Source organism: Camellia sinensis, chromosome 10, assembly GCF_055761805.1.
Source record: "Camellia sinensis isolate YWXY chromosome 10, ASM5576180v1, whole genome shotgun sequence".
NCBI classification, from domain to species: Eukaryota; Viridiplantae; Streptophyta; class Magnoliopsida; order Ericales; family Theaceae; genus Camellia; species Camellia sinensis.
Window position 1 is genome coordinate 127,571,441 of NC_138970.1, and position 144,179 is coordinate 127,715,619.

The window sequence follows — 144,179 nt, forward strand, 5'->3', positions numbered from 1 at the left end:
AGGCTTCGAACATTTCTTCCTCAACCATTTCTTTCTTTTGGCTTAAGCCAACTTCTTTCTTTGTCTCGCTATCACTCTCAATCAATGCCTTCTCCAATCCTGCTAAACTGGACTTCTCTCTGGCTTTTAGTTCAGAGTGAACTTTGGCCAACTGTTCTCTGCTGTAACCCATTTTGCCTTGTAGAGTTGGTTTTGGAGTATGGTCTGACTTTGGATTCTTCTTTCCTTCTGTCTGTACCAATGAAGAACTCTCTCCACTCTCTTTCAGGTCTTGCTGGTACTGAGTGTACCTACGCTGAATTTTCCTCCTTTGTGATCTAGAAATTACGGGGACCATATCTGGTTCCTTTGTTTTTGGGTGCTTAAGCAACACCCAATTGTTTGGAGCCACCAAAGGAGGCTTGACCATCCTGCCCTGGTTTCCAATTACATCTCTTTGGGTAAACACTTTCCTAGGTTTGTTCTGCATTACAAACCAATCTGGGACTCCAGGTACCCACGAACTTACTGACCCGACTGTTGAACTGCTTCTTTCTTCCTTCAAAGTCACCTTCGAAGCTGGCTATGAAGGCCACTGTTTGGCCTTGACTTCATGTTTTGGGCCTAACTCAGGCCTTTAATGAAGGTGTCCACTTTCTGTCCTGCGTGAGGCTGGTCTAGGGGGCCAATCTCTGGCTTTGATCCCATAAACTGAACCTTTCTCCAGTCTTCTCTCAGAATGACTGCTCTCCATTCTGTAATAATTAGGTGGCCTGGACTCATATAAAGGCCTCTTGCCTTTGGAATGCATTCTATCAACTGTTGGTTCAACCATCAATGGCTGTTGCCTAACACCAGATGGATATGGCCTTTTATTGTAAGCATTGGTTGGTTTAGGACGTCTCTGCACATCCTTGTAATATTGCTTCCCATCAATTGGAAGTCCTTTCAACCACTTGTAGCTTAGTCTGTACCTAGGACACATCCTTTGCATTGCAACTGCCTCCAAGGAATCATCATCCAGTGCTTCTTCATCAGAGTCTTCCCTCTGGTGTGAGAAACCTTGTCCAATAGCTAGTAGATTTCCAGTGTCTTTCTTGATAGTTGTCTGGTTGGCCACATGCATCTGCACATTGACTTCTTCCAATTCTTTCAAAGACAGGTTCTGAAAGTCCGGCATAATGACATTGGCTGCCACCTCTCTAATTTCTGGAAATGGATTACTGTCGATCCCCATGGCCTTTTCAGCTTTGGCTAGGAATTTCAAACTTCCTTTCCGAATTTGTTCTTGGATCCTGTCTCGAAAAACAATACAGTTCTTAGTTGCGTGAGACCAAGAATTATGCCATTTACATATATTTTTCCTTTAAGTTTATCAAAAGATGAAATTTTAACTCCTTTTGGTAACTTAAGGAAGTTGGTCGCAAGCAAATGATCAAAAATGTCATCTGCCTTAGTTAAATCGAAAGAGTATTTCTTGTGAAGGTCTGTCTTTTTAAATTACTGGTTAATTGTTGTTTCCTTATGAATTAATGCTTCACAGATAACAGGTTCTTTCCCCACAATCTCTGCTGCATCGATCTCATAATTAGGATCTCTATAAGTCAAACAATAAATGAATTAATCTGGTTTCATATACCATACATTCAACATCTAAATGGTATGAATGCTCTTTATATAAAACATACAATGATGTTATAATTGAAATGCCTGAAGGCTTACATCATATACAAAGGGTGTAACCCTTATAAGAACGACAAGCGACCAAATAAAAGAACAAATGGCCCGAGGCCTACAAATAATGGAACTACCCTACTCAGTTCAAATCGCACTCCAATGTCTCATTCCAATCTATACATGCAACACACCAAACAAACATTTTCAGCCATGTAGGGTGAGCATAAAGCCCAGTATAGTATATTTCAAAAATTAAATATGCTCTACTAGCATTAACGATCATGAATGCTATACACATATACGATATGCTTCAGTGCATTTTCAAAATCCATTCGATTTCTCAACAAAAAACATTTTCTTCCAAATTAAAATCATACGTTTATTCAAAACATTTTCCGAAATCAAAACATCTGTTTGATAAAAACCCATTTCCAAAACCAATGCGTATATCTCAATACCAAACAACAAATACATTGCCAACATCAAAGTGAATACTGTAGACACCCCATTTTTGACCGACCTTGAGACTCAGACTTCACCGATTGAGCGCTTGGTGATGTTGCATAATGTGCTCGTTCAGAAGTTTTAGAGTCACGGCCGTGAGCCCTGCCTCCGGACTTCCGAACCCTCTTCTGTGTCTTGTCTCGGTTTGCGAACCAGACTCGATTTTCTCTGTTTCTTTTCTTGAAGGGAAGGAGAGGTCCCGTAGACCATCTCTCAGTGTCCGTAGGCTACGTTTGGTGGTCGTAGGCCATTTTGCCCATTTCGGAGTCCGGTTTCCGGTTTTCGGAGCCGTCAGGCCGTGTGCCTCGGTTCGGGACCGCTTAACCATCTCCTATTGCTCCGGTTTTTGGCATAATTCCTATTTTCTCCCTTTTGAGGGACACTGGGGTCTGAGAGACCCACTTCGTGGCCGAATGCCACTTTCGGTGCTTAACAGCCCATTTTCGGGACCCCGAACTGCGTGTTTTGGCCCCCGCACATTCGTTTTGCAACGGGTTTCGTTCATTTTTGGCAGGTACCTCTGTTTTATCACCAGGGAGGTCACTGAAGGGTGGGAAGCCAGTAATTGTTGCAGCAACCAGTTATACATCCTCCGACGCCCTCCGACGCCCGTTTTTCACACTTCCGGGCTAATGTTGAACCCCTTGGGCCCATTTTCTCGAACTTTGAACCACATATTTGTGATGTACACACATGGGAGGACCCTAAAAGTTCATGGCCGGCCAGTGATTCAACTTGACCCTTTTGACCCCCTCCTTCCGGGCTAATGTTGAACCCCTTGGGCCCATTTTCTCGAACTTTGAACCACATATTTGTGATGTACACACATGAGAGGACCCTAAAAAAAGGTGGCCGGCCAGTAATTCAGTTTGACCCTTTTGAACCCCTCCTTCCGAGCTAATGTTGAACCCCTTGGACCCACTTTCTTGGACTTTTAACCACAGGGTTGTGATGTACACACATGGGAGGACACCATCAATTGGTGGCCGGCCAGAAAATCTGTTTGACCCTTTTGACCCCTAGCCGGCCGGCTAGGGGGTGTGGCCGGCCGGCCACCTGCAGCAAAAGTACCAGGCCGGCCGAGCTCCTTGCACTGTGCACTTTACAGCTGTGGAGCTTTATCCCCCAGAAAATATCAATATCCGGGGGATATTCTGTGGGGGAAAGTTACCCTCCTTTTCCCCCACCTTTACACCCCCTTCTTGGCCTTTATAACAAGCAAGATATATCATATGTTGGGGTTAGAAAACTTCACCTTCAAGCTTCCATACACAACTCCATCTCTATCCCTCTCATTTCCTTGAAAGTTTCTAAGTCCTATACCTTGTGTTCTTCTACACCACCAAGCTCTACCACCACCACCTCATTTCCAGCAACAAGGAAGGCTTCTCAAAGGCTAAAGGAGCTGCAAATTGGTCCAAGAAGCAACAAAACCTTTGGTCTTCAAGGGTAAGTAACACTTCTACTCTTTTGACCCTTTTTCTTGATCCATTTGTAAGCCCCATGTGCTTTTTTTGTTTCAAGCTCCGGCCCTAACTGAAAGTGACCCTCTTTTGAGCTCATTTTCACTTTTCATTAAGGGCTCAACCCTGTTTGAGCCCTCTATGATGCACTTGCTTCATTGATCCTCTTATATGTCATAATCTTGCATGCTATTTTTGGTCCATGAGTAATCTATTTTTGAGCATGTTGTAAACTGATATTAGGCTTATTTTGAGCCCCTCTTCAACATTGAAGAAGGACTCAACACCATTTGGGACTTCCATGTTATACCTACCTTTATACCCCTCTTTTGGTCCCATTTTTGCATGCAATGGCAGCCTACCATACTTTTGTTTTTGGCCATTTTACAGCTCTGAAAAAGTTCTTATTTTGGTCCATTCTTCATATTTCATTTAGGTCCTTTCATGGTTTGAGACCTCCATATGCCACTTCATGTTATATCTCCCTTTTATTCCCCATTCTTGCATGTTTAGTTAGCCTATCATGCTTTTGTTTTTGGCCATTTTACAGTTCTGGAAATAGTCCTATTTTGGCCTATTCTACATATTTTATTAAGGGTCTTTGGCTGTTTGGTGATTATTTTGTATACCTCATGTTATAGCCTCTTTTGAGCCCTATTTTGCATTGCATTTCTAGCATATTTGTATACTGTTTTTGGGTTTTTACAGTTCTGTGAATATGCTTATTTTTAGCCCCTCTTTCATGTTGTAGAAGGAAATTTTTCAGTTTGGATTTTGCTTATATCACTTGCTTCATTATCCCTCTTTTGGCCCCTATTCTTGCATGCCATTTTTGCCATACCTATGCTTGCTGTTTGGCCATGTTTATAACTGTGAAAGTGCCTTTTTTGGGACTGTCTAGCTTCTGTCTTTGCATTGCATGTCCATATTGTGCGTATTTAGCATAGCTATAGGCCATTTCGGGTGACTAAATTCACATTTCGGGACCATTTCGTGTCATTTCGCCTCATTTCGGGACTGTTTTTCCCCATATTTTACTTCTGAAATTCCATTAGAATGATTGCTATCCATTTCATGTCATTTGCATTGCATTCTGCCATTGCCTCGGTTTGCGTGCCCGTGTGCACGCATTTCGAGGCACTTTATTTTTATCCGCCGGCATCTTATGTGAATGTGGCTGAGGCTCACTCATGTTAGTATAAGCCCATATCATGTTTTCATGTCATTACATTGCATTCTGCCATTGCCTCGGTTTGCGTGCCCGTGTGCACGCATTTCGAGGCACTTCATTTTTTTATTCGCCGGCATCTTATGTGAGTGTGGCTGAGGCTCACTCATGTTGGTATAAGCCCATATCATGTTTCCATGTCATTACATCGCATTTCGAGGCACTTCATTTTCATCCGTCAGCATCTTATGTGAGTGTGGCTGAGGCTCTCTCATGTTAGTATAAGTCCATGTTGCATCTCCATGTCATTTGCATTGCATATACCATCGCCTCGATTTGCGTGCCCGTGTGCACGCATTTCGAGGCATCTCATTTTCACAGCATGGTGCATACTAGGTTGTATCTTAGATCACATTCTGCCATTTTCTCGGTTTGCGTGCCCGTGTGCACGCATTTCGAGGCATCTCATTCCATAGCATTGTGTATGTTAGGATTGTATCTTAGTTGCATTTCATGCATATCATGCATATTGCATCGTGTTCGGGATAGGAGTTAGCCCGGGCACGGGAAACGAGGTACATTTCGTACTCCGAGTGACGGAATGTATCTCAATTCCCCAGTCACCGACACTCCGGATTATCCATGATGGAGTTAGGTTTTAGCTGTAGTTTCATGTGCATTCATCCTATATTGAGTTGTGCATTTTGACCCCTCGGCCATTATGCCTCGGTATGCGTGATTGGTGGCACGAGGATCGAGACATGCATATATCTGTGCAAATACATTGCTATGCCCCTTTCCTGCTCTCTGTTGCAGCAAAACGAAGAATCAGCAACTTTTTGGGGCTTGGCACGCATTTCAAGAACAGGTGTAAACAGAGGCTAATTGGGGCATTCCGATGGATTTCCGCGCAAGACAACCCGGACATACATCATCCATCAGAAGCAAGGCAGTCCCTGGCTTGCACGCCAGTTTTATTTATATTCTTAGTTAATTTGTTAATTAATTAGGATTTTGTAATATTTTGGACTGTAATATTCTTTTATTCGGGACTGTAATATTTGGACTGTATTATTTATTCGGACCCTCTGCGCGAGGGCACAACTGTAATAAGTGTGCGTGAGTGTGATGTATGTCTTCCAACCCCACGTCTTTCTCCCTTTTATTTACCAGCTTATGATGGTTAGATTAGGGCATATTTCAATTAGCATACAGTATGACGGCATGTTTGCATTCATTCATCAGTTTTGCATGTACCGGGCTCGGCACATCATACTAACTGCATTTGTATTTCAATTCCAAGTTGAATACATGTTAGCTGTAGCATTCCATATGCCATGTTTAGAATAGCCGAGCCTGCTATAGTTACACCTTTGCATGTGTTGCATTAGGCATTTCTATATACTTAGGATCATGCATGATTTCTAATGTAGTTTCTGTTTTGGCTTGGAGTACTCGGTAAGCTTTATTCTTTAGCATCCTTGCATGCGTGTGAGTGAATGCCATGATAGCATGCTTGCCATGAGGCTAATTGCTTATGTGATATAACTGCCTGAATGCCTGTGGGTGAAGGTTGGGTTATCTGAATTGGAATAAATCATCAAATGTTTCAAGCCTACCTGCGGGTAGCAAACCATTTTCAAAAAAACAAACATGAAATGTTTTGTTCCAATTCAGGCGACTCAGTCTATACTTGTATGCTGTGAGCATCACATAGTAACCTAGGCTAATAACCGAAATAAGAACTCACAATGTTTTCAAAAATAGATATCATGGTTAGTAGAGGCCGATCTTTGATCGGGCGAGCGGGGGTGCTCACGAAGTGACCTTCCCCAATCGTACCCAAGTTCCCGAGCCGAGGCAACTTTGGTGATGACGGACACGTGGCCTTTTGGCACCGAGTCAGGGTTTCCTAAATTTCCCAAAATAAAATATTTAGGTGGCGACTCTGTATCTGGCAAAGCAGTCCATGTTTGGCACTACTTTTTCAAAAATCTGTTTCTCAAAACGATTTGCCGGATTTGGACTCTTTGGTTCAGATTAAGAACCGTGACTACGAAAGTCGAGTCCGAGCTGTGGCGAGGTCCCCCGCGGGCTTGTCTACAAATACATCGCTAAACAACAGCAAACACCAGCTAAACATTTTCTACAACATCATTTTCAAATTAAAACGATAATAAATAAAATGGGTAAATCTCAAGGGCTAGTATTCATAATAGTAACTATACAAATCACTTTGCCATTTTACCAGTTATCCGAATGGAATCTGCACTTACCGCGTGGGTTTCTAGTCTTACATCGAGGACACACAGACCAACTTAATAATATTTTAACACCCCCTTACAACTTTATCACTCTATTCACCTTTTTTTAATACAATACATGTGTTCCGAAATATCATTTTCAAAATGATACAAATATTTGTAAAACACAATACGAGAATTTTCAAATAAAACATGCAGTTTTGAGTACTAAAATTCATTACATGCTCCATGATATGTATGATTTCATAAATATTCCAGTTTGCCTAGTCCACATGTAATTTCTAACACATGACAATACTATCCTCTACCGATAGCCAAAATAATTATCTTTAATGTAATAATTAAAAGATAACAATACAGATATATATAATCCAATAATTTCGAAACCACATTTCCAAATCATATAGATATTTCCCAAATAACCCAAGATTTCCAAAAGAGTAATAATACTCGTTGTTTCCAAAATTCCACAACATTTTCTTTCCAACCAATTCCTTTTCCAAAAATCAAACCAACTCCCCAAAACCAATATCACTTAGGGTTTTTCACAAATCGGGGCTTTTCCACTTTTAGAAACCCGCATACACTTTTATATACAAAAAATAGATTTAGTAGCAAAATCATAGCTAAACAACCCTATTTGGAGCAAACCATTAATTCACAAAACAAAATTCCCAATATCAACCTAACAACCACAAAATCTATATATAAAAATAAGGAAAATTTACCCATAAATCCTATTTTCTGAAAAGTGAAACCATTTAGTCCTAAATGTTTTCTTATGCACCATTTAGTCCTATTTTTTTGGTAATGTTATTTACTTAATTTTGATTTTTTTGCAGATTACAATGGTACCCCTTTTGTGGGAAGTTTGTTGCCTAAATTGGTGGGGGAGTCGGTCTTTTGATTTGGGGGATTGGTAATGTTAATGTATGCAAGGGTTTGGGAAAAATGGGGTTTGTGGAGTTGTTGATGTTCATTGTTTTGTCCCATTGGTTCAGAGTTTGGTGTATCAAACGGCTTTGTGACATAGGTTTGTCTCCTTGTTTTCTGCCTTTTTATGTCTTTTTCTTGTGGCTGTGTATATCTTGCATGTTACGGTATTAACTACATCAACATCAATGTCAATCCTAGTAACATCACGTTTGCTTTCTTGTGGCTGTTTCATACATACTCAGCACAATGTATTCTTCATGTTATGTGGTTGTAAATATTTTTATATTGGTTGTGTTTTAATGTCAGTGAGTGTTGTTGTGTAGCTTAATGGGTAAGGTACTTTTTGAAAGTGGGTACAGTGTGGGAGTGTTGGGTATGTCGTGCATGTTACGGCTGATTTTATTTCACTGTTTTTGCCAAATAACCACCAAAAATAGGTGTGTTTCGGTACATGATTTCTGCGTTTTTCGGCTAACCTTACGGGTTGTTTGTTCTGGTAACATTCATGTATGCACTGTTGTGTTGTTTTATTGTTTCCTTTTGGTGTAATGTGTTGGTGATGATATTTTGGTTTCAAAATTTTTTGTTTCGGTGTTTTACTGCCAATGAGTGTTTCCCTTTAGTGTAATGTGTTTTTTTGTTTGCCTACTGTGATGTTATTATTCATTCATTGTCGTACACGTTAGTCGTCTAATGGTTCGATTATGGGTTGCGTGGCAGGCATGGATGATGTGTTGTTGTTGTGCACTTACGGGCAAACAAATGTTGTTGCTCGGTTGCATTGAGCGATGACATTCACGCAACTGGTCGATGATATTTGTGGCAAGTTCGACGACTTGGTACGGGATGCGGTGTATATGTTATGGAATGTCCCCGGGTGTAAGAAGTTTAAGGTTGATAGCGATGACGATATCCAAAACATGTTGTGCCTTGCGAAGTCATTTGGGCTGAAACATTTTGATGTTCTTATTCAGATTCGAGACGTTCTGATGGGCGGTAACTACGAGGGTGCGTATTGCCATGAAGGTCAGAAGTCAAATTTTGGTAATTAGACGTTCGGTATGCATGATCAGACGGATCTGTTACCAACATATTGTCCTAACAAATCAAAGTTGTTCTTGTCTGCTAAATGGGCATTCGGGATTACCCATGTTGGACAATGTTTTGCCGGTGGTGTTAGTGAATTTCGGGAAATATTATGCAAGTATGCCGTGGAACGCGGGTTTCAATTCAAGTATTTGAAGAATGATTCAGTTCGCATTACGGCAGTTTGTAAGTTTGCAGAGTCCATAGGATGCGCGTGGTCAGTGCATGCGAAGGTGTTGTCATCGAATGGGATTTTATGTGTTAAGAAGTTGGATAGTGTGCACAATTGTGGAGCTGCTGTTCGAACACATACAAACCTACGTACGAGGTCCGATTTGGTTTCAAGCGTTGTCGCAGATCGGGTGCGTGCTCAGCCACTGACGCGTCCTACGAACATTGTTTTCGATATGAAAAATGACTACGATTTGGATATTAGTTACCGGATTGCGTGGTTAGGGGTTGAGAAAGCGAGAGGTGAAGTCTATGGAGATCACGCTATGTCATTCGACCAACTTAGGTGGTATAGTGATTCCGTTATAGAGAAGAACCCAAACAGTTACATTAACCTTGTATTTCACCAACAAACTGGGAGGTTCGTTCGGTATTTTATGTCCTTCTGTGCATGTATAGATGGGTTCAACCATTGTCGGCCATTACTTTTTTTGGATGGCACGTTTTTGAAAGACAGATTCAAGGGGAATTTGTTAGCTGCTACCACGAAAGATGGCAATAAAGGTGACGTATCAAATTTTTTCCTTTATTCTTTGCTAAGAAAAAAAATTGTCACATTTCAGTTCCGATTATTTTTTATGAATCTTTTACATATATATGTACTGTACGCAAAATTTCAGATGTGTACTCCATGATGTGTACTCCAATTATGCATTTGTCTACTATTTTTGTGTAGGCTTGTTTCCGGTGGCCTTCGCAATTGTTGATTCCGAAAATCAACAAAATTGGGAGTGGTTTTTACGGAATCTTAAAGAAGTCGTGGGTGACGGGCGTACGTTGACGTTCGTATCGGATCATCACGCGGGTTTCTTACAATCTATGCCAATTATTTTCCCTTCAGCACATCACGCATTTTGTTTGCTACATCTTCAAATGAATTTAAGAGACCGAATAAAATACATTAATGCATCTCGTAAAGTTGGGTTGATGCAGAAGCTCCGAGAATGTGCTTATGCCCCTACTATACCATCTTATAATCAGAAAATAGAGGTGTTGAAGGAGTGTAACCCGGCTGTAATTGAAAACTTTTTGAAAGACTTGCATCCATCCCACTGGGCTAATGCGTATTTCATGTAAGTTTGATTGTACCTGTTATGTGTAGTACTTTAATGGCTTAAATTTTTTCCAATTTCTTACATACTCTAACATGCTTAGCAGTTTGTTTTTTTTTAAATAAATTTGTGTTCAATGTTATTATCCTTTTCCAGGAGGCAACGTTACGGTGAGATATGGTCGAGTGCAGCTGAATCTTTTAAAAACTGGATACGGGAGGCGCGTCATCTTCCAATTACTAGGTTGGTCGACATGGTTAGGGGTCAAATAATGGAACAAATGGTGGAGCGTAGAGTTAAGGCAAGGGAGTGGACTGGCATATTATGCCCGAAAATGGAGAAAAAATTGGTCACGGCGTATAATGACAGTAGGGGCTGGAGTGTTAGTCAGGCTGATGACAATGTTTACGAGGTGCATAGTCAACCCTCTGTTTTGGTTGATGTGGCAAGGCGATCATGTTCATGTTTCTAGTGGCAGCTGAATAGGTTTCCGTGTTCTCATGCTGTTGTCACTTTCCGTAATAGTGGACGGAATATATACGATTCTATTGAAACGTACTATCGTATTGATGAATTTCAAGCTTCGTATAGCGGAACAATTTTTCCCATTCCAACTGTTGAGAAGCCGACATTTACGCCCAACGATTTCATGATAGCGCCCCCAAAGGTGAAGCGTTTGCCTGGCAAGCCGAAACGTAAACGAATTCCATCAAAGGGCAAGGTTGTGCAATGGATCCGTTGTGGTCGGTGTGGAAAAATTGGCAACCACAATAGAAAGACCTGCAAGGAGCCAATTTAGTCATGTTACAGCAAGTTTATTTCCTGTGTCTGTTTTGCGGGTGTTTTCCCAATTCACGAAACTTCCTACATTTTATCTTTTTTAACAACATTTTTTCCCGTTGATTTAAATTCCGACTTTGCAACGTTTTCATGACGTTATAACTACATATGGATCGCACATGTGGGTTTGCTTTCACATTTCACCCCATTTTCACAAACGCATTCTGCCCTACCACCTGCCACTACATTTAACATTTCGATTAAATTTTCCAAAAACACATCAGACAAAACCATTTTTTTTCCTCACCACTAGCTACGCTGTGTGATGTGCATTTACTATTACACCCAATTCTGATACATTAATATTTATAAACATTTTTTTGCTTGTTCGTGGTGCTGGACGCATCACATGAAAGTTACATGTATTATTCATTAAGTTAACAATTAACATGTTTTCCAAGTAAATCTTGACAGCAAAAAATTTCACACATTTTCAAACATAAACGTTTCAACTTCAATGTAGTATCCTGTAGTTTAATTTTTGGGTTTAACACCATCCTCTACCTAAACACAATAACCACGGTGCAAACCTAGAACTAGCATTTTACACATTTTCAAACACAAACGTCTCAACTTTCAATGTAGCATCCAGTACTTTAATTTCTATGTTTAACACCATCCATTACCTAAACACAATGAACACGTACACATTACAATATGTCAAACCAAGAACTAACATCATTCACAAACACAACTTAACAAAACACTCAAAAGATTCATTAACATTTCAGTAACCCTGCCAAAACATTCCAATGTTGCTGTAAACTATTTTGTGTTTCTCCAGTGACAGACATGCAGCTAATGGACCATCAAAAAATCACTACCACATAATCAAAACATTTCCATGTTCAGCAAAAAAAACAAAAACAAAAATTTAAGCTAATTTATGCATTCCACCAAATTTGTCAAGGTAGAGGCCGATTTCGGAGCCCTCTCTGTGGATCATTGATGAATGCCTTTAACCATTTCTGCTCTGAACGCACTGGCTGTCATCCCATCCATTGAACCTTCAATCTCCACGTTATTTGCGTACTGCCGCATGATGAAACATACCATAACAGGACAATCCGGACTGCCAATTGCCAACACATTAACAGGTTAATCAACATTAGCAAACCAAAACCATAACTTAACAGACAATAGAACAAATTTAAGCCGGAGTTCAAATTTAAACATACGATTCCAGGTGTTGTTGGGGACAATCACCCAAAGCCTCCAATGGCCCGTTGATATTCTCTGATGTGACACCCACAATGGATTGCACTTTTCCTGGTACCCGTTTTGTGTAATCGACGACCCACTGTTTTGTGTTAGGTAACACGACCCAATCAGTCACACTAAACAAACCCTATCACCTTATACGCAAAGCACGCACACCCGAACACATATATGTAATTACCATTCACTTGTACTTACCACTTTCACCGCCTCAGCAAAATGATCATCTCGACTGCCTCTACGCATTTTGATTGAATTGTAGTGTGTCCATGTCCCCGAGTCTGAATCGTACACCATGGTCATCCAATGGTTCGCATGGTATATAGGGTACTGCACGCAGATGCAACAGTCACGTGCACGTTTAGGTAACAGTCCTTCGACGCTACGCTTGGGTTCCTCATCATATCCTACAAAATATTGCAAACCAATAAAAAACCCACATCTACACTGCTAATCTGTCAGGGAAAAATACACAACACTTTCTGACAATGTAACATTACTCATAATACCATATACATACCGAACACACACTGCTGTGGAAGTAAGATTTGCTAAAATTAGCACGATTAACAGCCGCTAGGTTCTGTGAACGTTTTAAAATGTCAGCATATGCGTCAATAACCTAGCAACACAAATTATTCACATGTTCCAAATACATTAGCTGTACAAAACGATGCTCCAAACCCTTTTTAATAAAACCTTAACACAAGTCAATGGTGTAAGTTATGACGTTCTCATATCTACAATATTACGTCATACTTACATTCCCAGTAGTCGCCCCCCTTGCACAAGCTACTGGATGTCTTTGAAATTAACGTGTACACCATACTCTGTTGCACTCCATATGACAGCCCTACACCAAATCACAATCACAATCACATAAGTACAATTCAAATGTAATAACCAATGTCACAGAAAAACACAACAAGTAAAATACGGAACGAGTACGTTACCCATCCCATTCAAATGTGTACACCACCTCCAACAGTTTTTGTTCATCTTCAGCCAACAATTTCCAAACCGGATACCGATTTTTTATTACAAATCCAGCCCATGTTTTACGCCCTCCCTTGTCGTCTTCAATGTTAACTACATCCTCATTTCTGATTTTGGCTATATTGCCCTCATCTTTTGACTGTTTGCAACGCTTCACCAACCCAGGATGCTCGTAATCATGTAACCTCCACTCCCGCCTAGCTTTGCTCTTCACACGCCGCACCAATGATGTAATGTTCGGTTCCTCAATATTCACAAAGTCTATTACCCTGTCCACCACATCACTGCTTAGCCGATCAAGAACATGTTTAATGTTCGAATTGTTCTCTGTTGTTGCTGCGCTACCTGTGCCAGCAGAATTGCATTTACTTTTTTCCTCCACTGGAGTCCATGCCCCGGCACATAAGGTTGACCCCTGATTTACAACTCCATCCTTGCTCCCCACCATTACGTTGTGTCCACCACCTACGATATTACTTACATCAATATCAACAATGCATGCTTCATTTAATTCAGAACTGTCACCTACGACATTTGCCGTGTTATTCACCGGACCATCCGTCTGGTTTCCATTAAACCACTCTGTAGTGAACTCACACCCACCCCGTTGGTCTGATGACGTGCCATGACTTTTAGTTGTGTTCCTAGCCAGCTACGTTACCTCGTGCGCCTCGTACTCGTCAACCTGGTTCTCCAACCGTGCTACTGTTGTTTTCATCTCCGACACTAGGGCATTCAAACGTGCAATTTCAGCATCCTTCAAACTGATGACAGTTTCGAACCCTATACACAAATTTGCAGCTTGTGAACCAAGTGCGCGTTCCATGCTCGTAACCTTACATTCAAGTTCACGCACACGTTCCAATTTCTGCCTCATTTCTTCTTCCAACTCCGCTACTCTGTCACGCACTTCACTCATTTTATTACTACCACTGCCGGCTTCTATATCTGCATCCTTAGCTGGTTGCGTGGTTGACAAATCCAGCAGATCTGGGAACAATACTGGCCACCTTTCACCTTCTTTAACTACGCCCAATCCATGCTTCGTAACACACTTGCTGCCTCCATCGTATGTGTCTGCCTCATCCGTCAATCCGCCTTTCTCAACATGGACCTCTGCAGATGAGTCCACTTGCCAACAGTTCAAACTTGCCTCTACAACTTCAGCCCCAACATCTTTACGTGTCACACCGACATGCACCGACACTGGCTATACGTCGAGCACTTTGCCTTCTATCCTCATACATTCACCACTTAACAATGTCGTACCTATTTTGTACCGTTCAAGAATTGCCCCCTCCAGTTTACCGCACCTTACCTGCCAAAAACGTTACAAAATTGTTAACGACTCCAACAAGTACCATCCACTAAAACCATAAAACTCTACCTCCCATGTCATACCTCAAATCGTCTTCCGTTACTCAAGTCAACCCCTTTCATTTTGGTCGTCAAATTTGCAATGTTCCATCTGCAGAACCTTGGCAGCACATTATGTCGTTCCGGCTTTATGAGGTTGGTGTGTTCACAAATAAAAAACTGCAGTACATTCGCAAACACATTCGTTAACATGACATGCTAACAAACTAATACAAACATGTCAGTCGCTAACAAAATAGTACATTATGAAAATAAAACATTAACTTACGAGTAAAACGACAACACATCCGGTTACCCTTTCCGGCTGATCATGAAACTCGTTTAGCAATGCAATTAACGCGGCACGTATTGTAGCAGCTCAATCATACAACTGTATTGTACTTAGTTTGTCAATAACTCGGACGAACGCCCACCCGATAGACTCTCCGGTCGTTGTAAAAAACAGTTTCGCACATATATATAATGTCAGCAGCTTCGCGACATCTTCCTTGTCATTAAGACTATTTTCCTGTGCTGCATCATCCAATAATTCTTTAATTTTTTTGCACGATATCCTCTCCACAATATCGCAGCGACGCTGAATAAAATCAGACGGTGGCCTCGACCCATGAGCTAAATCAAGCTGGACCACGCCGCACTGAATGCCAAAAACAAGTCGGATATTGTTTCGACGCAATGGAACGCCTTTCCCCCCAATGTACATCCTCAGGATTGTATGTCTGCAGTATTCGGAACACTGTCTCATCGCATTTTTTATATGCATTCGGGGACAAGTTGTGTTTGCAGATGGAATTAATCATTGCCTAAAATGGTGTTCTTCGCAGTTGTCGTTCATGGGCTGCTGTCAAATTTATTTCTAGCACGGTTTTGATAACCCCGTTTATATTAGAACGATATGCCAGGCGGGTAGTGTCAACTACCATTTTCTTCACTGCATGGACATTCTGTTTTTTCCCCTTGCATGGTATCTTCCCCTGTCTTTTCATAACAATTGGTTCTGACGTGAAATTAGAATCGCTTACGTCACGTGCCACACCACCACTTTTTTTCCGTGGAGACTGCCTCAAAATCACCCCTGCACAAATAACAAACAGCACTCAGAACGTAAACACCACAGTGTTGTATAACAGAACACATACATTCCACACTATTAAATTCACATAATCAACAACAACATGAACACATACACATTAACATTATCCACCGAACATAACATGATAACCAACACCGCACCCAACAGCCCAATGTGACACTTCCATAATTAACAACATCATGAAAACAGAGACATTAACATTGTCCGCCCAATGTAACCAACAACATCCTCAACACATAATTAAAACATTAACATCACACAAAATCACATCGCTACAATAAAGAACATCACAAAACCAGATACATTAAACATCGCGCCCAACAGCCCAGAATTGCACAAAAAAACACGTACATACTACAATATGACATTGCCTTAATCAACAACATCATGAAAAAATAGACATTAACATTGTCCACCCAACATAATCAACAACATCTTGAAAACATCATTTAAACATTAACATTCTACAATGTCACATTGTAATAACCAACAACATCCTGGAAACATAATTAAAACATTAACATTACTAACATTGTCTACCCAATGTAACCAACATCATCATCAAAACATAATTAACACATTAACATCATACAACGTCACATTGACACGCTAAAGAACATCACAAACCCAGAGACATTAAACATCGTGCCCAATAACCCAGAATTGCACAACAAAACACGTACATACTACAATCTGACATTGCCTTAATCAACAACATCATGCAAACAGAGACATTAACATTTTCCATCCAATATAATCAACAACATCATGAAAACAACATTAAAACATTAACATTCTACAATGTGCCATTGCAATAATCAACAACATCATGGAAACAGAGACATTGTTCACCCAACATAACATCATCCCCAACATCGTACCCAACACCGTCTTCAAACACAAAATAACATTCCACAACCACACACCCACAACCAATTCCAAACATAAACATCGAACTTAAACACTAGCCACAACCACAACTCCTTTCAAAAAACAAAACAACAACAGCAACATTACAACCCCACAAGATTGTTCTCCGTATCAAAGAAAAAAACTTCAAAAATCAAAAACAAAACGGTAAAAAATAACATACCTCCACTCTTTTTTGTCATTCTCAGACAACCCATCACGTAACACCATTTTCCAATCCTTATCGTAAACGCAGTCGGATATCGGAGTATACGAGGCCTTTACGCTTCAACCACAATGTCTTCCCACTGAACGTCACCACCACAATGGTGACAAATTATTTCAAATTAGGGTTTCCGTAATGTAGTGTTACCTTGCCCCAAACAGATTCCCCTTTCGATTTCGGATGTATATTTCCTTCTAAAAACCCAAAATCTTTCCTTCAAATCGAACCTTACCATCGCCGAATAAGGAACAACTAATGTAACAGCATACGAAACTGCTAGCCTATTTCCGTATTTTCACATTATTAAATTACCAACCTTGCCCATTAGTCTTACCAGCGACAACCATAATGTATATGCCCTCAATGGTCATTTCCCATATAATGGGACTGTTCGGTTCATAAGAAAACATTTGGGACTAAATAGTGTATAAGATGTTAATTTGGGATTTATTGGTGCATCACCCTAAAAATAAACCACAAATACACTACCAAACTCACATTGAGTTTAAGAAATAGACCTTACCTTTTGAAGCGAAGAGGAGACAATCTGGAAAAATTACCGACAACGAAAAGACGATCCGCTCAGATTAGATGGAAGCTCTCACCAAGGTCTACATTTTGGTATATGGAATTAAGGGTAGAAAATGGAAAGAAATAGATGAAACTCAAACTTGAAAAGCTTAAAGGGTAAAAAATGGCGGGCGAGAGAGAGAGAGAGAAAGATTTGAAAAAGTGATATTTTCCACATATTGACTGCCTTTATAGTCACACCATCGCGGGCGCGACCAACAACATCACGGTCACGAGCCTCAGATGTACGTTACGAGCCTTAGATGTACATTACCCAAAGTTTAAATGAAGGAAAGCGGGACGAGTAACGTACACCATCGCGGGCGCGACCGTACACTCCTACTTTTGGCTAAAGGACCTGACGCTCACATTTGGTCGTGGCTCGGTAGCAGCCCCTTGCGAATATGACCTCCACCTTACACGTTCACTACCAACTCAAAACAAAAACACTAGGCTGCAACTAGCCCCAAGGTCCAAAACAATCGGGACAAGTCTGTGTCCTAACCAAAAATGAAATTGGTTGGTTTTATCTGACCCCGAGCCACTACAGAGTTTTAGCCTAACCTACCCATGCTCACCCATTTAAAAAATATTAATATTAATTTTTATATTATTTAGTTACAAAGTAAATTAGAAAAATAATAAAAGATAAAGAAATACTTCTTTCTGTAGCTTAAATTAAATTACTTCTTAAAATATTATATTTATTTTATAATTGAATTTTATTACTAATATTTTAAATTCAAATTATTATTAAAAGAGTTTAAATAATTTAATAATCATTGAAGATGGAAAAAAAATAGTTAATATCTATTGAGTTAAGTGGGTAGATTTAGAATTAAGACATTATTTTATGATTGGGTTTGGCATGGCTAAATTAGGCTTGATATTGGGGCTGACTAGGTTTGAGATGACACATTCTTACTATATAGTCCTGTTCCGGCCCAACTCAATGTTTGCCCATCCTAGTAGCAACACTAGAGGAAGATGAAAAAGGATGAAGAAAAAAGCGTTGGAATACACCAGCGACTCCAACACTGTTTCACCTTTTCAAGTTTCTTCAACTTTGCTTTAGCAGCATTCCACGTTTCTTCTCATTGTCATAGTGGCAAGTTATGGATGTTACTATTCAAATAAAGTTTTTATTTTTGCTAGTTAGTCTCTTCTCATCTTTATTACCTTTCTCCTATTCAAACTATGAAAAAGACATAAAATTCGTAACAAAATATTACCAAAAAAAGAAAAAGAAAATCAGTTGGATCCATTTGTATTTAGTCATATCTCGGCTGTATTCTGCACCCGTACTCGTGTCGTGTTGTCACTTGTACCTCTCAAAATACAAAGAGTCTATCTAACTTAGCTTTTTAGTAAGATAAAAGTGGCCGCAACTAATACAGTTGGTGCATAGATACTAAAATAAATAAAAATTGTGATGACCGTGTACGTTACTCGTCCCGCTTTCCTTCATTTAAACTTTGGGTTTGTCTTGTGGGGTGTCGGGTCGACTGGAAGCCTTGTTATTCATTTGGGTTTGTGGTGTCCGGAGGTCTCTTTCTAATAAGTTCTTGCTCTTGTTTATTTTGGTGTTGACTTTTCTTTTGCTTTGGAGGGTACACGGCCGAGTTCGGAGTGTCCGGGAGTGAATGAACAAATTTTTGGGGTGCTGGGCCAGGGCCGCATGTGTGGGAGGTGAGGTTGCATGTGAGGGGAGAGGTGAACCTCTGAGGGTTGCACACTGCCTAAAAGACAGGTGCGGAATGAGGTGCGGTAAGGGAAGGCCGCACGTGCAGGGTTGAGGGTCGCATGTGCGGGAGAGAGGCTCTGCACATGCGAGACGCTAGTAGGTCTGGAAACTCTACTTTTTATTCTCATTTTGGCCGAAATTGTATCACTTTCTAACCTTTCTCTCTCAATTTAAAAGTCATTTTTGCTCCTCCTTCTCTCTAAAAACTTCCAATAAACCTCCAAAACCCTTGATCTCTTGAAATTCCTTGGGTCTAGATCCATCTTCTCTCACAAGTCTTGAAGATCAAAGCTAGAGTCTCATTGTGTACGTTGGAGATTGAGTTTGGGGCATCTTAGATTCCTAGGGTTTCATCTCCATTTCTTCATCAAACCTTGAGGTAGGGAATTACTTTGAGTTATATATATATATGTTTATGTTAGTTTTGATTGATTTGTGAGCTCTCCTTTGTTATTTCGAAAATGGGTTTTTAGCTCAAGAAATGGATGGTTTTGTAGAAGAAATCTACTCTTGTCTTTTGTAAGTTCTAAACTTTGAAATGTTGAATCATGAGTTGAGATTGATGTATTTAGAAAGGTTTTTGAAATGAAAGGAGGAAAGGTTAGGGTTTTTGTGAAAAACCTAGAAAATTGGGGGTTTTGGGGATAATGTGGGAGGTCAAGGGATTTTTCTTGAAATAAAAGAGTGAGTGAGAATTTCTTAATGTTGTTGTTAATGTGATAATTCTAGATGTATGAAGGTTGGGAACCTCACTTAAATTTCCATTGGTTAAATACATATACATATGTAATTATAAAATTGCACATTGTTAGGTTCCATGATATATGAGTATTGTTGTGAAAAGAAATTATTGTTCAGGCATTTGCTATAGTTTTGAGATATTTAGAATATGAGAGTATACGAATTGTAGGTTCATTGTTATATAATGATCTATGATAGCAACTTTGGACCATTTTATGAAATAACATTGAGAAGGGGAAAATGAGGAATGTAATTGTTATGGTAATATTGTTGGAATAACTTGGAATTGGAGAAATACTATGAGGCATGGAAAAATTGTTGCATTGCATACTCATTCAATTGATAAATTGCATCTTGGAATTGAGATTGGAAATATTCACATTGAGAAAGGGATATATATATATATATATATATATTGAAATGAAAACGATGGAAATGTTTAAGGGGTAAATACGTTGGTAAGTTCGGTTAGGAGGTGTAGATGACATTGATAAGTTGGCCTGAGTGTCCGGGATGAAAGACCGAAAACATGTGTGGAGGAGGTACCACTTCCCTTCCAGTTAGCAACCGGTAAAGTGGGGTTATTGGTAGTGCTTGTTGAGCTTACTTGCAGACACCAACCTAGGGATTACTTGTGTCGTATTTACTACCTCCAATGATTTAAAATTTGAAGTTTGAAATCGATGAGATTGCAAAATGTTATTGAAAACATGATGATTTTCAAGAAAAGCATGACATGAGATTATCTTCGAAATGACATTGCATGGCATTTACATTTGCATTAAATGTTGGAAATCTTGCATAGATATACATACTTTATTAAGTTTCTCTACTGGGCTTTATGCTTATTCCTATGAGATTTTGGTGCAGGTAAAGATGTAGTGATCCTACCGAGCTGAGGGTGTGGATATATTTTGTGAAAAGTAGATTGCTCTTTTATTTTGTTGTGAATTTTTTCGTAAAGCCAAGGGCTAACATGTATGGGTTCGATGAACCATTTTGGTGTAACCAGGCTCATGCCTTGGAATTTGTAAGCCTTTGAGGGCCTTTATTCGTTTTGGTTCAATGATTTCACATGCTATAGATTCATGTACTAGTTATCAATAAATATATAATCGCATGTGAGATTACTTTTGTATAAACATTTGCAGTTATGTAATGGAACATGGTGAATACATCCTTCTGATATCTCTTGTGAGTCGGGATTTATTATTATTGTGAATGTGGGGTGATATATTATATTTATGTTGGTTTATTCGGGGCATTACAAAAATAATTATACATTTTAGTAAAAAGATATGATAACATCATTTTTTATTCATATCTTAATTGTTATGCAAATTAACAGCTCAAGGAAGACATATCAATTATATCAATAGTGTAAAAAAACTGTATTTTTTCTAAACTACACGAAAGATAAGGATTAGTTTGGAGTTTGCTTGTTTAGTAATTTTTGACTTTTTATAAAAAGATATATATAAATAATGTGATAATTTATAGTAAATAAGCTACTTATTTAAATTGTTCAAAAAGTAACCCTAATTTTCCCTAACATCTTTATTATTTTATAAAGAAAAATACTAGTAAAAAGGAGGAACTTGCGTGTAAGTCCTAAAAGGTAAACTTATTGTTCAATTGGTATTATGATAATTAATGACATTTTTCATCAAACACTATTAAAAAACGTTACTAATTGTTAATTTTTAGTGACAATTTGAAAATTTTGTTACAAAATATGTCACTAATTATAAGTTTTAGCGACAATTTAAAAAAATTGTCCAAAAAAAGTCACTAATTTTTAACTTTTAGCAACAGTTTGAAAAATTTGTCATAGAAAAACGTTACAAATTGTAAGTTTTAACTACAATTTACAAAAAATTGTGACAAAAAAATTCACTAATTGTCAATTTTTAGCAACATATATAAAAAATTGTCAAAAAATTTATTTTTAGCAACAATTTTACTAAGACTTGTTTTTAATAAGACTTGATAAGAATTAAATCTAATTATTAGAACTTATTGGTAGTTTATCTAAACAGTAATTGTTAAAATTAAGAGAAAACTACATACAAGGAAGAGAAAGGGAAAAAAATTACTGATATATAAAGGGGTGCAAATAACGCTTATACCTCATAGCCTTTTATCTTACATCCCCAACAAACACACTTGCATCCATGTGTTCGTAATTTTTTTTCCACATCCCACCTCTCCTAAAATCAATCCAAACACTCTCATAGCGGGAAATTTTCAATATTCTCAGAGTACCACATGTTTATATTCTAACCAATCATCAATTAATATATTCTCTTAGATTTTCTAATCACCCAATACAATACCTTACTCACATTCTCCATCAATTATAATACTGTTAAACAACACGTGTTTGTCTTACGACAGAAGCTTTTAGGCCCTGTTTGATTCCAAGATGTAAATGGTGGGATTGAATATTATATATTGTGGGGTCCACATATCCCATGTTTGTAATTTTTTTTAAAGAGGATATAATATACTATGAGATTGTATATCCTCCAATTTAATACCACCATCCCCCATTATATCATATCCCATAGGTTGGGATATGATTTAAAATGTCCAATTTACCCTATTGTCTATCTAATATAATATAATATAATTTTTGAATTTAATATAATATAATTATTGAATTTAATTTAATATTATTAAATATAATATAATATAATTTAACATAAATTTTGAATATAATATAATATAATATAATATTATTGAATATAATATAATATAATATAATTTAATATAAATTTTGAATTTAATATAATATAATATAATATTATTGACTTGAATTGAATTGAATTGAATTTAATATCATATAATTTAATATAATGTAATTTAATATAAATTTTGAATATAATATAATATAATATTATTGAATTTAATTTAATATAAATTTTGAATTTCATATGATACAAGTTTTTTTATCATTATGAAGTTGACATTAATATAATATAATTTATTTTTTATTTGGAAAAATTATTGATTTTTGTATGAATCTTTAATTTGTTCGAATAAAAATTAATATGAATTTTTAATTTATTTATTTGCATTAGTTCTAATATGAATATTTAAAATATATTATGAGGGTAATCTTAGAAATTACTTGTTTATATCTCATAATATATTTTGTAAATATATAAATATAATATAATTTATTTTTTTTTTAGAAAAATTATTGAATTTAATATGAATCTTTAATTTATTTTAATAAAAAATAATATGAATTTTTAATTTATTTATTTACATTAGTTCTAATATAGATATTTAAAATATATTATAAGAGTAATCTTAAAAGTTACTTATTTATATCTCATAATATATTTTGTAAAGATATATCTAGTTTATATATCAGATCAACAAATATAAATTAAATTATTCATTATATATCCCGATTAAATCCCACCTAATATTGTGGTGGTGTTTGGGAAGCAAGTTCCTAATTTTTTTTTCTCATTTTTTCTACTAAAAGACAAAAGTTTTGCAAAACCAAAAAAAGCATATCCAAACAAAATATCACATCCAACCCCATAATCATTTCACTTTTTCTCTTACAAACATCACATCCAACCACATAAAAACCCAATTATCTTCCCAAACACCAAAAATTTTTTATCTCATAAAAACCTACATCTAATAAAATCTACATAAAAACTCACTTCCCAAACACCATCTCTATCCTCCCTTTTATGTCAGTGAAACAAGAAGGGCTTAGGGTTTTTCAAATATATTTTGTTTTGGTTTCCTGCGGCTTCACCCTCTCTCTCTCTGTGCGCGTATCCTTCACACTGAGAGAGCACACTTTTCACAATCCAAAACCTGCTTGCTTGAAGCCTTAAACCCCACAGCTTGATTCAAGAGTCTTTTTCTCTGTCTCTGTATATACCTTTTATTTATATTTGATCGTTTTCAGTTTCTATTAGAGATGGCGAACAAACCCCAAGAAACCCTTCAGTTCACAAAAAAGCCTTATGTCGAGGATATTGGGCCTCGGAAAATGTGAATTTCGGATTTGACACAAGATTTTGTGGTTTCCATGTTAATTCACTTAGAAACAATTCCTCTAATAAATTTTAATTTGATTTTTTTTTCTTCTGGGTGGTTGTTGTATGTGCAGAAAAAGCATTCAGTTTTCGATGTTTTCCGAATCCGATATTTACAAAGCCGCTGAAGTTGAAGTGTACCGCGGTGTTTATTACGACCAGTTTAAAAAGCCACATGAAAATGGCTTGTTGGACCCTCGCATGGTACTTCCCTATACATATTTTTTATTTTTTAATACATATATAGCTGTTATGAATCTCTTTAATTTGACACGGACTGGTGTAATAAATAGGGATATGAATCTTTTTAATTTGGCTAATGATGTAGCCTTGGATAGAGTCGAATAGAGAATAATGATTTATGTAGCCGACCTTATTTGATAGGACTTAAGGCTTGGTTTGATTTGGTTTATATATATAGTTGTTATGAAGGATTGTGTATATTATGTTTCATCCAATTCAGTCGATGCAATAATGAGTTAATTGACTTGATGGAATTCTATTATGATTGTTATTGATTGTATGATTCAACATGTTTCATAGGATTGAGAAATTTGGGTGGCAATGTAAGGATTAGTGGCTTTTGCTTGGCTTATGAAGTTTTATTCTACATCATTAGTGAAAGTGCGTAATGTAGGGATGTCTGTAAGAAACTAAGTATGCAACAAAGATAAACTCAAACACTTGGTGTCATTTGGTAAGTTTACAGTTTATTGTTTACACAAAACATTAAACATGTTCATGCTTATTTTTGGTAAAAAAAAAAAAAAAAAAACATGTTTGGTATACACTTGTTTTGAAAACAAATAAGAGAGGTGTCGGGCGGGAGGCGGTGGCCGAAGGTTGTTGTCAACGATGGGAGGTGGTTGGTGGTCCTAGGAGGTAGTGATTGAAGATGGTTGTCAAGGGTTGGAGATGGTGGTGGTGGTTGCCAAAGGTGTTTTCTTGCAAGAGATGGTGGATGAAAATAGTTTGCCTTTAGTGGGTGGTGGTGGCTGATGACAGTGGCCGATAGTGGTGATGATGAGCGATGGGTGGTGGCCGATGACAGTGGCTGATAGTGGTGATAATGAGCGATGGGTGGTGACCGAAGGGGGTGGAGGAGGAGGAAGAAATGAGAACTTTTTTTCTAAACAAGTGAAACCAATGTTTTTGTGGTTACAAGAACTATGTAAATTTTGTGAACTATTTACAATTTTTTGAAAACAAAAATAGACACCGAACGATTATTGTTTTACGTTTTTCAATTTTTTTTTGTATATATAAACAGAGAACTGTAAATATAAACATTACCAAACAGGCCCAATGTTGAGAACTTTTATATGAGTTTGTGTTATAAACAATTAATAACTAAATAACCCTAAAGCTCACATCTTATTTATAATAATAGTAGAGCAGTCAAATGTCTTATAGTAAATAGTCACACAAGGCAATTACTTCTTATGAAGCTAAAAATAAATAAATTCAAAAAATTATTAAAAATGTCCAATTCGATTTAACCCAAAATTTGAATACAAGGGACTTTAAGAAACATGCCAAAACAAATGGCGACTGACACAAATTTTTTTGGATAAAGTAATTTCTAAAAAAAAGAGAAGAGAAAAAACCTAACATCTGTTTGGATTGATGGGAGGGAAAGTGAAGGGAAAAGTTAGTTGTGAAGGGAAGGAAAGGAAGAGGAAGTCTTCTTTCTTTTGTTTGGTTAGATAATATTTAATTAATGACAAATATACTTCATTAGATATTTTATATTATTATTATTAGCATTACTTTCCTTTCCTTTCCTTCCGTTTCCACCCAATCCCAATTTTGGAGAAGTGAAGTGCTTAAAATGTCTGCACTCTTTCCCCCTCATAAGCCCTCCATCATGCACTTCCCTTTCCCTCATTGACAATCAATCCAAACATGATTTTAACTAACTTCATCCCTCCAAATCCTTCATTTTCCCTATTAAACCATTAATCCAAAAGGTGTAAAATGGAATTGATACTTGCCCAAAGAGTGCCTTAGGTATGGCAAAGAGGAGAGTTTTAACCATTGGATAGTTATCGAACATGAGCTTTTTAGATTTAATCTACCATTGTCCCGAGCACTTATTTAAAGTCTTGCCTCTTGCGATCCAAAATGTGCCCACTTGGCCAAGGCCATTTGTTCTGCATTAACCCTTCCCAGCTTCGAAAGAATTCTCCCATGAATTCGAATCTTAATTTGAACTATCACCATCATATGAAATAAGATGTTTGACATTGAACACATTAGAAGTACAAATATGGCTGGGAAGCTTCAATCTGTAGGCATTTGAATTTGATGATCTCCAAGAGGCTGAGCTTACTGGCAGAAAGCTTGTATTCTTCAGTTGGAAATAGATTTTGTTGGAACAACCACATACATAATTCATACATTAAACCCCACAAACCACCTCTTCTTATCTGCCCGCTCCTTGTACTTGGTTGTAGTCTTTTTGAGATGATGTTGCGTGGACTTGTGAATTTGGTGCAATCATTGTTATCAAAACGTGAATCAATTCGTGAATCATTTTGCTGAAATAGTGAATCTTGAATTGTAAGATTTAATATAATATGTAATTTTATGTATGTATTTAAATTAATTAAACACTTTTGAGGATGTGAAGTTCTGTCTCCATTTGTAATGTACTAAACATTATTTTACTACTGTGCTTTCTGTACTATGATCATGAATGGACTTGTTTACTATTATAAAGACAATTAGTATCAGCAAGTTTCTTGGGTTATTTTTAGTCAAATGAATAATATGCATAACAATTTTTAAATTTTTTTTTCTTTATTTTCTTTGAAATTAACATTTGTATCACATTTGCATGAAACCAGACTTTAACAATGCCCAGAGTTTGATTTTTCAAGTTCATATCCCTTGTTCACTTTGTTCGTTATATGAACAACTGCCTTATCTTTATGCAGTCAAATTCTTGAATTGAACTCCTTCTCTTTTTCTTGAATGCTTTATTATGAAGTGCCCGATTACAACATAAGCGAAAAGCAATCTCGCTATTAAACGATCTGAATTCCTTCCTAGAAATTTTCAGAGATGAATCCCTTTTTCTTAACCATCAGCTCTTAGGACTGAGTGACTAGCAAATCTCGTATGGGACCCTTATGGCATGGTATGGTGGGCAATAAAAAGGGTTATACTCTTTGTATGAGGACTTTTTGTCCTCTTTTGCTTCTCTTTTTTAATAAGATTTTTGTTGATGCTCAAAAAAATAAAATAAAAAGGGTAATACTCTGGACATGTTATCTTTCATACGTGTACACATGTATAAATATTCAAATTGTTGTGAAGGATTTGGGCTCAGGAAAACTTTTTGTTATCATTTCTCTATCAACAACAACCTTGATCTTCCATGCAAGAAATGCACGGGGAGATATACTTATTTTGATAAGAGTAAATAAAGTGTTCACTCCTGTCATAGATTCTATCTTTTTTTCCTTTTCCACTTACAGGCGGATTTGGGTCAGGTAGTACGTAGACAATACCCCAACATTTGTGGAGAGGTTGATTCTCTTGACTCAAACCCTTGCCACAGTGCTGTTAGCTGAGCGGATAGCACTCAACTTATAAATATCAAGATTTATTTTGGTTTATTTGCAATAATTTAAGATGTCTTTATAATTTAGTTGTATTTGTTTAATTTTTTTTTGGTAGAAAGATTTCTGAAGGCGCTTTTTGTTTGTTATTTTAGGGGCCTCCAAATAAGTTCAGTTTCTGTGCAACTTGCCATGGGAGTTTTACAGATTGTCCTGGGCACTACGGATACTTGACACTTGCTCTCCCTGTATATAATGTTGGGTATTTGAGTACTATTGTGGACATCTTGAAGTGCATTTGCAAGGTAGTGAAGTACTGAAGTATATTTTGTTATAGATGCTTCTATATGTTCCCCGCTTCCAAACTCATCCCCAAAAAAAAAAAAAAAAAAAAAAAAAAAAGAAGAAATAAGAAAAAGAAAAAGAAAATATGGATCCTGCTTCCAATCTATTATCTACTCTTTTTTTCCTTAAAGACCTTTGGCTTGCAATTATAGGCATATTCCTGGTCTACTTCACTTCCTCCTTTGAAATCATTTCAACTCAACTGTGATTATTTGAGGTAGGGTTTGGAACTCTAGCTGTAGGAGACTTTGAGTTTAAGACATGCTATAACAATATGAAATTAGGAAATTTCAAGTTTAAAACAGTGAACGTGTGTACACAAGTCACAAACACACATATATACTAGACATTGTGCACACCCAATGGGTGTGCTATGAAAGATGTGCACTTTATATATAGAATAGATTGTGATGGACACACATACATTTTATATTTTGCGCTGCAGAATTTTCAAAATGACACATTGCAATTCATTTATTTTCCTTACTGTTTGATCGAATTTCCAAATTATAGATATTACATATCTTGTTAATTTTCAAAAACACTACTTTTATTATTATTATTATTAACGTCACTACTTTTAATGCTAAATCGTGGATTCAGGGCTCGTTTGGGAATTGACTATTTTAATTAGCCTTTTGGCTTTCTACAAAAAAATGTGCAGAAAAGTAGAGTGAGTGATGTGACAACTTATAATGGCTTTTTGGCTATATTAGTCACTTCCCAAACAAGGCCTCACTATGATTGAATTTATTTAGTGTTATCAAACTTGTAATTTGCCTTGATAATATTTTATGGCATCACTTTCTAGGATTATTTTATGGTGTCATTAAATTCATTTTAAAGCTTCTTATGTCTTTCATATGTCATACAATGTGCATAACACATTAACACCAGTCTGTCATCAGAGATGTACAAATCTCCTGAACAATCAACAAAAATAGGATAAAGAAATGGGAAAATCTTCTATAAGCAAAAAATACAAGGATGTTAGCACTGACCTTTTCAAATTCCCCACCTTTCAAATACACCACAAAAGGCTTAAAAGAGTCGTATTCGGAGCCTCTCTCTTTCCTTGCCTTGGGCATCCTTACTGGCAGCAAGCAAATGATTCTTTCTTGAACTTGGCATCATCCAAGCCAAACCAAAGGCTGAAAACAACAAACTCCAAATTGTGATGGTAATTGTGCAATGCTATAGACGATGATTCACTAATTGCGTCGCTTGCTTGCATTTGCCATACTCTATCGAGATTCAACAAGATGATGCTTATGCTCCTTCTCCAATTCTCACAAAAGGAAATCCATCATCATTTCCAATCTACTAGCCACTAGAATGGAAAGTGTGAACGTGGAGATAAAGTAAGTTGGCAAGCTAAACAATGCACTCTTAATAAGAGTCCTACTACCTCTCAGCAAATACTACCTCTTCCATGATGCCAACCTCTTCTCAAATCTTTCCCCATTGGAATGAACTCACTTTTTGCCAAGTTGATCCAATGCCCTAGAACAATCTCAAAGCAAAGGAAAATACATCTCATGAAGCTCAGCTTAGCTCCTCCTCACTAGATCTATGTAAAATCAAAGTGTCATCAACAATTAACAAATGAGAAATGGATACGAATGCTCTATTCCTCACTTCCACCCCAAAGCCATTGAGGAAACCATCATTGGCCACCTTGCCTACCATTCGACTTGAACCGTTCATAATAAACAAGAATAGGAAAGGAGGTAGTGGATCACCCCTGCTTAACCCTTGGAGCTCTTGAAGAAGCCTTTAGCTATTCACAAGAACCAAAAACTTTATTGCAGAGATGTATAATTCAATTTGCCACCTCTACTTTTCAATAAAACTCATCCTCTGTAACACAAAAGAGGAAACTTAATTCACATGATCTTAAGCCTTTTGTAAGTCCAACTTAATATCACCCTCGATAGAGAACTCTTTGATCTAAATCCACACATTCATTAACTACTGAAACCACATCAAAATTATCTCCCCTAACAAAAGTAGTTTGAGGGGCCTGTTTGGTAACCATTTCGTTTTTAGTTTTCAGTTTATATTTATAAAAATTTAAAAAACTGTCATAAAAACTTGTTTGATAATTTTTTTGGTTTATAAATGGTTGTCTCAGTTTAAATTTGAGGAAAAAACGTAATCTCATTTTGGTTTTTAAATAGAAATTTAAAATTTTGACTAATAATTTTTTTTTCAATTAAATTTTTTAATTAATTTTTTTTTTCAATTATAATGTTTATGATCCTATTGTCATAAATAATAAAAAATAAATATAAATATTTTAGATCTGAACAAACATATTTTTTAGTTTATGTTTTTAAAATTTTTCAAACATTTTGTTCAAACCAAACGCGTTTATAATTTATGTTTTTTTAAAAATAAACAAAAACCAATTTATAAAATTTTTGTAAACATAAACAAAAAACGTAAACATTACCAAACGCTAATCATCACACCAGTTTCTTTCTTTGATCTAAGGGACAAGGGTTTATATCATATTCACATTTCCTATATCTTCGTTTTCATTTTTTTGATTTTTTTTTGGTGCTTTTGGATACAATTATATCACCCACTGTTTTCATAACATTTTCATTTTTGTGTGAATTTTTTTTTTTTTGGAAAATTTGGAAAGATCTTTTTGGCATTTCCTAAAAGTGGGTTGTTTTTAGAAATTTTTTTTGAAAACAATTTAGGGAAGTAGTTGACCATCAAGTTTTTTGTGTTTTTCAGAAAATGGAAACAGAAAGCATAATAACAAAAACACAACCAAATAAGCCCTATAGTAATCCTCATATTGGATATTATGGAAAAATAACCGTTCTTGAATATCCAATGATCCCCAATTCAGTTTGTGGGACAAAGATAGGATGCTTAACCCAAAAAAGGTAGTATGCATTTTTTTGTTTTTTACACTTTTCCTTTCTCTCATTGTTTGTACTTCTTAGTATTTTACTTCAATCAATGAGCTTCTCATGCGAATACAAGTACAACTTACAATTTTCTTTTTTTCCATTGTATTTTTTTAAAAATAAAATTACTTTTTGTAGCCTTTTAAAACACTATTCTTTCTTTCATATTGTTCTTTTTTTACTTTTCATTTGTAAATAAAATTTTAAATTATATTTATTAGAATTAAGTTAAGCAAGCATACGTAAATGCCTTTCACTAGTTTGCATTATCTACATAGTGGAGGCAATGACTTACAAGAAACTTTAATACAATGATATGATTCAGAAAAAAGTAAATCTAATTGCTATGTATTTTTGCAATGGTGTGTTTTGTTTAAGAGGGTTGAAGAGACTATTTGATCATCTATTTTTGCATACTCATGTGGCCTTAGCGCTGTGGCGAACTGTGCTAGATTGGGCAATAGTGAATTGGGTTGTACCTTGTGTAAATTTGTTTCACACTGATTTTAGGGTTTTGGTTCTAATATGAAGGCACAAGTTCTTTGGAGATATGTAGTTGGTGTATTGCCTAGAGTGATTTTGTTGGAGAACTCCACTGTCTTTCAGGAAAATTCAGAAGATATTGAGGGTTTATGGGAAAAGATTTGCTATTTTGCTTCCTTTTGCGCTTTTGTTGTCTCCTAGTTTCAAGGAAATTCCTTTATTTTTGATTAGTAGAGATTGGAGAGTCATATGTGATTTGTCCTTTCTTGATTTTCTCTTTTCTTGTTGGACTTCTTGTCCTCACACTTTTTTGTAAATCTATGTGGTGGAAATATTCAAACAAAAGGGACACATGTTTGGTTGTCTGCTGTGTGCTTTCGGCAAATTGACAATGTCATTTTGTTTTTGAAAAAATAGCAGTGACATTTTGTGAATGGTGGAGACCAATATTTGGTTATCAATGCTTATGATATGCAGCCATTGGTAATTTAATTATTTCTAACAGCTTCTGTAGAAGTTTCCCTTCTTATATTGTTCATTCCTCAATACGTGTTTAAATACTCAACTATGTGACTCAAAATGCAAATGAGTTATAAATCCAAATGTTTTTGAGAACTAAAAAGATTGATTTTAAGTTTATGAGTTCAATTCTTTTTCATTGTGCCTTGCCCTGAGAGAGGTATAAGTACCATAATTGAGCTGGTCACATGAATTCGAAATCTTTTTTTTTTGTTTATTTTTTTGAACAGTCGTGTTCCCGTGTACTTCTTCTGGAAAAAGAGCGCGTGGAGTTTTTGAAGAAGATGAGGAACTCCAGGATTGAACCTCTAAAGAAGAGTGAGATTTTGAAGTTGATGGTAAAAAGGTGTAATGGCATGGCAAGTAGTAGGAAGGCAGTGAAGTGTTCAAGATGTGGATATATAAATGGTTAGAGAATTTTTATTTATTTTTTCCCTTTAGAAGATTGTCCACCAATTAATTCTCTAGTATCATGTGCATCATATCATTTTTTTGTTCATATTCATTTGTCCATATTATCAGATATCTTAGCCTTGTGAACGTGCCTTAATGAGTTATTTATGTATAATTTGTTATTCTTATTTACCTTTTTGCTTGAGTTGTGACCAGTTAGTGCAATATCAGTGTTTTCAACATAAGAAGATACTTTTTTGCTTGGGCAATTGCATCAATATCTCCTGGATAGTTGTTGAAATCCAGTATACATCCATCCCTATGGCTGGGTGTCTGCAGGATTTCTTGTGCAACCATTATTGCAAAAAGAGCGACTTGATTTATTTCTTTTTTTTTTTTAAATGAATGTTCTTTATTCTCCTTACTAGAAAAGAAAATGACGTATATTTGATGAAGTGTTGACGAGGTGATGCTGAGGGTGTTGAAATGTATTTGGCGAGTTAGGTTTTATAATAATGTTGGTTTATGTATCAAAAATCACAGTTGAATTAACTTTGGAGTCTCCATCTTAAGTTGTTTTGAGATAAAGCTTGATGTTAGGGACTGGGTGCTTGTTATCCTCTCGAGAACTTGGCTCCATGAGTAGTATTGCATATTCATGTGCGTTATTCTCAAGAATCCAACCCAGGTGATGCAATAGGGATCTATCCTGCCTGCCTTGCTGGTCACACACGTATGTGCTTGCAAGGTGCTTGGTGTAGAACTCACATTGCCAATGTAGGTTCGTGACATGCTACCATTGCCAATCCTGATGCTCTCGGTAGGGGAACATTACCCTACCTACCTTCATGCTTGTCCGTTCCCCTACCATGGAAACCGGTTCCACGCGGACACCACCCTTGGTGCGGACCCCACAATGAAGGTGCTTAGGGTAAGTCCCATGTACCGTCCCCATCACATATCCCCTAGGATAGCTTTGATACCACTTTTCATGGACTGGGTGCTTGTTATCCTCCCGAGATGCCGGCTCCATGAGTGGTACTGCATATCCCTGTGTAGAATGCCCAAGAATCCAAACTAGGTGATGTGATAGGAATCTACTCTGCCTACCTTGCTACCAACACACATATGCACTTGCATGGTGCTTGGTGTGGAACTCGCATTGCCAATGAGTTGGTACATGACATTGAGCTCTCCTTTTGGGCATTCCTTGCCAGTCTGGAATTGGTTTGCCAAGTGATCAAATTGGAACTACTTGTCTATTTTTTGGATTATTTTTATAGGTTTATTATTACCACTAGACATTATGTAGTACTTTTCATTCTAGGAAGTTTTTGTGGAATGTTGTTAATGTGCATAAAATGAGATTAATGGAACGATCTCACCAGTTGGAACATCTGTTTCAATATTGCAATGGTGTTTCTTTTGGCTGTGCGTGTGTTGCTGCTGTTGTTTTCTTTCGTTTCTTTAATGAACTATGGTCCTATATATATGAAAAATATAAGTCAATGAGGTAGTTGTTCTTCAACAACAGAAACAAATTTGGTTTTGCCTCTTTTCTGCTGGCATACTTTTGCTTAGGATTTGTTGGGATGAGCACATCTCTTACATTCTTGATAGTGAAAAGAAGATGCTTCTGTGGTTTGGGTGGAGGAAAAAACATATCTAGTGTATTTTCAAAAGCATTTAGTCAATGGCGAATTAGGAATCTACAGATGATGACTTCTGCTTTGTGCATCTACAAGGGCCTTTTGCTTTAATGAATTGAAAATCTTAGTATTTTTTGTTTGTTTGTTTATTATGCATTTGCAGGGATGGTAAAAAAGGCTATAGGTATTTTGGGGGTCATTCATGATCGTTCTAAAATTATTGATGATAGTTTAGAAGAATGCAGATCAGCTATTTCTCACACAACAGAATCCAGGGCATCCATTAATATGCCTCCCATACTAAACCCTGACAGAGTGCTGTCCCTTTTTAAGAATATACTGGATGAGGTAAATGTTCTATCTGGTGGTGATTGTCTCTCTCTCTCTCTTATTTATTTATTTTTTGTTCTTTATGCAAAAAAAGAAAAAAGAAAACATGGGAATGCAAAGCTTTTAGTTGTAGTACTTGTATTTGTTTTTCTTTCTTGTATTACATTGTTTTCCTTTTTTTTTTTTTCGGTGTGCTGCAGGATTGTGAATTGCTCTATTTGAGTGACAGACCCGAGAACCTTATTGTTACGAATATTGCAGTGCCGCCTTTAGCTATTCGTCCTTCTGTCTTTGTGGATGGTGGAACACAAAGGTTATCACACACATAAGTTTACTCTAAGAAGCATGCACACGGAACACGACATGACACGACACGACACGGGGCGAAAACCCCTGCTATAGGACACCACACACGTGCAAAAATATGATTTTATATATTTATTATAAATCATAGATCTGAATATTTCATTCAAATTTAATAAACATATATAACATGACGCAAATTTCTAGAGTTTAAAGGAGGATGAATTAGTAGGTTTAAATCTATGTTGTGTTTCTTTTATCATTAGATCTTAAGTTATTGTATCCAACTTTAATGTGTTTCATGTCAGATTAAGTGATGGACTTGTGTTTCCCTAGAGACCGAGTCTAATTTTTTTAATAAAAATAATAGGATATGTTTGGACGTGTGTCCGACATATGTCGGAAGTGTCCGATTCGTGCCACCTACCTAGACGTGCACGTGCTTGGTGCTTCTTAGAGTTTACTTATATCTGAGCTTTCTGTTGTCATTGTTTTCTTTTCCCCATCTTTTCCCTTCTATTTTTTGAATAAATGTGCTTACAATATTGGCAAGGCTAAAATACATTTATGGTCCTCAAATTATATGTTGTGTCACTTTGGTCCTTTTAAGTTCTAATTTTTTCAGTTGTTCTTAAAGTTTTCGATTTCAGTTCATGTAAATCATTAACTCACCTATGGTCCCTAAAGTATGCGTTCCGTGTCACTTTGGTTCCCCAAAATTAAATTTTGTTAATTTAGTTCCTAAACGCTTCTAAGCTATGTTTCATGTTCTTCATTGGTGTTTAAGGATTAAGTGAAAATATTATCAACTTTGGGGCCTAAAATAACACAGAACGTATAGTATAGGGATGATAGATGTATTTTATTACAATTGTGATAATTTAGATGGTCCATTTTGAAGTTTGACTAATTTGACTTAAATTGAAAACTTTATGGACGAAATTGACAATTAAAAATTTGAGGACCAAATTTAGATAGAATACATATTTGAAGGACCTTAGGTGTAGTTTATTCATATTCATATTCATAACCAGCCTATTGCATTTCATAACATTGGTGGGAGTACATCAATGATGCTCAATATCTTTTTTCTACCTTGTTACAGCAATGAAAGTGACATCACAGAGAGGCTAAAACGAATTATTCAAGCAAATGCTAGCCTTCAACAGGAGTTATCAGAAACAATCTCCAATTCCAAAAGTTTGGTATGATATGATCTTGAGTTGTTAATCCCTTCGAAATATTATATGCATGTCGAATATTCTAACACCAATGATTGTTGTGGATATTTTCAAATTATGATAAAGGATTCATATTTGTTGATGATTTTCCAAGGTTGATTATATTTTATTTTTTGTTTTTATGGCAATGTAGAGTACTGTTAACTCCATTTTTTAGGTTATCTTTTATCCAGGATGGAACCATGAATTATTTTATTTATTTATTTTTGAGGGGGAGGGGTGGTTAAAATTTGAAGATAAATAGTTACCGAATAAAATGTAATTCAATCAAAATTCTTACCTATCAATACTGTGAGGAATTCTGCATTAGGAATAATATGTGTAGCTATCTATGCACAAAAAAGAGCTCAATAACTTAATAAAACGTATTATATCCTATTTTGGCATCAATTTGTTTCCCCCTATATTTCTAAAAGCTGATCATATTCATTCTATTTAAGGTATGAACTTTTATTTCTTGAAGAGATTGGTAGTTTTTCACCTCATGATGTAGTCGAATAGCTTCACTTAAAATTAAGTAACAATTGAATACTTAAATGGATAATAATTTTTATTCATATTTAAAAAATTATTATCAATTCACAAAATTACATAATTATAGAAATACACCACCGCTGTGGAAAAAGCGTCTTTCTTCACATGCACCTGCGGAGGCGGGTCACGATTTGTGTTCAAGACGGATAATGAGGCGATGAGTGACTTCCTGCCCAGAAGACCCATAGTGAGCCGGCGGGCTCTAGCGTAGGGGAGGATAGACACAGTATTTTAAAAGGCTCTAGGCGCACCTAAGCAATAAGGTCTCCTATAGCCTAAGCGTCAGGCGTGAGGTGAGGCGCACGCCTCACCAAAGCGAGGCGCAAGTAGTAGAAGAAAAGCAAAGTTATAAAATAGGTATCACATTCACATCTACCAAAAACCTCAAGTTTTAAGATCATCCACATAAAGTTCAAAGCAACTAAGGCCTCGTTTGGGAACAAGCTTTTTTAGTAACTTTTTGGTTTTTTGGCTAAAATATGATGTAAAAAAAACTAGTATGTTTGGGATGACTTTTTGATTTTTTTCTAAAAAGATGTGCAAACAGTAGAGAGAAAAGGGAATCTTTGACTTTTTGGTATAGGTTGTTGGCTTTTTGATTTTTTTAGTGACTTTTTGGCTTTTAGGCTAAAAAGTGAGGTTGCCAAATGAGGCCTAAGCTTCTAGTTTGCAGTTCAAAAAAGAAAAAAGAAAAAAAAAGGTCCTATGGTTGCATTCTACTCAAAACTTAATAATAGACTTCATGATGATGAAGAACGTCGTCTCATCCATCATCATCATTGGATTTGTATCCCTTTACATCCTCCTTTTCAGCTTCATCTGAATCTGCATCTTCCTATTCATCTTCCTTATCTACAAGTTGTTGGCGTGGAGTTGATGATCTTGAAGTTGAACCAATTTGTGTAGTCCTAGTTGTGCTTGATCTAGTTTTCTTTTAATCACATTTTGCTTTCTTTTGACCATGTTTGGTCATTTTATATTCAAGAGTTTTAATTCCCTGTGGTATGGATACAGAAATAACACTTAATCATTAGTTGGAGTAGAAAAATAGGTGAAGCCCATGAAGCCCTCTCCTCACGCCTCGGAAAAAAGCCCTTGCCCCAACACCTCTGCACCTCAGCTGCACCTTGCGTATGTTGCCTCGCCTCGAATGGTTTGAAGTGCAATGCTGCGCCTTATTGCTCCTCGTGCTTAGGGGCGCGCCTTTTAAAACACTGGATTGACATGCCCAGTACAAATAGTAAGAGTTTGGGGGGGAGCTTTTTGGCGACTTCCTTAAGTCCGTTCTTCCCCAATAGCTCAGTGGTAGAGCGGTCGACTATTAACTGATTGGTCAATTTACATAATATCTTCATTCACAAAAGCATGTAAAATATTTATTATATCAATTCTATTGTTGAATGTTGGCAAGGATATGATTATGACATTTAGAAATATTTAAAAAAGTATAGATATAAAAAATAATTTATTCAATTTTAATAGTTAGCAAGAAAAAAAAATTAGAGACTCAAAATTAATTCACTATGGGAATATTGGTGAGAGAGAAAGGATATGAATTTTGTGTTTTTATGTATTCCTGGTTTTTTGTGTAATTGTAAAAAATAATGTTGGATTTATTACAATATCTCACTACGATTGATAATCTGATTAGAATTAGGAGGCAAGTTCATGTTAATTAGTGTTCTATGCATATGTTGGGTTTGTTGAGCCTAAGTAGTACTATCCAATTCACCATGCAGTTGTGAATTGTACAAAGGGTATTATGATAATTTGTTATATATGGGTAAATATATTTGCACCCCACAAATATTATTAATTTACACCATTTTGAACAAAAATCAATTATTCATACTTCAATTTCCGAACAAAAACCCCATTCGATAGTCAATATCGTAACAATTTTGTTCGGAAGTTGATATTCGAACAATTGTTTTTTGGTTGAAAATTGATATCTGAACGACATGAATGGTGTGAACTTTTGTTTGAAAATTGATCTTTGAACGACATGAATGGTGTGAACTGAGACAAAGTATGGTGTGCAAATAGAAGCTTCGTATGCTATCTTTATTGTAGCGGCATTGTACTATTCTCTTCTTTTAGTATCGTGGAACTGCAACTTTGAGTCATCTTCTTATTCAAGATTGAGTCAACTCTGTTGGTAAGTCACACATAGCATAAGCATGATAAGGAAACATTGATTAATCTTATTCACTTTGGTCCTTGATTCTTTTTGTGGTGTTCTCTAGAGGCTGGGGGGCTTCTTTGTTCTTGGAAAGAAGCTCGTTTGGGGAGGAGGAAGGCTTGATGCTTGGTTTCACTAGCAATTATGTGGTTAATTTGGGGAGAGTGGAGTAAAGAACTTTGAAGGGAAAAGGAACAAATTTTTGAGATCAAGAGCAAATTTTTGTCTATTATTTGTAGTTGATTTCCCAGGCTGTTAACCTGTCTTTGACTCAATGTTTAGATTTTGTAGACGTTTGAATATGTTTTTGATGTGTAGTTGCCTTTCCTTTCCTTTGTTTACAGGTTGGCAATCCCTTGGTGCCCTTCTATAAAATTTTGTTATACTTGATAAAAAAATAAAGTAACAACAGTGATAGATAGTTCTAATTTTGGAGTTCTAAAGAGAGCTCTAGTGATGTGGCAAGGAGTGGGGTCCACATGTGATGTGATGTGTGTCTATGTTTCTGTTTTTTTTGTTTTTTTTGCCACATCACTTGAGCTCTCTTTAGAGCTCCAAAATTAGAGCTCTCAATCTTTATTCATAAAGTAAATTGAAACTACTTGGAACTCGCAAAGATGCTCGAGTTGTGAAATCTATGGACATACCTTTAAAGTGTGTCCTACAGCTTTGAATCATGCTAAGCTTCTCGGTTAGGAATGGAGGTGAGAAGTTTGAAGTAGAGCCTCAAATGAGTGATGTGGCCAAAAAGAATGATAAGAGAACTTCAGACTGAGTGGTCCCTGTCTCCAAGGGAACGGCTACTGTGCATAAATAGTTTGGCTCCAAAATCTAACTACTTCGGTATCCTCAATTCACAGGTTCAGAATGAAGAAGGTTTTATTGATGTTATTGTTGGTAGTGAATCTTCTCAAGATAACAAATCCACTATAACAAATGATGTGAAGTGCGGAAATAATTGAAGAGAAAGCTGCAGTTTTGAGGGCAGTTGAGTCAACTCAATCATTTTAATGAAGTGAAACCAAAAGAAGCATTTAGATTTGAAATCTCTACTTGTTAGATCCCCTCTTTGTTTTCACCTAATCCACTCTGGTTGCGAGTTTTGTTTTGTTTTGTTATTTTTTAAAATTTTTTATCTTGAGTTTGTTTTGTCTTTATGTTCCTAGCTTTTCAGGTTGGGCCATTCCTCCCATTTCATATGGGAATGAAGTACACCCTACGAAACTCCTAAATGGAAAAGTCGAGGTGGATACAATGATTCTATCTCGAAATGGTGCAGTGAATTTTGTCTCAAAAGTGGCCTGAAAACGTAATTTGGAAACATGCCCACTATTTCTTTCGGAAATGAAGTACACCCTAAAAAAACCTCCTATTACGAAATTTGAGTCGTGGACAGTGATTCTACTTTGTCAATATAGTGCAACGAAAGTTGTGCTCAAAAGTGGAACAAAAACGCTTTATGGGAACTTACCCCCAATTTCTTATGGTAGTGAACTACAAATCTAAAACACGACCACCTGATTGAGAATTAGCCTAAAAATGTAAAGTTTGAGGTCCAAAAATGACCTGTACTTGTTCGACAATGCACATGATCACCTAGACTGATTACATCACACAAATCTAGAACGCGCCCCACCCAATTGAGAATTAGCTTAAAAATGCAAATTCTTAATACATAGACTTGTACAGATGGAGGTCCAACATACATCACATTAATGTCGTATGTAATATTCATCCTTGCAAAATGAAATCGAATGTGATTTAACAAAGTGCAATAATTTTTTACCAATCAAACCTTTGTTTTATAGATGGAGTTGTTGGGGTATGCCAGTGGAGATGACCACCTCTATTTGGTATTTGAATTAACAAATAGTTGGGTTGGGTTTCAGATCAAAGACACAAACAAACCGGGCTCGAATTTCGAATTATTCTAGAGTTGGGTTGAATCTGATATGTTGACTGACCTATGCTAAATAAATGCCTTTGAGTAAAGGGTCGTGATTGTGATTACTAAGAGATCCATTTTGAATGTACTCATAAACCAGTGGCATAGGGGTGAGCATGGTCCGGATTGGACCGGATTGGGGTAAAACCAGGACCAATCCGTTATCTACGGTTTTTGAAAAGTTGGAACCAATCCAATCTGTTTAAATCATGGAACAAATCCGAACCAATCCATTTAAATACGGATTGGATCGGTTTTGGACCACGGATTCACATAATTAAATAACAAATATATATATATATATATATAACACGTTAATTTCATAAAAATATAAACATAGCGCTATATTAATTCCACAATAGCAACATGTTTTTTTATTATAGCGACATACTATTTTAGAATTTAAATAATCATAAGAAAACTGGTTTCACCATAAGTATTTAGACCATTATAAATTAAAACTAAAAACTAACAAACAAAAGTAATAAAAGAAGATATTATACGGTTTTAGGTTTGAGTTTAGATTTTATATAGAATAAGAGAAGATACTATGGGGGAGGATGTATAATAAAAACATAGACTATTTGTGTACGGTTCGGATCGGTTCCAATCCGGAACCGTGGGGTTCAATCCGGAATCAATCCGTGGACTACGGATTTTTAATTCTTCAATCCGGAACTGAACCGCGGATTCAAAAAACTAATCCAAACCTATCGGATTGGACTGGACTGGATCGGATTACGGATTTCACAGATTCCTTGCTTAGCCCTTGCATCAACCAATTGTTCTCATACGAGTGTCTAATGCCCCAAACAATTGAAATTCAACTATATAGTGCACGCCATGGTTCCTCGCCCTCTATTGATGTCTTGGTTGGATTTCATGTTATCCTCTTTCTCAAAAAGCACAAGGAGGAGATGCTAGTCAAAAGTTCTCTAATCTCATAGATCATCTGGGACCAAAGAAAAGGGGATCATACACAACTGTAAAATATCCACAAAACAGTTACGGAAGAATGTATATAGACTAATGCACGTAGAGATAATATCCCATAGAGGAAACCCCTTATCACAATAAATGCCCCTCCCCCAACCACCCACAATAAAAAGACAAGAATAGCATGCTAAGGACTTAGGGATTTTGTCTACGAGGAGCAAAATGTCATGTACATTAATGTGTGCTGCCTAATCAGGTTTCTAACTAGGGTGCTTACATACTTGAGGTGGTGTTATTGCCTGCTTACATACTTGAGGTGAGGTTGTTGCCTCATTAAAGTTGTTCCAACCTAGAAAATCTCAGTATATATGTTATATAGATTGCATTTCACTCCATCTAACTTAAATCTTAGGACACCAAATTTCTATGATGCTCGGTGGGTGGAGTTGCTTTTCACGACCCCTTGGTCAATGGCTCAAGTGGGTAGGATCATAGGAAGTTCAAAAATACCTTTGGCATAACTGGTCAACTTTTTGAAAAGAAAAAAAAGACAGAGGATATCCCACTACCCATTCATGGAAAACAAAAATGATTTTCAAGCAAATGAACACCACTGTTGTGTTTGGAACATCGAACATGATTGGGTACTGTGGGCCACATGCATTTTGGGGCCTCGTTTTCTATCAAATCATACCCGATTGGGATTTATTGTTCAATAGGGCATTGAACGTCCATAACACTTAACATTCCCCCTTAAGTTGGTGCAAAGATATCTTGCATGCCTAATTTGCAACAAATGGGATGAAAGACTCTACTACCAAGGCCTTTAGTGAATAGATTTGCTAGCTGATCCTCTGATCTGATAAAAGGCATACAAATTAAACCCTTATTCAACTTTTTTTTAATATCGTGTACCAATTTCAATATGCTTCTTTCTATTATGCTGAATAGGGTTATTAGCAATACTGATTGCAACTTTGTTGTCACAATACAATGTCATAGGTTCATCACAATGGATTCCCATATCACCTAGTAAGGACTGGAGCCACATAAGTTCACACGGGCCTTGAGCTGTAGCTCTGATGCAAAGTGACTAAATTTTCCCCCTACAAAGGAACAGTAGTCTGAGGTGGATCGTGTATTATCAACTGAACCAGCCCTACCAACATCAGTAAAGGCCTCCAAGCTCAAATGACCATGATTAGAGAACAAAATTTCTTTTCTTGGGATTGACTTATGATACCTCAAAATACGATATACTACATTCAAATGCGTAGACCAAGGATTATGCATAAACTGACTATCTACTCCCACTGCATCTGTAATAACTGGGCAACTATTAGACAAATATGAGTCGTCCTATGAGTCTTTGATTCCTTCCCTTATCTTCCAAATCCCCAATACCCACTGCCTAGAAGATGATTAGTCTTAATAGGTGAATCTGTTGGTCTTCAACCCAACATACCCATTTTCTTAAGGAGATTGAGATCAATGATATTCTTCCTTTGAGATATACAGTTTGCCTTTGTTTGATCTAGAAACTTACATTCCAAGAAGGTGCTGAAAGGGACTAAGGTCTTTAATCTCAAATTCCTTGGTCAACACAGCTTTGAGTTAAGTCACTTCCTTAATATCATTGCCGGTCACAACCATGTCATCCACATACACTATAAGAATAATTACTTTATCTGTGTCTCGTTTGACAAACATTTTGTGGTCTACATTACTTTATTTGTACCCAAATCTTAGCATGACCTTAAGAAATCTGTCAAACCAAGCTTAGGGAGACTGTTTCAAACCATAAAGAGCTTTCTTTAACCTACAAACCTTTCCGAAAGTGGGCTGAGATGAAAAATGTGGCGGTCCATTCATATTTACCTCTTTCTCTAATTCACTATGAAGAAAAACATTCTTCACATGTAGTTGTTGCAAGGGCCAACCTAGATTAGCAGCACAAGAAAGAATGACGTGAACAAAATTCATCTTTGTCACAGTGGCGAAGGTCTCGTGGTGCTCAATGTCATAGGTTTGAGTGAATCCTTTAGCAACTAGTCTTGCTTTGTATCTCTCAATCGTTCCATATGCTTTTTACTTGATGGTAAACACCTACTTACAGCCCATTGGTTTCTTTCCTTAAGGAATAGATGCCAGATCCCAAGTATTATTTTTGCTCAAGGTGTTCATCTCTTCTACTATAGCCTCTTTCCACATAGGATCCTTGATAAATTCCTTTTGACCCTGTGGGACATGCACAAAGGATAGAGACGAAACAATTGCAAAATATGTAGGAGACAGGGAAACGTCGGACACAAATTTGTATATAAGATGGCGAGTATAAGTTCTAATTCCCTTTCTAAGAGCTGTAGGAAGATTTGAATCATCAATGATGTTCCTATCACTACCTAGAGTCATATTAGGCAATTCATTACCTAAAGAGTCCTTAGAATGAGGATTTGAAACGGATATTGAGGGTGATAATTGACTTGGTGGCATAAGAGACGTATATTCTTTCTAGGGTGTTCAAAGACCCAACTCACCCGATTTACACTATCTAAACATCCCGATCCGATCACATTACGGAAGGTTTCGCCAATCCTACAGTCAATAATGGTTGAGATTCTTGAAATTGATTTGAATTTCGGTTGGACATCGAGTTTTGTGGAGAACAACTTGTTTTACCCGACTCGTCTGAATTATTTACATACATGATACACCTTTAAAAATGCCATGTGATTGCTTGTAGTAGCATTGATAATTAACCTTTTCACATACCAAGACACAAGCTTTTCCTCTTCCCCTCACAAGTCATTTCAACATACTTCCTTACCTTCCCAAGACAAACTTGATTTTCTCCATATAGTTTATCATCTAACCCTTTCATCTCCTCCAAGACTAACCCTCTCTTTGTAGCTCTTTCATTTCTTCTTCTTCTTCTTCTTCTCTCTCTCTCTCTCTCTCTCTCAATTCTTTGTATCTTTCTCGCACCTCGGTTTCTTGCCCCCGCTGAGTAGGAAGGTAAAATGATAACTCTTGTTGATAAGAAGACATCACTTATTATCACTCTCTCCCGGAAGAGATGGCTAAGAGGAATAACAAAAAAACTCAGATTCATGAAAGGTGACATCTATACTATCATACACACTCAGTGAAAAATAATAGGATCATAGCACTTATAGCCTTTATGAGTAGGTGAATAACCAATAAAGACAACTCAAAGCCTTAGGATCAAGTTTCCCATGTAGGTATTTTTTGCAAATGAACAAAGCACACACATCCAAATATTTTAAGGGGTAGAGAAGAAGAACAAGTTGGAGGAACAGATTCTAGAGGAACTTTAAACTGAAGGACACTAGAGGCATGCGATAAATAAGATAGGTAGTAGTAAGAATAGCGTCACCTAAAAAGATTTAGGGGCATTCATGGTAAATAGGAGGGAGCGAACAACCTCAAGGAGGTGGCAATTTTTGCACTCAGCAACCCCATTCTATTTGGAGTGTGAACACAACTAGTTTGACACAAAATACTATTCTTTTCAAGATATGCCCAAAAGGCACCATCAATATACTCAAATCCCATTGTCACTCCAAAGAATTTTGATTTTGGCATCAACTTCATCAGTCATAATTTGATGAAAAAGTTTAAAATAAGAAAGAACCTTACTCGTCGCATGATGTAAATAAATCAATGTAACACGAGTAACACTTAATGAATGTGACAAACCACCAATAACCAAAAAGGGTAACAACAGGAGAAGGACCCCGCATAGCAGTATGAATAAGCATAAAGGAGACACTTCCTTTATTAAATAAGAAATAACAAGTCTGTTTATGCTTAGCAAGCTCACAAGCATCTCAGACAAAATTATTCCTTGTATACTGTTTGTAAAAACAAAGTGGCATAATGAGAACAAATAGCTTGAAAATTATGGTAATGATCCAGTTCTTGTGACAAGCTACTCAATTTTGAATAGTTCTTTGCAAGAGTTCGGTTCTTTTGATCTAACCCTCGAATCTTTTTCTTTAATTCATAAGCTTACACATCATTACCCTTCCGTGAGTCTCTGTGTGCTGCTACCGTCCAAATCTTATGAGTAATATCGATTGACAAAAAAGTCTTATAGTAGGCTGCATAAATTTAATCAGCCAGGTCATAACCAAAGCATTCCCTGAAGCCCATTAAGTCCTTGCAGGCCCATCTTCATGAGGTTCCTTGAGTACGCTAGTGATATACCCAGTCAAGCGACATGCAACAATAGCCAAATTACATGAATGAGACCAATCAACTAATTGGTATCATCTAGTTTAACAAGGCTGATTTGCAGAGATGGACAATCCCCAAGTGTCCCAACACGACTCAACCCAATCTCCTTGCTACCCTTGCCACTTTCTACATGCGTCCAAGACCAAAAACAATCCAAGAAGATCTCAATCATAGGAGATATGTAATCAAACACAACCCAACATGTATCAACTTAAAAAAAATGGAAGGAAAAAATACCCAAAACTCACAAAATAGGAACCACCGAAGCACTGCTGACCATGGAAATATGACGAGGCACCATCAACAATGATGAGTGAACCTCCAGATAGGTTGGTTGGCACCCAAGGTGAGTGTCTCAAGCAATAATGATGTTTAGATTAGACTCATAAAGACATTCTTGGAAAACGAACCTTTTTCCCTGAAAATAGAACAAAAACCAGAAAAGAAATATCAAACCATCCTAGAAAATTTTGAGAAAAAAGCTGGGGTAACCTCACCCCTAGTCGACCATATAGCATTTTTAAAATTTTTTTATACGTCTATGCTACTCACGGGAAAAAAAAAAAAAAATTGAAAGAAAAGAAAATGAAAAAAAGAAAAAAGAAAGGGGAGAAATGAAAAACAGTGTACAGCGCAATGAGAGAAAACTAGAAAATTAGGGTTCTCTTATGCTCTCATATTTATATTAATAAGAACCAACGTACATAAGTACCCATTTAAAAATAAAACAAAGACATCCATAACAGTTTGACAATGTATATTACAATCATTATAGGAAACTAGTACAATATGTGAAGCTAGAGCAGACGGAGTTTCAAAGCTCTTTGCCATGATGAACTGCAGTTTCTTTTTTCAGAGTGTCCATACATATTGCATAAGGAAATAGTATAGTGGAGGCCTTATTAAACACTCTAATATATATGTCCAAACTTGGCATGAGACAAGCAAGAGGTCCCCAATACTTTAGAGGGCTGAGGTCCCTTCCATGACCCCCGGAGTTCTTCTTTTGGCTTTGTCAATTATGTTTTTTCTTTTTATTTTTGTTATCAGCAAAGTTTTAAGAATGAATTCCAATCTATGTTGCAACACTAAGTCACTGACCAATAAATCAAAAATATGTATATGCATAATGCTAATATACATTAAATATGGAACACATATTTGCTTGTATAACTTGTAGTTATCATAAGACATTGATACCTTGGTATTAACATCTAAGGGGATTGATTTGTTCGTGATTAGTAGAGACTGAGATGTGTGTGATTTGCATTTTTTGTTTTTTACTAGTCTTTTTGGCATATTGCTTGCCTTCTATTTCCTTATCTATTTCTTTTTACTTTCTCTCATTAATAACATCTTTTGTTGGTGGTAAAAACAATAACCTTCTAGTATGATGCCCTTTTGTCACTATATTTGGCGATCCAAAGTGGTCTTAGTAGTTTCTCCAATTATTTCCCTAGTGTTTTTACTTAAAAAAAATGTCTAGCTTATTTTCCATTAGATGGGGGTCTGGCAGGTGTAGATTGTGTCCAGACCTAACCTTTGGCATAATTTGCACTAAATGGTTGTCCTCAGGTTTGAACCCACAACCTCGAAGTTATTAGACTTAGTTTTACTCACTTGAAAAAAACACTACATACAGTAGATTACATGGCAGCTCAGTTAGAGTTCAACTGATATAGGATGTGATATATATGCTTCTACACCATTAATATAAAACTTCAAAATCAGGAAGATGTGCATTTTAATTGATTCTGTTTGTTAATTGTCTAATTATTAACTAAGAAATCACTTATTGCATTCAACTAATGTGAATGCAAGCCTACCCTTATGCTACTATGTTTAATGTCTTGTACTACACTCCCATTCACATTCTACATCAGTGTTCCTTATAATATTGGCATACCATCCTTGCCTCTGATTTTATGCTTTTTTATGCATTTATTTCTTTTTTTTTTCTTTTTTTTTTTATATATATATATATATTGAGCGGGAAGTCATTTTAAACATGTTCAATTCACATTTCAAACTGTGTTTATGTTGTTAAAATACAGCTCAAGTTTCTTGGCATGACTAGGGTGAATTGCATGGAGCTTGATTTGAAAACAAGAATTTAGAGCTCATTGGTCGATTAAGTTCTATGCAACTAAAAAAGGGGAATCAGTTCTTGCATCTGAATTCCTTGGGTTAAGTCGATCTGTGCACTAAAATATGAAAACATTTCTCGCTCTGCTTGTTCCTTTGGATTTAAATGGTTGTATATGAATATTATTTCTGACGCTTTAGCTGTGATGATAATCTCTTGGCTGATACTCATAATCTTTTTGCTTCTTTTGTAGAACATGACCTCTAGTTAAGCTGTATCCTATTCTTAATCGTTGTCCAAGATGTCATATTTTTACTTCTAAATTTTTTCAATTCCAGTTACGGGATTTGATTTGTTGCATCTTTGGTGAAAACCTCCTGCAACACACATTTGGCTAATGATTTTGTTCTAGTAATTTCTCTCTCTTTTTTGGGTTAAAGTTGGTATTAAGGCATATGATGATTAACTATTTCTTGCACTTGCTCCATAGTGAGTAGAGTTGCATCAAAATAATTTATTCTGGTTGTACCATATTCAACTGTGATTATAAGTTCATGTGTTAGAATCAGTTGGTCCCTCGCTGGGCAAGTTGACTGAAACTAGAGTTTGGTTGAGTGATTGTCATAATTTTCTTTTTCATTCCCCATTTGGGAACTTTGAAATTTCGTGTCTCGTGTTCCTCTTCAGAGGTTGAATAAATCAAGATATCACCCACAAAGACGACCACAAAATGGTCCAAGTATTCCTGAAAAATTCTGTTCATCAAATCCATAAAGGAAGCCAGTGCATTGGTCAGCCCAAAAGGCATTACAAGGAATTCATAGTGGCCATAACGAGTACCAAAGGCCGTCTTTTGAATGTCCTCCTCTCGGACTCTCAATTGATGGTACCCCGACCTCAAATCTATTTTTGAGAAGTAACGAGACCCTCTAAGTTGGTCAAACAAATCATCTATTTTGGGTAGAGGATACTTGTTCTTAACTGTAACTCTATTCAACTTGCGGTAATCAATACACAACCACAATGACCCATCATTCTTTTTCGCAAAGAGAGGCGGTGCTCCCCAAGGCAATGTACTAGGGCAAATGAAGCCCTTGTCTACAAGTTCTTTTGGCATATTTTGCATTGCCTCATTTTCATCAAGTTTGTGTGTGTCTTGGAAGAAGCCGGGGCATGTCAAGTGATGCAGACTAGACCTGATAGAATCATTGAATTGAGTAATTGGTGCCACAGAGCTACCATTTTCTGGTCTTTGCAAACAGAACAGCATAAAGGCAAAAGCAAAAGAAGTCAAGTGGGCTTGAAAATAAAAGAGAGAATGAGATACTCTCCTACTTTCTCTGACCATGGCAGTCTACTTAGAGATAAAGTTAAACAGGCATATGGTTCAAATGGTCTCACGTGCCTGGCAAATACTGACAAAAGAGTGGTTGTACAGAAAAACAACTGCAGGGAACACTTTGTTTGTGTCTGATGTGATACACATATTTCTTAAATAAGTAATTTGTTATGCTGCCAATTGTATTCTTCATGTTTTATAATGTTTGAATTAGAACAGGGTTTTGCTTGGGAGTGTTATTTCTCCACATGCTCGCATAGTATTCATTGATTTCGTATCAAATTATATGTCCCAGTGACCTTTTCTTTTAGATTCTTGTTTGGAAGAATTTTTCAATAGACATCAGTTTTCTTTGGTCTCAAATTGTTATGTCATTAAATCTTATGATAAGATCTATGTTTAGGCTGGTTGGGCTGATCTGCAAATGGAGGTTGCACAGTACATAAATAGTGATGTACGTGGTGTTCCATTTCATATGCAAGCTGCAAAGCCTTTGAGTGGTTTTGTTCAGCGCCTCAAAGGGAAGCAGGGACGTTTTCGTGGGAACTTGTCTGGAAAGCGTGTTGAATATACTGGCAGGACTGTTATATCCCCTGATCCTAATCTTAAGATTACTGAGGTCAGGCATTGTTCTAGAGCTTGAATCAATTTTTTGAGCTGCTTATCCTGTTTCCTTGACAGACTAATTGTATCCAGGTTGCTATTCCTATCTTAATGGCTCGGACCTTAACTTATCCAGAGCGTGTTTCCCATCACAATATAGAGAAATTGAGGCAGTGTGTACGTAATGGGCCTGACAAATACCCTGGTGCTAGATTCATCAGAAATACTGATGGCAACTTGTTGTAAGGATAATTATATTTTTAAATTTTGTCCTTGTTTTCCTGTACTTGAACTAAAGCAGGTCTACCGGTTTCTATGCTGCAGGAGCTTGATGTTTTCTTACAGAAAACGCCTTGCTGATGATTTGAAATTTGGTGACATAGTTGACCGTCATTTGGAAGATGGGGACATTGTTCTTTTTAACAGACAACCAAGCTTGCATCGGATGTCAATCATGTGCCATAGGGTGACCGCAGTTAAAACTAAAATCTACTAATATGTCACTATCTTCTTTCCCCTAATCAAAATTTCTCTTTCCATGTAGGCGAGGATAATGCCTTGGCGCACATTGAGATTCAATGAATCTGTTTGTAATCCGTACAATGCTGATTTTGATGGAGATGAGATGAATATGCATGTTCCACAAACAGAAGAGGCTCGCACGGAGGCTCTTATGCTGATGGGGGTAAATTTCTTACATTTCACTGGTATATGATCTGTGGCTGTTCAAACTGATCGTGTTTGCAGAGTCTGTTTTGTTATTTAATAACAGCTTGCATTTATTTGTTGTTAATACAAAATTGTTGAATTCTTGGGAAGATACTGTTGGTTTAGATGTTTTATTAGTAATTAATTTGTTCTTAAATTTTCTTTTCAAGTTCTGTTGTAGTGCAGTTTTCTGTATCAATGTGTTTGTTTTGCAGTATATCTTCTGCATGGCCCTCGGCTTTGGTATATGCTTTGCATTCATTGTTTATTTGTTTCTAAGGTAAATTTCACTACCGGCCCCATGGGTTACTACAATTACAGGGATCTCTCTGTGGTTTATGAAATTATATCAACATCTCTCGTTAGAGCTGTCGGCTAACAGTCGTTAAAGGGAAAAACTGCATTTACTATTTTACCCTTCTACGAAATTTAATTTCATAACAATCAAATGCATGGTTGATGAATAAGCATAAAAGAAAAAATACTTCGGTTATTATATGGAGGATAACCATGAACATTTATTCTTGGCAAGTGCACAAGCATAACAAACAAAATTATTCCTAGGACAATCTTTCACTAATTGAGAGAACAATTTTTCTAAAATACGAAAAGAGGGATGGCCCAAATGACGATACCTCAGATGGAAGTGAGGTAATGCTGATCCAGTAGTAGTCTGAAGAGCTTGGCTAGAAGATAGCGGCAAGAAAGGAGATCCAACATCTAGAAAATGCAAACCACCTTGTGCTTTACCATTTCCAATCGTTCTCCCCCTACCGAGTTCCTTAAAGACACAATGTGTAGCGAAAAAAGTCACGGAGCAGTTCAAAGTAGTAAGACTTCCAACAAAATGTAAGTTAGTGAAAAATTTAGGAATATGATGCACAAAGGACACAGAAAGTAATGAGGGGCAGTGAATAGAACCCTTCGCAGATACAGAGGATAATGTGCCATCAACGGCTCTATCCTTATCTCTACCATGACAAGGAAAGTAAGAATAGAAAAGATTGAACCTGTCATATGATCAGTAGCACCAAAATCTAAAATCCAAGAGGTTGAAGAATGGGCACTTAGTGCAGTAGCAAAATTATTTGTGTGAGCAAAACTGGAAGAGGAAGTGGATGAAGAAGGGGTTGTGCTAGTTGAGATATCAAAATGAGCCATGAGATGCCAGAGGGTTTGCAACTCATCCCAAAAAAGAGTCGTGTCATTAGAAGGTCACTCATAATTCTTTGACACATGCTTGGGCGAGCACCACTCCGCCCTCAATTAGGCGACCATTCAATTTCCAACAATGTTTCGTATTATGTCGCTCTTTCCCACTACTCACACTTCAGAAGGTCCTGATCAATAGAACTACCCTTACTACCAAACTTTGACTGTCTAGGTTTGCCATTCCATGGAAGAGGATTAGCAACTAAAGCAGAATGATCTTGACTCAAGCAATGCATCATTGCACTACACTAACTCTCCTCTTGTTGAAATTGGCATAAGCTTCATAGAAAGTAGGAAAAGGAGCACAGCCCAATACATGAACTCGAATTTGATCATGTTCCAGGTTAAGGCCATCAAGAAAATCATAAAGCCGTTTCTTCTCTACATTTGTTTAAACAAAGCTGCATCCTTTGGAACAAATTGCTTGAAAGCTCTGGTAATAATCAAGTTCTTCCTAGCATAGTACTCGGCCAGAGAATGATCCTTTTGATCCAAGCCACGAATCTTTTTTCGCAACTCATATGCCTGGGCATTATTACCCTTGTGAGAATATACGTGTAACAGTGGTCCAATTCTCGTGTGCATCATCCAGCAGCAAAAAAATCTGACTAATAATGAGTTGCATAGAATTAATCAACCATGTTGTAACAAAAACATTCTCAGAAAGCCATTGTGATTAATGAACTAATACTAAGGGTTGTGTAGGGCTTTGTTGTGAAAGGTTTGGGCTTAAGGAGAAAGGAGTTTGGTGACAAAATAAAGACTGTTTATGGGCTGCAAATAGTAATTTGTGAACAGTCAGAGAAATAAAAAGAAGAGGAAGAAAACTAGGAATCACTCCTAGAATCAGTTAGGAATCACACCTAGGATTTAGGTTGCATCACACTTAGGGTTTAGGTTGCATCACACAAACGCTAAAGGGGCTCAATGCTCTGGAAAATTATGTAAAATCTGCTTATTACTGAATTAGAAGCAACGCATAGCTTTATGTAGAACTAGGAGACTTTCTTAACCAATTAGAACCAAAAAGGAAACTACTAAAACCAAAAAAGTAAACTACTAAAAAATTTTAACCTCTAAAACCTATTTAATATCAAATAGAACTCCTAAACGTATTAAACTAATACCAAGACCCAGGGTCAGCACAATGACCCCTTATTGAGACCTGTTCCAAAAAATCTACAAATTATAAAAATACCCTTGACTCTAAAACATAAATATGAATAGAGAGAAGACTCAATTTAATTTATTCTAGTTCCCAAGTGGCCCGACATCATCCAACACATGCCAAATCACAACTTGAGCCTTAGAAACATCTTTGCTACGCCGTTTATAGACTTTAGTATTATGCTGCCACTTGTTTCCAACACATTGATTTTGTGTTGGCCCATCTTTAGAAGTTTCCTTGGGTACACCATCGATATATCAGTCAAACGACTTGCAACAATAGCTAGACTACACGAGCAAGATCAAATCAAGTTGTTGGTACCATCTAGTTTAACAGGTTATCTCCAAGAGTTGAGGCATGACTTCAATTAACCCACTCTTCTCGCTGCCCTTATTACCTGTACTACTTTCCGTCATGGTTATGAAGAAATAACACAGATTGACAACAACTCAACTGATTCAACGGTGCACAAAACCACAGTAACACCTCAAGAGAGCTTCGACCACAATAGATGCAAAACCAAAGAGAACAAATAGTATGAAAATACCTCAAAAATTGAAATAAAGAAGAGCCACAAGAAAACACCCTTAGGTAGAGAGTTGACTAGGTTGAGCATAAGATAACCACCAAAAATGCCTTGAAATTGACATAGGAAGAGATCTGAGCCTCCAAAAGAATGAAAAGAATGGTTTGGCTTACCTTTGAATGAGGTAGAGGCCATATATATAACACATTCATGATACAATTTTAGGAATCAATACAAACAAGAAGAGAGATTCCTACAATCAACATAAAAATATTCTAATTCCTAATTTAAACATAATATTCTAGTTTTTATATTTAACATTCTCTCTCAAGCTGGCGTGAAGATGTTCAACACATGTAGTTTGTCAATGGAAGACTAGAACAAAGTTGGTCCCACAGATTTTGTGAACATATCTGCCAACTACTGAGAAGAAGAGACAAAGGATGGATGCATAGTGCCCGATCCGAACCTTTTCTCTAATGAAATATATGTTGACCTCGATATGCTTGATACGCTCATGAAGCACAGAATCAGAGGATAACATAGTGGCAGATTTGTTATCACAAAATAAAGTGGAAGGAACATTCTCCTCAAAACCTAACTCTGCCAGAATAGAGCGGCGCCAAAGAATCTCACATGTCTCATGTGCCATAGTCCGATACTTAGCCTTTGCAGAAGATCTAGAAATAACCACCTGCTTCTTAGTTTTCCATGAGATAAGATGGTCACCATAAGTCAGAAGTAGAACGCCAATCAATTCTAGATCTTGCATAGTCAGCATTGGTGAAATAAGAGAGCCCAGATTGGAGACCAGCTATAAAGGACAATCTCAAGCTAGGAGAAGTCTTCAAATACCTCAAAATATGATGAATCGCGTCAAGGTGCTCTGTACGAGGTGCATGCATGAACTGACTCACAACACTAACCGCAAATGTCAAATCAGGTCTAGTGTTGGTTAAATAAATGAGGCGTTCAACAAGATGTTGATACATGCCTGGGTCATCCAGCAACTTACCAGACTCTGATGTGAGCTTGACATTAGGATCCATAGGAGTAAAGGTTTACACCCTAACATACCAATATCCTTAAGCAAATTAAGGGTATACTTTCGCTGAGACAACCCTCCCTTGAGCGAGCCACCTTGATTTTCAGAAAATATTTGAGACATCCAGATTCTTAATATCAAAAGTTTAGCCCAAGTCCTTCTTTACTTGACCAATGCCAACAGAGTTATCACTTGTGAGAATACTATCATCCACATAAACTAACAGGATTATACACTGGCCCGTAGAATTCCGGCGAATGAAACAAGTGTGATTTGAGTGGCATTGAACAAAGCCCATAGATATAATAACAGAACTGAAGCGACCAAACTATGCTTACTCCCCCTTAACCTGAAAATCGGGTAGAGGAACTATGTAAATCGTCTCAAGAAGATCCCCATGAAGAAACGCATTCTTGACATCAAGCTAATGAAGAGGCCAAGAATGGGATGCTGCAAGCTTGGCAACAGGGGCAAAAGTGGCATCAAAGTCCTTGCTAGAAATTTGTGTGAAACCTTTAGACACCAGGTGGGCTTTGTAACGATCAACTGAGCCATCAGTGAGGTACTTTATGGTGAACACCCATTTGTAACCAACCGTGCTTTCCTTAAGAGGTAAAGGTACAAGATCCTAAGTGTGATTTTGTTCTAAGGTTGCCATCTGAAGGGCCTCATACATAGATCGAGGAATGAATTCAGACTTAAGCTTGCCAAGTAAAGAACGGTAAGAAGTGGAAACCCTGTCATAGGAAAGGTACTGGAAAATGGGATGATTAGTACTACTCAAATAACTCAAACGATTTGGAGGATGTCGATCTCGAGGTGGGTTACGACGAGGAGGTGGAGGAGGAGCCAAAGGAGAAGAGTTACCTGACCTAAAGATCGGAGTGGCGGTAGGGAAAGGCTGAGTGCGTGGGTGACAGGAGTATACTTGCAATGGGGGAGGAGACGAAGGTTGAGAAAGAGGGAGGGGGACAACCTCAACCAAAATGGTCACCGGGCAAAAAGTGGAAGGAACAGTTGGAGGATCCTGCAAAGGAGGGTTAGTATCAAAGAAAGGAAGATCTTCACAAAAAGTAACAAAAGTGTGGTGAAAGTAACGAGACACAGGGTCATAACACCTATACCCTTTGGACATGGAAGCGTATCCTAAGAAGATACAACGAATAGATTTTTCATTCAACTTTGTGCGCGTCGAACTTCGATTTTGAACAAAACAAGTAAACCCAAAGACATGAGGTAAGAGTGGAAATAGAGTGGTAGTGGGCATAAGAATATGAAACAAAGTGAGACCATTGAATGCACAACTAGGGATCTTATTAATGAGGTAAACAATAGTAAGGACAACCATATGCCAATAAGACTTTTGAACACCCATACCTCGAAGAAGACACCGGACAACAGACATAATATGACAGTTTTTGCATTCAGCAATACTATTTTGGTCAGGGGTCCGAGGACAAGTACGTTGTTGAAGAATACCGGTTTGATTCAGATGGGAATGAAATGCATTAGAGATATATTCCTTATCATTGTCAAAATGGATATTCCGAATAACTATATGAAACTGAGTTTTAACAATTTGTAAAAATTGAACAAAAATGGAAAACACTTAAGACTTCTAGTGAAGGAGATAAACCAAAGTACACCTAGTGTTATCATCAGTAAAAGTTACATAATATCTATGACCAGAGAAAGCAGTGATAGGGAAAGGATCCCAAACGTCTGAATGTATAAGATCAAAAGCAATAGGGGCCCTAGTCATATGAGTGATATAGGTAGTACGGGTATGCTTAGACAACTCACCAACCACACAATGAAATTTAAAGTCTTTGCAAGTTTTATTAAATGAAGGAAAAAATTAACATAAATATTGAAAATTAACATAACCCATACGAGAACGCCATAATTCTAAAGTCTGAATATTAAAAGCGCAAGACATGGAAGCAGGCAAAATAGAGGCCTAAAAGCTAGCTAAAGAAGAAGAGGAAGGCTCATTTGGTGGGTCCCCAAAGTAGTAAAGCTCATCACGCTCGTAACCCTTGCCAAAAATCCTCTTCGAACTCAGGTCCTGTAAAAGGCAAGAAGAGGTTAAGAAGATGACAGCACAATTAAATTGTTTGGCAAGAGGATAAGAGATTATATGCAAATTTTGGACCATGTAAAATAGATGATAAAGTAATGGTAGGGGCTGTTGGGTGGTGTAGAGAGGCTAGGAGAGGCTATTGGCACCTAAGGAAGAAGAAAGAAGGGGAAGAACAGGTTGGGCAGTGGCTGGGTAATGGCAGCAGGGAGGAAGGAAGGAGAAGGGCTAGGGTTTTTGAACCTTGCTCTGAGACCATAAAGGATGAAAAGAATGGTTTGGCTTACCTTTGAATGAGGTAGAGGCCATATATATATATATATATAACATATTCATGATACAATTTTAGGAAACAATATAAATAAGAAGAGAGATTCCTGCAATCAACATAAAAATATTCTAATTGCTATTCTAAACATAATATTCTAGTTTCTATATTCAACACCTCCTACCTATGAAGTCAGCACCCAATGACTATCTTAAGAAAAGATATGAGCCAATTCACAACCCTCTTTCAGATCCCAAAAAACGATCCTCTATTTTTATCAAAGTTGTCGAAGGTGAAAAAGCAAGGCGAGGCTTATTGCCGCTGATGAGGTGAGGTGTTGAGATGTAAGCTTTTTGAGTTTTAAATTTTTTAATTTTATAAAATATAAAATTAATTAAATATAATACAAATATTTTTTTATAATACTAAAGGCCATTCTCTTTTAATGAATGATGAAGGTTCTGGTCAAGAAATTGGGAGTTGGAGAGACCCACTGAAAGAGAGAGAGAGAGAGATTGAAATGAAAAATAAATAATGGCCAGCCATTATCTTCTCCCATTGTAAGTGCTTCTGGTCAACAAAGCGGAAGTCAGAGAGTCCCCATTTTTTATACCTAACAATAGAGAGAGAGACCCAACGATAGAGAGAGAGACCCAACGATAGAGAACAAGACATTCACAAACCTGAATGTCGATTGTCTCCAAGTTGTGTACGAGGTACGATTCAAATTAAAATTTGTTATACTAGCTCACAAAATGCAAACACTTGGGGCAAAATGTGCATGGTAGGCAAACACCACATTTCGTGAGGCTTACAATTTGTTGGTGTTGTGCACAGAAAATCAAGCCTTGGTGTGTTTCTGTTACGCCTTGCCCTGATGCGGCCTCAAAAACGCCTTTGAAAACTTTGATTTTTTAATTAATTAATTAATTAATTTATTTTTGGTTGAGGGGAAAAAAGGGAAAGAAATGAAAAATGTAAGGAAAAATACACCAGCAATTTATTCTACGAAAGTGAAGATCAAGCTTTGATACCATGGCAATTTTATTGAAGAAATAAGAAAGCTATATATGCACTAATTATACTAACTTGCTAGGGTCCAGCCAATGTCAATCACATGATAGGTTGCCTCATGCTGGTTTCTGGTGGATTTATTAGACATCTTGGTTCAATATTTCTGTATTAATGATAAATATTTTTTATTATTTATTGCTGCAAACTTTTATTACTTATAGCTATCTTGGTAGGTGTAGTTGTTAACTGCTCTATTTATGCTTACACACATTCTGGGGGTTCAATTACTATTCTTTCTTTTTACTGAAGTTAATTTAGCTTTCCTCAATTAGATCCATTCCTCTTGTGATGGTATAATATTTTAAAAGCAATGAATATTTTTGTTGCTCAATTATCAATCATTGGGTGGTTCTATACTTTTTTTTTTGGGGTTGCATTGTTCTTAACCATTGCTTATTTTTTTATTTTTATTTTGATGTGTTTATGATTATTTCTCAGGTTCAAAATAATTTGTGTACACCAAAAAACGGAGAGATTTTGGTTGCTTCCACACAAGATTTTCTGACATCTTCTTTTCTCATAACAAGGAAGGACACGTTTTATGATCGTGCTTCCTTTTCCCTCATTTGTTCTTATATGGGGGACGGCATGGATCTAGTCAATTTGCCTACGCCTGCATTAATTAAGGTAAGAAAGAGGAGTTGCTCATAAAGCATATTATATATTTTTTTGTATCATTCCTCCATTCTTCTTAATGTTTTCGTTGTGTTCATCCTTTTATTAGGATGAGTTATTGATCTTGGTTTTGTATAGTGAGCGAATCTTGATCTATGTCAATGATTTTTACTAATCATTCAAACTTTGAAGTGATGATATACTATGCTTTGTGTCTCAATGAGAATGGTATATCATGACACCTGACGAATTGATGCAAGTGGTTTAGTTGAAAGCATTAGCCATCATCATAAGAGGATAAAAAAAAGGCATGTATTTACATGGCCACTGTAGATATTGAGTTAATTTACATATGGGTGTCAATGAGTTAATTTACATATGGCCATTGTAGATATTTACATGGCCACTGTAGATATTGAGTTAATTTATCTAGGATAAAAAAGGCATGTATTTGCATGGCCACTGTGGATCAATAGGGGCTGTCAATGGAGAAATTTTTGGGGATACCGGGCATTTTAAATCTGGGAAGCGACTGTGATTTAGTGACGGTATATGATAAAGGGTTGTTTGTATGATTTATGGTTGTGATTTTGTCAATGAATGTAGGTGTCTGAAAGATGTCACCTTATTTATTTGGTCAAGCATTTTATTGGTTATGTGTATTGTTTATCATTTTTGCTGCCTTTAGCTAAGAGTTTTCTGTAGCAAGTCATGGCATCTTCTTTTTTCAGAAACTCTCTTTGGTGGTCACTGTAGCATGAATCAGAAGACATGTTCACATGATGTGACTATGACTTGCTGTAATCAAACTGCTGTAATTAACAACTTTCTGTGTTTAGTGAAATCATGGTGAGCTTAGTTGCTGTAGAGTTTTTTTTTTTTTTTCTGAAGAAAAAAATTGTTGCATTTACTGCTTCATGGTCATCTACCTGAAGATGCTAACCAATTTTTTTTTGATCAGCAAAGAAAAGAGCTGTATTGATGAAAATCGAGTACAAAACATGAGATAATACATCAATAGAAACAGTGAATGCAAAGAGCATCAAAGCTAAACTATATGATCCTCATTGTCATAAATGATTAATTATGCTTCTTGAAATGACTAGTTTTTATAATAAAACTGAGTTTAAAGCTGATATTTAGTTGATTTTAGTTTGAAACTTTGAAGTTCTATTATTTGTGAGAACTTTTTATTTTCAACTTGAGCATGAACATCATAAACTTGGAGTCGCTGTAGGGCTTTGATCTTTGTGGTCTCCAATCAAGGGTCATAGACAAACATATGATATATGATGTTCTTGATGAGTACTAAACATTGGAAAAGAAAAAAAGAAAAGAAAAGACCGCATTGCGACATTGTGTTATTCTCTCAACTATTACATGTTAGCTACATGAATCTGGTTCTTCTATTTTCCTTTGGGAAGCATTGTTAGTTAATCTAAACCTTAACTGCCATGGCTTTCTTTTTTGGTTTACTTTAAAAAAAAGTACCACGTCTTTCCATTTTCTGTCAACACAAGTTTTTGCCTTTACTGTTCTCCTCACATTTCTCTCAATGTGTTCTTTCCATTTCATGTTAAACCAACTCTTCACTCCTGTTGTGTAGTTATTAGTTCTCATTGCACGAGTAAACCATCTTAATTAGTTTTCTATTATTTTAACTCCAATTTGTGCTACTTTTACTGCCTCATGAATTTGTGAAGTACTTGTAAACATACCACATCCAGCTTAATGTTTTTTTTTTTGTTTTTTTTTATTTTTTGAATTTAATTTATCTTGACCATGCTTATTTTACGATCTTATTTCTTAGTTGCACAAGGTTATTGTAACACCCCCATCTCAAACACGAATGATATTGTTTGCTCTAGACTAGTTCCGAATGGCTTTGAAACACGTCATTGCTAGGAAGAGATATGAACTCATATACCCAGCACGTTTCTTACACTAGCGATGTGGAATGGGGTACTACATTCACCCCATAGGACAGCGCATCCTTGTGAGTTTAGTGGTCCCTATTGGGCCTCCATGTCCCCTTCGTTTAAAGGGGTCCTGCTATTGTTGATCTCTATAGATTGGATGGCTCTTTGTGATATGTAGTTTCATGGTTTTTTTTGATGATGATTACAGTTCTTCATGTTTGATCATTGAGGACTGCTTGTTCTCTCTTGTATTTCATTTCCTTTTCTTCAATAAAATCCATTTTGTTCCCCATTAAAAAAAAAGATTATACTCTTTGAAAATTTAAAACCATTGAGAGTTTGGATTTGTTGAAGTTGAAGATCTCAGTTTCACGGTGAAGTTGGCCCATTATTGGACTAAATTGGACCCACTTCGGTGATCTATGCCATTCATCTCATACAATCAATAGAGAAAATTATCCATGCAAAAAATCAAGTTGATCCAAAATTGATTGTCATACGATCAGATCATTTTTATCCATACAACACACGTTTTTAAGAATAGACCCTCCATTTGTTGTAATATATATGTGACTTGATCATGTGATTCCTTATGTTTGATCAACCCAATTTTTTGCATACATGTTCTCTCAACTTTTCATATGAGATGAACTGTTCAGATCACTGAAATGGGTGCAGATTGGTCCTATAATGCACCTACTTTAGGTGAAGTTGAGATTTTCAATTTTAGCAAATATGAACTCTACCATTGAATGTATTGAAGGCTTCTTTATGGAATGTTATTGTCTTTTCTATTACAAGTCTTTCGTATATGAACCAGCACATTGATATTGTTTGTAGACTTTAAATAATATACCTTGTGCTTGACTTTTTGCATCTTTTGTACTGGCAATTTCCTGAATTAAATCGAATTGTTGTTTTGCAGCCGATAGAGCTTTGGACTGGGAAACAATTATTCAATGTTCTATTGCGCCCAGATGCAAATATGAGAGTCTATCTCAATCTCAGTGTTAGGGAAAAAAATTATAGCAAATCTGGAGAGACAATGTGTCCTAATGATGGGTTTGTTTATTTCCGAAACAGTGAGCTAATATGTGGGCAGCTAGGAAAGGCGACTTTAGGTTGGTTTCCTTTCAAACTTCTTTACTTTATCTTCATGGGTTATATATCTGTATTATTGTTTCAGTTGGTTTCGCAAAACATTGTGTTATTTATTGTATGACATATTTATCCGTAAATGAGTGAAGGAAGGCTTTTGTAATCGTGTTATGAATTATATACATTGACTTTGTTAGTTTCCTTTTCTCTGTGTCTATCATAAGATATTATTTTGGAAAAGCAATCTTTTATAAAATTCATGGGCCTCCTTTGTGGGAAGATAATAGTTCCTAGTACTTGATAAGAACTTCGATAGTGACGGAACGGGTCATCACTTTTCTAACCAGCTCTAATTTTATATCTCAATTCAAATGGGAAATAAGAAACAAATTTATGATTTGTTCTGAAAGACTCGTAAGATTGCCGAACTCACCTTCTGCAAGTGTAGAAAGATGTACAAATGCAATTATGCCTGGCATTTTAGTAATTTCATGTAACTCAATGTTACTCATTGTCTTACTTGTCTTCTACTTGTATGCAGATTTCACAAATGTAGTGGAATTTTTTCTCCTTGATATCCTTTTTATATACTACAAATATTTTATGTTAACATCTTGCGTTTTTTTATGGAATACAAGGTGATGTAACTTTTGGTTTGTACAGATTATTTATTTGTTTTATTTATTATTTTTCGGTCAAATAGTTTTGTTAATGATTTCAGATTTTCTTTCTTATATCTTGTGATGGGGGATGTCTGCATCATATTAAGTAGTCACATGTGTGGCACATGACTACTTAAGTAAAGTTATGCGTGGCATCATTGGATTTGAACACATAAGCAAACGGACTAAGGCTATTATTAGGTTATTAGAACCTTAATTTCGTCACACGTGCTTGCAAATTCATAGATATGTGGCTGTTGCTCTCTTCTTCCTATGGCATGGGTCTCTCTGTTCTATTTCTATGTCTCTCTCTAGTCAGTTTCTTCTTACTCTTTCTGATTCTCTCTGCCTCTGTCTTTTTCTCATCTGTTTAGTTTTTATGCCCTGTTCTCTGCTTTTCCTCTGTTCTCCATTGTCACAACATTCTCTATCTAGCCCTTCTTTCTTGTGCCCATTATTATTTTTGTCTGATGATTGGAAGTGTTGGATTTATTTATCTCAGATGGCTCGTGGCTCATCGTTGATTCTGCACTGTTGATGAGACTTCGCAGCGACGAAGTTACTTTCATTATCATCATCTTTTTGTCGGCTTATTCCTTAATAGTAGTTATCATACAAGTTCCCTGCTATGGCAAACACTTTGTTTCCTGTGGCTTCTTGTCCTATAGGGTTTTATCTAAAATTTTGTTCTTGACCCCACAAACATTAAAGTGAAACAATACGATTTATTTATTAAAATTCCTATAGTAACTCCCCCCCCCCCTCTTCCTTCCCACTTTTGGAGGACAAAATCCTAATGTGACTGAAACTGCCAAACTTGATGAATTGTAACTTTTTTATTATTATTTGGTTTCACTCAGTGTTACCCATAAATACTACCCCCATAGTGATTTACGTTTTGGAACCTACGTTCCGAAATATGGTACATTTTTGTTTCAAAACGGTGAATCTAACCATCCAAAACGAGAAAAAAATCATAAGAGATTAATTTGAAATCTTTCGTCACAAAGGTTTTCATCATACGTTCTCTTTAATAGAGAAAAAATAAAATCTGATAGAGTGGAGCTTTGGATTGATAAAATGTAAAACAATAGATCATAATGCTCATAGAATTGTGTTGTTAGATGATTGATTTGAAGAAAAGTGCACTATAATATATTGGATGTCAAATTAAGAAGTGTACCCCTATCGTACCACATTTTAGAGCATGTGGAGTATCACATTCCCGTTCCTGTTCCTTGTACCAAAAAATCTCACTTGTGAAGATATTTGCTTGTCCCATTTCTACTATGTTTTTAGAAACTTCTTGTAGAATATATATGGATCGAAGACCATAATTTATGACATATTTTCGTTGTTCCCATTGGGAACCCCCTTGTTGTTGCAAGCTAAATATGAATATTAGAGGCTCAAAAGAAACTATATACTGCATACAGTGACTATCCACAAAAATCTAGAGGGTCAACCCCATAGAGCCACAACATATCCACACAGATCTCATGAAGGGAGAAATGTAACTTCTCTTCTAATTTTCCCATGCTAGAGACTGTCCATTTACAGCATAAATCATGAGCATTAACTGTATCTTGTAACCATATAAACAAGTGAAGCATCCCCTAATGTGGCCAGCCATCCCTGTAGCTTGCACTGCAGAGTTTCAAATATTTGGCGATTGTGCTCAAGATGAAGATTATGTATCAATGCACAAATTACTATGCTTCTTTCCATTTTTGCAAAATGGTTTCCTTCAAGCTTTTAGAAGAAATCCAGTGGACAATTTATTAGGGAAATATCTGTTCTCTTATTTAAAGAACGCTAGCAATGGTTACCTAGTCTTATATTTGCCTCACTTTTTCCATCCTCGTTTGTGTCGTTTGATTGATGCCCTTATTTTGTCCTCCTTCTGTAGAAATTGTTGAATGTTTCAATTTAGTTTTGTGCAAATGCTTATTATGTTGTTTCTTCACAATTGATTTATTTTATTTTATTTTTAATTTGGTGTTTTTGTAAATTAGAAAGATACAATTTGAAGTCAGTTGTTTGAAATTTAAAAATTGTTTATGACTTGGATGTGACAAGGTTTTCCTTCCATATAGTTTTGGTATTGGACACACGTGGTATGGATTTGGCTCCCTTGTAGGGTATATTTGCAGCGAAGTTCAGAGGTTCAGAGGTTAATTGAAAAACTTGTCATTCCATCATTTTAAATTGGAAAAATTATTCCAATGAGAAAACTACAAATCTTGGTAGAGGCTATGCCCTTCTATTGTGTTTAGCATATTGATGCAACATATTCAGATCTGTCTAGTGAAAGCCCAAGAGCAATTTATTTAGTGTAAAATGAGAGTATTATCGGAACAATGCTTGGTTTTTGAGAATCTGAATCACGAATTTGGAGTGGGAATGAGGAGAAATGGAATTGAGTATTATTTAGGCGCAGTGGCGCAGCGAGGCGCAGCTGTTGCGACTGAAGGGACCCAAGGCGAGGCGAGGTAGATGAGTCGCGCGCCTTGGCTGAGCCTTGGGTTAGGCGTAGAAAGGCGCAAGGCGACACCTAAGCGTGCCTTTGTGTATTTTCCCCCCCCTTTGATGCTGATCTAATGGCTCTTATATGAGTTTGAGAGGGTCTAACAGCCACATACGGTTACAACTTATACAACTCAATACCTAAATCAGTAGACTCCTCAATACCCTAAAATCTATCAAAGAAAGCTTGAGGTGTCGCGACTTCGTCTGGGCTCATCGCGACATCTCCTCTTCCTCTGGGCTCATCGCGACTTCGTCTTTCATTGAGGATTGTGTTGCTTCGTCTTTCGTCTCTTCTCTTCCTCTGGGCTCATTGCGAAGAAAGCTTGAGGTGGGTCTTCTTCTTCTTCGCTGTGCTGCTTCAATTCATTTTTTTTTTTTGCCTGCTGCTGCTTCTTCTTCTTTGCTGTCGTCTCTATGTTTTTTTCCTCCTCCTCCTCCTTCTCCTTCTTCTCCTCTCATTCTTTGCTGGTGCTGTTGTATCTTCGTTTGTTTTTTTTTTTTGCTGCTTCTTCGTCGCTTTTGTTTCTTCTCCTCCTCCTTCCCCTTCTTCTTCGTTGCTCTCTGTTTTTTTTCTTCTTCTTCTTCTTTTTTTTCTGCTACTGTTGGTCTGTTTTGTTTCCTGTCTCTGTTAGGAAAAAAAAAAAATTACAAATAATATGACCTAACCTACCCTTTCTTATGATATTGATGTTTTGAAATGTTAAGACTTATATTAGTATTTGTTGGATATTTATGTTTTTTTGTTGAATGTGGATTATTTTATCTTTGAAAATTGGAATGCTATGTAATATGTACTTTCATGGCTTTGAGAATTATTTTATAATTTGTCTTGATTACTTTTTATTTTTTTTAAAAAAATTGTCTTAGTATTATGAATGATTAGTCTATGTTAATTTATCTATTTTTTACTAAGGCTATGCACCTTGCTTCAATAAAGCCCGCGCTTCGCCTGGCGCCTAGGCCCCAAGAGACCTTCAGCGCCTTGAGCCTTTAAAAACACTGTTTAGGCGTAAAGAAAGTTGTTGGACTCCAAATTACAAAATTTGTCAGGTTTATGGAATTTTTGTAAAATATTTTTGTCAGTATTGTGCTTAGTGTTCGACTTCTGTGAGTAGTGGTACCAAAAAACACTAACACAATAGTGATTTACAGATTGAAACTAATGTTCCGAAACATGATGTTCCAAAAAGTAAATTTAGCGTTCCAAAATGATCCCATAAATTTTCTTTTGTTTTTTTTTATTTATTAAAAGTTCTTAATAGGGAAAAAGTCATATAATGAATTAAAATCTAAATGGAGTGTAGTTTTGGATTGACAGCATGTGAAACAATGCTTCATAATGCTCTAGAATTGTGTTGTTGAACAATTAATTTGGAGAAAAATACACTATAATATATTGGATGTCAAATAGAGTCTTCCCATATTGTACCGCATTTTAGAACATGTGGCTCTAATTAATAGATGACACTGTACGTTTCTTTTTTGGACAGAGCACAGTTCATTACTGATTGACTCTTCATTGTAATTTTCCGATGATATTTGCTGAGCTCCTGATTGATTTTGTTATCTCCTCTGTTTCTGCTGCATCCTGCTGGGGGAGAACCTACGTTTTCTTCTATGTTACATAGGATTTATTTGATATGGACAAGAGAGTGTTTTTTTTTTTTTTTTGTTCCTCTTTTTATTTTTATTTTATATCTTTTACTTAATTATTTATTTCTTATTTGATAGCAGATTATTTTTAAGAGTTAGACCATCTGAATGGATTCTATACAGTAAGATCAATGGTATTATGGGTGGGAGCTTAAGATCCCAATAACAAGTAGATCTTTGGATGTACTCAATGGAATTAATAGTCAAATAAAATATTAACTTCATTTATCAAACAAATAAAAATTAAATATTAACTTCAGAAATACATTTTTTAATAAATAAATAAATTCTGATAAAAACAAACTGCATAAAATCATATTTGGTAAAATGCCACTTTTTTTTTTGTTTTGTTTTGTTTTTGTTTTTGTTTATGTTTAATGAACACCATTAACTAATTGTCTTACATTTACGAAAGCATTTAGTTTCAGGTTCCAAATTGGTGTCCTATAATGTCAATGAGTGATCAGCCTCAAACATGTTTATTTATTCTTTTCTTTGCCAGAATTGTAACTGCATGTAAACAGGTTTTGCTTTATTATTCTAGAATTCTAAGACTTTCTTCACCATTTTAATTGTTTATTTATTTATTTTTTTCCAAGCTGATTAAAACAGCACACAACCAAACTTGATGTAAATTGTAACAGCATGTAAACAGTTTTGCTTTATTATTCTAGAATTCTAAGACTTTCTTCACCATTTTAATTGTTTATTGATTTTTTTTCCCAAGCTGATTAAAACAGTACACAGCCAAACTTGATGTAAATTACGGCTGGGGCGTAGAGTGATCTTGAAATTATTTTCCGAACAGTTTAGCTCCACAAGTTTTAGCTCTGCAAATGATGTATATTTATTTATACATTTATGTAACTTTGTGTAAAGATTATATGTAAGCTTAGACCTTATAAGATATCAATCATTAAACGAAGTAGCAAAATTCATAAGAGATGTTAATGTCTCCAATAGGAGAGACATTTAGAGCATTTTAGGCATTTGGCCTATCCTCATCGTAGAATGGAGCTTCAACATTGGATAAGCAATTTGGTAGGTATTTTGCCTCATCCTCTCTTGGTTAGCTACATTTGGAGAGCCTTCGAGGCTAGGCAAATGAATTTTAGGAATAGTGTTGTTGGAGTACACACTAGGCAAATTGGTTAGGCAAAATAGAAAATGTACTTTGTTGTGGGGTTGTTTGGTTCAACTTATCTGAGCTGCTTATTTTATTATTTTTAGTTTTTTGGAGTCTATGCTAGATTGTTTAGTGCAATTTTTGCTTATAGCTTATTAGGCAAAAATAGGTTAAATAAGTGAGAAAAAGCTGATTATGTGAAAGCTGGGAGAGGGGTGCTTTTGGCTTCTGCCATTTGATGATCAGCTGTTAGCTTACAATAAGTTGCACCAAACAAACATTATGCATGTATGTTTTGAATGGTAAGTGACAGGAGGACCATAATTAAATAGGATTTGAAGTCTGAGTACTTAATTGTTTCAATTAAAAGATGAGGGCCCATTGTAAAATTCGAGTGAAGTTCAAGAGTGAAAAGTGTAATTTACTTAAATTTATGTTACCTTCTTTTCTTGATTATTGACAAGACAAAATTTTGATACTTTTAAATGATGCATTCTTTCCAGGAAATGGCAATAAAGATGGTCTTTACTCTGTACTTTTGAGGGACTACAATGCACATGCTGCTGCTGCTTGCATGAACCGGTTAGCAAAATTGAGGTATCTTCTTAACTTGAGTGCTTTTATTAGTGATCACCTCTTCCCTTCCTGTGACGTTTTTTTTCTTGGTTGGAAAATTGGCTCTTCCTTGCTCTTTTGTATTATTTGCCTACTTAAAGTTGGAAAATTGGACATTCTTATTTATTTTCTTGTAATAATATTATTGTTTAAAGTGATTGTAGAGAAATATTTATCTAGTAGGGGTTAATCCTTAATTCTTGCTATTTGAATTTTAAAGCTTGTTAAAAAATACCAGCATCCTCAAAGTTGCTTTTTAACATGTGCTATGTTGTGATTCTTTGGTATATTAAGGGAGCGTATTTCAGATTTTTGAAAGACAAAATGAACCAATACAATGTAACAATTTAGAATATTTACTCTTGGATCTTGAGCTTGTTCTTTGGGCATTGATTTTTTTTTCTCCTCTTTTGTATATCTAAAATATTCTTGTAGGTGGACCCTAGGAAGCAAGGACACTCTAAAATGGGTGTCGTGTTTGACATGAATCAGACATTGACATGCTGTGGACACGCTTGTCCATGTATCGGAAACACCTCATAGCATGTCAATTTTTTGAATTATTTATTTTTGCTAGACGCTTCACAGACATGGTTGTTTTGTTGTTGGACACGGCTCAGGATGCCTCTTTGAGTTTTTTTTTATAATTTTAGAAAATCGATTTGGGGTCAAAGTAAAATATATGGAAATAAAGAGGAGCGAAAATGGGGAAAAAAAACACAGCCACGTGTACATTGATGCATTTTATGTCTTTGTGCGCTACATTTATAGTCATATACATGGCAAATAAAAATATTTTAAAAAATATTTATATTCATATATATGTCATAATGGCACAAGTAATTAAAATGACTCATCTTTTAACTATAGCATGCTCATACCCCAAGCTATCTAAAAATAATATTTTAACATGGATATCAAAGATTCATGTGTGTACACTTTTAATACCAACAACTTCTAAAACATGCATATTTAGGAGATCAAACCCTAAGTCATACTCGTCTACAACTCAAAATAGGCAAATCACAAACTTGAAAACATGGAAAGTATGCGTGGGAGCCGAATAATAGCAGAATCAGATGAGCCGAGTATACACTTGGAGGCCTAGGAGATAGACATTATTCGGCCCTATCCTGCATGATCCGGAGGCCGAATATAATAAATAGGCCGAATAGTTATTGGATTATGAAGCCGAATAAATAAGAGGATAATGGGTGAAAAGTGGGCCAGGTCTCGAGGCCCAGGAAGCGAGTATAAATAGAGGAACAATAGTCAAAGAAAGGTATGTGAGAAAAAGCAAGCTTAACTTAAAATACAAGCAACCAAGAGAGTATAAACTGACTTATCTGTCGGAGTGCTAATTCTGGCACCCCCGACCGGAGTATTCATTCCTTTTCAGGTGACTAGCTGTGGATCTCGAGCGTCCTATTGGATCCAAAGAGTATTTCCAAACCACTCTCCCACAATTGGCGCCGTCTGTGGGAATACTCAACTACATCCATGGCGGGCGTAACGGAAGATCCTCCGATAGTCGCTGACGAAACCACCCAGAGAGATGACCTCACTCCAACAAACATGCTGGGACCGGAGAACATCAACGCGAGATGCGCCTTGAACTTCGACTCTGTTGCCCAGACCTTACCCACAACTTCAGCACATGAGACAATGCAAGTGATCATGGAATAGGCGAAGCAAAACGAACAGAGGTTGGATAACATGATTGCTAAGAACAAGTGCCTCTGTCAGGATTTGGCCTTGGAAGTGGCAAAGTCTAAACAAGTTACACGCTAAGATCCGGGACGACCTCTGAGAGCGGATGGCCGGAGACCTCGAGTTAGGAGACAAGATAGTGACAGCGACTCTGACTCATTATCCCCATTACCCAAAAAGAAAGGACGACTCGAAACTACCAGTTCTTCTGAAGAGAGTCCACGTGTAAGGCATAAGCGAAGACGAAATGGTTCAGACGAGGAAGACCAACACGATCTCTTTGTGCGACGGATCGCAAGGGCAGTGCTACCTAAGAAGTTCAAAGCCCCGTCGTTCACTTTGTACGACGGGAAATCGGACCCCACTGATCATATACATCATTATAAGCAAGCCATGATGCTGCCTACAGACGATGAGGCTCTTAATATGCAGAATATTTCCAAGCAGTTTGGGACCGTTGGCCGTCGGATGGTATTATAAGCTGGAGCCGGCGTCGATTAAGAGTTTCCATCAATTACAGAAATCCTTCAGGGCAAGATTCATCACCAACGAGGTCCAGCCAAAGCAAGCCGACTCTCTCTGGGCAATGCAGATCCAGCCAGGAGAAACCTTACGAGCATATTCGGTGCGTTATTGGGAATGCTTCAATCTTATCGATGACGCTTGCAACGACTCTATGGCCATCACCGCCTGGGGTTGTATCCCGATAGCGCTCTCCGCAGTTCCTTGACTAGAAGGCCTCCTAAAACGGTCTGGTCGTTGATGAAGAAAGTGAAGGAATACTGCAAAGTGGAAGATGACGCCTTGCGGGTTAAAGCCGGGAACAAGGCCAATCGGACGGCCCCTTCTGAAATTGTTCAGCAGGTAAATTTTGTACCACCTCAGAGCCCCGAACCACGACAACGGGCTAAACGAGAGAAGAGACGAGAGTCACGCCGATCCAAGACCAATGTTTCCACCGAGCTAGTGAACAACTTCAAGTAGATAGCAGGCGCACAAGGCGCGCAGACAAGAAGTATACGGAGTTGTTAGAGCCGATCAACGCGGTTATGGCTAAAGTCTAACACCTTCCGTTCTTCAAATGGCCATTCAAAATGGTGGGACCTCCCGATACGAGAAGACGGGATAGGTGGTGCGAGTATCACAAAGACAACGGCCATGATATCGAGAGTTGTTATGCATTAAAGGATCACCTGGACGAATTGGTACAAGATGGTCGGCTACAACAGTACGTCCGAAAAGGGAATTCAACCAAAGCAATAGCCTTACGGCAGGATTCACCTCCACTTGGCGTGATCCACATGATATACAGCCTGTCAATGGAATCTGCGATGCATACGATTCAGTCGCATCCCGTCCCCCAAAAGCAAATCACACCAGCAAAACGGCCCCATGAAGCTCTGAGTATTACTTTCGACGATTCTGATTTGATCGGCGTACGCTCCCCCACATTGATTCATTGGTCATCGAACTACGCGTAAACCGATTCACCGTTGAGCGCGTTCTCGTTGACTAGGGGAGCACTTGGGAAGTCATGTACTACAAGACCATCAAACTCGGGTTTACCGAGTCGGACCTGATTCCGGCTCCTTATTCGTTATTCGGCTTCAATGCCAATCCAGAATATCCGTTGGGCAAAATCACACTACCAGTTCGAGCGGGCTCGCGAACAGTGGATGTGGAATTTTTGGTTGTCAAGCTGCCTTCGCCGTATAATCTCATCATGGGACGAACTTGGCTGCACACCATACAGGCCGTGCCAAGCACCTACCATCAATTGCTCCGCTTCCCGACTGAGCGAGGCATTGAACAAATCCGTGATTCCTAGAAATTGGCACAGGCATGTTATCTCCTTGCCGCGAAGACACCAAGAGAACTGGAAGTAAACTCTATTGAAGTGCCGGATCGAGAGAGCCTCGACGATGTTGGACGGCTCCCAAGTGAAAAGGCCACGGAAGCCCTGGATCAAGTTGAAATTGTCGAGAATCCTGACAGGTTCTTCATGGTCGGTGCCTCCCTGAATGAAGTCGACAGAAAGCACCTAATTACCTTCTTACTCGGCAACCTTGACATATTTGCATGGTCGCCGTACGAAATGCCGGGGATAGATCCATCAGTCTCTTAGCACCATTTAAATGTTGACCCCAAATGTAGGCCGATTATACAGAAGAGCCGGTGGTCAGCCGCAGAGCACACTGCTACCGTTGTTGAAGAGGTTGACCGGTTGCTTGATGCCGGAGCAATCAGGGAAGTGACCTATCTTACATGGCACTCGAATACTGTGGCTGTGAAGAAGAAACTGGGGCTTGGCGTGTCTGTGTTGACTTCATGGACTTAAACAAAGCTTGCCCTAAGGATTGTTTTCCTCTCCCCAGAATAGACCAACTCGTAGATGCTACGGCACGACATTAGCGTATGATCTTCCTCGATGCCTATAGAGGCTACCATCAAATTGCCATGCATCCCGAGGACCAAGACAAAACTACATTCCTCACCCCAAGAGGAACCTATTGCTACAAGGTTATGCCTTTTGGGCTGAACAATGCAGGGGCAACTTATCAAAGACTAGTCACTGCCATGTTCAAGGAGCAACTCGACCATACTATGGAAGTGTATATTGACGATATGGTGGTCAAGTCCAAAGAAGAGCAAACTCATCTAATTGATCTGGAAGAGACATTCGGCATTTTACGCAAGTACAGAATGAAGCTGAACGCTTCCAAATGTGCGTTTGGGATCGGGTCTGGCAAATTCTTGGGATACATTGTCAACCACTGAGGAATCGAAGCCAACCCGAGGCAGATCACAACAATCCTGGAACTCGGTTCCCCTCGATCGGTCAAGGAGTTTAAAAGTTGATGGGGATGGCCGCCGCACTCAACAGGTTCATCAGTCGTTCCACGGACCGCTGCCGACAATTCTTTCATACTCTACGGCAGGGTAAAGCTTTTGAATAGACACCTGAGTGCGAAGCCGCTTTCAACGGTCTGAAGACTTATCTCCGATCAGTTCCACTATTGACAACACCATTGGCAGGGGACCCGCTCATTTTATATCTGGCCGTTTCCGACAGGGCCGTCAGCGTCGTACTATTAAAGGAAGAGCTTGGGGAGCAACGACCAGTGAATTATGTGAGCAAGGCAATGGTTGACGCCGTAACACGTTACCTTCCGTTGGAAAAACTCATCCTAGCCCTCGTCATGGCAGCAAGAAAACTGATGCATTACTTCCAGGGATATACCATCGGGGTACTAACAGATTACTCCCTCCGGTTAGTACTCCGTAGTGCAGAAGCATCAGGGCGCGTTTTAAAGTGGGCTATCGAACTTGGCCAGTACGATATTCGATTTCTGCCTAGAACCTTAATCAAGGGTCAAGTGCTTGCTGATTTTGTGGTCGAATTCATGGGGGGTGCCGATTTCAAGTCTGACCAAATTCAACCCAAGCCGAACTGGAGAATTTATGTTGGGGACATCTGGCAGTTATATTGTGACGAATCATCCAACTAACGGGGCAATGGAACCGGAGTAGTGATCATGGCTCCCAACGGAGCAACAATTGAGCAGGCCGTCAAACTCGGCTTCAAAGCATCAAACAATGAGGCTGAATACGAAGCCCTGCTAACCGGCTTGTGGAATGCACATCTTCTGGGTGCTCGGCATTTGCTTGTATTTTGCGATTCGAAACTGGTGATCAATCAACTAAAGGGGGAGTACGCGGCCAAAAACGACCGTATGGCAGTTTACATGAAAACGGCAAATTCCCTGTTGGCAAAATTTGACCATCATGAATTGAACCAAATAACCCGTGACCAGAACACACATGCAGATGCTCTGGCTTGCCTAGCCTCCGCAGTCAACTCAGAGATTAAACGGACCATTGAAGTGGGTTTCATCCCAGAGTAGAGCATTGGCCCTTCGGAGGAAGTCTAGATCAATATCATAGAGCCAAGACCGAGTTGGATGGACTCCATTACTGCATTCCTGTCTTCCGAACAGCTCCCATCGGACAAGAAAAAAGCGCACAAGCTGCGAAACAAAGCCCTGCGATACTACTTGGATCCAGAAGGAAAGCTTTACAGAAAATCCCTTTCTCGTCCATACCTAGAACGCGTTCATCCGGATAAAGTCGAGGAACTCCTGACTGAAATACATGAAGGTAGCTGTGGTGCCTATTCTGGCGGGCGCTCTTTGGCTCATCGAGCTGTGACGCAGGGGTATTATTGGCCAACAATGAGAGTTGATGCCGAATGTTACGTGAAAAAATGTGAACAAGCCTGCTGAAGAGTTAAGCTCTATAACCATCCCTTGGCCGTTCGCCCAATGGGGACTCGACGTTGTTGGACCATTGCCTCGCGCCCCGGGTAACAAGCGATTTTTAATTGTCGCGGCAGATTATTTCACAAAATGGGTAGAAGTGGAGGCACTAACGCACATCCGAGATACCGACGTGAAGCGTTTTGTATGGAGAAATTTCATAACACGATTCGGCATTCCAAGAGCACTTATATCAGACGACACCCAGTTTGATTGCGGTGCCTATCGAGAGCTGTGCGGCAAGTATGGTATTTGGCCCTATTTCTCCACCCCGGCTTATCCACAGAGTAATGGCCAAGCTGAAGCCTTCAACAAAGCCATTTTGGATGGCATCAAAAAGAGGCTGGAGAAAGCTAAGGGCAGATGGGTCGAAGAATTGTCGAGTGTATTATGGGCTCATCGCACTACCCCAAGACGGTCCACCGGGGAAACGCCGTTCGCTTTGTGCTTCAGAAAACAGGCAATGATCCCTTTGGAGATCGGCCTCCCGACCTTGAAATCAAAAGCTTTTGATATGGGCCAAAACAACATGAAACGACGTGATGCTGGCCTTAGATTTAATTCTGATTGACGAACGAAGAGACCGTGTCCTTGCATCCATGGCACGATACCAGCAGCAACTTGCTAAGTCGTACAACCAATGCGTTCAGCTACGCTGCTATGTACCAGGCGAACTGGTCCTGAAGAAAGTACTTCCAGCTGCCAGGAAGCCGGCTGATGGAAAATTGGGTCCTAGCTGGGACGGCCCCTACCAGATCGACTCAATCGCGGGGACAGGAGCTTATCGGCTGAAAGACATGTCTGGCAGGAGTCTGCCACGCCCTTGGAATTCCTCGCATTTGCATAAATTCTATCATTAAACCCGACTTGTGGGGCATTATAGTTGTTTTGAACGATTCACCATGTACGAATTTCGCTTTTTGCAATCCAAAGTTACGTATTTTCTCATTGTGAAACTCAGTTCAAAAGTCCTTCGATTTAAGCCTCCCGATTCGGAGCGCCCTTCGTGGATATCACGATTGGCCAAGTAAAAGTCTCCGAATTCGAAGCCCCATCCGTGCAAGCCGCGCCTGGGCCGAATAAGCCTCCGGATTCGGAGCGCTTTTCGTAGATGTCACGATTGGCCAAGTAAAAGTCTCCGAATTCGGAGCCCCATCCGTGCAAGCCGCGCTTGGGCCGAATAAGCCTCCGGATTCGGAGCGCCCTTCGTGGATGTCACGATTGGCCAAGTAAAAGTCTCCGAATTCGGAGCTCCATCCGTGCAAGTCGCGCTTGGGCCGAATAAGCCTCCGAATTCAGAGCGCCCTTCGTGGATGTCACGATTGGCCAAGTAAAAGTCTCCGAATTTTGAGCTCCATCCGTGCAAGCCATGCCTGGGCCGAATAAGCCTCGGGATTCGGAGCGCCTTTCGTGGATGTCACGATTGGCCAAGTAAAAGTCTCCGAATTCGGAGCCCCATCCGTGCAAGGCGCGCCTGGGCCGAATAAGCCCCCGGATTCAGAGCGCCCTTCGTGGATATCACGATTGGCCAAGTAACGGTCTCCGAATTCGGAGGCCCATCCATGCAAGTCGCGCCTGGGCCGAATAAGCCTCCGAATTCGGAGCGCCCTTCGTGGATGTCACGATTGGCCAAGTAACAATCTCTGAATTCGGAGCCCCATCCGTGCAAGTTGTGCCTAGGCCGAATAAGCCTCTGGATTCAGAGTGCCCTTCGTGGATGTCACGATTGGCCAAGTCTCCGAATTCGGAGCCCTATCCGTGCAAGCCGTGCTTGGGTCGAATAAGTCTCCGGATTCGGAGCGCCCTTCGTGGATGTCTCGATTGACCAAGTAAAAGTCTCCGAATTCGGAGCCCTATCCGTGCAAGTCGCGCCTGGGCCGAATGAGACTCCGGATTCGGAGCGCCATATGTTTGGTCCGAAGTCGCGGCACCTTACAGAATTGACGTCTTGGCCTACTAAGTCCTCCGAATTCGGAGCGATTCATACTATCATCGTTAAATCCACTCATGAATTAGTTGACACAACAACAAAACATTCCGAACAATATATGTTCTAATTAGACTAATTTCGAATACATTATATAGGCCTCGAATACATTTCCGCATCCATTGTTGCGTTAAAAAAAAAAAAATACTAATAATAATAATATATTATTAATTAAACAATAATTTAATAAATAAATACAAAATGTATTTATTTGTACATAAGGTTTTATTCGGCACCACCTTCATCGTCACTCCTCTCTATCTTGTATGCCTCAAAGGGAAGATTGCGGCCTTGATATAACGGTGATGCCGACTTAACACCTGCTGCACGGAGGGCATCCGCGGCCTTGAGCGCCTCGATCCACCTGTGCCGAAATCCCCGATTCTTGCATTGGCAGACCTAATCGGCGAGTTTTTCCCTGGTCTTCTCTATCCCGACCTTTCGGCCGTCGTGGAAGCCTTTTTCGTAAGCCCTGGTCTTGGCGGTCTCAATCGCAAACATGCTAGCCGTATCTCGATCGGTGATCGCATGACTTATTAGCCGTTGGGTCACCCTTTCCTCTACGATCGGGTTAGACTTTCCGGCCGACTGTTCCCCAGTAGTCTGGACCTTTCTCAGCTCGCACTCGGCTTTCTCCGCGCGAGCTTCTAGGCTTCGAATACGTTCGTCCCTCTGCTCTATCTCCCGCCGAGCAGCACGAAGGCGCATGCCGATTTCGTAGGCGGTGTATAGCCCCTTCATTGCCCCATGGATGCCCTCTCGAAACACTTCGAAGTCTTGTCGACCAACCATCGACTGTTGAACTTCTGGCGGAAAAATCTGCCGTGCAAATTCGACTGCCACGTTTGGATCTCGGATGATTGAATCCGCCTCCGTCATCAGTTTGTTCCCGACAAAAACTGCAAAGCTCAATGGGCGTGGTGGCCCACTGGCTTCACTGCGCGGACGAGGGGAACTTCCCCGTTGACGCTTCTCCCTTCTAGGTGACCTGCTTCGTCGACGTGGAGAGTGACGCCTCTCATGCTCAGCAGAGGCTCTAACTCCCGTTCGGGGAGGTTCCCCACCTTGATTCATTGCTGAGTCCAGCTCCGCCAGTGTCCTGCCTTCCCCTTTACTGTTGAAGAATAGTCTGCTAGACATTCACTCTTCTCTGGCCACGTTTGACATACAGGGTTGAGTTTTGTTTGGACACAACCCCCTCTCTAATAATTCACGGGCACACCGCACTCCCGAGGCTACCTCATTAATGCACGCACTCCATATGCCGCCGGTATTCGGCTTTCTAGATTTACCTCAAACCGGGGCAATTCCTTAACCTTAATATCTGGGCTCAAGCAAGGGCAGATTCCTTAATCCTAGCGGCCAAAGGTTCGCTACTCGAATCGGCTAAATCCCTTGGCCTTGAGCCAAAAGGATCGTGCCTCAGTTATTCGGCGTTCCGGTTCATATCTGAGGCAAGGGCAGATTCCTTAATCCTAACGGCCAAAGGTTCGCTACTCGAATCGGCTAAATCCCTTGGCCTTAAGCCGAAAGGATAGTGCCTTAGCCATTTCACGAAGCCAAAAGGATTCATACATAATGCAAGGCCTGGCACCGATAGGTTCAAATGCAAGGGCATGTTCTTAAGCCTATTCGATTAAATCCAAAGTCTAAATCATGAATACTCGCCGCTACCTTTTTCCCAATTCTTGAATTATCCATCTTTTTAATGGAACGATTATCTAATGTGCAGCACACCGCAGTAGTGCTCCCCAAAATAGTGAAAAGCAAAAAACATTCATTGATAACAACAATTAAATACAGACAATAATGCAAAGCAAGGGAAAATTTCATTGATAAACTGAATACAGATAAGTTATCACTTTATACATGAAGATCACCCTGAGTAAAAAAATAAATAAATAAATAAATAAATAAATAAAAATAAAAATAAAAATAAAAATAAAAATCATTCAAAATCCTTAACAAAAACAACTAGAATGTCGCCCTAATCAATCCTCGGGGTCAGACTCCAGCGGCTCAACGTCCACTTGCTCGTATGGAATCGGCATAGCCAATGTCACATTTGCAGCAACAAGGGCTTTGTGCCAGCCGTGCTTGAATCCTCGGTTCTCAAATTTGGGGACTTCTTCCACGTAATTTGAAAGGACGGCGCCTTGTCCAGCCTCGTACGCCTTGGAAGCCTCGGAGTCGGCTTTTTCTTTCGCCTTCTTCGATTCTTCCAATTCGATCTCCAGCTTGGCAATCACCTCTTGGGCTAACTTGAGCACTTCATCGCTCGCGTTTGCCCTCTGCTCGGCGGCCAATCTATGCTGTTCAGCATTTCTCGCTCTTTCCATCTCGGCCTCCGCCCTTGCACTTTCCATCGTTGCCCTCGCCGCTTCGAACTCGGCCCTACTTCTCTCGCCCTCAACCTCCGATCTTAAACGACCAATTTGTTTGACGGCGTCGTGCTAGCGACGGCCTATCTCGGCTATCCTTCTGACCGTCTGCAAAACAGAAAATTAAAATCAAAACAATATACGCAGAAACGCAAAAGACAAGATCAAGCTATATACCAGAAGAGCCGTTTGAGCGGCTAATGCTATTGCCAACACATCTGGCTCTGCCCGGAAAGCCGCCTTGTCAGCCGGCATCGAGACCAACGAAGCCAGGCTCAACGCCACGGCTGGGTCTTTCACAGCCGACGCGTCAGAAGAGATCGGCATGTTTTTTATCTTTGGTTGAACGACAAAAGGCACAACCATATCCGACCTCTCTAAGCGCAGCCGTTTTTCGACTGGGTTTTCTTCAGAGGCGGCCTCGACCTTGGCAGGACGCTTCTCCCTCCTCTGATCGGCCTCTGGACTCAACCGTTCGATTGCCCGTTCCGTCTCGGCGGTCCAAGTTTGAGCCGTTTCAACTACGACAATCGGCTCGGAGGATTCAGTTGGGGCAGGTTTAGAACTAATGGTCTCGGCCCTCTGCCGAGCGGCCAACCGTTCGGCGTTCTTTTTTCGTGCAAATTGGAAAAGAGATTCCTTCGCCATATTCTCGAGATAAGAGCCGGGGAGGTCTTCCAAACCAATAAAAATATCTCTGAAGGAAAATTCCCCCCGACCCGAAATGGACGGAGACTTGGACTGGTTAAGGCCGGTTGCCTCAAACGCTGAGTTTAGAGCCTCGTCAACCTCTTCGGCTTCCAAGGCAGACTCTCTCGTTTGTTCGGCAATCACCTTGACCGCTGGCTCTACGTCTCGCTAAGAATCAGAAACTTCAAAACCAATTTGCCTAAGGTTTTTGAAGCGGGGGAAGACAAGAGCCGTAAGATGTCATTCGCCGGATGGGATCGGAATGTTCTCCGCGGCCGAGAACATAGTGTAAGTTGGCTCGTACTTCAGGAGTATATGGGCGGCTCTCCCTTGCTTCTGTATGCTTGGACGGCCAAAAAACTTGAGTGCAGTCTTGATTTCCATGAGGACTGCGTCGTCGGCCGAGATCAGAATTTTCTTCAAATTATTGCCTGCACAAAGAAAGGATTAGACTTGGAGAGAAAGCCGAGTAAAAGAAGATTAAATAAATGCAAGGAGCTATACGGCAACCTGGTTCGCCTCTCCGTCTGGGTATAGGGTCTAGGCGATCTTCGCCTTCGCCGAATTCCTAGTTGCCTTGGACCTGGACCATCACATTATCAACTCGTTTGCCAGAGCTGGCAAGCATGATTATCGAGTGATGGTCAGTGTCCTTGGCCCTGAGAAAATAACGCCCATGCCGACCGGAGGATTTGGCTAAAGCATAGCAGTGCCGAATGGCAGGAATGCCAAGGTTGATCCTAAGGCGCCGGTTCAACTCTACGGCCCCCCATTATGATTCGCAAAAAATTTATGTTGGGTTGGGAAGGAATCAGACCTCAATGGCGGAGGACGATCCTAAGAAATGGGTGTAGAGGAAAACGGACTCCGCCCTCCACAATGGATAAGAGAGGAAAGACAATTGTATTTTCATCATCCCTCTCCATATCAAGAGTGCTGTCCGTCACGAGAGACAAATGGACATCATCGGGGATAGATAAATGGCGTCGGAACCCAAAAATACGATCCTTAGAAAGGAGGTCTTTCAAATGCTTAGCTATTCTAGCAAGGACTAAGGGGTATGCTAAATCGAAAATAAACACGGAAAATAGGATTATAAAAAGAAAAGAAGAAAACTTACAAGAGGCAAAGGAGACAAGGAGAGACGGAAGGAAGTTGCAGAAGATGCAAGATAGAGGAAGAATATCGGCTGGCAGTCCAGGAGGCTTAAGTATTCGAAAAGCATGCATTTGAAGAGACAGGAGTTTCAAATCGTAATAAATGCAAAAAATGCACGAAGGAGGCGGGAACGTATAATGATGACCGAAAGTTGTATGTGTTCTGACATTCACATTGGGATGAGCGAAGCCGCCTAACTTATGTTTTTTTTTATTTTTCAAATTCGAAACCAAACACGCCAATTAACTGCTGTTAATGGGGAGTTTGGGGGGGGGGCAATTGTGGGAGCCGAATAATAGCGGAATCAGATTAGTCGAGTATACACTTGGAGGCCTAGGAGATAGACATTATTCGGCCCTATCCTGCATGATCCGGAGGCCGAATATAATAAATAGGCCGAATAGTTATTAGATTATGGAGCCGAATAAATAAGAGGATAATGGGTGAAAAGTGGGTCAGGCCCGAGGCCCAGGAAGCGAGTATAAATAGAGGAACAACAGTCAAAGAAAGGTATGTGAGAGAAAGCAAGCTTAACTTAAAATACAAGCAACCAAGAGAGTATATACTGACTTATCCGTCGGAGTGTTAATTTTGGCACCCCCGACTGGAGTGTTTATTCCTTTTCAGGTGACTAGCTGTGGATCTCGAGCTTCCTGTTGGATCCAAAGAGTATTTCCAAACGACTCTCCCACAGTATGCATATTATAGCATACTTCAATGACATATATGAAATAACTCCAAATTGTATTCTCTTGAATTATAAATCCAAACCTAGGCATGTTTATAATATATACAACATGAGGTAGAAATCCTACTACAAAGCTTCTAAGAACTAGGAATTGGAGAGGCTAGGTTGATGATGGGCTCCAAGATCACCCAAGCTCCAAGCAAGTGGATTCAATGATGAACCAAAGCCTCCAAGTGCTAAAGGTTTCTAACTCACTCTAGGAATGTCTTAGGTCAATGGCAATGACCTGAACCAACCTTTAAAGCTTCAAGAATGGAGCTGATGAATTAAAAAATCTAAGGGAGGGAGCGCTATGGTAGGTTCGGCTGAGGAGAGAGGAAGAACAGAGTTTTGTGCAACAAAAATGAAGACCACCAAGTCTTAAAAAAACTCTAGTCCAAATGGTCTATCCTAGATCTTGTCCAATGGTCCAAATCAAACATGACAAGGCCAAAACAATCACAACCATCCATTAAAGTCATATTTTACACATATAATCTATTTGTATAATCACAATAAAGTACGGAATTTAGCTTAAGGAATTGCCTCATTAATGCCAAGATCGTAAAGCTTAAGTAATGTAAGACTTGTGTAACAAATGTAGGCAGCCAAAAAGTAGAATGGGTGGGCTCACCAAGCTTTGACCGGTCCAATTGTTATTGAAAGTTTGTTGAACTTAATGCTAAAAATAGCTTTCAGCTTTTTCTTCTTAATTTTGTCCTTGATGATATGCTTCAGAGTTCATTAATTGAATTAATTATTTTTAACCGAAATGAGTCTATAACGAACTTTCTGATAATAGTAAGCAAAGATTGACTCATGAAAGACAGAATTTGAAAATAAAATTGCTTTTGTTGTTGCTACCTATCCCTTCCTCTGCCCGTGCTCCATTTCCAGCCCATTAATTCCCCTTGCTTGGTACCTCTTAGGTTTGAATTCAATTTTTATTGCTCATAGTTACTTGTTTGTTACTTAACATTGGTGGAATTCAGTTTTATGAAGTGGTTTGTTTAGATTCATATCTCTGCAAATTTGGTTGCTGCTTAATACCTTAGTTCTACCCATTTATTTTGAAGGTATATTTGCTGAATTTTTGGTTGCCTGACTCTTATTTCATAAAGTTCTCCAATTATGTGATCATAACTTACATTTTGAAAACCTAGAGCTGCATCACTACCCATATGATATTTAGTGTTATAGTTGAATTTTGACTCGGAATGTTCGTGACCACAGAATCAAAAAGTACACAGATGAAGACTGAATTTTCTGTGACTAAAAGCTCACTAGTTAATCATTTTGTTCAATTAGTTTAAAAGATAACATGTATTAGAATGCTGAGAATTTTTTCTTGAGACTTGAAAGCTTGATGCAGAGCTCTTTCTAAAATAGTTTGCCCTGAATTTCTAATTGTACTTTTTACCTCTATTACAAAATCTTACAATTCGCGATTCGATTAACAATTTTACAAAATTGATACGAATTTATGGGTGAATCTCTAGTAAATCACACGATTCATAATTGATTCACGATTTGATTCACTTTTTACGATTCATGCAATTCTTGAAATTATCATATCTGACATATGTCGATTATTTTTTTTCTCTCTATTTTTTAGTTAAAATGACATAATACAACTTTTAATAGTGTTTAGTACGAAAATAACCAATATACTTACATATATATATATGATTTGTTGTTATTTTGGATATCAAGAAGTTTTTAATAGAATCTAATTAGATTCAGTTAGACCCAACATTTTTTTTACATTTTTTTTCTCAATTGTTTTTTCTTAACAAAATCATAATGTATATTCTAAAGATGTTTAATTTAAGGTTGAAATAACTTGCAATTTGAATTATTTATTGCTATTTTATTAAAATAAATATACTTCAATATTACATGGGTAAAGTCAGTTAAACTAAACCTAATGGCTTTGCAAGTTCTTTATTATTGGGTCATTTATTTGTAAAGGTATGTATGCTTATGAAATATATCAACATCGTTGTTGAAGTTATTGTTGCTTGAAAATTAAGAGTTTGTCTTTGTTTACTTTCTTGATCAAGAATGGTTAATAAGCAATATCTAGGAAAGGCCAAAGGTAAGATGGTGATCTTACATGGGAATCTGTGTTAACTTTTTACCTATTATACCATGTGATCATCATTCAAAATAACACTTTCATTGATTTAAGCCTTTATATTTACAAGATATTTTTAGCATCCAAGTGTGTAGATACATTTTTCTAAGTAATTTAGAAAAAGTGACCGACTCTTTACAATTCACGATTCGAATCGCGATTCGGTACAATGCCATTTCGATTCACTATTTGACAACTATGCTTTTTACAATTTTGTTTTGCCATTTTTTTTGGTTTGTTTGGAGGGGGCCACTTAACTGTTATGTTCTCTTTAAGTTCATTCACTTGTAGAATATATCGGCCTTGCTTGGTTTGTGTTTCCCAAAAATTTTTGGGAAAAATTCTCTACAAATAAGTTTTCAAAAGTAATCAAACCAAACAAATTTTCCCAAAAAAATTTCCCAAAACTTGTTTGGTTTACAAGTTTTCCAAACAAATCTCTCTCATACACATCAAATCAATCACTTTTTCCAAAACTCTCTCTCAAAATAATTTTCCAAAACATCTTTTGAAAAAAACCAAACCAAACAACTTTTCGTACTTTTTATCTCTAAAACTCATCTCGCAAACTCAAACCAAACATACCCATCAAAATTCTTGAATTCTTCAAAAATTATTATATGTGAAAGTGTTTGCCACTTCTCTTTTTTTCCCTTTTTTGTTTCTCTGGTCACTGAAACTGTTTGTATCTTAAAAATGTTTGCTTTTACAATCCTTTCTTGTGTACCTGATTATCAGGGGCTGTATGACCACTACTTGCCAGTGTGAAAAGTATGTCAATTTTTGGTTTGGTCAAGGACTTCTCCTTGATTGAATCTTGATTAGTTGCATTAGATGGTCAATAGGGGTCTTCAAACAAATAACATAATTCTTTCAGATCTGTTTGACTGTTATCATGGTTTTGGTTGCCTCCAGTGCTCGTTGGATTGGGAATCATGGTTTCTCTATTGGGATTGATGATGTCCAACCTGGAGGACGTTTGAATGAAAATAAAAGTTCTAGAATTCTGGAAGGGTATGGGAAATGTGATGAACTTATACAGTCGTATAATAAAGGAATGCTTAAACTTCAACCTGGTTGTGATGCTGCTCAAACACTAGAAGCTCAGATAACCGGTGTTTTAAATAATATTCGAGAAACAACTGCAAAAGTAAGGATCTATTTATTTGTTTTATTGCATTTTGCTATGTGGATCTATGTTTGATAACAACCAACATGATCTGCCTTTCCAATTAGGTTTGTATGGATGAACTACATTGGAGGAACAGCCCTTTGATTATGTCACAGTGTGGTTCCAAAGGATCTCCTATCAATATAAGCCAGATGATTGCATGTGTTGGGCAGCAATCAGTGGGGGGTCGTCGTGCTCCAAATGGATTCATAGATCGAAGCCTTCCTCATTTCCCCAGAAAATCAAAGACCCCTGATGTATGTTCCATTCTACCTTCGTACTTACGTTTTGGTGAATTTTCAATTCCATGCAAAATTCACTCAGTATTCTGCTTTTTTTTTTTTTTTTTTCCCTTCTCTTTAAAAACTTTTTAGAAACCTCTCAATGTTGTACACATGATGATTATGGAACATCTGGAAGAAAATTGATAATGAAGGAGATTTTGATCCCTACCTTTCTGATCCTGACAGTAGCTTCTAATTTAAGTTAGTTTTGTAAGGATTTGTGATATCTTTTTTGAACTGGCGTGGTATGACTAATGATCTGTCTTCACTCTAATGTCACTGAGTTTTGGTCTTGAGTTTTTGTTCCCCATTATGCTTCTTAATTTGCACTTGATATCATGTTTTTGGGCACCCCATTTATTTCAATTTGTATGTTAGTGGCTCTTTCCATATGCTAGAGTAGATTACAAGTAAGGGTGGGTGTGGGATCTTGATATGCATTGTTGTTGACCATTTCCTAATACCTTAAACTTTGTCAATGGTTATATCATTATTTTTTGGGGGAAAATAGTTTTACAATGACGATGCATAGATCGGATTGGAAGTTGATCATATACATGAGAAAATATATGACAAAATAAGAAAGAAGAAAATACAATGTAGAGTGTAAAAATATACACTGGGTGATTAATTCCCCATTTGATTTAGTACAAAATGAGTCATATGTCAGGTGTCAATAATTTTTCTATTAGGTTGTCCATATCAGTTGTAGTCTAGGAAGCTTGGACACGGGCACGTGACACGACACGGACACGCTGATACGCTAATTTTCAAAAAATGCAGAACATGACACGTGGGTGACATGTATGAATATATAATTTTATATATTTATTATATGTTATATATATAAATATATCATTTAAAGATAATAAATAATGTAATATGATACTAATTCCTATAAATTTATATGGAATTTGTTTTATTATTGTATCTTAAGTTATTTTGTTCAAACTTATAATTAGTTTTACTTGTGTCTAATTGTTTGTTTAAGTGATAGATATGTGTGTCCTCCAAGTGTCCAGATAGTGTCCGGGTCTTTAAAAAAATAGGATACGTTTTGAAGAGTGTCGGATACGTGTCGGAGAAGTGTCCAAAGAGTATCGGTGTCTGACACAGACACGACATGGATACCTCACCTTCTTAGAAGTGTCCGTGCTTCTTAGGTTATAGTTTTTATTGGACTTAGTCTATAAATAGGTGATGTAACCTCAAATGTACTTAGTTTTAATTGAAGAATATAGATATTGATAGAGCAAAGTGCTCTGGTTTCTCTGTCTGACTGACCCTAGCGGTCGCCCCTAGGTTGGGGATGTGCTCTCTCTCTCTCTCTCATCTTTGATTGTCGTACCATTTTTTAGTCTATGCAATATTTAGAGCTACATACCAGCTTAAATGCTATGTTTTTCTCCTCGTGAATAAAGTGGAATGGTCCCAAGGACGTTAGATTGCTCTGTCCTAATATATTTCAATTTTCCTTCTATGATTTTGTTCCCTGAACTATGATGCTCTACCTCTGTTAGATTGACTGAAGTGCACATAAATCTGCATTACCTTAGGAAAAGGCACAGAAAATTTGAAGGGATCTTTCCTTACTATATTTTTGTATTCTTTCTATCCAATAGCTTGCTTTGACAGAATACCTTTTGAACTTCAAATGGACCAGAGAACTGCATTGTCAACTCTAGAGCTTCAAATTACCCAAAGAAATGGGATTTTTTGAACTTTAAATTGACCAGAGAAGTTGCAATTGTCAACTTTAGAGCTTCAAATTAGCCAAAGAATCAGGATTTTGAAATATCCATGTGGGATTTTATTTTTTGTTGTCTGGATTTAATTGGGTTAGGTTGGGACTTACAGTGATCTGACCCAAATTGGACAATATTTGAGTTGTTATTGTTATTGTTGCTGTTTCTTTGGTAGGTTATTATTGCTATTGTTTATTGTCATCGTCGTCGTTGTTTTTATGAATATGGGTGAATGACATGTTCAGTCAAGTACAGTGACCTTCCTCTAATTAATTGTTATTGAAGTGGCTCTTGTCTTTGCTCACAAGCCAGCCTCCCCCATTGGTCCATCCTATGAATCAAAGGTAGAGAAGTATCTCTATATCTGGTGATCCAAGAGGTATCCTAAAAATATTTCTGTTTCTAGTGTATTGTCTGTATACTCCATCAGAACATTATCTGGATGCTGAATATATTATTCAGTCAATTGCAAGTTGGATTAAATTAGTTATAAAGGTGCATATGTTTCCAGTTCAATAAAGATGCTTTTAGTGTATGGCTTTCATGAATTTACGAAGTACTTTTTTTTGGTAATTTGTGATGCAGGCTAAAGGATTTGTTGCTAACTCTTTTTACAGTGGTTTAACGGCTACTGAATTTTTCTTCCATACGATGGGAGGGCGAGAAGGTCTTGTGGATACAGCGGTATGGATGACTGTTTTCACTTTGTTTAATTGTCTATTTCAATTGGAAGTGTGTGATCCAGCTGTGAGGATACACTTAATTTCCAATTTTTTTTCACCCAGTTATTTTATTGTATGCTCATCAGAAGATTTCATTTTTGGGTAGTTTCCAAGGAGTCTCAACTACCCAAATTGGTGCAAATGATGTTAGTGCAGGAGCCTTTTCTCCCCCTTCCAAATTGGTGCAATGTCTTCATTAGACCATTAGTAGAACGTTAGAAAATTAACTCAGATTTTTCATTTAATTGATTTACAATTAATTTCCCTGTTTCCATTTAATTTGAATTCTCCCTTCTTTTTTGGAATTAAGTAAATTACTTTATTAAATGCATTAAAATGGTGCTCAACCTTTATGCACTTTAGAGTGTCCAAAAGCAAGTTAGTGTAGCCATCTACAAAAGATAACTCTCATATTAAGGAAGAGTGTTAAAATTCAATGTATAAAATTGATTGTATTATTGATTGATGTATGTTATATTTTACAAATGGTGAGGGGCTCCTTATATAGGAGATGTAGTGGAGTAGGTGGTAGTAGGTGGTAGTGGTAGGTGGTAGTAGGTGGTGGTAGGTGTAGTAGGTGGAGTAGGTGATGGTAGGTTTTAACAGCCCCCCGCAAACTCAAGGGGGATAGGAACTAACCAACTTGAGTTTGGAGAGAGTAACAAAACAAGAAAATAATCTGAAAAATAAAAAATGGATAGGAGACACTGTATGGTCGTGTCAGACCGTTGTAGAAGACTGTATGGTTATGACAGACCGATGTAGAAGACACTGGCTCGTGTCGGACCGATGTAGAAGACAGTTTATGGGGTCATGTCGGACCGTTGTAGCAGACAATGTTGTGACAGTTTACGGAGTCTTGCTGGACCCTTGTAGAAACTAACCGGAATCAATGTCGGGACAGTTTACAGAGTCTTGTCGGACCCATGAAGGAGCTAACCGGAATCAATGTCGGGACAGTTTACAGAATCTTGTCGGACTCCTAAAAAGTCGCACCCTCAAAAGGTGTGCCCAATCTGTCAAAAGGCGTGCCATCAAAAGGCGTGCCCAATCTATAAAAAGGCGTGCCATCAAAAGGCGTGCCATCAAAAGGAGCGCCCATGTTGTCGTCGAGCGCCGAGCGACGCATGATGCGCGTGTCTGCCTTGGCTATTTAACCAAGGTTGAGGCGGAGGCTGTGCAAACCAGTCTGAAACCGCCGAACATTTGCATTCTGAAATACTCTGTAAACACTCTGTAACCAATCCTTCTCTGAAAGTACCAGTCGGAAATCGCTGCTTCGCTGAAACACTCAGCAACCCAAAAACATAGCCTCTTCTTCCCATCCAGCTACCCAGAACATGGCCTCCTCTTCCCGTGGTCTGCTCACGCTCTTTCCAGACCTGAACGAGTCCACAAGAGAAATAACTGGTGCGGTGGCCAGTGAACCTCAACCAAACACCTCTGGTTTTGCTCCGTTGAACTTTCCGATGCGGTCTGTGGAGCAAAAAATGGCGGTGCAAACTGATATTGAGGCCAACCAGTATACTTTGAAGTCATGTGTGGAGACCATGACGGCGGTCACAAACTTGTCGCACCGGCTTCAGAGTAGGACAAATGAGGTGCAGCAGTTAAACGCCCAACTGGCTCTGCTCCAACGCATGTATAAGGATGCGCGAGCAGGGATAAGTGTGCTAAAGGCGGAAAATAAGGAGCTGAAGCGGAAGGCCACCGTGATGTTCCGATTTGGAGGTCCGCCATATGCTGCAGTGGAGGAGTAGGGAGTAGTGATCGTGCCCAGTGGAGTGGGAAACACGGAGGCAGCACCGTCAAGGACTGCCCAGGACGGAGGCAAAAAGAAGAGACCGGCGGCAGAGTAGTGGAAGTGAAGTCGGTGGGTGGCCGTCTGCAGAAAAGAAAACAAATGTTTTGGTGTTTGTTTTGTTGTGGTGTTTTGTTTTGTTTTGTTTTTTTTTTTTTGTTTTCTTGTGTGTTGGGTTTGTTTTGTGGAAAGAAAATAAAAGAAAATGTTGAAAAATCAGAAGTGGTTGGAATGTACATACATATAGATATATATAGAACATAAAATATAATGGATGAGAGGGATGGAACTCGGAGTAATAAGAATAATAATAATAAAAAAAAGGATTGCATGGAGTGGGCGGTGGGACAAAAATATTGGGTAGAAAAAAAAAAGGAGGTGGTGGAAAAGTGAGGCCATTCAAGTTATTAAAGTATAGAATAAATGAAGAAATTAAGAAAGTGGTATTATGTGGCGGAATAATAATATATATGAAAAAGGAAAATGATGGGAGCATGGGCGGAGGGACATGCCCATGTGTTTGCAAACTGCCAAAAAGAAGAGAGAGAAAAAGGTAATGCAGTCTGCCTTTTCTTGTTGCTGGAGCCGACATGATTATTTCGACTATTACTCCAAACAACCCGAGGGCACTACCAAAGATTGCAAGCACAAGAATCTTCACAAAAAAGTGATGAGTTCTGGGCATCAGATAATGCACAGCTGCTGCCAATAATTCCTACACACAGCCCGCAGACGAGGTTTGCGAAACCCACAATAATCCCTTCAAACTGCCAAAAGGAAAATAGAGAGAGAGAGTGGGTTGAGAGGACACGGTTATAGGGCTCCACGGTGAGGGATAAACAGTGAAACCGAGCTGTGATTTCTTGCCATAGTCAACAGAAAGACGTTCCAAAAGAAGCGATCCAAGACGAGAACCAGTACCACCACCAACAGCGTGGAAAACAAGGAAACCGTGAAGGCCAGTGCAGTTGTCAGCAAGTTTCCTGATGCGATCCAAGCAGAGGGCCGGGGAGGTGTATGCCGGAGTTCCGCAGGCGGTTTGGAGCACTTGCGGTGGAGCTGGTTTTCCGGCGAGACGGAAGGAAAGCGGGAGGACGGTGCTGCGGTGGTGTCGCCGAAGCTACAGAGGAGGAGACTTTGGTGACTCGATGCCGAGAGAGAGAGAAGAGAGAGAGAGAGAGGAATGAAATGTGTGATTCTAGTAGAATCCAAGATTGGGATCCACGAGCGATGCTAAACAACCTCTCATTCCTCGAACAAAAGATCCATCAACTCCAGGATTTGGTGCATCTAGTTGTTAGCCGGAGAGGCCAAGTTGTGACTCGCTCTGATGAACTTGTGTCTCAGCAACAACAGCTTATCACTGCTGATCTCACTTCGATTATTGTTCAACTAATTTCCACTGCAGGTAGTCTTCTCCCATCTGTGAAGCAAACCCGCTACACAAATCCTTCAATCACCCAGTTTGGGCAGCTTGGTGGAGTCATATTTCCTTCTGGGCCAAATTTAAACGGCAGTGATGTGCAACAAAATATTGGTGGAAGAAAAGTTTCTGATCAGTCCAACCATGTTGATCTAGCTGGTAGTTGCAAGATTGAACAAAACTCATACCCATTTCTGTATGATATGTGGAAAGGGATTCAAGAGAGATGCTAATTTAAGGATGCACATCAGAGGTCACGGGGATGAGTACAAAACTCCAGCAGCAAGAAATGTGGCAGCGGAGTGAAGTTATGTGTAGAGGTCCGGCGGGCGGCCAAGGCGAGGCTGCCGCCCGCCGGTGAAGCAGAATGACTAGGTTGTTAACCTGGCTCTGATACCATGTTAAAATTCAATGTATAAAATTGATTGTATTATTGATTGATGTATGTTATATTTTACAAATGGTGAGGGGCTCCTTATATAGGAGATGTAGTGGAGTAGGTGGTAGTGGTAGGTGTGTAGTAGGTGGTAGTAGGTGGTGGTAGGTGTAGTAGGTGGAGTAGGTGATGGTAGGTTTTAACATAGAGTCAATGATGCAAGAGGAACAAATCTGGAATATCTCATGGAGCATCTTTTGTGCTTTATTTCATCACGTTTACGGTCAATTTGAGCCTTTATTTCTATGTATTTTATAAACAGAATGATGTTAGACAATTTTTGACATTTTATTAGCTTTAAACTTTTAATTTCCAAGGGTATTTTGGTAATTCTGTATATTGCTGGACATGGACTGAGGAGCTTCTATTTCCACACGTCAAGTTCGAATTTTTGGTTCAGAAGTTGATTACCAAATAAAATTATTTGGTTAAAATCAATTTCCGAACCAATGAGTTTTGTTCGGAAATCTACTTTCGAACCAAAGATACAGCCGGACCAAATAATTTTGTTCGGAATCTGATTTTCGGGCCAAAAAGTTTTGTTCGGAAGTTGATTTCCAAGCCAAAAAGGTGTGCACTAAAAGGAAATCATGTTTGGAAGAAGCGCCCCATGGGCTGTGAGTTTTTCTTATGGGACAAATTTTGTTATTGGGTCCTATATGGACTTTGTCAAAGTTTTTAATTTCCTAATTTTGGAGTCATAGTTGTAGCTTCATTAGGAGAAACCAGCAACCTATAAATATCTATGTAATTCTTCTATTCTATGAGTTCAATTCTAAAGAATTTGTATGAAGTTTGTGTAGCTTTGTGCAACATTACCTTAGTGGGTTAAGCCTAAGGAGCTCTTGGTGGGATTTTTAGAGCATTCTCTTCTTTTCTTCTTTGTTCACTATTTATTTAGCTAATAAGCAAACTTTTTTAAGAAAGTAGTGTGTTTGTGTTCAACATTTATCTGGCACTTTCAAGCACTTGTCTGATCCCTCCTGATTGTCGGACACACACCCCAATGTGTCTTATTATTTTTTAAATTTATTTTAGGCTTGGACACTTTCGGACACTTGAGAGACACACGTCTATCACTTAAACACACAAAACACATAACAAGTTTGAACAAAATAAAATTTATTGATAAACGAGGAACAATGTGAATTTGTACTTATTAATTCGTACTCCTTTAAACAGTTGCAATTCATGTTATACTGTAAAGACATGAGCCATATATTGTGTGCTTGACCCCAATGTGTTGTGGTTTGTGCTTTTTAAAATTGTTGAGTCACTTGTTGTGTTTTGCATTTTTTTAAATTATTCTGCGCTTGACCCCCATGTGTTGTGTCATGTGTTGTGTTCTGTGTCCGTGTCCATGCTTCTTAGTTGTTCTGAATCCTGGAACAACCTGCTTTTCTGCTGCAAAAGATCCAAGTACTTTCCTTAAATCTATTCTTTACTTCCCACCATGGTTATCAATGACGGGCTTTCATTCAAATTTGATGCCTTCCCAAATATATATATATATGGAATTAAAAGTGCCAAAGCAAGATTTTGGAGCTTTGAAGGGTAAATTTAGCGCCATGGAAGAAAATTTTGCAGTGAGTTTCTTGCTTTTAGTCTCTGGAGACTAGTATGTTACATGGACTCTTCTATTTCTCCCGAAGTACTCATGTCCATCAGATATGACAAGGATAAGGGTGTGGAATATGGTGTTTGACATCTGTACCCAATTTTGACACTTAGATCCTCCAACTTTTTACAATGTTTGAAGAATAAGAAACTCACATTTGCTACAAAAGGAACATTAATAACCTCTAACATAGATGTGAGATAAATTCTACGTTTTTTTCTAAATTGTATTCAATTTCAAGTACATTTATACATAATTTACAACATCTTATCTAAAAATATTATATCATATGTAATATATTTGTGTGTCCACAACGAGTCCCCGTACCATATCCTATTTTGGATACATATCCGAATATCTTGTGTTAGGTTTTTATTCTTGGCAATCTCGTTTGACAAAACTCCTTTCAGTTTTAATTGTATTCGATCTTTTATATATGTGAGACTGAGTTTTAGATGCGAATCCAACCCGAATTGCGCCTTGTAGAGATGTTTCAGAAGTTTATTCTTTCATGTTTGCCACTTCACTGACTATGTCGGGGATCGAGCTGCCCGGTAAGCTTGCGGGAGTCCAGTGGGCAGCGCCCCATAGCGGGTCTGGGGTAGCGCCCAAGCGGGGTCAAGGGGCAGTACCCCCTGCCCCCAAAGCAAAATGCAAAAATGCATTCGAAGTTGCTTGTCCGCTCGAGCGTTCGTGTGTGCATTCGAGCGGAGAACGTTTGGTTCCAAAAGTTTGACCTGTCTGCAAAAGTACTGGAAGTTGGGATTTTATGCTCGAGCAAACTTTCCTCCGCTCGAGCAAGGTCCGCTCGAGCGGCCATTCTTGCGCTCGAGAGGAGATCGCGGATCAGTTTTCTATAAATATGTGGTTTCATCTGTTTTTAGGGTTACGACTTCCATATCTTCTTCTTGGATATTAGAGTTTATATCTGGAGCCTCTTTGCTAGTTTCTTTGATGTTTATTTGAGTTTAACTCATGGTTTGAAAAGTATACATCAAAGGATTGTTTGTTTCGTTCAATACAAAAGAAAGAGTTGCTCTTCGGTGTGTTCCGGGGAATTTGTGCCTGAAGCTTTGGTGGGTTCTAGAGTGGCTCATCGGCGTTGTAGATTCAACGTTGGACAAGACAATTCCGAGGTGAAGATGGGGTTGGAAGAGGCACCTAGTGGTCGGTTCAATTCGGGCGTGGATTTGTTAGGTAATTGAGAGTACACTTGTATAATTCCTTTATATCTTCTTAGTGGATTGTTTTGTGGTTGTTGCCCGTGATTTTTTTATCACAATTGGAGGCGCTCCAATTGTGGTTTTTCCACGTAAAATCTTTGTGTCGATTTGTCTTTAATTTTTTGATTGGGATTGGTATTAACTATTTAAAATTGATACATAATCACAAATCAATATATAGGGGATTTCTAGATTTTTCATTTTGGAATTTAAGTTTATGAAGGTATGACGCTTGGACGTGCAACCGTACCCGATACTCGTACCCGACTCCATCTACTACACCTAAAATCTTTATTTGATGCTTTCCTTCATCACCATCAACTACAAGAATAGGGAGATTCCACCTTGATAGATCAAAATGACAAGTTAGCTTTTGTTACCTATTCAGCCTACTTTTCATCCTCCTGAAGTTAATGATGGGAGGCAGCATATTGTTCTTAAGGAAACAAAGCACTTGCGGAAGGCATAATAGAGCATGATGGCCATAATGATAGACCTAACAGCATCTAGATTGATTTGCAGCTGAAGAAAGCATAAAGGAATGCTACAAGCAATATTCTAAAGTTGAGGAAGTCAAAGAAAACGACAAAAACATAGGCCGATAGTGAAAAGAATGAGGATGCCCTTGACTTCCTAGACATTCCAACCATTTAATTTGTTATTCCAAACTAGTTCAAAATCAATGGATTGTTGGAAAAGTCAGGCCCATTTTTCTTTTCGTTGCTTCAACTCGAGGATGAGTTTTTCTTTTTTATTGTGGGGGGGAATGATGAGCATGGAAAGAAAAGGGGTAAATTTAAAATTTCATATGAAGTACATTTTGAACATTGCGTAATTATGTTTAGGGTCAATTTGAGCCTTATTTCTTGTATTGTTGCTAGATAGGTTTTTGAACTTTTTATTTGGTTTTAGGTATCATTGGTGTTTTAATATTTTTACATGCTAGACTTGAGCTGCTTCTGCGGGGTCTAATTATGTTATTTTGTTATATGAAATCTTTAATTGGTTTAACTTATTCTTGTCAAAATTTCTTAATTTTCTAATTTTGGAGTTATTGTTCTACACTCCTAGTATAATTAATAGAACAAAATAACCTAGAAATATTATGTAGTTCTTTGATTCTACAGAGTTGAGTTTTAGAGAATTTGTGTGAGGCGTTTATGGCTGTGTAGTACTTCGTGCAATCTTGCCTTTGGAGGTTATTCATAAAGAATTCTAATTTGGATTCCTAGAGAGTTTTCTTGTTCCCCTCTTCTTGTTTCTTCTTTGTTCAAAAAACAGTATTCTCGGGTAACTATTCAGAGCCCTGGAAAAGTCCCCTTTTCAACTCAAACTGTAATAATCAAGCCTAAAACAATCCCAGTCCTTTCCTCTACCCTTTGGCCATTAATCCACACCATAATGCCATAAAGTAGTTGATATCTAGTGAATTTCTGCAGCTCCTACCAGAAATACTGTGACCTATCCTAACTTCAAAAAATCAACCAAATCTAGTTTTCCCTCTTCTTCAATCTTTTTCAATCCTAACCCTAGAATCTGTTACTAATCTGCAGCTTTTTGTTTTACCTATAAAATGTAAGAATATTTTCTACTAGTAGTGGAATGTGTTTGCTTTTAATTTAATGTTCAATTCTTCAACCTTTTCAATAGCATAAAAGTAAATTTTCTCAAAGCATATGGTTATTGGATTTTTTTAATTACTGCAGGTTAAAACAGCTGATACAGGGTATATGTCTCGTAGGCTGATTAAAGCTTTGGAGGACCTATCCATTCAATACGATAACACAGTACGAAATGCTAGCGGATGTATAGTTCAATTCATTTATGGTGATGATGGTATGGATCCGTCACAAATGGAAGGGAAAGGTGGAGTTCCCTTGAATTTTGAGAGATTACTTTTGAAAGTCAAGGTATGAGCCTTTCTTTGTGTCTTTGTACTAGTTTTTTTGTGGAGATTGAACATGAAAATGTGTTGATTTGCATCCTTTTTACAGGCTACATGTCCTCCTGGAGAACAAAAAAGCTCCTCTTCGTCAGAAATTCTCAAATTGAGTAATGAAAGGCTCTCAAAATATGACATGACTCCTGATGGAGGTTGCTCTGATGCCTTCAAAGAGTCATTGTCTGAATTTATTCAAGAATGCAGTAGAAGATTAAAAAGGACAAGAAAAGCACTCAAATTGGATGATGAGCAAGTTGAGGGAGAAAATTGCAATATTCTTGAAAATGTTGCTCAAAATATATCTGGTGTTACTTCCAGGCAGCTACAGGTATTTAATATGTTAACCCTATCTGTTTTTTTGGCTAGTTTCACTTTTTCCTTGATGACTTCCTTACTCTAAATAAATGCTTTCAGGTTCTGTTTCTCAAGAAATTAATTCTTCTAGAAAATTTTTTGGGTAACATCTTAGATTAACAAAAACATTTTTTCGGATTTTCTTTTGTATGGTACCGAACACAATTTTTTATTATTTTTATTATTAATTTTTTTGTAGAGAAATATTTTTATGTCTAATTTCTTTGATAAAATATATGTTTAAATTAATATCACATAGATACTAAACTGGCTGTACCATTTTTTTTAGTTGAGTAATCACATAGATCAAATGAAGAAACATGCAATTGTCCTTTTATCTTTGTGAAAAAAGAGTAAATTATAGACAAGAAGACTATGGGTTTTATTTTTTTGGGTAAGTAGACTATGGGTTTTATGATAATTGGAAATCTATTATTTTCTTTTGTTGTTAATCATTGAACATTCATCAATACAGCCCTAATGATAATTTAGAAGGTTCAATGGTTCAATGGTTCTATTTTTTGCTTTGTTTTATTTTGTTTTTATAGTTGGATGTGGGTTTTACTAGTCATGAGAGAGTGAAAAAGTCACGTGGAAACATAACATATAAGGGCATTGAGAGAGAGATTGTTGAGATTTGGATTCTTTTTTAAACGTTTGACCTAAATATTAGCTATTCTATTCATATGGAAAACAACTTCTAAACCAAAATATGGGATGTTTTTTCCAAATTTTTTCCATTTTCTTAAAAATCTTTTAATCCCTCTAGATGTTTAGGTTTTCTTGAAAAGCAACAAAGCAAAATTTGGCATTTTCAAGGAATTTCATTTTTTTTTCTTGCATTCTTTAGTGAAACAAATATAGCAATAGTTTTTTTTTTTTTTTTTTTTTTAAATATTATTGACTTTTGTGGAACATTGTAATTTATTATTATTTTTGGTTGTGTTTCAAACATCAATTCTGGATCACAGTGGTGTGTGTAACTCACTTTTTTACACATTTACTTTTCTATTTACATGTAATGCATTCTTTTAAACAAATAATTGACATCAAGAATCGATCTAATTGTTAAAATGGGTTGGATTGAATGTCTCCTTTGGCATATTTTGGAGGAACTAAATTTCTGACCTGACTTGTCTTTTGATAATCTTAGATCTTAGAAACTCTATCGTAAACTCATAAAAATCTTACTTATCAAAACAAAAATAAATCACAAAAATCCTGGATAGAGTCATTCCAATTGAGTTGGAAAACTGGAGCTGACGGGTTTTTTAGGTGGGGGATCTTTTCAATATGATTAAGATCTACTTCATAATTTTGCATGATTTTCGGTTTCATTTTTCCTCCCCTATAATGGTTGAACCAAGCACTCACCAATAGATGCAAGTAAGTTGCTCTCTTTACAATATTTGTCACTCATTCATCTATCACCATTGCTGTGTCACAGCTTCTAGAACCTTCTTGTTCATGTTTGTGATTGCAGCCTTTTTCCCACTAACCAGTGAAATACACAGTTATTACAATGTTCCATTTCCAACATTTTTGTACTATAAAGCACGGCTGATCTTATAGTTGTTTGGTAAAATTTTCCTGATAATCTCATGGGTATGCTTAAATTAGACAAGAGACCTGAAACATCCCTCCACTTGGTTCATCCTACCTTAATTTTATGATGTTATCTCCCACAATATGTGCAATCGAGCTTAGTTATCAAAATTGTTCACTTGTGAGTCGTGATATTGAAATTATACTCGGTAGTTTAAAATTGTACGTCACAAGTTTAAAATTGTTCACTTCTTCTGTATAATTGAGCCTAGATATAAAAAAATATACTCACTACAAGAAAGAAAATGGTTTATTTTTGAAATGTTTATCACTTTCAGTGATGGTCCATAATGTGATCTCTAACCACTTACATCTCATCTTGTCACCTTGACAAGTTCCATTGTGTAGATCAATTGTGCCATAATCATCTAGTGTTCGTTATTTGGTTCCAAATGCAGTCTCTCAATGAAAATGTTGTCTGAATGTTCACCAATAGTTTACAAATCAGATATGAAGCTATTTAATTTGTGTGGATCTTCCTGTACACCTGGTCTGCATACTAGACATGTTAGATAATGGTTCCTAATTTTCCTTCCTTTTCTTTTCCGAGGAGGAGGATGTTTGGTGATTTCCTTGATTTCTTGACAATGCTTATAAGATTAGCTTGTAAAGATGCAGTCCCTTGCCTCAGGAAAATCGGAAGGAGACTAGACCATGGATTGAATTTAGTCCAAACCTTAATGAGACAATAATTGAATGTCACGAAATTTGCAGAAGGCTAGAAATGATGAAATTTATAAATTTGAAACAAACTGTGTATACATGTGTGAAAGACAGAGGTAATAGGAGAAGCTAATTTTGAAGCATACAATGAATCTACACTAGTTTTGGTTTGGTCAAATGGATGGAAGAAGGGTACCTTTTTTTTTTTTTTTTTTTTGCAAGTAGTTTTATTTTTGGTAAGTCACTTGTATTCTTGCTCACTAAGAGTGGAATAATTTGAAATTTTAATATTGTTAAGTGGATCTTAAGTGAGGAATTTGAGGGTCTTAGTCAAAGGTGAAGAATTAAAGATTGGTGAAGTTGCTTGCTTGGATAGTGGCACGTGTGGAGATTTGTACCATCGACACCTTAGAACACGAAGAAGAAGATAGATTCAAGTAAATTTTGCTGTGTAAGAAGGATGGGGAGTTGGTAAGTCATCTACTTGTACATTGTGAGGTAGCTAGAGATTTGTGCTCTTTGGTCCTTGTTGGTTGGTGTGGATTGGGTCTTCCCAAATGAGATGCTGGATCTTTTTTACTCGTGGAATAGAGCAAAGGTAGGGAAAAGGAGAAGGGCATGGAACTTGGTTATGTTTGCTCTAATATGGATTATTTGGAGGGAACAGAATAAGAGGACTTCCAATGGTAAGGAGATGTTGTGCTTCAAGGTGCAAAGTTTGTTTCTATTTATTTTGTGTAGTTGGTTCTCAGATGCTTGTGAACCATCCTAGGCTCAAATTTTGGAATTTGTAGTCTTTTCAAGGAAGTGTATGTGGGAAAGATTATGGCAGATCATCGCTGGAAGACTAACAAGCTAATGGAAAGAATAGAGAAAACATGGAGAAAATTGTAAAATGTAGCGGCTTGTACCAACTGAAAGAGCCCTTCTTTGGGGACATTGGCCAACTATTCTCCTCCACGTTAATTGACCTAATATGCAAGAAATGCCTCAAAGAGATAAGTAACTCCAAAATCTTCCTAAATATGTTGAGTTGTGGAATTGTGGAATGGAGGTACCTTTGACAATGGGGAAAATTGTTATTCTTGGGTATCATCACCATATTATCTTCTTAAATTTTTTTTGTGCTTGAATATTATCATAAAGAGGATATGCACAACATCATTTTTTTAATTTTTTATTTTATTTAACTAGTAAATTTCATTAAAAAGAAAGCACCATCTACCCATACATTATGATGTGCACAACATCACTCAAAATATTTCCTAGCTTTTGCTAAATTCAATTAAGGTTTGTTTTTTATAACAAATTTTTGGGTTGCTTGATATGAAAAGTATGAGTAGTTTTTCCATTTAACTGCATTTCATACTGCATGTGAATACCTTATAGGGACAAATTCACCAAAAAGGTCGGAAGTTCAAGTCAGAGAGACTTGACTCTTCACATAAGGTTTAATTTTCTCAATGAAAGTTGGCTTTAAAATGTATATGAACTGGGAATTTCTCTTAAATTTTCAGTTCCAAACACAATTCCTAAAGCTTCCAGCAGTATTTAATTAGTCGTAACCATTTTAGTGCCAAAATTTCATTTTTCATCAAATTGGTTTTTTGTTTGTATGTAGTTAATACTAATTTTGAGTATGATTTTGTCTAGCATTTTTTGAAAATTGCCATGTCAACATGTCTGTATCCGTATCGTGCCATGTGTCTATGCCTCTTAGTCAACCACTATACCAATCTTACTTGTGCTTTCTATGTTTGTAACATTTTTTAAGGGAGTTAAATATGTTCTCAAATAATATCATTCTTCCAACTATTATTAATAATACTCTATTTACTCCCATGTTGTTTAGCCTTGGAGCCCTTTCCCTTGTTTAAAAATAGGCAAAAAATTCCCTCATGGTTTTGGACTAAATTGCAAAACTAACTCTGTTGATGGTAGATAGAAAATTACCTGAATACCCATATGTTATATTCTCTGTCTCTTCTCTAATATGTATAATTTTCTATCTTGATCACATATTAACAAATTAAATCATAAGTAGACCCCAAACATCTAAATTTTATATTCTAATTTTTAACTTCAAAATCAAAATTCTAATTTAATTACATTTTTAATTAAACATATACACAAATTAAATCTTAAGTAGACCCCAAACATCTAAATTTTATATTCTAATTTTTAACTTCAAAATCAAAATTCTAATTTAATTACATTTTTAATTAAACATATACACAATACATATACATTGTGTATATGCATACTTATATATGTGTGTGTGTGTGTGTGTGTAAATACACTAAACGGTGAGTTCATGTGGCAAAAAGTTCTGGAGACATCATGAGGGGTTTTGGCAAATACAAACTGATCCTCATCAAACACGGCGAGGGGTAGGTTGTAAAGGTGAAAGGGAAGGGGGTTGCGAGAGTGGCAGGGCTGGGGAGGAAGAGAGGGGCGCCGGGAGGTACTTGGTGATGAGGATAGGGTGGTGAGCGGTGGCTTGTGGAGGAAGAAGGTTAGGGTTAGGACTAAAGTTTGGGTTTCATATTGATTGGGAAAGAAGATGAAAGTGAAGGGCATTCTTGTCATTTAACATTGCATTTTGACTTTGACTTGTATTTATTTTTTTTTTTAATGTCAACTCTCATTTTTGGCACATGTGGAACACTTTCTGTCATTTTAAACGGATTTAGTAACATCAAGGGGGCAATGTGCAAAAATAGCCAAAATCACAAGGAGGCTAATTGGCAATTTTTAAATGACAAGGAGGTAAACTGCATTTTGCCCAAATATTAATTTACATTAATATATATGCTTTGGAGGTACTCTCACACCCAACATCTTTTAAATTGATGCTTTTGCGCTCTTGTTCTACCCCTGCTCCTGTTTTCACTTCCGCTTTACTAGCTGAATTGGTTACTTAGGGCAGGCATCTGCCCCAATTTACCAAATTGAATGATTGACTTATTCCGTACTAGAAGCAATCAAATCCCTTTTTTCTTGTAATTGTCCACATGCAGTGATCCTTGCCATCCATGTGATTTTTTTTGAAGAAGATACCATTTTTTCTACTGGCGGACAAATTTGCATAATTGAATCCAATAATTTTCCTGTGTACAACATCTGATTTGTTTTTCATTCAAGACTCTCTATCGGCATTCTTACAGTGATAGATTTGCAGTTGGCTGATGGAATTCTTATAGTATGGCTGCTGTTAAACAATATATTATAGTTTTTTTTTTTTGGCTGATTGCAACCTAAATAATCTATTCGCTAGCGGTTTTAGTTTGAAAATGAGGAATAGTTGAACAATGGAGAATAAAGAATGAGAAGAACTAGTTGTGTATGACTCTGTGCAATTGGTGTTGAATTGATTGCCTTTACATGTGAAAAGCAGAAGAAGTTTCATTGCGGAAGTGAACTAACACAGTTTGGATGCAAAAATGTTTTGGTTGATAATCTCATGCTACTTTTCTTGACTCACAAAGGGTTAAAATGTGCGTGAAGTTAGAATTATATTTTTGATATGGAAATGTCATCATATTAATATTTAAAGGTTTTTTTAAAAAATAAAAATAAAAATAAAAAAAATTGCAAATTGGGAAGTGAGCAAATAATTTTTCTTTAATGGTAGGCTGTATCAGTGTTTATTTTGCGAACCTGTTCTTTTTAACTGTTAGCAATTTAGGATGCTGTTTGTTCATGTTCACTATCTTTTGAAAAAAACAAAAATAAAAAATTCAAGGTGTCTTCTTTTTTTCCATTGTGATATTTGCTGTGACATTGGTCTTATTTTAGTTTACTATTCTTGCCAACATTGTAGGTTTTTTCAGAAATTTGCTTCTCTCGTTATCACTTAAAGAGAATTGAATCTGGAACTGCTATTGGTGCAATTGGAGCTCAAAGTATTGGAGAGCCAGGGACACAGATGACTTTAAAAACTTTCCACTTTGCTGGAGTTGCAAGCATGAGTATCCTTTTTCAGTTGATACTATCCTTTTGGATACTTAGTGGTGTTCTATTTCCTGGTTCATTGGGATTTAATTCGTAGGTTTACAATGTGTGTGCCTTTGACTCCGTGTTAGATGTCACACTTGGAGTTCCTCGCATAAAAGAAATTATAAATGCGGCCAAAAAAATTAGTACACCAATCATTACAGCAACACTTGAATGTGATGATAATCTGAAAACAGCAAGAATGGTTAAGGGCCGTGTGGAGAAAACAGTTCTAGGCGAGGTACCTTGTTTTCTTTATTAGTTTTTCTATACCAATTCATAACTACAGCAAAAGTATTGGACTATTAGTTAGTTACACTTTTGTTTACTGATTTATTAGACGAAGTCATTGTTGTTGCGAGAATGTTTGACAGTTTGCTGCCTCTCCCTAACAGTTGGTTAAATAAGTGCATTTTCTATATTACCATATCCTTGTTACACAGGTTGCGAAAAGTGTAAGGATTGTAATAACATCAAGGTCAGCATCTATTGTTGTCACCCTTGACATGGAAAGAATTCAAGCTTCACAACTTTGCATAAATGCACAGATTGTAAAAGAAAAGATTTTGCAAAGTAAGATCAAACTGAAGGAACAGGTAAAAGTACTTCCCAGGAGTTTTAAATTCGTGTAATATTTTTGTGTTCAATAACAACTTAAGTACATGCTTATGTGCAGCATATTAAGGTCTTGGATGCTAGGAAGCTGGAAATTATTCCACCTGGTGATAAAAGTAAGCTTCATTTTGAACTTCATTCACTCAAAAATAAGCTCCCAACAGTTGTTGTGAAGGTGAGAAATCTTTCTATATTTTCATTTTTGGAACTTTGAAAATGTTCATGTTATTAAAGACAATGTGGGAAAAAAAAAATGATTTTTAATCATTTGGACTGAACTTTGTTTCACATGGTTGTCTTTGGTTGACAGGGCACAAACACAGTTGAACGTGCAGTGATTAACAAAACTAAAAAGGACAATAAGGAGCAGTACAACTTGCTTGTAGAAGGGTTAGTTTTTCATAGCACTTGATTATTTTAGTAATGCTTGTAATCTTCAGAATTTCAATTTTTTTTTTTTTTCTCTTTTAGTTTCATTCCAGCTCATTGTGTATGTCACTGCCAAGTTTAGCCGATGTTTTTCATTAATGTTAGGTTGCATGCATGTTTTAGTTCTATTTTGCAGGTCAGATTGGGTCGGCTTTGTAATTGGCCACTATCCATACCAGCTTGATCGGGTTGGAAATTTCTTCATCCAATTCCGACTGCTATTGTTCGAAACTGCACTATTCGAAACTGATTTGGGCAATCAGATAAGAGAGTTGGGCAAAACTGATGACCTTACCCTTCTCTCTTCAAACCCTAATCTAGACATATATACATATATCTATACACATACAAATTTGAGAGAAATAAGGGAGAACAAGAAAACAAAGGGAAGAGAGAGATTGATTTATGTCTTTGTTCTCTCTAATCCATGTCTTCATTCTACTTTCTCAGTTGCAAATGAGCCACCACATATAGTGTTCACAAATTCCAAAGCCATAAATACTGAGGGGATGAGCCTACAAATACATGAATCAATAATCAATTCATGCATGTACTAGACATTAAGATGGTACAACAACCACTTAATGAACTTCCAAATTCATTCATAGTGTCATATTTTTTATGCTAGTATATGTGATTGTCATAGTGTCATATTTTTCATGTGAATTACTTCACAATCATGTTTATAATTATTGAAAATTTTCAAATTGCTTTTGGACCTTAATATATGTCATGCTTCTTTCAGAACAGGACTTCAAGCAGTTATGGGAACTGAAGGAATTGATGGATGTAAAACAACCAGTAATCATATTATGGAAGTGCGGCAGGTAATTGGAATTGAAGCTGCAAGAAAGTGTATAATCGAAGAGATAAAATACACCATGGCAAGTCATGGAATGACCATAGATATACGACATATGATGCTTTTGGCTGATCTAATGACATTTAAGGTGAGTTGTGCTTCTTTGAAAAGGTATCTTGTTTTATTTCTTGAAAATAATCGTCTAACATTAAAATATGGCCTGTAGTTTAAATGTGCATTTTGAGAATAATTGTAGATTAACTTCTTGATGATGATTATTGTATCAGGGTGAAGTTCTGGGAATCACAAGACATGGCATTCAGAAAATGAAAGATAGTGTATTGATGTTGGCTTCGTTTGAGAAGACAGCAGATCATCTTTTCAATGCTTCTGTGAATGGGAGGGATGACAAGATTGAAGGAGTAAGTGAATGCATCATTATGGGCATCCCAATGCAGATAGGCACTGGAATACTAAAAGTAAGACAAAGGTATGTATATACTGGAATTCTTAAAGTAAGACAAAGGTATATACAATATGAATCACACAATTGCAGAAATGCTAAATCTTTTTGTTGTTGTGTATGTTCCCCCATCTGTTGGACAAGTTTGCAGGCACTAAAACCCAAATCGTTAAATAAAGGGGCCAGTTTCCAACTTGAGCTCATGTACTTTGAGTTGAGAAACAAAATTGTGCAAGCATTTGGCTAGTTGGATTTGAGTTACAACCCCTTGCCTGATAGTTGGGCCCCAACAATTGTTGGTTACCTAGGAAGCATGGATACGGATACAGATACAGATACAGATACAGATACGAGATACGGATACGATACGATATTGATACAACGTTACAACAAAACTTAAAAAAATAAGATACGGGTACGGCTATGATACGTTTGGTGAAAAATGTGTTTTTAAAACCTTGGCCTAATAACCTTGAGGTTATGGGTTCAATCACGGGGCAACCACTTTGTGCACTATGCCCAAAGGTTATGTGTGTATCCAATCTTTCCCCTCTCAAACACACATTATTGTGTACTAATTGGATATTGTTTTTTTTTTTTTTAGTAGTGAGTTACACATAAGTTAAAGAATATTGAGAAACGACAATGTAATTTATAATGCAAAATACTAATCTTTAAGAATTAAGTATTAATTTAAGTTAGTAGCTTGTTTACCTTTCAAATTTTCAATAGGTCTTGTAAATATTTCATTTATGTTTATATTACAAGAATAGAACAATAAACAACTTGTCTCTGTGTCTTTAGCACTAATAAAAAATGTTGTATTCAAGTTTACTTATTTATTAATTTATTGATATTTAATTTTACTATTATTATATTCTCTTGTTAATCCTTATTTTCTATTTAGTATACGAGATATGCACGAAACAATTAGGATACATCAATTTGACAAATTCTATTATTTAACTCACTATGTTCTTCTTATCAAAGAACGAAGCAAAGTATTAGAAAAATATTCTTATATTTATGCTTGCAATTATATTATATTATAATACTATACAAGAAATGCTATAATTCTAATTTTGTAAAACAAGTAATATGTGATTTGGAGTATCAGATACTCGAAAACTAATGAAAAATTAATTAAGAAGCATGCGATACTTTTAATAAGTATCCAATGCGTATCCGCAAGTATCCAAGGAGTATCGGTATCCGATACGGATGTGATACGGATACGTCACCCAATTTGAAGTATCCGTACTTCATAGTTGGTTACTCTGTCTTATATCAGTTATCTTAAGTATGGATTGAAATGGCTATAGAATTTTGATGGCCACGTTAATGTTAAATCTTATATAAAGCCTTACTGTAAAACAATTTTTTTGGACGTCATATTCAAATGGGTGGCTTATGGGGGATGCCAAATGCTTTGAAGATCAAGCTTTTTGTTTCAAGAACCCAACATGAAGGGCTCTCGCAAGTTACGACAGTGGATTGCCAGAATTTTGTTAAATAATCCAAATTGTTTCAGAAGTTCATGTAATTTATCTGCCGGCTTTATGAAATTGTTCTTTTGGTAAGATGGTATGGGGTCAGTTACTCCCCTACTACCCAAAAAACAAATCACTGCTCTTTTCTACTGTTATCTCCTTTTTACTAAAATTCGTTCTATCCCTTTGGATTCCTTTTCTTTTGTTATGGGTTCTTCTAAGTACACACCATACTTTTCTATCTACACCCACATTTTTTTAAGGTGCAAGTATTTCTTTATAAGGTACAAAGATTACAATGCATGTAGTGAGTTAATGGGTGCATTTTAGAAGCTCCCTTTGTTCTACAGCCTACGCCAGATCTCTTTAACACAGGTTCTTGCACTCTGAGATTTGTTTTATGAACCTTCCCATCTAAAGGATGCATTGCCAATTGGGAATTTGGGCAAAGATCATTAAGTAGTCTGGTAGTGTGCTTTTAGATTTGCAGTAGATCTTGTAGCTGTGTTATGACAGAGCCTGAAGTTGTTGGGGATGCATTGGCTGTGTCTTGGGTTGGAGGTTTTGGGAATGTTTATGAAACAGATGCTGAAGCAACTCTGGGCACTCTAAAATGAAGACCGAGGTTCTTCCTAATCGATATTATTAGTTATTTTATAGCCAGATTGCAGACTAATCCACGGATTAAAAGAAATTGTACCTAATCTTCTGATGGGCTGGCTAACTGGTCCAGTCCTCAGCAGTGCGGCCTTGGGTCCTGGGCCTTATGTCTAGAGGTGCATCTTTTAGTCTTCCACACCCCCCCCCCCCCCCCCCCCCCTTCCAAGTTCATATACCCTGTTTTCCAGACTCCGTACCCTCTCTTCTTGTTTTCCCCTCTTTCATGCACATGCAAGAAGCATGCATATAGGGTAGCAAAGAATCACAAAAACTTGATGCTGGCCGTTGTCTCCACAACATCTGCTGATCTGTTCAGGAACCCCATTCTATTTGGTTTACTTTGTTACCTGAACAGCAGCTTCATAAGCAGTCAACTATGGTAGCCATTTATAACTGTACTATATTTATAGATAGCGAGTAGTCAATTTCCACCATAGCAAGAGTTCAGCCCATACAAGTTCTGTTTATCACTCAATTTATACCAGTGTTTGGATGACTAGACTTAGTGGTACTTTCACAACTGAGGGGATGTTAGTACAAAATAGATGCAGCACAACAGAAACCAGGCATCTAGATGTGACTTGTTCATGACTTGTGTTTGGGGTAGGAAAACTTTAATATTATAGAGCACCAGATCAAGTTTCTTGAGCCTGATATTGTTTTTCATTTCTGCTTATTCACTGATGTGCCGTTCCTTTGACTAAATATTCTACACTCTGATGACTTTCTGGGAGCTGTATCTAATCGTATTTCCTTTCGGCAGAGTTGAGAATGCTCAGCAGCTGAGTTATGGATTAGATCCAATTATACAATGATGAGTGTGGCGTGACAAAGATTGCAAGATGTGAAGATTTGTAGTTCATACCAACAAATTCATTTTAACATGGCTATGTATCAGAATGTGCTGACACGATTATGGGTGTTTGGAGTGCTAAATCTTCCTTTACATGCAATAATGCCACTCTGTAAGTTTTTTCTGAGTTTGTTTAGGTTGAAAATGGTGGAAGTTACAAAAAAAGTTAATTTTCTTGTACGACTCATGATAGCATGATAACTAAACTCCCGAATTTTTTTTGCAAAAAACACGGGAAAATATAAGAAAGTTTAAATTTATTATGAAACGTAATTACTTATAAGTAGAATTTTTTTTTTTACATCACTGTGCATATCTGCAATCAACCCATCTTCACTGTAATTAACCTATTAGATGATTGTGTAAACGCTCATGGTGACAAGTTCTCAAGCTTACAGGGTCTCTCTGCTCTTCTTCACTCCTTGTAATAGTAATGGATTAGCAAAAGTCCTGCATGTGTGCTAAGCTTTGGTCGTATTATTGTTATGGGTCATGCAACTATACATGCCTTTTTGGAGTATGTGTCATATGCAAGTAATAACATTGTGGTGTTGATTATTACAAATATCATAATTAAATTTTTTTGTTATATTACTTAAAAAAAGAAATGAAAAAAGGTAATAACCAAACACCACATACGGTACGGTATAACCAAAGACTTTTTAGATTATAATTAAAATAATGATTATAACCAATATCGCAATGAGTTATAATCAAGTCATAATTAACATTACAATAGGTCATAACTAAATATCATAATTGTCACAAGTTGGGCATATGGTACACTCAACAAAAGGAGGTGTGTATTGTAGAATTTTCCTATTGTTATTATTATTTAAGCAATTTGATTTTTTCACTGATGATTTACGCTAATTTTCAAAAGTTGAATGGCATGAATTATCATTATAGAACTCGTGGTGTGTCCATCAAGAGTGTCCATCAAGAGTAGATTGAACGGATAAATCTTTTTGAATGATTGTAGATTAAAAATACAGGTATATTTCTAGCGGTGAGTATGGTGAAATAGATATGAGCTGAACACCAACTAAACCACCCATATAGGGGCCTTTTCCCAAACTAAGCCTCTTTTGCCTCCTATTTTCTAAACTAGGCTTAGTTTTGATGGAATTCCTAAACTAAGCTAAAGTGCTATTACGAATCGCGCTTTAACTGTTTGGAGGCCAAAATTTGATGAATAGTTAAGGTGCTATTGTGAATCGCGAGTTTAATTAATAAAACGCTGTTTGGAATAGCGATTTTAGCCTCAATTATAAAACGCTATTCTGAATAGCGCTTCATTTGCTATCTTTCCGACCTCAATTATAAAACGCTATTCTGAATAGCGCTTCATTTTCTGATTGCTTTAATAAATAAAACGCTATTACAAATAGCGATTTCAATTCTGAATAAAACGCTATTGAAAATAGCGATTTTAATTGTGAATAAAACGCTATTTAGAATAGCGTTTAAACTGTTTCAGTCCTTGTTTCGGTGATAATGTGATTTATAAAATTTTATTGGCTTTTAAAGCCATTGTCATGTTAAAATTTATTTTTTTTTCTTTTGTTTTGGTTTAGAAGATGTAATTCAGAAATTTTACATAACATGAGAAAAATCTCTTTTCATATATTTATTTTACATAATATTTTTCATATATATAATTTTAAAATCATATTGATGTAGATATTATTAAGCCAATCAAGTTCATTTACAAAAGTCATGGTTTCACTGTTCACTATTGTAAGTATGGATTGAAACCACACTTTCACTGTTCATTTAAATTAGATTTAATTTTTTTTTGTAAATATTTTTTTTTCTGTTGTCATTGTTTCGGTGATAATGTAATTTATAAATTTTGTTTGGCTGTACTGAAGTCATTCTCATATTAAATTTTTTATTTTTTCTTTTGTTTTTGTTTTGGTTTAGAAAATGTAATTCAAAAATTTTTTTGGTCTTTGCTAAAGTCGTTTTCATGTAAATTTTTGTTGTTTATTGTTTTGTGTTTGTTTTGGGTTAGAAGGTGATAATGTAATTAATAATTTTTTTTTTTTTGCTTTTCTGAAGTCGTTTTTCATGTAAATTTTTTTTTTTTCTTTTGTCTTTGTTTTGAGTTAGAAGGCGTTATTCAGAAATTTATTTTGGCTTTACGAAAGCAGTTTTCATTTAAATATACATATATATTAATCCTTTTGTCTTTGTTTTGGGTTAGAAGGTGAGAATGTAATTCAGAAAACCAGTTTAGTAAAATCGTTTTGTATCCGTTTTCATTAAAAAAAATTATTTTTTTGTTTCGTCTTTGTTATGGGTTAGAAGGTGATATGCATGCTCTATAGTTCGAAGCACACCCACACACTGTGCAGCTCGACGAGCAACGACGAAGGGTGAGACGCGAAGACCACCGCGGAGTAGGCCAAGAAGACGAAGACCACAGCAAGAGCTCCTAAAATAAATTTTGTCAATATTTTTGTAATAAATCTTAATACATAATATACGAAGTCACTAATTTACTAAATACTGTATAAGCATGAAAACAACATAACTGAAGTTGCAAATGTAATAGTTTTCAGTTACATAGGTAGTACATACATAATTCTCCCACAAAAATACATTCTGGACACTATGAACTGAACACATATTACATATATCCTGGTCATCCTGAACTGAACACACAATACATAAACATAATAGTTAGACAGACAAACACATAATTCATGACCTAATATTGCATATTAATAGCCGCAACATTTGACAGACACAATACATAAACATAAATATAAACATAAACATAATATAACAGTTATACTTACTCTAACACAAACATTACATATTAATGCATGACCTAATATTGCCGAAGTGTAGACATTAACACCTAATTCGCGCTTAAATCGGCAGGTGGCTCAGAGTCAGAATAATCCGAAAGCTCAGCATCAGAGACAAGTTTAGGATCCTCCATGATACCGTTGATAGCCGCAACATTTGGTTCTGTTCTGTTCTTCTGGGTATCGTTCTTAACTATGTATAGCTGCATATCGCGGGCTAACCTATGGCCCATTTGAGAAATCTCACGTTGTAGTCTTTCACATAGTCGATCAACATTATCAGGATCTTCCTTTCGGATCTCAACAGAACGTGCTTTTGGCACATTCAGTCGATTTTCCCGACATAATCTTTCCATTTGCACTCGCTCTATAAATAGTGCAGGCCACTTCAGAAGTCTAGCGTTTGCTAAACCATATCCTGTTTGATTATCTGATGGATCCTCCACCAAACCACATGGATCTCGATAGTATTTGGGCATAACAAAATGTCGCTTCCCAAACCTATCATGATAAGCACAAGAGGGATCTAACAAAGGAAATGGTGTTTCATCTTCAGCATTGCCACTTCCCCTTCCCCCTCCTCGTCGTGAACTGTCACCCCTTTGCAAGTTCCTACCACCTCTGCGATTCCCACTCCCTCCCATGAACCATGTAGCTATGCTAATTTTTTAAAACAAATAAATGACAATTTTGTAGAGCGAAATGAGTTGTAAGGTTGTGTCTTCACCTTTAGCCGTTTATATAGTTGGTTATGAACGGCTTTACAAAGATGCCTCTGCATCACAATCCCACATATATGAACAAGGTATGAGTGTCACTAGACTGAAAAAACAGAGAAAAGAAAATACTGTGTACGAAGTCACGTGACTTGACAATCCATCTGCATATACGGACAAAATAAAGGCATGCTGACTGTAAGGTAAATCAGTGAATTCACTGTTGCCATGTGACATTCTGAATTGAGAATCCCACATATATCAATAAGAGATGAGTTGTCACTGTAATTAAAAAATCGAGCAAAATATCAACTTGACCAAAGCCTGTGCACCAAGTCACATGACTTGACAATCCATCTGCATATACGGACAAAATAAGGGAATGCTCACTGTAAGGTAAATCAGTGAATTCACTGTTGTCATGTGACTTTCTGAATTGAGAATCCCACATATATCAATAAGAGATGAGTTGTCACTGTGTATCAAATAATCGAGCAAAATATCGAGAAAACCAAAGCCTATGCACCAGGTCACATGACTTCGCAATGACAAGCCTCTCCACGATTTGACTACTCAATGTTTTAAAAAATGAAGCTTATGTAGGCAATGTTGTGTTTCACTTAGCTATGCATCATTCGTTGTTACGACCTACTATTTCTATCAACGGGAAAAATATGACTATTTGAATTTCTGTTGTCATTTGGAATTATTTTAAAATCAACTTTTGAATATTCGATTTGTAATATTTTGGGAAACATTTACAATCTCAACTTTTGAAATCAACTTTAAAAGAATGGTGAATCTTGTGAGTGAAACGTGGGTTACGTAGGAGTACTTGGCCAGCAATGTTTATGAATATCATGGTGCATTCAAATCTGTCCAAAAAAGTGGTGCATTCAAATCTGTCTGGAAAACTGGTGTGACACAGTAATGTTGGAAGTGTTGTTCTCTTTGGGTATAAATTCGAAAATTAACAAATCAGCGTCATTAGAACTGATAACAATTCTAGTTTCTATACTAAGAGAATCGTCAATTTCTTAAAAAATGTGCAGAAAACAATCTGTTTGGGTATAATTAATTCTAAATAGTGATTCATCCCAACCAAATCAAATAAAACCAATTGGGTTTTAAACTTAGTCCAATACATTAGGCATTAAGGTCCACTGCGGATCAGCCCAATAATCTTGATGCGGTATTGGATTGAATTTAGTTTCCCAAACCCTCATGTATACAGGAAGCCTATTTACTAGATCAACGCACTCGAATAGATTGTCACCGCATTCAGACATTACAGCGAGCATATGAGAACATGGATAGTGTCGTATCTCATATTTCCCACAACTGCATGTGGGTTGATTCATCCGCACAATTTGTGTATTGCGACCTCGTCCATGGCGAAAAGATGTTTGCACCTCAAACACGCGGCGTGGCCTATCAGAAAATTGTAATAGAAATTAATCAAGTTCATGTTTTTAGGTGTACTTAACTTGACAACAAAATAACAACAATTTAGTTTATATTACAAACTAACCTGTCATATGATATCAACCTGAAAGTATTTGCCCTTGCGATGCCATCCTCAATAGTTTTTTGCATATCTCTAGGGTATTGAAACTTATTTCGTACATCTATTTCAGCTTGGGCTCCCATCTCGTCAAAATATTTTACGAGCCGCCGAAATGTAAATTCAACCATAGCTGAGATAGGTAAGTTCCTTGCACCTTTCAAGACGCTATTGAAGCACTCTGCATCATTGCTGGTCAATACCCCCCACCGATGTCCACCGTCATACGAAAGGGCCCACTCCTCAGGATTCATCTTGTAAACCCAATTGATGGCTTCTTGGTCAATAGCCTGTATTTGTTGTAAGTAACCATTTCACTTCCGTCGTTGATGAGCACTCCCTGCTTTCCATAGAAGTTGTTTGAGCTCCTTATTTTTGAACTTAGTGTTGAAGTTACTACAAACATGTCGAAGGTAGTGCCGATGATATCCAACAAATTGGAGCGAGGGATTCAGCCAATGTCGCCTCACAGTAGCTAAAATACTCTCAGCTCGATCAGATATCAAAGTCACTCCCTGTCGATCCATGACAATATGTTCCTTGATATTTGCAATGAAGAACGACCAAGACTCCAAACTCTCCCTGTCGACAACAGCGAATGCAAGGGGTAATATTTTTCCATTGGCAGTGACAATCATTGCTACAAGCAACACACCAGTGTATTTCCCGTATAAAAATGTACCATCTATGGTTATAACAGGCCTACAATGTCTGAACCCATCGATGACGGGTTTGAAAGACCATAAAACAAAGTGGAAGACGGGCATAATGGTTGTATTTCCGGTATATCTATGCTTCCATTGCACAATGGTGCCAGGATTAGATATTTGCAATGCATACATGAATTTAGGCAACATCCTATATGATTCATCCCAATCCCCGAATACCATTCTAATTGCCTTTGCCCTTGCATGCCACGCCTTCTTGTATGATATACTATAGTTCATGGTCTTTTTTATATCTTCGATGACATTCTTAATGGGCATATCAAGTTCATTCTGCATACGACAATACCTATGAGTTAGATTATTTTTGTGTGAACACTTTAAACAAACAAATATGTATATAAATGTAAACATTTATTTTGTATACTCACCGCAACTTGTCCCAAAAGATGAGAAGCAATGTAACTGGAGCTAATATTTGTGTGGTCTCTATTCATTCGTGGGTATAAACAATGGTGAGGACCCCTGTACTGCATTATTTCAAAAAGACCATGTATCCTACTAAGAGATGCACGCAACCACCATCTACAATCGTGCTTGCAAGCACACACCCAAACGTCTCGCTTGGAGGTTACGACTTTATACTCTTGATTATTTGTTGCATGGTACAATTTCACAGCATGTACGAGTTGCTTCTTATCAAACGAAAACCATCCCTTTGTCCAACTCTGGATTTTCAGCATTCCAGATTCGGTTACGGGAAACGGCATCGCGGTTACTAATGTCAAAATCACCACCCATGTGAATGTTGTCATAGAAAGGGATTTCAGGTCTAGGTGGAATGGGGGCATTCTGAATATCAACGGGAGCGTCGGCATCATCTTCATCATCATCATCATCTAATCCGCCCAATACATTTTCTTCATCACACATTTCATTCTCATCATTGTCTAGGGCGACATCAGGACCGTACATGTCACTGTCAGCAAACTGCATAGAATTAACCGTTTCAGCCATATTACCAACAACTTCAACTGGAGTGGTATGATGCCTGTAGGTGGGCACATCTTCAGTGTTATTGTGAAATTCAGTCTCGTATCCACCACGTGAACTTGATTCCCTACCATGGCCATGAAATGTCTGTTGTGTGTAGCCAGCTGCATAACATTCACTTGATTCATACATAGGAGACTGAAACGCTGTCGTGTCAATCCCATGTGTTAGCAATGTAGTGAACGGATGAGGATCCATCTGTGTTATATTCGGAAGATTGTGTACAATCTCTTTCTCAATGTACACTTCCAAACAATTAGGTGGTTGGAAACTTCCACCGATACTTATTATGGTGTTCAACGCCTCATCGTCATTTATCGGTAATATTTTGTATTTGCTGGTTGCTTGCCACTGGCGATAAGGATATTTACATTTGAAGATCAATCAGACTGTTTCCCCGTAACTTGCCACCTTGGGCATAAACATCTCCTCCAAAAATTCCAAGTGTGGTGCCAAGTTGCACCCCATATATCCCTTTCGGCTCAGCATCATATGACACACCTTCATCGGGATCCCGAATTATGTTTTCCCCCCAGTAGAAGATAATTGGAACAGTTGCCATATACTTGCTTCAATGAAACAATAAACATTAAAATATCAACAATATACGTATATCGAATTCTACTTCTAAAACAAACATTCAAAGAAGAACAATAAATTTTCAAGAAGTCACATTTATATCATAAGTGACATTTTCCTATCAAAATCAACTCTCTCATTTTTTGTCAATTTATATTTTCCAGGGTTGAAGGAACTGTAGAGGTGAAAAATTAATTCAATTTATATTTTGTCAACTGTATATTTGTGTCTCAATTTGATTATTACTGTTTATTTTCTCATTTTTCTCACTTATTTTTATTCGTATAAAACAACAGCTGAGATTTCATCTCTACGTGGAGTTTTCATTTACTTCCTATGTGAAGACTCCTATCTTCTCTACGTGAATGTTCTTTGTTGTCATTGCTCTCTTGTCTTAATTTAAAAAAAACATCACAACAAGTATACTTCTTGTGTTAATTCTTTTGAATTAGTGGTGAAAAATAAATTTTGAATCACATTGCAGCAATAACTTCATTTGTGATCCCTCCCTTAATATGATCAATTTGTAAAAGGCATTCACTGAAAATAAATAAATAAATAAATAATAATAACGACTCTACACAACCGTTAATTTAGGCAATGATTTAATCGTACGCATGTAAGCGAGACCAATTTTAAAAACACGTATTTTGTTTTCTTTTCATAAATATTGATCTATTTTTTAGTATTTTCATAAGGTAGACAGATATATCACACATTTAAAAAACACTTCATTGTATGAAGAATTTTTGTTATGCAGTGAGACTGGACAAAATTGGACAAATCATACAAACATCTTAAATCATAGTGTAAGTTTTGTAGATAATTAAATATTTCTTCCATTGAGTTGAAAGAACGCGATTGATTTGGACAATATAAAATAGAAGTTGCAAACATTGTTATTAATTTTTTAAAACTGGTGATCCAATTCTTCAGATTCATGGACAATATAAGTTAATTTGATTTGCTCAAACTTGTGCTTAGGGACCTTAATGACAAAGTTATTTCCCATGTCAACTAGTAACTCTCGTCCTCTTTGTAGAGGTCATAGAGGCTTTCTTATAAAATTAAAACAAAAGCTCATTTTGGAGGGCCTTTTCCCAAACTAAGCCTCTTTTGCCTCATATTTCCCAAACTATGCCTAGTTTTGACGAATTTCCCAAACTAAGCTAAAGCGCTATTACAAATCGCGCTTTTACTGTTTGGAGATTAAAATTTGATGAATAGTGAAATCGTTATTTGAAATTGCGATTTTAATTAAGAAAACGCTGTTTCAAATCGCGTTTTTAATATAAATTTTTTTTTTAAAGAAAATCCTATTTAAAATAGCGCTTTTACTGTACATATAATTTAATTTTTTTTTATTTTATTTAGAAAACGCGATTTGAAATCGCGTTTCTACTGTTGACAACAAAACCAACCCACACTCTGGCCCACACATACCCACACCACTCAAACATTGAAATAATATAATTTATATCTATAACAATAATTATTTATAATAATCAATTATATAATTTTTATAATTTTCGTAAATATAAATCGTTTTTATGTTATGGATGGTTTGATTTATAAAACGTATGTAAGGATAAAAATTTTTATAATCAGAAATAATTTTTGCAATTTTTATAATCAAAAATAATTTATAATACGTATGTATTATAAAATTTTTTATAATAATTTATAATACATATGTATTATTTAAATCTTTACATTTTTTATTTAAAATTTTTTACAGTAAACCATCTTCACATTTTATAGTACGTATATATTATTCAAAAATAATTTATAAAAATTTATAATTAATACGCATGTAAATAATTTAATACGTATCTTCACATTTACATTTACAGTAAACCCATCTTCACATTTACATATGTATGGTTTAAGGGTAAATTTTTTGATAAATGACTTAAATGATAAATCAAACCATCCATAACCTAAAATTTTTTACCCTTACATACGTATGGTTTAAATAATTTATAAAAATTATTGCCATACGTATGTAAAAATCGATTATAAAAATTGCAAAAATTGATTATAAATTTTTTTATATATAATAATAATTTATAATAATCAATTATATAATTTTCGTAAATATAAATCATTTTTAGGTTATGGATGGTTTGATTTATAATACGTATGTAAGGGTAAAAATTTTTGTAATCAAAAATAATTTTTGCAATTTTTATAATCAAAAATATTTTTTGCAATTTTTATAATCAAAAATATTTTTTGCAATTTTTATTATAAAAAAATAATTTATAAATTATCAAAAATAATTTATAATTGCAATTTTTGATAATTTATAAATTATTTTTGATTATAAAAATTGCATAAATTAATTTTGATTATAAAAATTTTTACCCTTACATACGTATTATAAATCAAACTATCCATAACCTAAAAATGATTTATATTTATGAAAATTATAAAAATTATATAATTGATTATTATAAATTATTATTATATATAAAAATTATATTATTTCCCTGAGCTGAAGAAATTATCAATTAAAGTCCACTTAGAAAGTATTCTTCGGGATGGAGAATTAAAATTATATTATTTCAATGCTTGAGTGTTGTGGGTGTGTGTGTCAAAGTGTGGGTTGGTTTTGGTGTCAACAGTAGAAATGTGATTTGAAATCGCGTTTTCTAAAAAGAAAAAAAAATTAAATTAAATTAAATTATATGCACAGTGAAAGCGCTATTTTAAATTGCGTTTTCTTCAGAAAATTTTTTTATGTTAAAAGCGCGATTTGAAACAGCGTTTTCTTAATTAAAATCGCAATTTCAAATAGCGATTTCACTATTCATCAAATTTTGGCCTCTAAACAGTAAAAGCGCGATTTGTAATAGCGCTTTAGCTTAGTTTGGGAAATCCGTCAAAAGTAAGCCTAGTTTGAGAAATAAGATGCAAAAGAGGCTTAGTTTGGGAAAAGCCTCCATTTTGGATCGTTCTGAAAAATAAGAAAAAAAATTTAATTTATTTACTCCTTTTTTTCTTAAACATACGAAAACAAAAAAATAATTAGAGAGATCATTTATAATGGCCAAAAATTAGAGAGAATTAAATTGAAGTTGGTGGTTAAATGTATGGAGTAAATTTTGGATAGTTAACCATGTGAATCTATCGGGCCATCCGTACCAATTATTTGGTATTACGAAACACAGGCTTACCCATCAAAGTGCCATTTTTTTTTTTTTTCCTTCTTACCCACGAAATTGCTATGGACTATTAATTAAAATAGTTTAAGACTCTTTTCATGCATATATTATAACTAGTCTAATAATAACTTGTAATTATATAAATAAAAATAAAAATTATTAAAACATAATGTTTAGATTTTCCTTTTCAATGGTGGTGGACAGTCACAAAGCGGAAGTGGTGATAAGTCACTTCGTTCAATACCCATTAGAGAGAATTAAATTGAAGTTGGTGGTTAAATGTATGGACTAAATTTTGAATAGTTATCCATGTGAATCTATCGGGCCATCCGTACCAATTATTTGGTATTACGAAACACAGGCTTACCCATCAAAGTGCCATTTTTTTTTTTCCTTCTTACCTACGAAATTGCTATGGACTATTAATTAAAATAGTTTACGACTCTTTTCATGCATATATTATAACTAGTCTAATAATGACTTGTAATTATATAAATAAAAATAAAAATTATTAAAACATAATGTTTAGATTTTCCTTTTCAATGGTGGTGGACAGTCACAGAGCGGAAATGGCGATAAGTCACTTCGTTCAATACCTATTTCAAGAACTTTTTCAAATTTTCTTAAGTTTTCAAAGGAAATTTTAATTTGTACTATAATGCTATTATATGTATTACAAATTCAGCTAATTAACTTTTTTAATCATATTCTGGGTGCCTGACCCCAAATATAGTGAAATAAACCAAACGAAATTAAATCAAAATTTTTTTATTTAAATAAAATAGTGTCAAAATTAAATATTTTGAGACAACATGATATTTTCATATATTATTTTCAAGTCAATAAAAATAATTTTTTTTGAATAAAATAGAGTCAAAATTAAATATTTTAGAGAACATGATCTTTTATTTGAGAGAACATGATCTTTTCATTTATTATTTTGAAGTAAATACAATTTTTTTTTTAATAAAATACATTCAAAATTAAATATTTTTTGTTTAATAATTACATTTAGTAGAAATCAGACATTTTGATTCAAAAAATATAAACATTAACAATTTCTGAAGCATAATTTGATTAAAAAAATATAGACATTTTGATTCACAAGCATAATTTCAAAATTCCAATTTCTGATTTCAAATTTCAAAATATAGACATTTTGTAATTCCAATTCAACAATTCTCAATTACATGAATTTCGTAATATGACATTAACAATTATGAATTATATGAATTTCAAAATTTTAAATTTTATTCTTAATTAAACAAAATTACTTTTAAAACCCTAATTTCAAACCCTAATTTCCTTTTAATTCCTCTTAACAAGCAAAAAAAAAAAAAAAAACTCACAAGCATAATTTCAAAATTCCAATTTTTGATTTCAAATTTCAAAATATAGACATTTTATAATTTCAATTCAACAATTCTCAATTACATGAATTTCATAATATAACATTAACAATTATCAATTATATGAATTTCGGATTTTTTAATCACGATTCTTAATTAAAAAAAATTACTTTTAAAACCCTAATGTCAAACCCTAATTTCCTTTTAATTCCTCTTAACAAGCCAAAAAAAAAACAATTTCCAATTTAACAAATATAAGTTGGTTTATTCAAAATTCAAAATATAAATATTTTGATTCACAAGCATAATTTCAAAATCCCAATTTTTGATTTCAAATTTCAAAATATAAACATTTCATAATTTCAATTCTCAATTCTCAATTATATGAATTTCATAATATGACATTAACATATTTATGATTTATGAATTTTTGAATTTCATAATTCCAATTTTCAATTCTCAATTCTCATATTTATGATTTATTTAAAAAATTCAAAAAATTAAAAAAATTCCAAACCTGATTTATGATTCAAAAGCATAAAAATTCACAATCATTACAACCCTTAATAATGTGAAGCCTAAAACGTCATTCTAAAAGGATGTGTGAACAATCTGATATCGAGCAACAATTATCATTAAAACCCTAATTTCATAACCACACTACACTGATAAAGCGTAAAAAATCCAAACCCAAATATTCAATTCACAAGCAACATCCAAAAATTCAAAAGCATAAAAAATTCCACAAATTCAAAAGCATTCACATTTCTGATTTCGGATTTCCAAACCCTGATTTCTGATTTCAAAAAATTCCAAACCCTAATTTCAAAAAAAAAATTCAAAAAATTCCACAAACCCTAATTTCCAAACCCTAATTCCACAAACAAATTCAAAAAATTCCAAACCCTAACACATTTAATAATTCACATATAAAACCCTAACATTCACAGCAAATTAAAACACATCACATTTTCACAAATACAAAAAATAAATACATAAAATTAGGGTTAAATGTCATACCACGGAGAGAGAGAGAGCAGAGAGCAGAGATCAGGGTGAGAGCAGAGAGCAGAGAGCAGAGGGAGAGCGATAGTGAGCCGGCAGAGCGAGATCGAGTGAGTCTGAGAGCAGAGGGAGATGGAGAGTGAGAGATGAAAAGTGAGAGATGGAGAGTCTGTAGATCGAGAGACGAAAAATGTAAGTGTGAAAAACATATATGCAAATGACGGGGTTTTATAGTAGTGTTAAAAACGCTTTTTCAATTAGCGTTTTCATTTAGCTACAGTGAAGTTGCTATTACAAATAGCGTTTTATTCACAAACGTGATGCATAGTGAAGTCGCTATTTTGAATAGCGTTTTCTCAAAATGAAGCGCTATTCATAATAGCGTTTTATAAAATCGCTATTCCAAACAGCGTTTTATTAATTAAACTCGCGATTCACAATAGCACCTTAACTATTCATCAAATTTTGGCCTCCAAACAGTTAAAGCGTGATTTGTAATAGCGCTTTAGCTTAGTTTGGGAATTCCGTCAAAACTAGGCCTAGTTTGGGAAATAGAAGGCAAAAGAGGCTTAGTTTGGGAAAAGTCCCCCCTATATAGCAGGGTTGGGGTTAGAATCCCTTGGCATATGTGTGTACTATGTTTCAATACTGTAATTTTATGCGGTCTATTTACACTTTTACCCATTCATTTAAATTCAATTTTTATCTTGCCTACTTTTATTTGGAACAATTAAGTTTACATATTGTAACTTGTGTTTCAATGATATGATCTTGTCACGTCAAAATTTACCTGAAGACACCTCAAGGAAATAACTAAATGTAAAATGAGATGATTTCTTCCATAAAAACACACCATTGGAGATAGGGAACTCGAAACATGGACCTTTTCTCAAACACATGGTGAATGGCAAATCGATTTCTATTTATTTGAGGATAATAATTGAAGAGGTCTACGAGCCACCTTATTATGAGGATGGACACAAGTATAAATGAAGTGCAAGTAGGGAAATTGTTCAAAAGTTTAACAACTTCCAGACAATAATATTAAGTAAACATCTCCTAAGTAAAATCGAGGAGAAAAGAATATTTTAATCATTAAATTTAATATAAATATTTATAAAATGTCTGAAATATGTTTTTTCTTTGAGTTTAATGATTAAAATATTTATTTTTCATTAATTTTAGTTAATGAAAATAACCAAATGGTTTCAATTGAAAATAAATAAAAATTTTAAAATTTAAATTGATAAAATTAAAAATCCATTTTATTACAAGGCCAAATCTTGAAAAAAAAAAAAATAGTAAATTTTCCTTAAATAATCATATATATTAAAATTTATAAAATATTTTTTTGAATTTTTTTTATCGGATACATCGCACGGATGGTATAACCAATAAAACTACATGCCCTCGATCTAGCTTTCTAAATCATATCTATGAAAAGATCAGTGGTTTTTCTTAATTCGTAATTGTTTTTCTTAAATCGTAATTGTTTTTTTGGTGGATTTGTTTTTGTTGTTAGAATATTTGTTTGATCCTTTAGAGTCTTGTTATTTTTCTTTTTAATATATATGTTGTTTATTTTATTTTAATATAACTACTTTTCATATTTTCAAAAAAAAAAACCGCAACCCCTTAAAAGCAAATCCAATAGATCAGAAGAAATTTATTCTTTTATTTTTTATTTTGTAGCAGGGAAACAATTTTTTTAAGTACACGATTTTCTTGCGTTATACCTTGATGCTTTATAACTTCCTATTAAATGAATTTTTTAAAGAAAAAATTATATCAAATTATTAAAATACAAAAGCTAACTGCCCAAAATAAACATGAGGCTATATATGGGGACGGACTTGGGTTGTGCCTCATTTTGAAATATTATTTTTATGATCTGAACCGTTCATTTTGTAGGATTTGTTGAGTAATTCAAACCTACCAAAACGCATATTAATCGGATATCATATGATCGAATTGCATATTTTTATACTATTTTTCAAAAGAAAAACTTATTGTTTATTTTTTTTGGTTATCAATCATATAGTTATTGGTATCCGATTAATATGATTTTTGGTAGGGATAAAGTACTCAACAAACCTTACAACATGAACGGTTCAGATTATAAAAATAAATTCATAATACACTACAAAATGAGACACAACAGTCACTGCTGTGTCAAAAGGACAGTAGTGATCCCAATTCCTATGGGACTGCATCCCGTTAATCAAGGCTCTTACTAATCCGGGAATCATGCAACTTTGTCTTCTTCGTCTTTTTATATAAATGTGCAATATATATATATATATATATTATGTACATCTTCATCTACTATGCTGGTCTCCAGAAAAATAATAATAATAATAATAAAATTAATTAAAATTAAAAAAAAATACTATGTCGGTTTATGTTAAGGATGATATAACAAGTGAAGGCTCAATAAATAAATAAAAAGTGAAAGCAAATTGAGATGTTGTTAGTTGATAACTAATAATATATTGGGTAAATTACATTGATCTTCTTTAAGATTTTAAAAAAAATACAATAAATCTCACTATTTTGATATAATTTATATTGATCTTCTTTTTAGTAAGGTTAAATGGACCCAAATTAACTCAAATTGTATGCAAACACAAAAATAAATAACGTACAATATAAGTGGATAGGTAGGAGTAATATGATTTTTTTTTTTTAAATTATTTTTCACTTTTGACCTCTAAAATTTTTAAATTAAATTTATGACCCGAATGTCTTATATAAAAACAGAACTTACAAAAAAATTATTACTATTTTGGCATACCTAAAATGCTCATTTTCAGAGTAACTATTAGATCTTCAATGTTTCAAATAATGACCACAATTATTTTAAATTTCACATGTAATTTATGTCCACACCTCTAATCATATATATGTATATATTAGAAGGTAAGCATATTAACGTGTGCAATTGAAAAAATTATGTATGTGTTATGAAATTTACAATTAAGGTAGTTGAGAATTTTTTTTTTAATAATAAAAAATAAATAAATCTGTGGCATAATTGTTCTTATTTTTATGTCACTGCTCTTGTAAATATTTTCAAAAAGTAAATATAAATAAATAAATAAATAAATTACATATTTACACCAATTCAAGTGTATTCAAGTGTAAACTTTATATAACAGTATCTAAAAACTAAGAGAACAATGCCACTTGGTTTATGGTCTTCATCATTTTTTTTCATAATTTGAGACTAATGATGACCACATCTTGTCTGGCATCTCAAGTTTTGACACTTTACAAAATAAATTAAAAAATATAATAATAATAATAAATAAACAATCTTGTGTATGCAGAGATTGCCACATGGGTAATCACTATGAGTGGATTAGACATAGTCCAAGTGGCAGGCAGACATAAGAGTGGAGAATATGGCTTAGTTGTAAGGCTGACTATTATTAACATACACACTTGTCTTTATTAAGCTCTAAAAGAACAAGGGCCTATATTTATAATTTCTCACATACCATTTCTATCCAACTAACTAATCATATTTTATGTTTGGGTTGAAATAAGTTATTAAAGCTTCTTTCACTTGTATATACTTCAATTTTCTCATAAAATTGATTGGCTTTTTGATTATGTTTTTGTTTTTGCTTTTTTTTTCCCTCAATGTTTTTTAAACCATAATTTATTTTTTAAAATAGATAGAAATTATGAGTTTAAACTTAAACTGTCTATTTTATAAGACAAATTACAATTCATTCATTTATTTATTAATATTCAATAAAACTGCTTTTTTGAACAAACAACTTTCATTGTGATGTTTACAAAATAAATTGTTTGGATTATTATTGTCCCAAATGGGGCCCATAGACGAAGTATGGAGGAGTATGAATGATAGTGATATGAAAAAGAGTCATTCCCATAAAAAAAAAGAAAAAAATTGATGATGAAATTTAAATTGATGGGTCATTTTAGAATACACATCCTTAAAAAAGGTGTGCACCGTATCGAAATTATGACATTTGTGGTGTTAAATCATTTTGAATCATTAACATTTTTATTTATTTTTTACGAAGCTTATATAATTATGTGTTTTTATTTTTCTTAATTAGCGATAACTAATACTATACACCTGATTTTATATTTAAAAAAGAAGAAGAAGAAGAAGAACAAGAACAAGAAGAAGAATAAAAAGCTTAGTTATTGTCAAAATAGAAAATAATATTTTTCATAAAACAAAACATAATTATGGGAAAATTGGTCTAACATCCTCTCAAATTTTGGATTGTAGGAGAGGTCCACAATATATATTTTTTTATGGTTAAGGTCCTTTACCCGTTTATATTATAAAATACCTAATTTGCCCTCCTATATAAATAGGTTGATTTTGATTGGGTTTTGATTTCCAATTTTTAGGTGGAGATTGGATTTTGATTTCCAATTTCTTATTTCAAATTAGGTTTTGATTTCCATTTTTCATATTTTTGATTTCTGATTGTGTTTCGAGTTGTTCGTTGTTCCAGATCGTGTTCGTTGTTCGATGTTCTCTGTAGTGGAGTTGATTTGGTATGTTTTTTGATTTCTAGAGGTTATTTCTATGGTCAATGTGTGAATTTTCTACAGTAGATGTGAATGTGTTTTTGAGTTCGATCTCTATTTTTTTTATGCTTTTTTTTTTATTTGAATTGGAATTGTTGTTTTAATTTGTTCTACGGACATGTTATTATAAGTTTCTCTGGATTAGATGTATGGATTGGTAATTTAAATGGAATTTTTGGAATTATGCTGTAACAACCCACATTTATGTCTTAGTCATGTTCATGAGCATTTGTATGATTATGACTCGTTAAGCTTGCATTTGTATGTTTATAACTTGTTTTGCCTAAGTAAGGTCCATGTCTCGTTTTGTACTTATGTAATTTGCCTAAGTGTTGTGTGCATGCTTTGTCCCTTCCTTGGTGTCTCGAGCCTAAGTTATGTCAAGTCTAGATCATTCCAAGCCGAGGTCATCTTCAGTCTAGAATTGTCTTGGAACCATTTTGTTTGACCTCCACCTTCGCCTTGACATATTGGCCGAGATGTGTATTATCTAGGCCGAGATGTTACCTCTGAACCTAAGTAATCTTGTCCTGGAGTAGTATGACCTAGACCGAGGTGTGGCACATCTAGGCCAAGGTGTGGCACAGCTTAGTCAAGAGTTGTCCTTCCTAGCCGAGGTCATTGTCACCTTAGTTGCCGAAGTTTTGTCCTAAGCCGATGTCACCACTTGCCGGAGTGCCTTACCGAGTAGCTTGTTAGATACACTTTGTCATAGTCTTGTCTTGTCAATCTATCACCTTTTTGAGGAGAACCAACCAGTCGTTGCCACGTGTCCAAGCTGAGTGTTAAGTCAGCCGATAGAGAGAGAAAACCTATCATTTTGTTGTATCCTTGTTTTGAAGAGGAGAGAGAAGCTCTAGAAGAGGGAGAAGAGTTCTTGAGGGAGAGTAGATTTCCAAGCTTGATCCCTAGAGATCGAACCGTTAGATCCGTGTTCTAAGATTAGATTCTTGATCTGCTCATGTTGTTCTTTATGTTCATGTTATTGCATTGCATGATTGAATATGATTTATAAGCCACGCATTGCTTTGAAGTTCGGTTTTAGAAAGAGAAAATAACATTCATGTGTTCTTCAAGAAAAGTCATGTTTTGATCCGAAAGTTCATGCCAAGATCCATGTTTTTGTGTTTGTTTTCATATGATTTTCAAGTATGGGTACCCAGGTCCATGTTTTCGAACTCATAGCATGAAATCCCAGATTTTTGTAACAAAGAAGTTATGATTTTAGCATTCATGTTCCTCATGATCTTCATGTTCATGTTCTTCATATTCTTCACGGGTGGAAACCCAGATCTCCAGACCTCACTTTCCGAGGTGTAGTCGCTGAGATCACTCTTACTCAGACCTTACACTTAGGCCAAGCATCGTATCTCACCTTGGCCTACCTTGCATGATCACTTACATCTTTAGTTGCCTTGTGCGCACCTCGGCATGCAGCCACATGCCGAAGCCTAGGTAGCCACACCTCGGCCAGGAGGTGTGGGACCTCGGCAAAGACCTGGTTGGTACCCAGCATGTCTTCCTGACATGTAAAACAGTGTTTTGACTTCCAGCATGTTTTTCCGAGATCATTTGCATGCATGTAAGACTTGTTTTGAGAAGTGCATTCAGTATGCTTTGCCATGTGTTTGTAGGACTTGGACCCTTGCCTTGATCCCAACGTCCCAAGAGCTATGTGAGTGGTATTTTTAATAAAGCTATGTCATAAAGTTTTGATAAAGCTTTGTCTTGTTTTGATAAAAGTATTTGTTAAGCATGAATGATATCCCTATTTTATGTATCAAGTATAAGCTTTGTTTTGGATGACATTCTTGGAACCATCCTTTCGTGTTAGGGGACGTTAAGCCTAAGTAACACTGTCCTTTTGTGTTAGGGGACGTTAAGCTTAAGTCACACCATCCTTTCATGTTAGAGGACGTTAAGCCTAGGTAACATAGTCCGTACGTGCCAAGGGACTTTAAGCATTTGTAGCACAAGTCCTTCCGTGCTAGGGGACTTTAAGCCTAAGTAGCATAGTCCTTCCGTGCTAGGGGACTTTAAGCCTAAGTAGCACCGTCCTTTCGTGCTAGGGGACGTTAAGCCTAAGTAGCACCCTTGTTAAGATATCGGCCACCGACGGACTATGAACGGGTGTGCTCGATGCCGAGGTTATGCTTTTGTTTTGCCCGGAATGTCATCACCCCATGTTTTAAGTTGACGTATGTTAAGTAAGTAAGTTTTGAAAGACCAAGGTTCGATTGATGTTTTATTTCAAGCCAAGCTAAGCTATGTTATGTATGGTTTTTGATAAAGATATACTATGTATTGTTTTGAAAGGATCTCGAGTATCAGTCATTTAACCCCTTTATTACTTGTACCATTCACTGAGTATCTAAGCTTACCCTCCCTATGTATGTATGTAGGTAACAAGCAAGAAGTCGGCTACGCCGAGATGTGTGTTTTGTATGTATGTTATGTCGGCAGTTAGGATGTCGGCAGTCCTGAAGATTATGTTTCTTGACTTGTAATTCATGTATTTTGTTTATGTGGGCTTGAGAAGCCCTTTTATCAAGATGTAATATGTATTTTTGTACTTCATTTTATTTGTATTCAAGTTGTAAAGCTATGTAAAGATGTATGCCATTTCATTTGACTTATGCACTGCTCTTATGGATCACTTGTATTGTAAATTATTGCTTCCGCACTTGTTAGCCCCATACGTAATACTCTGATTGTGTGTGAATTTTGTAAGTTGGCCTTCGGTAATCCCGGATTACTGGCCATCACGGCACCATCCTACTAGGGGCGGTTTGGGGTCGTGACATATGCTCAAATAAGATTTTCTCTGTGATTTTCATTGTATTTTTGTGGAATAGTTAGCAATTCTCTGTGATTTTTTTAGTGTTTAAAATGCTTATCAATTATAAGTTTGTAGTTTTCTCTGGACTTTTATGTGTTGTTAATAATTTTATATTGACAATTTATTACAAGTTTGTTATTTTTTTATTTTTCATTTTCTCTGGATTAGATGTATGGATTTTGTGTGATTTGCTCTATTTTTTGTAGAATAGCTAGCATTTTGTGTTTTGATTGTGTTTTTGTTTTTGTGATCTTCAAAGTGAATTTAAGTTTGTAAATTTCTTTGGACATGGCATTTTATTATTTTCTCTGTTGTGTAAGTTTGTATGCTTACGTTATTTTTTATATTGTGTTTTTTTATGTATTTTGTGTGATGTTCCAAATTTATTTATACTGAACAAGTTATTTTTTGTGTTTTTTTTGTTGTTTAGATGGATAAGGCAATGTTGTTGCTGTGCAAATATAGGAATGATACTATTGTTATTAATGTTTCATGTGAATTGAACTTTGAGGAATTGGTTAGCATTTTGTGTAAAACATGGAAGAATTTGAAACCTGAAACGATCTCTATTTCATATTGTATTATGGGCCATCCAAATTGTATGGTTCAAGATAATATTGATTTTGTGAATATGTTGAAGGCTGTTTGTATATGCGGTGTTGATATAGTCGATATTTCAGTTGTTAGGTGTAGTACTTCTGATTAAGAGGATGAAATGGAGTCTAAATAGGCAGATGTTGCACATGGTGAATGTGATAGGCTTGTAGATATTGAAAGGAATTCACTCTCTGAGTTTTGCTCTCACCAAGAAAAGGTGTTATTATCAACTGGTTGGCAAAATAATATTAGAAGTATTGGACAAAAATTTGAGAATGATGTGGCTGAATTTCGTACTGTTTTGTGCAAGTATGCTATTGAGGTTGGTTTTGACTTTACATATATTAAAATGACAAGCTAAGGGTTACTGTAGAATATGCATATAAGGAATCAAGGGAATGGATGTGGCATATACATGCTTCAATTGAAAAAAACAAATAGGTTTTTTTACATAAGAACTTTGAACAATAAGCATATGTATGGTTTGACAGTTCGCACTAGTAAACATGGTAGGATGACTTCCAGCTTAGTTTCTAGGCTGATACTTGAAGTGGTAAGTGTGAAGCTTTTAACTCGTCCAATGGATGTTGTCAAAGAACTGACAGACAAGTATCGGGTCTCAATCAGTTATAATTGTGGTTGGTTGGGGGTTGAAAAAGTAAAAGGTAGTACTTATGGGGATTCTTATTTGTCATTTGATTAATTACGGTGGTATTTTGATGAGGCATGGAAGAACAATCTAAGTAGTCGTTGTGATTTGGATTTTGAAGATAGCACGCGTTTCAAAATACTGTTTGTGGTATTTCATGCATACATTGTTGGTTTCAACTATTGTCAGCTATTGTTGTTCCTTGATAGAACTTTTTGAAAGGACGATATAAAGGAGTTATGCTTGCTGCGACAAGGAAAGATGGGTATGAAGGTAATTAGAAATATATCTAATTTTCTCTGACTATGTTAATTTTCTCTAGATGTGGGAACTGTTTGAATTTTCTATGTTTGTGGTCATTGTTTGTAATTTTGTGAATTTTCTTTGACTATGTGAATTTTCTCTAGATGTGGTCATTATGAATTTTCTCTAGTTGTGATCACTGTTTGTAATTTTGTGAATTTTCTTTGACTGTGTGAATTTTCTTTGGATGTGGTCACTTTGTGAATTTTCTCTTATTGTGGTCACTATTTGTAATTTTGTGAATTTTCTCTGGATATGGTTATTGTGTGAATTTTCTCTGCATGTGTATATCTGAGATGCTTGTTCCTATTTGTTTTGTAGGTGTTTTTCCTTAGCTTTTGCTATTGTTGACTTTGATAAGAAAGACAATTGGTATTTGTTCCTTGAACATTTGTGTCAGTTATTGGCACCGGAGAGGGTGATAAGTTTCATATCAGATCGACATTGTGGTATTGTGGAAGGAATTGCAATGTTTTTCCTTAATTGCTATCATGCATTTTGTTTTGAACATCTAAAGAGAAATTTGAGAGATAGGTGATCATGTGGAAACGCAGGTTTGGCTAGGGAGATGATTGTGTCCAAGTTTTCAGAATGTGCATATGCTCCGACAAAGGCATCATTCCATTTCAAGTTGAATGAAATAAAAAGTGAGGGAGGAGATATTGTAAATGGTTTCTTGAGAATTTTACAATATGAAAATTGAGGTTATGCATATTTTGAGGGGAAACGATATGGGAAAATGTATTCAATTGTTGCCGAGTTGTTCAATTCATAGATACAAGAAGCTCGACACTTGCCAATAACAAATTTGGTGGACATGATATGGTTGCAAATCATGAATATGAGATCTGATAGGAGGCTACTTTTTAGTAAATGGAATAAATTTCTTTGTCTTCGTATGAATTGCGTGTTGGAGAAAGCTTTCATGGAAGGGAGGACGTGGAATGTGAGTTTATCATCCGAGAATATGTTTGAAGTGCATTGTTTTCCTTCAGTTATGGTTGATCTTGATTTGCAAACTTGTTCATGTCACAAGTCGGAAATAAATGGGTACCCATGTCAATATGTTGCTGCAATTTTTAGGAGTGGAAAGAATTTGAATTCATTCGTTGAACCACTTTTTCATGTTGATATGTAACATTAAGCATACTTGTTTTCAATTGGCCTAGTTCCAACTGTTAAAAAGCCTGTCTATACCATTAATGATGCTATGATTTTACTTCCATTGAGTAAGAGATCAGATGGGAGGCTGAAGAAGAACATAATTGCTTTTACTGGAGAATTTAAAAGTGTGGGTCGATGTGGGAGTATTGGTCGCCACAATAAGAGGACATCAAAGGAACCTTTAGTGAATAATTGAGAATATCCATTCGTTTTAATTGTTTACATTACATTTTATTGATCGAATAATACATTTTTGTTTTGGATGTGATTTGATTGCCTTAATTTGAGGAATTTCAGAGAAATTTGAATGCATATGGATCATATTACAAGATAATGTATTTGTTGTGCGTTGTGTCATGTAATTTTCTCTGAACTTTTTTTGAATTTTCTCTATAATTTCTAGATCAATGCAACACATACTTTCTGCACTGTGCTTATAATACCAATCAAATTCATCCAGAAAAATTTACATACTAGAGAAATTTACTTTGTGCATTGTGTTTTTTGCATTGGGTGGTGTTTTTTTTTTCCTTCTGTGTTTATGTTAATTTCTAGTGCATTGTGTTGGTACAAACAAATTATATGATCAAACTAGAATTGGATGGTGTTTTTTGCATTGGATAGTGTTTTTTCTATGTTTATATTAATTTCTAGAATTTTCTCTGTGAAATTCTAGTAACTTCAAACCAAAGAAATTTCTTTACAAATAGAATTTTCTCTATGTACATTGTATTGATAATCACCAGTTAGCATGCATTATCAATAAGACATAAAGAGAATTGGTAATCATCAAAGAAATAAAAAACATATATTTAACCATTCATAGCAATGAAATTTTGAAGTTTACATTAGTCAATATATATATATATATATATATATATCAACCATCATCAATCCTTCAATTTATCAAAACAAATATTGAAGGACTATTCCTAACTACATGGGTCATTTACTAGTTAGTCTTAATTTCACTAGTATTCTTTCATCACTCTACTTGTGGTACTTCTTATGTGGTATTTCAATTGATTCTGTCAATGACTGGCTAACTTCTGTAGTAAATCTCTCTATGATTTCTACTCTCAACAACTTACATATTTTTTTGACAATGTCGGGCTGATAGGTTCATGGTTAATGTATTGTCTCATTATGTAGTATACAAAGATGCCACAATCCACATTGCATATAAATTATAGACGTATTTAGTTTTGAGAAACATGCAAATTAAATTATCTCATTTTTAGATGTTGTACGAAACTTATTATGACGGCCCCAATATGTACATTATTTTTATATATTTATTTGTGTGAGTTTAATTGCTTAATTGGATGCTTAAGTGTGAATATCTGTTTGTTCATGGAATACTTGTTTGAATTGCCAATTTAGAGACAAAAATTGAAAGCCTTAACGGCTTCAGAAATCAAAATTGGCTAGCCCAATAGGCTAATTAGAATATTTAGAATTTTATGGCAACTTTAATTAAAATTTGATTTGAATCAAAATAATTAGAATAATTTATTGGAATTAATTAGGATTAAGTGGGATTAATTATCCTTAAGCAAGCTTAATAAACTTAAGCTAATTGAACCTATATATATATATATATATGTAGCTTAAGCTTATGAATTCATCATCTTCATACACTCTTGACCTGAGATTTTAGAGAGAAAGAGAGGGAGAACTCAACTATAGAGAGAGAATTAAAGAAGACTTGAAGAATTGAGCTAGGATTACACTTGACTTCAACTCTAGATATGGAAATCACATCAATTCTTGTAGACAATCCATATAGAAGTTGAATTCATCAAATTCCTAAGTTCATTTGCATGTAATTGTGTAGAGGAAGCTAGGATTACCATGAATTTGGGAGAAACAAGCTAGTCATATACGTGCATGCATAAATTCTTGACCTTGAGGTTGAATTTCATCAAAGTCACCACATGCATGAGTTGTAGACACATAATCTTGAAGACTTCTACATGGTTTCACATCTTTTTATACCATTTTGTTGAGTTTTGAAAAGAAAATAATCAAATTCAAGATAGGCATGGTTTATAGCATGAAGTTCTAAGTTTGGTTTGAGAATTTATCATGATTTTGAGTAATTGGTTTCAAATTGAGAGTGTTTTCATGTTATACAATGTTTTTCCATGATTTTATACCAATCATGCAAGGTTTAAGCATTTGAATTGCAAGTTTGAACTTCAAACACAATTCTGAAAATTCCAGAATTCAATCAGTTCGCTCGAGCGATGGAAGTGTTGCTCGAGCATACATTTCAAATTCCCAGTAGTTTTGCAGACAATTCCACAATGGCTCGAGCGACTGAATGTGCGCTTGAGCGAACCCACTTTTATTTAGTACTTGGCTCAAGCGACTATTGAACAATCGTCGAGCGTGAAAATCGAGCATTCAATACTTTTGCAGCCTTTATAAATGGCTCGAGCGACCAAGTGTGTGTTCGAGCAAACACCTTATTTTCAGCAACTTTCAAAAATCTTTCATAAGTGCATCATTGCATCCTCATGCTTATTAGAGCATTCTTAGACCTTGATAAAGATAACAATAAAAAGGAATTGATGTAGAAACATACAAGAAGCGAATTGAATTGAGATTAAACGTTAAATCGAGATGGAACCTCAATGTGTTTTTACTATGTATTTTGTATAGGTGGACGTCCGAGGCCTAGCGTCAATTTAATCCACTGTGAGTAGTAACTCCATAAATATATGTTTAAACTATATTTACTTTTGAAATTGTTATATGATTGGTTTATTGGAATGTTGTTTTCCTTTAATGAATGAAGTTCATGTTTGAATTGTATTCGTGGCATCTAATAGCGAGGCCCTTGCATAGGGGAAAAAATATCATGGCCCATTGGCCCTCGCCCAGGGGAAACAATACCGTTGCCTATTGGATAATTAAAACATAGAAATCTCTAATGTTAGACTGTCGTGGTCACATTGACTATGGAACATTAATTGACCCTCGTGGTCCCATTGATCGACCTTTGTGGTCCCATTGATATCGAAATATCGTTACTCTATTGGGTGTATCATTTGAAAAGACTATTGCTATTGTGCTATTATTGGATCATTATGAGTTGAATTGAAATGGGAATCGTATTGAAACATCATCAAACTTCATTCATTTAACTCCTTTATTCTGTTATTACTCACCCGGCCCTAGCTCACTATTTATACGTATATGTAGGTGAGCAAACTGAGCATCAGGGATAGAGAAGCCTCGGAGTCTACCCATGTGTCAACCATTTTGAAAAGCTCCCTAGTTGGAGTAAGCTTGGGCTTGAGTGGAGCCAAGCAACTCAAAACCCCTATTGTGATACTCTTCTATTTTGTTCTTTTGTTTTGTTATTTTGGGGTTGTTTTGAATTAAAAACTATGGATGTTTGAATTATGTATTAAGTGCTAAGGATTTACCATGGTGTGTGAATGCACATAAGTAAGAATGGTTGCACAGTTATTATATGAGGTTTTACATGTATACACAACTCAATGGTTCATCTATATGTTTCATATTACTTCCACTAAGCCCTGTAAATTACATTGAAATTGATTTTGTCTATTGAGTCCGTAGGTAATCTCAAGATTATTGGCTGGTCATGACGCTAAACCTATAGGGGTGGGTTTCGGTCGTGACACTTTTGAATCACTGACTTATTATGGAGCATTCTCGATATATTCAAGGTCATAACTTGTGCTTTGTGAGTCCATTAATTTAAATGAGGATTGTGATTGTGCCTCTCTTTCATGGCATGCTTTCAAAAATTTCTCCACGTAATCTTGCTACAAAAGAAAAAAATATTAATTATGTGAGTTGTGTACATGTGACTAGCCAAAGAAATTTCAAATAACAGAGAAATTTACACGGACAAGGACACAATTAGCTAGAGAAAATCAAAGAAGACATAAATTAGTGGGACTCTATCCTGGTCAAAGAAATTTCAAATGCTAGAGAAAATTACACACACAATCACACAACTAGCCAGAGAAAATGAGACAAACCATAGAAATTAATGTGAGTTGAATGTGAGTAGAGAAATTTCAAATAATAGAGAAAATTTCAAACACATGCAAACAAAAAAATTTTAAATAACATACATATTTGGATTTTTAGGAGTCAAGTGTCAAATGTGTTGGTAATTTCATGTGTTATAGATCAGAGAAATCTACATTTGTTACCAATTGTTTTGCATCTTCAAGATATTTGTCATACGCATCGTTTCTCCTTGGCTTTAGGGAATTGTAGTACCTCATAAACCATCTTTTTTTGTCCAAGACCAACAAGGTCTAATGATTTTCATCAATTGACTTCTCATTGCCACCACTATTTTGGGAAATGAAGGAACCGGTAGTTCCTCTATGCATGTTCAAGATGCCTGTCAAACAATAAGATTTGGAAAGAATCATTTCCCATTAACTTGATGAAGTTCTGTGGTCAGAGAAAATCAAAAAATGCTCATAGAAATTTGTGTGACAACCCTCACCACTGATTAGTGCTAATCTATGATTAAGCATGTTAAGTGACTGATTGACTGAAATTTTGAATTGATTGATTGAGTGTATTAGTTTAAATGCAAATCTATCTGTTTGACTGCTAAATGATATGTTCATGCTTTATGTTTTAAACTGCAAATTGAAGGCCTTATTGGCGGCCGAATCCGAAATTGATTAATGTTTTATGCTAATTAGAATTAATGTGATTTTATGGTAAACTTAGTTGAAATTTGATTTGGTATGATTAAATTGGATTAAATAATGTTAAATTGCATTAGTGGGCTTATTTACCAAATTGTCACTTAGTGGACTAGTTCAGGAGCCTTTTATTTGATTTCTATATGCTAGCATTGTAACATTTCTTCAGCCATTTGTTGAGCCTTAACCAACTAGAGAGAAAGAGAGAGAGAGAGGAAAAAACTTGATTTCAACAAGAATTGCTTGGAGACTTAAGAGAAATTGAAGGAGTCTTGCATAATTGAGCTTCTACACTTGAAATTCAAGGTCTAAGGTAGGAGAACAATCTTCTTGAGCTTGCATTTGAGTTATATCTTGCATGATTCATGGAAGTTTAGTGAGTTGAGTCTAGATATGGCTTAAATTGTTGAATTGAAGCTTGAATCATGCATGCATGTGCATATCTTGAAGTTTAGAGTTGTTTTCATGGAAATTATTGCATGCATGTTGTAGACGTCCCCGAACGCCCCGGGAGGAACAAGCTCCCGTTCCGTTCATTTGGGGTCACTACAGCTCAGGACTCTCAAATTTGTCACGGTTCTAAGTCTGAACCAAAGAGTCCAAATCCGACAAATCGTTTTGAGAAAAATAGATTTTTGAAAGAAGTGCCAAACATGGACTGCTTTGCCAGATACAGAGTCGCCACCTAAATATTTTTTATGGGGGAATTTAGGAAACCCTGACTCGTTGCCTAAGGCCACGTGTCCGTCATCACCAAAGTTGCCTCGGCTCGGGAACTTGGGTACGATTGGGGAAGGTCACTTCGTGAGCACCCCCGCTCGCCCGATCAAAGATCGGCCTCTACTAACCATGATATCAAGTTTTGAAAACATTGTGTGTTCTTATTCCGGTTATTAGCCTAGATTACTATGTGATGCGCACAGCATACAAGTATAGACTGGATCGCCTGAATTGGAACAAAACATTTCATGTTTGTTTGTTTAAAAATGGTTTGATGGTGCTACTCGCAAGTAGGCTAAGACGTGGATTTGCCACCCTCAGGTGGGCTTAGAAAACATGATTTTTGCCACTATCTAGTGGGCTTAAAACACACATTTGATGATTTGTTCCAATCCAAATAACCCAACCTTCACCCACAGGCATTCAGGCAGTTATATCACATAAGCAAATAGTCTCATGGTAAGCATGCTATTCATGGCAGTCACTCACACGCATGCAAGGATGCTAAAGCATAAAAACTTACCGAGTACTCCAAGCCAAAATAGAAACTACATTAGAAATCATGCATGAATCCTAAGTATACAGAAATGCCTAATGCAACACATGCAAAATGCAACTATAGCAGGCTCGGCTATTCTAAACATGGCATATGGAATGCTACAACTAACATGTACTCAATTTGGAATTGAAAGTACGATGCAGTTAGTATGGTGCGCCGAGCCCGGTGCATGCAAAACAGATGAATGATGCAAACATGCTGTCATACTGTATGCTAATTGAAATATGCCCTAATCTAACCATCATAAGCAGGTAAATAAAAGGGAGAAAGACGTGGGGTTGGAAGACATACAACACACACACGCACACTTATTACAGTTATGCCCTCGCACAGAGGGTCCAAATAAATAATACAGTCCCAAATGAAAGAATAGTACAGTCCAAATATTATAGTCCAAATAATGTACAAATTCCTAATTAATTAATCAATTAACTAAGAAAACTGTAAAACTGGCGTACAAGCCAGGGACTGCCTTGCTCCTGATGAATGATGCATGTCTAGGCTGCCTTGCGCGGAAATCCACCGGGATGCCCCAATCAGCCTCTGTTTACACCTTTTCTTGAAATGCGCGCCAAACTCCAAAAAGTTGCTGATTCTTCATTTTGCTGCAACAGAGAGCAGGAAAGGGGCATAGCAATGTATTTCACAAATATATGCATGCCTCGATCCTCGTGCCACCAATCACGCATATCGATGCATGATGGCCGAGGAGCCGAAATGTGCAACTTAATATAGAATGAATGCACGTGTAAACACAACAAGAACCTGACTCCATCATGGATAATCCGGAGTGTCGGTGACTGGGAATTGAGACACGTTCCGTCACTCGGAGTACAAAACACACCTCGTTTCCCGTGCCCGGGCTAACTCCTATCCCGAACACGATGCAATATGCATGACATGCATGAATGCAACTAAGATACAGCCTAATATGCACAATGCTATGAAAATGAGATGCCTCGAAACACGTGCACACAGGCACGCAAACCGAGAAGATGACATACGCAATGCAATGGCATGGAAAATGCAACAAGGACTTATACTAACATGAGAGAGCCTCAGCCACACTCACATAAGATGCCGACGGATAAAAATGAGGTGTCTCGAAATACGTGCACACGGGCACGCAAACCGAGGCGATGATGGAATGCAATGTAATGACATGGAAACATGATATGGGCTTATACCAACATGAGTGAGCCTCAGCCACACTCACATAGGATGCCGGCGGATAAAAATGAGGTGCCTCGAAATGCGTGCACACGGGCACGCAAACCGAGGCAATGGCAAAATGCGATGTAAATGGCATGGAAATGCAACATGGACTTATACTAACATGAGAGAGCCTCAGCCACACTCACATAAGATGCCGGCGGATAAGAATGAGGTGCCTCGAAATGCGTGCACACGGGCACGCAAACCGAGGCAATGGCAAAATGCGATGTAAATGGCATGGAATGGCATGCAATCATTCCAATGGAATTTCAGCACTAAAATATGGGGGAAAACAGTCCCGAAATGAGGCGAAATGATACCAAATGCATGGAATTGTCCCGAAATGTGAATTTAGGCACCCGAAATGGCCTATAGCTATGCAATGCATGCACAATATGGACATGGAATGTAAAGACAGAAGCAAGGCAGCCCCAAAATTAGCACTTTTCCAGTTTATAGCATGGCCAAACAATGGACAAAAACAGAGCAAAACAAGCATGCAAAAATGGGGAATAAACATGAGATTAAGAAGCAACTCATAGCTACTGTTCTCGAACAGGTTCGGGCCCTTCAACAACATTGAAGAGGGGCCAAAAATAAGCACTTTCACAGAACTGTAAAAACCTCAAAAACAAACATAGATAAGGCTAAGCTTTTATGCAAGAAAACGGACCAAAAGGTGGCCAAAGAGGCAAGTAGTATATACAATGCTCAAACTGAAAAATTCCCTTTTACAACATTGAATAGGGACAAAAAATAAGCATATTTCCAGAACTGTAAAATGGCCAAAAATAAAAGCACAATAGGTTGCCATGGCATGCAAAAATGGGACCAAAAGGGGAGTATAAAGGTAAGTATAACATGGAGGCATCAAATGGTGAGGGGCCCTTCAACAATGTTGAAGAAGGGCCCAAAATAAGCACATTCACAGATTACATCATGCTCAAAACAGATTACTCATGGGCCAAAAATAGCATGCAAGAAAACGGTATTTACGAGGGATATTGAAGCAAGTGGCATATGGAGGGCTCAAACAGGGTTGAGCCCTTAATGAGACATGAAAATGAGTTCAAAAGAAGGCCACTTTCAGTTATGGCCGGAGCTCAAAGCAAAAAGAAAGGATGGCTTGCAAAAGATCCAAGAAAAGGGCCAAAAAGGGGAAATTGCAACTTACCTTTGAAGACCAATTCTTTTGTTGCTTCTTGGGCCAAATTTGTTGCCTCTTAGCTGCTGGAATTCCTCTCCTTGCTCTTGGAATGGAGTGGTGGTGGTAGAGCTTGGTGTTGTAGTGTAAATGGTGGTGTAGGACTTGGAGCTTTTTAGGAAAATGAGAGAGATGGAGGGTGAGATGTGTATTGAGCCTTAAAGAACAAATTTTCTAACCCCAACATATGATGCCACCAGCTGGTTATAAGGACCAAAAGGAGGGTGTAAAGGTGGGGGAAAAGGAGGCAAGCTTTCCCCCACAAAATATCCCCCGGATTGGGATATTTTCTGGGGGAAACAGCTGCACAGCTGTAAAGTGCACAGTGCAAGGAGCTCGGCCGGCCTGGTACTTTTGCTGCAGGTGGCCGGCCGGCCACACCCCCTAGCTGGCCGGCTAGGGGTCAAAAGGGTCAATCAGATTTTCTGGCCGGCCACCAATTGAGGGTGTCCTCCTATCTGTGTACAATACAACCCTGTGGTTAAAAGTCCAAGAAAGTGGGTCCAAGGGGTTCAACATTAGCTCGGAAAGAGGGGGTCAAAAGGGTCAGGTGGAATTACTGGCCGGCCACCAACTTTTAGGGTCCTCTCATGTGTGTACATCACAAATATGTGGTTCAAAGTTCGAGAAAAAGGGTCCAAGGGGTTCAACATTAGCCCGGAAGGAGGGGGTCAAAAGGGTCAAGTAACACTAATGGCCGGCCACCACTTTTTAGGATTCTCCCATGTGTGTACATCACAAATATGTGGTTCAAAGTTCAAGAATGTGCCCCCAAGGTGTTCAACATTAGCCCGGAAGTGCAAAAAACGGGCGCCGGAGGGCGTCGGAGGATGTATAACTGGTTGCTGCAACAATTGCTGGCCTCCCACTCTTCAGTGACCTCCCCGGTGATAAAACAGAGGTACCTGCCAAAAATGAACGAAAACCGTTGCAAAACGAATGCTCGGGGACCAAAACGCGCAGTTCGAGGTCCCGAAAATGGGCTGTTAAGCACTGAAAGTGGCATTCGGCCACGAAGTGGGTTTCTCAGACCCCAGTGTCCCTCAAAAGGGAGCAAATAGGAAGTATGCCAAAAAATTAGAGCAATAGGAGATGGTTAAGCGGTCCCGAACCGAGGCACACGGCCTGACGGCTCCGAAAACCGGAAACCGGACTCCGAAATGGGCAAAATGGCCTATGGCCACAAAATGTAGCCTACGGACATTGAGAGATGGTCTACGGGACCTCTCCCTCCCCTCGGGAAAAGAAACAGAGAAAACGGAGCCTGGTTCGCAAACCGAGGCAAAGTACAAAAGAGGGTTCGGAAGTCCGAGGCAGGGCTCACGGTCGTGACTCTGAAGCTTCTGAACAAGAACATTATGCAACATCACCAAGCGCTCAATCGGTGACGTCTGAGTCTTAAGGTCGGTCAAAAATGGGGTGTCTACAGTTGCCCCTCTTTGACAGAACTCGGAAGTCATAAGTGACGGGAGTGAATGTCAAAGCCCAGAGACGACCCATTTTTGACAAGGCCGAAGACTTAGACAAACGTACAAGATAAACAGAGATATGCCCGCAGGCATGCCCGCAGGCAGGGGCAAAATGCAAATGATAATGCAAGAAGATTTTGAAGATTGGACTTATACGCTACGCGAAGCCGGTTTCGAAATTTGGACTTATACGCTACGCGAAGCCGGTTTTGAAAGTTGGACTTATACGCTACGCGAAGCCGGTTTTGAAAGTTGGACTTATACGCTACGCGAAGCCGGTTATCACTCATGATCATGTAAAGAGAACTGTAATGAAGCAAATATGCGACAATTTTAAGCAAGTGAATACAAATCTAACTACATTTCATGCAGAAAGGATGTAAGAAAATTATGCAATTCTCACCGCGTCTCATACGGAGAAGGCTAAAAGCGACTACTGAGAAAACCCGGAGTCTTACACACAACATCTCTCTACGCATCACACATAGGAGAGGAAGAAGGTAAACCTCTCAGTGTATCACACGCAAAAGAGGAAAGGTAAACTTCTCAGCGTATCACACGCAAGAGAAGAAAGGCAAATTCCTCAGCGTATCACACGCAAGAGAAAGCCGCTCAGCATATCACATGCAAGAGAGAAAAGGGAGATTTCTCAGCGTATCACACGCAAGAGAAAACTGCTCAGCATATCACATGCAAGAGAGAAAAGGGAGATTTCTCAGCGTATCACACGCAAGAGAAAACTGCTCAGCATATCACACGCAAGAGAGAAAAGGGAGATTTCTCAGCGTATCACACGCAAGAGAAAACTGCTCAGCATATCACACGCAAGAGATGCAAGAGAGAAAAGGGAGATTTCTCAGCGTATCACACGCAAGAGAAAACCTCTCAACATATCACATGCAAGAGAGAAAAGGGAGATTTCTCAGCGTATCACACGCAAGAGAAAACTGCTCAGCATATCACATGCAAGAGAGAAAAGGGAGATTTCTCAGCGTATCACACGCAAGAGAAAACTGCTCAGCATATCACACGCAAGAGAGAAAAGAGGTGGATGAACACCGGAATTCATCCGAATGTTCGAAACCAAAGATGCCCTAACGCATCGCATGTGAGAGGAGAAAAGACGACAATTGCAAATGAAAAGGTGCATAACGATGCAGGTGAAGTGTACATAACAATGCCAGTAATGAGCATAACAATGCTAGATAGATGTGCATAACAATGCAATTGATGAGCATAACAATGCTAGATAGATGTGCATAACAATGCAATTGAATGAGCATAACAATGCTAGATAGATGTGCATAACAATGCAAGCAATGAGCATAACAATGCTAGTGGAATGCGCGTGACAACACCCGTTTGAAACAAAATACCGAATAAGGGCATGCAAGCCTTAAGTAGACCAAATTCCAAACGCAACCTCCGATTTACTTCTCGAAGGGGTCACCATACATTCCAAAAAGGATACACCTCGTGCATGCCGACTGACGATGAGTTACACATCGAAGACATGAGTTGAAAATTCCGCAGAAACATTTTGAGCTGAAAAGAGTGGGTTCTCCTTGCACTTTCTTGATTGTACTTCCAAACTGCAGTTACTACCTTTCCTTCCTGGTTATGTTCACAACTTTCCCTATTATCCAACGGGGTGACAGACTAGGTTGATTCAGTATCCCGAATCGAGGCGCATTCACATGCTATCTCAATCTATGGGGCTGCCATACAGATTTCAAGCCGAGGATAAACCCCTGGGTATTTAAACCAGACTTTAGTCTCGGAAATTCCGAACCTTTGCGTTCTAGGCAATAGCCGTCCGAACTCTAGTTTCCACCGTCGCAGTTGGTCTCCTAGGAACTCATTGTGAACACAGCCAAGATGCTTCTGGCGGGGAATGGTACTCAGGGAGAGCACTTCTGATTACCATTTTGGCTTGAAGCAGACTTGATCTTGAGCTTGAGGTAGAGGCACACTCATACTTCGGAGCATTGGCAAGACCTGAAGAGGTACACACGGAATGTAGTCTCGGAACTTACTGAAGTTGAAACAAACTCAGATGCTCGACATTTCCTCTTTTGCTTTTGCTTTGCAGTCTGGAACCCATATAGCTTCAAATAGGTCCTAGTTTGCTGTTCTGACATGACCTGGGTTGAACCCTGCGGTTTTATGAAAGAACGAATCTTGTTTTGCACAGATATGGAGAACGGCACGGCACTCGGAGTGCAAAACGATTTTATTTTTGAATTGATAAATGAGCTTTTGACCGGGTATCGAGCCTACGACTGAACGCAGCAAGACAACTCAACAAGGAAATAAAAGGCACACAACCTAGACACATCGAGTAACACTCGAGACGACTCAAAACAAGAATCGAGATAAAACAAAAAGACACAATACTCAGACGTGCACAGGGAGCCTGTTTCACCGGGTAGTGTTTCCCACCCTTTCTCATTTGTGGTTCTCACATCACTCGGCCCTCAAGCTCTGTTTTTCTGAAAAAGCCCTCTTCTCACTTTTCCTCTCATCGCACGTCTCTCTATTCTTCATTCTCTCATTTTCCATCCCTCCCCTGGGTGGTTGATGGATGAACAGGAAGTTGCGGGCTCACACCCAACATAATCAACTCGCAGCTATTTCCTTCGGTGACATCTGTCGATGCGCCGGATGAGGGAATGGAGCATCTCGATCCTTTCCAATTCGTGCTTCGCACTCGGCTTGATACCTCGCTGCTTGAGAGAGCTTTCTGCCCTTTGTTGTGCCCTTTTCTGGCGAATACGGTGCCTTTCTTGGCAAGTATGTTGACAATGGGAAAGACAGGAAGCCTGACTTAACTGTGCCCTTAGTTCATCATTTTGACCATTTTTTGTTTTAGTTTTCTCCTAAAAAATTTTGACCAAAATGAGAGTTAGATAAACATGCTTGTTCGATTTTCTGATTTGAAATCATGCAAGTTAGGCTGTGAGCACTGAGAGTTTTCATTTTTTGGGTCCAAGAAATGGTCCAGTTTTGAAAATGGAATACTTTTCGAAAAGGTTAGTCAACCTCAGTAAAAATTTTCAAAAACTATTTTTGCAAACGACCACTGCTCAACGAGCACGGAACCCACTCTTGAGATGCACAATCTCAGATCCATGGCAATGGAAAATTGCCCTTTGTCTGAAGGACACTGTATGGCAACGGAAAGTTGCCCCTATTTTGAACAGCACCACGGCGCATTGAATGGCAACGGAAAGTTGCCCCTTGTTTGGGTGGCACCGTAGCGCGTTGTTGGCAGTCCTCAGAGTGACGAACACAATCCGTCTCTTGGATACAGAGAAGGCAAAGATGATCAAAACCATTACATGGACACAATTGAATTGTTTTACGGCTGGACTTCAGAATGAAGTTGCCTACGTATCCCAAAGATGGGAATCAAGCCTCACGTAGTTCGGGGTTAAGGCACACTCGGGTATTAACCTCTCCTTTTTAGGCTCTAACTTTTGCCAAGGCGCCCGTTGCGGGTTTTCGACCTTGCGAGCTTTGTTCTTCTTTCTTTTCAATTCTTTTCATTTCTTTGATTTTCTTTTTTTTTGTTCTTTTCTTTGCATATTTTTTTTGTTCTCTTTTTTGTATTTTTCTCTTGCTCTAACTTTTGCCTGGGTCGCCCTTCCGGGTTTTCGGCCCAGCGAGCCTCTCAAGGGTAAAAGCGTAGCTTCGTCCATGTCAAATGGTTTTGAGATTCTGAAGTCATCTGAATCCAGGAGAATGGCTGCTGTTTTGCTTTGTAAGC

At 36.8% G+C, this 144,179-nt stretch overlaps 2 protein-coding genes across 3 annotated transcripts; both read left to right on the forward strand.

Moving 5' to 3' along the window:
* The first annotated feature begins 9,052 nt into the window (after window positions 1–9,052).
* On the forward strand, window positions 9,053–11,159 carry LOC145800683 (uncharacterized). Its single transcript, XM_082890411.1, has 4 exons — window positions 9,053–9,812; window positions 9,985–10,381; window positions 10,517–10,772; window positions 10,833–11,159. Exons 1-4 carry the CDS (start codon window positions 9,053–9,055, stop codon window positions 11,157–11,159), a joined length of 1,740 nt encoding a protein of 579 aa, XP_082746537.1.
* Window positions 11,160–23,772: 12,613 nt separating this feature from the next.
* Window positions 23,773–107,767, forward strand: NRPC1 (nuclear RNA polymerase C1). Of its 2 annotated transcripts, none has more exons than XR_014342563.1 (27): window positions 23,773–24,100; window positions 24,219–24,348; window positions 27,866–28,015; window positions 32,215–32,392; window positions 34,190–34,374; window positions 34,557–34,669; window positions 35,765–35,864; window positions 49,586–49,801; window positions 49,879–50,027; window positions 50,110–50,251; window positions 50,330–50,470; window positions 58,305–58,493; window positions 61,326–61,521; window positions 67,972–68,065; window positions 84,105–84,339; window positions 84,426–84,617; window positions 86,975–87,073; window positions 95,319–95,522; window positions 95,607–95,882; window positions 102,000–102,147; window positions 102,262–102,413; window positions 102,616–102,768; window positions 102,849–102,962; window positions 103,098–103,177; window positions 103,967–104,166; window positions 104,306–104,508; window positions 107,395–107,767. XR_014342563.1 is itself a non-coding variant. In XM_028216027.2 (27 exons), the coding sequence occupies exons 1-27, from the start codon at window positions 24,027–24,029 to the stop codon at window positions 107,444–107,446; spliced, it is 4,170 nt and encodes a 1,389-aa protein (XP_028071828.2). In that variant the 5' UTR covers window positions 23,773–24,026; the 3' UTR covers window positions 107,447–107,767. The 2 variants fall into 2 exon arrangements, 1 of the variants encoding a protein (XP_028071828.2); XM_028216027.2 differs by having other exon boundaries at window positions 103,962–104,166.
* Window positions 107,768–144,179: the final 36,412 nt, after the last annotated feature.

Excerpts from the sequence above, each read along its gene's own strand:
- LOC145800683 (XM_082890411.1), top strand. The coding sequence starts at position 9,053 with ATGCATGATCAGACGGATCTGTTACCAACATATTGTCCTAACAAATCA. Across the intron at positions 10,382-10,516 it reads TGGGCTAATGCGTATTTCAT|GAGGCAACGTTACGGTGAGA; the intron begins GTAAGTTTGATT and ends ATCCTTTTCCAG. Across the intron at positions 10,773-10,832 it reads CTGATGACAATGTTTACGAG|TGGCAGCTGAATAGGTTTCC; the intron begins GTGCATAGTCAA and ends TCATGTTTCTAG.
- NRPC1 (XM_028216027.2), top strand. The coding sequence starts at position 24,027 with ATGGCGAACAAACCCCAAGAAACCCTTCAGTTCACAAAAAAGCCTTAT. Across the intron at positions 34,375-34,556 it reads TTAAGAATATACTGGATGAG|GATTGTGAATTGCTCTATTT; the intron begins GTAAATGTTCTA and ends GGTGTGCTGCAG. Across the intron at positions 102,148-102,261 it reads TGCTGGAGTTGCAAGCATGA|ATGTCACACTTGGAGTTCCT; the intron begins GTATCCTTTTTC and ends ACTCCGTGTTAG.